The sequence below is a fragment of the Acomys minous genome (genome assembly GCF_964271855.1).
Source record: "Acomys minous genome assembly, chromosome: 14".
Classification (NCBI taxonomy): Eukaryota; Metazoa; Chordata; class Mammalia; order Rodentia; family Muridae; genus Acomys; species Acomys minous.
In genome coordinates, this window is record NC_140496.1 from 8521114 (window position 1) to 8643009 (window position 121896).

The 121896-nt window shown below is 51.1% G+C and overlaps 2 protein-coding genes across 2 annotated transcripts; one reads left to right on the forward strand and one right to left on the reverse strand.

Annotated features, from left to right (window-relative positions):
• Window positions 1–7475: 7475 nt before the first annotated feature.
• ZDHHC7 (zDHHC palmitoyltransferase 7) lies at window positions 7476–27065 on the forward strand. Its single transcript, XM_084756171.1, has 8 exons — window positions 7476–8165; window positions 17721–17805; window positions 20301–20631; window positions 21833–21957; window positions 23186–23282; window positions 23705–23786; window positions 24797–24927; window positions 25447–27065. The coding sequence occupies exons 3-8, from the start codon at window positions 20317–20319 to the stop codon at window positions 25621–25623; spliced, it is 927 nt and encodes a 308-aa protein (XP_084612297.1). The 5' UTR covers window positions 7476–8165; window positions 17721–17805; window positions 20301–20316; the 3' UTR covers window positions 25624–27065.
• A 29126-nt stretch (window positions 27066–56191) lies between these two features.
• CRISPLD2 (cysteine rich secretory protein LCCL domain containing 2) lies at window positions 56192–113250 on the reverse strand. The gene is made up of 15 exons (XM_084756448.1): window positions 113118–113250; window positions 99015–99330; window positions 92006–92124; window positions 90300–90432; window positions 89857–89972; window positions 87083–87183; window positions 82339–82482; window positions 81369–81429; window positions 79628–79694; window positions 79098–79228; window positions 78227–78270; window positions 77584–77656; window positions 75400–75475; window positions 69050–69183; window positions 56192–58600 (listed from the first exon to the last, which is right to left on the reverse strand). The coding sequence occupies exons 2-15, from the start codon at window positions 99252–99254 to the stop codon at window positions 58546–58548; spliced, it is 1494 nt and encodes a 497-aa protein (XP_084612574.1). The 5' UTR covers window positions 99255–99330; window positions 113118–113250; the 3' UTR covers window positions 56192–58545.
• Window positions 113251–121896: the final 8646 nt, after the last annotated feature.

Genomic DNA, 121896 nt, shown 5'->3' on the forward strand with positions numbered 1-121896 from the left:
TTGCTCATAGTGTTCATCACAGCAATAGAAACCCTAAGCAGACACTGCCTACTCGACTTCCTTCTCAGATTAGGATCTTTTCACAGAATGGCCTCAAGCAGCTCCAGGGTTACACAGTCTCATCTTCACAGCCCAGTGGACAAAAGGGGTCTTCTCTCTTGACTCTTCCGGCAAGACCTCAGCATTTGGTGCGAATGAGTCATTCTTAGAGTTTGTCTGAGGACAGCTCACCAGAATAACTGGATTGGACAAATCTGAAGAGTGGTATGGGTCAGCCCCACCCTGCTGACTGGTGCAAGGAAAAGTGATTTCCAGGAAACCGGGGTGCTCTTGCTAGAAGAGGGGGAGCACCAGGTGTCTAGGACAGCATCCTTGCTGAGGTTCCAACATGTCTCCCTACCCTCTGTGAGGCTTGCATAATGGGGAGGAGGAACAGAACTGGGTAGATGAGTGAAAGATGGGGACAGCCAGAGATGACAGGCTGAAAGGCGGGAGAGGGGATAAAATGAAATGTTTCAGGAGTGAGACAGAGGGAGGAATTCTACAGGTGGCTGGGTAGGCAAGCATGTCAACCCAGTCTCAAGGGACATGACAGTGAGTGGGGCATGAAGGGGAGCGTGTCAAGAATGAGCTCAGCTTTCAGCGAGTAGCCATTCCCAGCCCCAAGCATGCTTGGGCAAACCAAACATTGGTTTGATCCACCAAACACCCATCCCACCAAGTACCTGATCTACCAAGCACCCATCCCAACAAGTACCTGATCTACCAAGCACCCATCCCACCAAGCACCTATCTCACCCAGCACCTAACCCACCAAGCTGGCTGCTCCTAGCAGGCTTTGCCCACGGTGAGGTGAAATGCCCAGAACAAAAGATTTGAGGAACACATTGCCCCACTTTGGGTTTTGACTTCCGGGGCCTTGCTCAACGCTGTGGGGTGTGGAGTTTCAGTCACCGGGCCTTCCTAATCTGGCTGTTGACAAATTCACTCCCACCAGCTCAGCAGAAGATGTCAAACCACCCAGGCAGCTTTCCAGAATACATCTCTGCTTCCCCAGGGTGCTGTCTTTGGGGCTGTCTCCCCAGCATTTGCTTAAGGAAGCTATAAGCCCTAATGCCTAGATGGAGTCTCATCAAGAGAGCACCCTGCCCCAGTACCCAGGCCACGAGGCAGAGTATTACTGCTTCCTGGACCTTCCCTTCAATGGGACCACAACAGCCTGGGCTTTGCTGAGGCCATTTTTATGTGTTTTTGACAGGGATGCCATGTGCATTCTTGGCACTTTGCGTCTTCTACACAACATCACGTCATGAGTGCAGCTCATACTGTTGCCTGTGCTTTCCTTCTCATTACTGTAGACTACTTCTACATTTTCAGAGTCTTCCTACTGTACAACAGCCCTGTGCTTCAGGGACATTTAGTTACGTCACATGTGGGGCACTTAGGGGCAGAGCGTGTGGAAGCTCTGGGTGCTCCTGCCCCTGTGTTCTCATCACAGCCTTTATGGAGGGAATGCGATCAATCCTTCATCGTGGTCGGACTCTGACTAACAGAAACAAGCACTCATCCCTTGCCCAAGTAGGAGCAGCTCCAAGTCAACATGCCACAGACAGGGCTACACCAGTTTACTGCAGCAGTGGAGCCACCTAGGTGTCCAAGAACAGAGGGTAGCTATGAATGATGTGGGCTCACACAGCGGAATTTTGCTCAGCCGTGAAGAACAAAGCCGTAGCATTTCCTGAGAAATGGATGCAAGGGCGATGATCACGTTTAGTGAATCGAGCCAACTGAAGAAAGATGAACACAGTGTGTTTCCCCTCACTTGTGGGGTAGGTCCTAGATTTTTAGAAAACGTAAGTGTTTGTGTTTATGGGTGCTTGTCTGAATGTCTGTATATGTACCATGTGCAGTACCTGGTACTGAAGGAGGTCAGGAGGGAGCAGCAGATCTTTTGGAACAAGTGTTATGGATGGTTGTAAACCATTGTGTGGGTGCTGGGGGCCAAACCCCAGTCCTCTGCAAGTGCAGTAAATGCTCTTAACCACTGAACCATCTCTCCAGCCCCTAGATTTTATAAAGATATCAAATCAAATACATATATGTACGTGTGTGTAGAATTGACATTCTCTTTTTTAAAATGTGTGTGTTCATGCATATGCCACAGCAAGGTGTGGAGGTCAGAGGACACGCCTTTACCCCCTGATCCATCTCTCCAGCCTCAGGAGGCTTATTTATTACACATTTTCCACAGGCATTCTAGGACCACATAAGCATGCATAGCCCTCAACTCTTCTTTTCACACATATAATAGGATTAATGTATCCTGAGGACCGTAAATACAAATTCATGAGAGCAGCTGCCTCTAGTGCCTGCCTAACACCCTGGAGTAAGCACAAGGCACTCACATGCTGACAGGCACGTGGGATGCGGCTGGAGCTGCTGTCAACACTCAGGTGCACATAGCATTTAAGCAAATAGAAGTCGGTATGCACATCAAACCCCAGAGGCTCCATCAAAGGGTGTGCACACTCACATTCTGGGAGTTCTCTTGTTAACATGCTCTGGGGAGATGGAATCTTTAAGTCTGCCTTGCCAGCATAGGGTACCCACTAACCTTTCTGTCTACGCTGACCAGTAGGCTGCACTCCCTCCTGCCTCCCTCTACTGTTGATTGGAACCTCCATGGGCTGTTTGCTGGAGGATGAGCTTTGCTGGGGACCAGTTCCTGTTTGCCACTCCTGACAGTACCAATGTTCCGGGGTCCTGGGCTGGAGAGTGGTTAAAAGCCCTTGTTGCTCTTGCAGAGGACCCAAGTTTGGTTCCCAGGACCCACATCAGGCAGGTCATAGCTGCCTATAACTCCAGCTTCAGGGGATCTGACACCTTCTTCTGGCCTCTGGGTGGTGGGGGGTGCCGGGGGCCTGAACTTGTAGGCATACCAACACACAGACACATACACATAATTGAAAATAAATCTTTTTAAAAAAGAAATCCTCACGCCCAAGGGCCTCAGGGAAACCAATGAGATTGATGAACCAAGGTCACAAAACAGGAAGAAACCTTAGAAATCAAGTCTAATCTTGCTGCAGAGCTTTGCTTGGCCATTTTAGATGCTCTGGCTGAGAGAGGGGAAATGACTGGCAGGTCAGATATCACTGCTGAGATGAGATAGCGATACCCTGTGAGGCAGTGAGAGTTGAGCAAGGGGCTGGACGGCTCAGTCGGTAAAGAGCTTGCTGTACACGGATGAGGATGTGAGTCTCATCCCTGGAAGCCCTGCTTTTCAAAACAGACAGGGGTGGTGGCATGCCTGTAGTCCCAGGGCCCAGGGTGGGGGTGAGGGGACAACAACAAAGACAGAGGGATCCCTGGGTTCCCCTGACCAGCTACTCTAGCCAAATCATCGAGCTCCAAACCAGAGAGAAGAGACACTATCTGCAAAAACAAGATGAATGGCTCCTAAAAAATGACACCTAAAATGAAATCTTCTATGTATGTAGTCCAAGCTGGCCTCGTTCGCTCCTGTCTTACAGGTGTCCACCACCCAGTCCTGCTGATTTCTAAATTGTGAGGATGTGCGAGCAGGTGCCACAATGTTCATGTAGTCAGAGAACAGCTTGCTGGAGTCAGATTTCTCCTTCCGCATGTGGGTCCTGGGGATTGGACTCAGACCATTAGGTTTACCTAGCAAATTCAGTCCAGTTGGGTCTAGTAAGACCCTATATCAGTAAAATAAACACAGCTGGGTGATGGTAGCGCATGCCTTTACTCCCAGCACTCAGAACTTAGAAGCAGGCAGATCTCTGAGTTCGAGGCCAGCCTGATCTACAGAGTGAGTGCCAGAACAGCCAGGGCTACAAGGAGTCAAAAAACAAAACAAGCAAACACACAAATAAATAAATGAAAAACAAACAAAAAAAGTTTAGCTCAGGTCCGGGGAACATTTGTTGACAAAGGCTAGAGGTTGAGGGAAAATGCCCCAGAAACTGCATCTCTCTCCGGCTGGCGTTTGTAAGAGGATGTCACACTTTGCGCCTTAGAGGCTCCTGGCTCTCAAAGAGTGTGGCTTACAAAACCAAGAGGAGGCTCTTTCCACTCTCTATACGCTTGTGAAAAATCTGGAATGGGTCCAAAGGGTGGGCACACAGAAGAGGAAGAAAGCGCTTTCCTTCTTCCTCCTAAGTTCTGGGCTGGAACCCCAAAACAAAGACAGGCTGCCAGGCGGGAAACAGGCAGGGATTCATGTACTGCACTGGACACTTGGAGGAAACCCAGAAGGACGTCAAATCTGGTTTCTCTAACACTGTCAACAAAGAATCCATCTGCAGAAGGGCAGGTCAAAGAAAAACAGTTTTAAGGTTCAAGGTAGCAGACCAAACAGGTCCCATATGTTCTCAGAAATTCACGGGAGGCTCCTTTGCACTCTCCAGTCATGACTCCACTGTCATTAGGCAGGGAGCGGGGGAGGCAGAGCAAGCTCTTCAGTGACCTTGAGCTCAAAATAAACTTGAAGTTAAAGGTGTGTTTTGGGGTGATATGTTCTGATCTCATTGAGTAGGCCTGTCTGCAACACCTTTCTAGATCTGTGGTTCTGTGATCCTGTCAAGTTGTTAGTGCAAGGATTCTTATCAATTTGTTATGTATTTTGTGGCTGTTTTTTTGAGATACGATTTCATTCTGTAGCACAGGCTTTTGGAGTCAGATTCATGGCAGTTTTCCTGCCTGAGCTTCCTAAGTGCTGGGCTTGCATGAGTGAGGCCCATCACTGGTTACGTGATTCTCGTCCACAGACATCAGACATACAGATGAAGCTGGCATATGTAAGTTTAGCTGCTCTCTCCCTCCCCTAAGAGTTAGTTTTGTGTGCATTAACCAAGTCACCGCAGCACTCCTGACTACCTAGTCATGTCTTCCAGATTCATCCCTGGGCCCACTGCATGCTGACATGTGTTCCTTTCACTCCATACAAAACCCAGTACTGCCTTTTTAGTAAGAGATGCTTCTAGAACTGCTCTTTGAAATTACACTCCGCTTCTGGTGGCCATTCAGTCTTGCTGTTAGAGGAACAAAACCTTCCTTCTTTTCACTGCAACCAACCAAACAAAGCCTGGTCACCGGCTAAAGGTCATAGAGTCAAACCCACAAGGATAGCAGGCTGTTGGTTTGACTTTTCCTGGCGAGACAGGAGAAAGTATCTGTTTACCCTAGGTAGTGCACCAGTGACAGACCAAAGAAATGATTCTGCGAGGGGCTGTGGGAGACACAGCCCCACAGCCAGCAGCAGCCTGAGGAGTTCCCTTCCTGCTTACGGCTTTCAACGCGAGCACCCTAGACTTGGCTGTAAGAAAGAAGTTCAGGACGAGCCAGACGGAAGCAAAGTTAGTGAGTTTATTAGGCATTGAGTCTCAGAGGAGAAAGATAATTCACAACCTCAAGACAGGTGTGTGGGCTTCTCCAGAAACTCATACTTGGGTGTCTTCACAATGGCTACACATACCAACCCGTGGCCCTATTAAGTTAATTCCTCAGAAGCTGTAGCTTACAAGCTTTACAAATTAGGCAAAGCTGGAAATTTAGTAAAGGGTTGGGGATGACCTTGAACTTCTGATCCTCCCTTCTTCACGTTCCAAGCGTTGGAATTACAGGCATGAGCTATCATGACTACCACCATACCCAACTTTATACAATACTGGAGATGGACCCCCCAGGCTTCATGGTAAGTTTGAAGCTAGTCTGGGCTACATGGGATCTGCCTTAAAATAAGGAATTAAATAAGTAAACGTTAAGTAAAAATACGCGAGTGGTAATTCTAAAAAATTTTATTTTAATTTTATGTAAATGAGTGTTTTGCATGTATGTACATGGACCTCGTGCCCTCCAAGGTCAGAAGAAGGCATCAAATCCCCTGGAACTGAAGGGCAGATGGCTGTGAGCTGTCTTAGGAATGTTGGGAACCAGCCCTTGGCCTTCTGCAAAAGCAGCAAGTGCTACTAATTACTGAGCCACCCCCCTAGCCAGCTCCAAGGTTAACTTATATTTTATTCCTCTGTGCGTGCATACGTGCGTGCGTGCCTGCACATGTGTGTTTGCATTTACCTGCCTGCCTGGGTACTTAGTGGCCAGAGGTCCTCCAGAGATCACAGAACTTCCTCTTCCATCACTCTCTGCCTTACTCCTTCTGAGGCGGGGTTTCTTGCTAAGATGGGTGCTTTTGCTATTCAGCTAGGCTAGATATGCAAGGTCACAAATACCCTGGCCATGAGTGCGCGCAGTTTATTTCCTGTTTCTAACATCCTGTTTGGGTTGTCTTGAGGAAAGCACACTATCTCTGTAGGCAAAGCGGGCTTTATCAATCATGCTGAAGTTTCTTGACTCTCGGCCAAGCAGGAAAGGTCGGCTAGATCCCAGGTGAGGGGCTTCTTTCCTTTCCCATGTCCCTTAATGTCCCTGTCTTTCTATTCTGCCCCAGTTCTATTCAAGTCCACCTCAGTAAACCAATGGACTCATTGGGTGGTGGTGGGGGGTTGGGGGGAGGCGCGGAGTGTTATTTACAAGTGCATGGGGGAGGGGCTGTTTAGAGGTGTGTGTGGGAGGGAGGAAGCACCAACACTTGGAAAGGCCAGCCTAGCATGGGAAAACACTGCTGAAGGCTCTGAGTTTCTCCTGAGCCTCCCTTCCATACTGAGGAAATAGTTACACAGGGCAGGTCCAACAGAGCTGACTGAAAAAGGTTGGTACCATAGTGAATGAACATACAGATGCATCAGACATAATCACAAAGAGGGCTGGAGAGCCCGTTAGTCTGTTAAGAGCACTAGTTAGTTGCCTCTCCAGAAGACCCAGATTTGATTCTCCAGAACCCATAAGGTAACTCAAAAGTGTTAATGCTAGTTCCAGGATATCTAACGCCCTCTTCTGGCCTCCTTACGCACTACATGCATGTGGTGGACAGATACACAACGCAGGCAAAACACCCACAGACAGAAAAAATTAAATTAAATTAAAGTTAAAAGATACAACCATAAAAGTTTAAACCAATAGATTCATTTTTAGAGATGGCATTACTATGTAATCTCGGGTGGTCTCCAACTGAGAGGTCCTCCTGCCTCAGCCTCCCTAGAGCTGGAGTGTAGACGTGCGACCTCGCGTCTAGCTTAAAATCTATAATTTTGTAAAAAGTTAATTTAATGTACTCTTACTACCAAAAATCTCGCTCGAATAGCAGTTTCTGGATGCAGGCACCGTTAAACCCGCGAAGGTGGCGTGCAGACCCCTGAGATCCCTGAGCTGTCACTGTAGCCTTTTTCAATCTTAACAGCGCATCCTGCGTTCGCCAATTAAACTACCAAACACGTCTTTGCCCTGGACAAATTGTACAACAAATTGCGCCAAGTTTATCAGGGGACCCAAGGGGGGAGAAAACACACGTTTCTACCTCTGCCAAACTCGGGAAGGGTCGCAAGCGACGCTCCAGCGACTAGGGAGCTGTGCAAGTCCGGAACAAGGCGCCCTATCCCCAGTCCATGGAGCTTCCTCGGGCTCCCAAGAGCCCTCTGACTCAGTTGCCTCTACCCCCGCGCCTCCGTCCTCCATCTCCGTAGTGCTCCCTCCTCCACCGGGCACAGACCAGCCCTGAGAGAGGACCTGAGTCGCCACTCGCTAAACCTATGATGCTGTAGAAAGCATTTTCAGATGAGGTCTCAAGAATGGCGACGCAGCGTAACCCTCGCGGTGGCCCGTAGGCACCGGATTTCTCTTCCGGTCCACCCTTCTCGGAGCTCTCCATTTAGCCGTAAATGCTGTCTCTTCTCCGAGAACCGCCAGATTTTTGGAAACTCGGTCTTGGAAGAAATCGCTACAGTCTCCTCAGGAACGTCCTCCCGGAAGCCCCGGGCGGCGCTGCCGGAAGAACGCAGGCGGTGTGCCTTGACCTCGCCGGGTCCAGTTCCGGGGTCGTTCCGCTCCGCTGTGCAGGCCGCGGCGTCAGGCTCCGGCTTCTGCTGGGCCGCTGCTTCCGGCACCCCGGCCCGGCGGGATCGAGCCGAGCGGATCCGGGTCCACCCGGCCCGGCCATGAGCGGTGCCGCATGATGCGTCGCCGCCCGCGCCGCTGCAGCCGCTGGCCGCGAGGAGCCGCAGCTCTGGGCTACCCCGCCCGGGCCTCGGGTGAGTGCAGTTTCGTGCGGCGCCTGCGACCCCAGGCGCCGCAGTCCGCTCAGGGGTCTCTTGCTTTCTCTGTCGATCTCGCCGAATCGGGGGCCCCATTTGCACCCGCAGCCTTTTTGCCTGACCTTGGGCGCGACACACCGCTCCGGATTTAAGTGTTTTCTGTGACCAATGTGAGGGTTGCTGTCACCCGTCTGTGAGCTGTGAAGTTTTTGTAGCCCTGCTTTGTTGCAGGTCTGTCTTTCCCAATCCTCTGTTCTCTTCTCTTTAACGGGACTCTTAGAATCTTTGCCGATTTTCTCTTCCCCGCTGCTCCTGCCCCTGTCCAAGGTGTTACCCGGAAGGGCGCCTGGGACAAGCAGGTCGGCTTTCAGGGCAGTCAGATTCAACTCTTCTAAGCCACCATCATTTCTAGAACTAAGTCCCTTCTGGCCATTAAATAGACATATTTTATTAGCTCGTGAATAGCCAGTTTATTGTGGCAATTAGATGGGAGTGATGAGAGTTGCAGCTGTCTACGGAGGCTTTCACTGTGTGTGGGTGCTGTCCAAATCCTAGCTACAGTCCCTGAGTGACTGCACTTGTGTTTATTTTAATGGCTTGAGTGGCGGGTCATTTACATTTCTTCCTAAATCTTTCCCAGCTGCCCGCCACTAGCCTGATCTTTCTAATGTTGTGTACAGCTTTCACTTAACCTAAAGATACTTTATAGAAAGATACCTTGTTGCTAGGTGATAGTGGTGCACGCCTTGAATCCCAGCACTCGGGAGGCAGAGGCAGGTGAATCTCTCTGAATTGGAGGCCCTCCTAGACTACAGATGAGTCCCAGAACACCCAGGGCCGTTAGACAGAGAAACCTTGTCTCGAAAAACAAAAACAAAACAATAACAATAAAACGATACCTTGTTAAACTTGCCTTTGAAGAATTCCTTAATGTGAAAGGTTCTTGAGGTATTTTACAAAATGGGCTAATGGGAGTGCTAATTAAATTTTTTTTTTTTTGAACACTCCACAAAATAGGTTGGAGGTGTTGAGACTGGGTTGTGTACTTTGTGGAGTGACTGGTAGGGCGCACTGCTTCTGAATTAAGAGCAGAAGGAGAGAACAAAAGTGAGTGAAGAAGTAATTTCACTTGGAATTTGATCAACAAATTTGTTGAAGTCTTGAGCACCTCAGCACTTGGTTGGTTGGTATATTAACAAATTAAACCTCTAAGCTGGACATAATGGATGCATACCTTTCGCCCCAGCACTTGGGAGGCAGAAGCCGGTGGTTTTCTGTGAGTTGAAGGCCAGCCTGCTCTACATAGGGAGTCTCAAGTCAGCCCGAGCTACACAGAAGAGAAACCCTGTCTCAGGAAATGGGGGGATGGGGAGGTGGGAGGCATGCTTTAAGAAAGGTTTATTTTTATTTGTGTGTGCATATGTATGTGTGCATATGTGCATACACCTGCCCCACGTGTGTGTCCAGGTGTCTTCAGAGGCCAGAAGGGAGCATCAGATGTCATGGAACTGGGGTTACAGGTGGTTGTGAGCTGGGAACTGAACTCGGGTCCTCTGGAAAAATAGCGTGTGCTCTTCTCTCCATTATGTATACACATCATTGTTGCCACTCTTGTTTTTGTTTTTTGTTTTTGTTTTGTTTTGTTTTGTTTTTGAGACAGAGTTTCTCTGTGAAGCCCTGACTATCCTGGAACTCACTCTGTAGACCAGGGTGGCCTTGAACTCAGAGATTCACCTGCCTCTGCCTCCCAAGCGCTGGGATCAAAGGTGTGCGCCACAGCTGCCGGGCTGCCTGTATACAGTTTTCAAAGAATACTTTCAATCACAAGAACAGACAGAATGCATAAAATCAAAAACTACCAATCAAGTTCTTATTCCCTACTGAGCTCCGGGGCAGAGTGAACATTGACACCTTGCCATGGGACACTTCCATTCTAACAGCTGAGAAATGAAGTCCACTGGGAGCCCTTCTGAGATACAAAGTTTAGGGGGAGCAGCCCCAGCCTCCACGCTGAAAGTAGGGGGTAGGGCTTTCCAAAGCCACCGTTTGGTCCCGGTTCAGAGGAAGGACTCAGAACTCAGTGGAAGAGATGACGGTTAGGTGGTTGTTACAGAAAAAGACTGCAAAGTAAACTTGCCCGGGGGAGAAGAATGGAAGCCAGGCACGTCTCAGATCTCGGCTTCTGCCATCCTCCTTGTGCGGCCCCAGCTCCCTGACACTGCTGTATGGTGGTGTGGCTGGAATACAGCCAACCCAAGCCTCCTGACGCAGAGGCGTCATCGGGTCATGGCTCAGTATCAGCCTTGCTCCCAGGTGGACAGACGCTGTGACACCCAGAGCCTCACAGCACACCGTACTGTTAGTCTTTCCGACTCTCCCTACTTGAAAATGTAAGGCTTCCCTTTGTCATTGACTAATAACTGCCCCTTCTAAATTGTGGAGGAGACAAAGGTCAGTGAGAGCGCTGGGTCAATTCCAGTTCCCTTCCATTTAAAGGCCTCTGAAGTAGGCTGTGGTAACAGATGTCTGTAGTCCTGGCCTCAGAGGCTGAGACAGAAGGAGCGCTTGGGCGCAGGAGTTTGGGGTTAGCCTAAGCAACGCAGCAGGTCTCTGTCGGCTTCTTTGTTCTCCACACTGCGTTTTGCTGCTGTCTGCAAACATTTCTTCTCTTGCTGCTCTGGGCCCTGCTTACTGCCGAGTTCCATTCCTGTATGCATTTCGTAGAGTTCTGTTGCTTCTTCAGTGAAATCCAGACTGTGTACTATGTCTTATTGGCCCAGCACCTGATCGGTTTAAAAATATTGTATCCAAGCCGGGCGTGGTGGTGCATACCTATAATCCCAGCATTCGGGAGGCAGAGGCAGGCAGATCGCTGTGAGTTCGAGGCTAGCCTGGTCTACAAGTGGGTCCAGGACAGCCAAGGCTACACAGAGAAACCCTGCCTCGAAAAAATCAAAAACAAAAACAAAACAAAGCAAAACAAAAATATTGTATCCAATCATGTCTTGAAGATAGTAGGTGCTTGAAGATTGGTAAATGAATACTTGTGCCAGGCAGAGGGAATGAAAGTGAATTCTAATTGGGAGAAGGAGCAGAAGCCAAGAGGCGCTTACGAAATGAGCACCTTGTGGAGCGAGGTGGAAGAACCGAGCCTTGACAAGTCTGAAGGAGAGTTCAGTAAAGCAACGATGAGGGCTATGGGGAGCTGAGCTGTGGTTTTCAGCAATACTTCTTATTATTAAAGTCTTGCTCTGGGCTCCTTGTTATCCCTGGGGAAACAATTCAGATGAGATGCATCATAGTGTGGGGCACTCTTGAGGGTGGGTGGACAGTGGCCCAAGGGACTATTATGGAGAGAAACACAGGGTGACAGTGACCAGAGACCCCATCACGCTGACCCACGGTTTGGCAGGCATCATGCTACTGAAGTCCTGGACAGACAGCTTCCCTGAGAGGTGGCTTCCTGTGCAGGTGATTGACAGGCCCACTGGAGTGACCTTTAAGAGGTGGGTAAGGTGTGCCTTCATTCTTGACCAGAAAGCCTCCACTAGGTTGGAATCCTGGGATCTTCCTGGAAGTTCAGAGGCCATGTCTCCACCCACAGCCGTCGATAAGGATACAAATCCCTTTCTACCAGGTCCGAGTCCTGCAGCTGCAGCTCCTGGTTTCACAGGCTGCCGATTGTCAAAGGCAGCTCTGTCGTCCATGACCCTTGAACCTGCCAGCTTCTAACTAACCAACTAAAATAGAGGCATTGGGACCTAGTGCCCAGAGGCTTGATGAGTTCCTCTGGGGAGCTCGAGGGCTGCCTCCACATGCATCATGGAGAAGTAGTGACAAGGACCAGAGCCATAAGTAGGCGTGTCCTCTGGCATACGGGGAGGGGGAGGGGGCGGTGGGAGGCATTATGCATGCAGGTTGAAAGCCTCTGAGTAGATGCTGGCTGCTTGAGGAAGCCAGGCTGGGTGATTAGAGCACAGTGGAGAGGGACCACCATTTACAGAAATGTCAGTTTCCCTGGACAAAACCCTTCAAAGTGTCATTGAGAGTTCTGAGTTTTCAGAATTCTGCTCTTCCATAGAATGTTCTTCCTGGGCCCAACCCTGGAGGGAGTGGATGTCAGCGACGGAGCACAGCAGTGGAGGCAGAGCGGCCCCAAGCCCGTGTTCACAGGCTGTGCTTGAATGAGCGCTGACCCATCTCCAAGACTCCATCTAGCAGCAGTGCCCTGTGTTCAGTGAGCTCCACAGATACTGTCTGCTTCCAGCATCCTCCCCATCCCCACCCCGCACACAACCAACAGCGTACCAGGGTTATGGGAAACAAGCAACAAGGGAAAGGCCAGCAAGAGGGCACACGCGCACAGACTCTGGGTGCCTGTGACTGCAGCCTGTGAGGGGGCCTGTGCACAGGCGAGCATGGGACTAACGCGACCTGGTTCCTGAAGGGTGGCACTGCAGTCGAGAGGGCTCGCTGATTGGATGGGTAGAGGCACCAAGGCTGCGGAGGACTGGTGGGAGGCGAGCTGAGTGCACAGTGCCAGGATCTGGGTGGGCAGGGAAGGTGGTGCCCTGGTCAGGGTTAGGACCGTTCTGGAGGGCCAGGCCCCAGCGCTTGCCCATGGCTTAGATGAGGGAGCTGGAGGAGGGAGCTAGTATTGGCCTTGGTGGCTAGGTGGTGCAGTGCTGTTTATTGAAAGGGGGTGAGGTGAGATTTTAACAGTGGGGGCTCTGCTCCCACCTTCCTACAGTAGAATTTGCAGTTGACTAGACAATGATGTCACCAGTGTGGGTATTTTCTAGATTCTCCTTTCCAACTCCCTGTGCCAGGAATGCCCCAAGGGGTCACTTTAGAGGGCACAGAGGTACAGAAGTCAGGGCCCATCCTGGGTGCTCCCTGGTTGGAGACCTGTGGGCAAGTGTGGCTGCTGAGGAGAAAACCCAGCGGTGCCTCCCACCCCTGAGGTGGCTCCCTCCTAGCCTCCTGCTTCCCTGCCTGTGTTCTCCACCTGCGACCTTTGTGACCTGCCGTGTTCCAGGTGCTGTTTTATTGTGACTATGTCTTTTTAAAGGAAAGGTTAAATAATGCCACTTAGTTCTTACAGAGTACAACCCTTGCCAGTGCTTTGACACTTAGCTTTTGTTGGGTGTGTCTATATTTTCTTCAAGGTTAATAGTTTTTAGACTTAGTAATTAGAGGAGAAAATAACAACTCATGTGCACAGGTGCTCAGCACGGTGTGGGAGGCCAGCTCCACGCTCGTGCCTGCACACTAGGGTGGAGAGTGCTTTGGGAGCACTGTCCGATGGCACTGTACTCGGTCCCACCTTGAGGGTGGGCTCCCTTTGCAGTTGCCCTTCTCACCTGGCTGGTGCCATGCCCAGGATAGTGTCAGGAGGTGTAGGTGTACTTGACCACACGGAGCAGTCTAGTGCCCTGATGGCGCCCTCCGATGCTTAGGATTCCCGGTGCCACCCAGTCTTAAGGAGTCCTGCCTCACCCCTCACTCCGAATCTGCTGCTGGGTCTCCTCAGGACCTGGGGTGCCTTCAGGTTTTTCACTGCCCACGTTTTGAGCATTTGCCTCTCCATCATGGGCTCTGTTTCACTATTCCAGGCCAAGTCTTGCCTTCAACACCTACTTTCCTGTCACCAGCGCTTTGCTAGCCTGCCACCTTGGTAGACCTTCATGAGCCCTGGCAGGGCCTTTGATCAGAGAGGCCTGCCCTCTGCAGTGCCTTCTGAGCATGCAAGGTTCTCGGCATGTGGGTACAGGACTGCGTCTCTGCTCTTTCCCTTCCTGGGCTCCACGGCTAACCCTTGTTGCACTGCCTGCCTCTCTCCGAGGGTGGGGCACTTCAGTTGATGCTCACCCTGCATCTGTGCAGACCCTTCCTCCAGTGTCCAAAGGCTCTTGTGTTGGCGTTTGCTTATTTGAGAAAGGGTCTCACTTTGCAGGCAACCCTCTGAGACCTGAGACTTGCAATGTAGACTAGATTGGTTTTGAACTTGCAGTGATCCCCTGTCTCTGTTCCTGGATGCCAGGATTAAGGCATGCACTACCACCTCCAACTGTACATTTTAGCAAGTTGCCCCCATCCTATGGCTACATGCCACCATCTTAGTCAGAGAGTCATGCTACCCACCCTCCAGCCCCTGCAGCCACTGATCTATTTAGTTATCTGGGCCTGCTGCCTTGTTGAATCTGTGATAGCTTTCGAGTGTGGAGCCTTTGCATTCACTCCGCACACTCACCACTGGTTTTGTGAGTCTCCAGGAATGCACTGTTTACAGGTGCATCACGCAGGCAAAGGCAGTTTCCCACTCGCCTTTTGCAGTATGCCATAGTGACTGCTGCCCTTCAGCAGTGTGAGGAACTGTGCACACTCCTGTGCAGGGGTCTGGAAATGCCGCCTTGGATCACGTGGGAGTTCTGGATGTGATTTCCCTTCAGGCTGAGGTGAGCCTTCCGCCCTCTAATGGCTGGCTTTCTCCTCATCCTCCCCCTCCTTTATGGCTTCCTTCCCTGGGTCTGTACACAGGGGCTGCCATCCCTCAGAATTAGAACTTTATGAGCCTGTGCCACTTTGGCGGCCATAGACAAATTCAAAGCAAGGACAAAAGAAAGGGGCCTCTGGGGTGAGCCTTATCTCACTCACAATCCAGTGGCTTAATCGGCTTACTATGGCATCTGTTCCTCCACCCCTGTAGTGTCCACTGTGGGTGAAATGTGGCATGGTCATAGCAAGGTGCCCCGGGCATGGGGAAGCTCTTCTGTAAGGTAGGGAGACCAAGAGTGCCTTGCACGTGCCTGCTAGTGTGAAAGGAGGGGACACTGGGGAGACTGAGAGCCAAAGCCTCCTCCTCTTCCCCTAGCCTCAGCCGCTTCCTCCTAAGTGCTTTTGCTTGCCTAGCATGTATGAGGCCCTGCCTGCAGCCCCACCCTGGGAAAGTCTTGTAACTTTCTTAGCAGTCAGTAGCCCAGGCTCTTAACACTTTACTGTAAGTGCCAGGAAGAGGTCCCTGGTGACCCAGTGAACATTGCCTGTGGTGGCTGACTGCTCCAGCCCTCCTGGCTCCCCTCCCTGCCCTGCCTCCTCCCTGGAATGCCCGTGTTCCCAGTGCCCAGCCAATGGTGAGCTTACCTGCCTCCTCCCTGGAATGCCTATGTTCCCAGTGCCCAGCCTTTGGTGAGCTTACCTGCCTCCTCCCTGGAATGCCCGTGTTCCCAGTGCCCAGCCAATGGTGAGCTTATCTGCCTCCTCCTGTCCCCATGCTGCTGTGCTGTGGCCTCTCCTTCTAAGTCAGAGCAGTGGTCAGCAGCTGAGTAACTTTTGGGGCATACCCAGCAGACACCCCAGATTTAGTAAGCCCCAGTCTCCTTATTCCCATGTTCCAGAGGCTAATGAACTTGACCATCCCCACTGCATCACTACTCTTCCTGTGACCGCCCATGCTCATGCTTGGCTGAGGGGAGGCAATAGGCTGCTGGGTGAGTCCCCCTGCCAACCTCACCTTGCCTTGATGCCAAGCACTCTTGTTTGCTACCTCTTTAAACACCTGTCCTCCTCTTACCTGGGGAGGGTGCTCGGGCCACTGCTCAGTGGACCCAGTCCTCTGTGCTGCCTTCCCACCTCTTTTCTCTGTAGCTGCTTGCCCATCAGGCTGACATGTGGCTGGGCCATCCTTCCTGACCCTCACTCTGGTTCCCAGCCAGAAGGAACTGTCACGTCCCTCCCCTAATCCCTCTGCTTTCAGCTTGGAAGCTTTGGCACATTGTTTGGGAGGCCCCGCCCCACCTCGCAAGTGTGGGAACCCTGTGGATGAGCGCTGGTCTTGAGCCACAGAGCTCTGGGGTTTTGTAAAGAGTCTGCCGCAGCAGTCTGCTGTATGTCTCTGTGAGGAGAGCACTGGTGTTCTGTGACTATGGCGGCCAGGAACTTTCCCAGCAGTCCACTAATTCAGTGTGAGGCCAGGGTCCAGGCAGGCTCTGGGCAGAACCATGTTAGATGTCATATCCCTGATCCTTAGAGGGACCCATCTCCAACAGATACTGATTGAGTTCCTTCTGCTTACGTCCATCCCTGTGACCACAGAGCCTAAAGCCACAATGGAGTAAGAGGCAGGCAGCCTTGGCTCAGGCTGCACTGATCAGGAGGCCTTTCTACGGAAGCTTTTCCCTCCAGCCCTGCCGCGGTCCCTGGACAGGGCACTTCACAGCTGCTTCTTTTCTCATGGAAACTTTACAGATGCACAGAGAAACACATATTTAAAGTGTATACCTCATCTGTTTAAAACAGCTTAGTACATTTTTTTTAAAGCATAGCCCCACTACGCAGCCCAGGCCAACCTCAGACTTGAGGCAGTCCTCCTATCTTGACCTCCTGAGTGCTGGGGTTACAGCTGTGTGCCACTTAGTGGAGTTTGCTTTGATAAGTCCATGTACCCATGTCACTTGCTTCAGCCAGATGGCAACCTCAGCCTTTTGAGCTGGAACCTGTTTCTTCAGAAACCTGTTGGTTTGTCTGGTTTTCAGTCCCACAGAAGAGTCTCTCTGTACATGTTCTCTCAGCTCTGGATATCAGGGAGACTCCCCAGTGTTGCCTGATCCGTAGGTTTTTCCTTCCCTGTGTGACTATGCCTCAGTCTGCCTGACTCCTGCGACTCCATCTGCGGGTAGCTTTCACTTGGTCCCAGCACTTTCTTTTGGCTATTCTGCCCCCGCCCCACCCCTCTTTTTTAAGGCCTGGTGCTATAATCGCCTTTTAGGCACACTCTCCCCCATGTGTGGCGGCTTCTCCATGGCTAGTGAGAAACAGGCTACAGCTGGACACGCCTAGCCCTGAATCGATTTTTCTTTTCTTTCTTTCTTTTTTATTTTATTTTATTTTTTTTTTTTTAGGTTTTTAAGTTGTTTTTTGTTTTGCTTTGTTTTTATGTTTAAACCCTGAAACAGGCGCGCGCTCTCTCTCTCTTTTTCTCCTGAGAGTCTCTGTCCTGAGACTCACAGTGTAAACCCAGCTGGCTTCAGACTCACAGATCTGCCTGCCTGTCTCCCAAGTGTTAGGTTCAAAGATGTGTGCCACCACACTCAGCTCCTAAGGCTTTCTTTTTCCTTTTTTTTTTTTTTTTAAGATTTATCTATTATTATGTATACAATGTTCTGCCTGCATGTGTGCCTGCCAGCTAAAAGACAGCACCAGATCTCATTGTAGATGGTTATAAGCCACTATGTGGTTGCTGGGAATTGAACTCAGGACCCCTGGAAGAGTAGACAGTGCTCTTAATCACTGAGCCATCTCTCCAGCCTGGGGCTTTCTTGAAGGACCCATGCATCTGGATTTGTATCTAACATGCTAACATGTTTCCAAGGTTGTTAATTTGCTGGTGATGAGAACTCAGCAGCCCAGTGATTCCGCTGTTGTATATAGTCCCAAGTGCAGAGCCACGTGCCGCCGTAGGCTGTGCATGTGGCACCAGGGTTCATGGCCTGTGTGCCATGCGCTGCTCTGTCACACAGTGAGTAACCTGCCATTGGGTTTATTATCTTGCAGGCCACATCACACAGGACAGCATGCGCCTTACAGTCCTGAAAAAAAGGCACAAGTGCTCCCATGATGCTTAGAAGCAGTTTGTAAGGTGAGTCTGTGGCTGGTGTGGGTGGGACAGGGTCTCACTCTAGCTTAGACAGGCTTTGCACTTAGCATCCTCTTGTCGCAGCCTCCTGAGTGCTAGGGTGTGGGCATAAGCCACCGGTCCAGCTCCTTGGGACCCAGCTGTGGGTTGTGGGACAGGTAAGGGTGTGCATGTGCTCAAGCCCAGAGGCAGCTGCTGATTGACACTTTAGCCTTTGGCCTGTACCACAAGACACTACAAGACATGAGGAAGGGCTGCAAGTGTGGCTGTCACCAGGACTGACAGAGATCCATGACATTAAATGTAATGTCCCAGGAGTCCATGCTTTACTTGTAGCAGGAGACTCTGTGTGGGGTACAGGCTCAGGAGCAGACAAGCCCCGTTAGCTGGAAGACATGGAAGATGGTGCTGTTTCTGTCACCTTATTGACACCAGTGTTCTCGGGGCATCATTGTCTGTTGTGTGGGACATGGCTCCTGGTGGTCATGCGGCTAAGCATCACGTTTCTGGGTGCCAGTCACATGCTCTTCCTGTGCGGAGCTATTTCCTTACTCTCTCCCCTTTCCCATTGCACTAATGCAGTGCGCACAGTGACTTGGGGTGGAGGCCACTCATAACTGCAATCCTGTGGTGTTCAGTGCCTGCCTTCTTTCAGAGCTCATACAGGCAAGCAGCACATGCTTGTCACACCAGCACTTGGTGGGTAGGGGCTGAGGGACAGCCTGGGCAGCATGAGGGTGGTGGGATGGTGGGAGAGGGAGGGAGAGAGGGAGGAGGGAGGGGGAGAGAGAGAGAGAGAGAGAGAGAGAGAGAGAGAGAGAGAGAGAGAGAGAGACTGTGAAGTGATAGCTGGCTCTTGGGCTTTTTCTTTCTTTGGTGTCCATGCATAGGGCAGGTGCACTACTCCAGTACTCACGTGTTGCACACTGCCAGCCTGATGTGCACGTAAGAATATCCCGCTGCGGCCACTGTTGGGCATGCCATCGTAATGTAGACACCCTGCCACCAGTGCCCCAGGAAGCTCAGAGCTCTCCGTGCCCTGTGACCTGCAGTGCCCTGCCCTCCAGGGAGCACTCAGTCTGGAAGTGTGGAACTCTGACCCAAGAGCCTCATGTCCCTCTGTGTCAGCCAGGCTGTTCCTCTCAGAGCACGCCGTGCAGAGGAAACCAGAAAGCAAAGGGCTCCTGGCCTGTAACACCCTTCAGCTGGGGCCTTGATATCCCTAGGCCCAGTTCCAATCTACCTAAAGGACTGAAAATTACCTGGGTGTGGTGGCACAGTGCCCTTAATGCCAGCACTTGAGAGGCAGATCTCTGTAGGATTGAGACCAGTCTGGTCCATATCACTAGTTCTAGACCAGCCAAGGTTGCACAGTGAAACCCTGTTTTAAAAAAGAAGAGGGGCGGTTATAGGAGAGTGTCACATCTGCCTTTAAGCAGACAGCTGTTGCTCAGCGCAGGTGTCCTGTCTCGGGGGACACATCTCCAGTATGTTGGTGTCAGTCAGGTAGAAGGTAGGATAGGTGGGTGGAAGCTGGCTGGTAGACAGACAGAGCTCAGACGAGGCAGAGCCACCAGCCTCTTGTTGGCCCCTCAGAACCCAGCTCAGCCAGTGGTACTTGAAGCTGAGACCCTAGTCACAGTGTCCAGGCGGGAGGAGGTGTGCAGGGTGTTTGGGGACAAGGCGCTGTGTGGCTCCCGGGCCTTCCTGGGAAGGCTGCCTGTGGGGCATGAGGTGGGCAGTGCTGTGCAGATGTTGCCATTCCGTCTTCTGCTGGACGCTGCGCTTTTGCTGAGAGTCTTCTCTGGCTCTGGGAACAATGATGCCTCTTCTTGTCCTGCTCTGCACTCCCCAAGGGGGTGCTCCCATGGGCAAGTGTGCTCCACTTACAATTAAGAGAGCATGTTGTGTCCAGACTTGAAAAGCCATGCTGCTGCTTGGCGGAACCCCCGCCCCCTTCCTTTGCCTAACCTCAGTGCTGCTCTGGACAGGGCAGGTTCACCTTGGTGCCCAGCACCATTTTCCGTGTAACAAGTCCAGGACACAGCCGGACTCTCCCTGCCCTCGCTGTGCTTGTCACGAGTGTTTCCACCCTTAGCAAACATGATAAGTGAAGGAGGACCGGGCAGGCCAGGTGCCACAGGAGAGCAGCTCCTGCTAAAAAGCCTGCTTCTTTAGTTTCTCTGACCTCTATGTTCTTAGCAGTGAGAGACCACAGGAAGTCTGGGGAAAGTCTGGAAAGAAAGAATGGATTCATAAACAGAGGCGACGTTATGAAGGGTAAAAGTCATATGCTTGCCAGGCGTGGTGATGCATGCCTTTAATCCCAGCACTTGGGAGGATCGCTGTGAGTTTGAGGCCAGCCTAGTCTATAAAGTTAGTCCAGGACAGCCAAGGCTACACAGAGAAACCCTGTCTCAAAAAAAAAAAAAAAAAGATAGTATGTGTATGTATGCATGTTCTGCCAGGAGCCTCACCAGCTCTCACCGCCTCTGCAGGGTGTGTCAGGGAATCATGCAGCCATCAGGACACAGGCTCCGGGACATCGAGCACCATCCTCTCCTGACCGACAATGACAATTACGACTCTGCGTCCTCCTCATCTTCGGAGGCTGACATGGCAGACAGGGTGTGGTTCATCCGTGATGGCTGTGGCATGGTCTGTGCTGTCATGACATGGCTTCTCGTCGTCTATGCAGACTTTGTGGTGACCTTTGTCATGCTGCTGCCTTCCAAAGACTTCTGGTACTCTGTGGTGAATGGAGTCATCTTCAACTGCTTGGCGGTGCTTGCGCTGTCATCCCACCTAAGAACCATGCTCACCGACCCGGTGAGTCCACAGCATCTCTGGCTTAGAGCATTCCCATGGCTTGATGCTGTCAAGGAGCTGCACACAGCATCCGCTCAGATGAGCACAAACATGAAGAGTGTGTTGTGGTGGGATCCTCTCCTGTTGAGGAGAGGCAGACCTGCACTTCAGCTCCTCACTTCCCCCTGCACTGAAGGCTCAGGTCAGGAATAGCTGCTTCTCAGAAACTTGAGACACCCTTTTTGTGGCCACCCCAGAGCCAGGGGAGATGGCCAGGGCGTCTTCCTGGCAAGGACAATCTGAACGCCACATGAGAGCTGTCCCCACAGGTAGCCGCTGCACTCCAGGCATATGAGGCCATGTGTTGTTCCTTCTAAGAAAGTACTTAGCGTCCTTACAGCATTAACTGTGACCCTGGCACAAGGGATCCTGGTCTGTGCATACAGAGTGACTGTGCTTGTATCTGCCAGTCTCCTCCTAGGAAGGTGACAAGAGAGAGATGCTGGCTGAGCTGCTCCTTGCAAGCCAGTGTGGGTCACAACCCCTTTGGAGGGGGTCACATATCAGCTTTTTACATTACAATTCATAACAATACAATTCAGTAAAATTACAGTCATGAAGTAGCAACAAAATAATTGTATGGTTGGGGGTCACCACAACATGAGGAGCTATAGTAAAGGGTCGCAGCATCAGGAAGGTTGAAAAGCACTGCCGGAAGCTTACGCTGTCTTCTAAGGTGAGGCAAGGCTGGCTGTCCTCACAGGCACCCTGGCCTCAGTCCGCCTCCCTGCCGTGCTGGCTCCACAGCACAGCCCTTGCTCTCTCTCCTGTCTGATTCACAGTAGCCTTGCCTAGCCTAGCCATGGGAACAAAGCTGTGCCATAGACCTCACCCTGTGGTGCACAGTCTGCCAGTGACCTGGTGTGCTTGTGAGGCCTCTGTTCATACTAACTCCCTTCCTCAGACTCACACACTCCTGCCTTCAGAAGCCTTTGTTTTCCTGGCCTTAAACTCAGCCGTTCTCCCGCATCTGCTTCCCCAGTGTTGGGATTATGGGCATGCTTTATAGATTATGTGTGTGGGTGGGTGAGGTGGTTAAGACAAGCTAGCCCTATGGCTGGCCTCCCGCCTCTGCCTCTTGAGTGCTGGGATTAGGGCCCGAGCCTTGTTCTTTTTGTCCTGCCTCCCTTCCACCCAACCTGAACTCACTCTGTGTGCACAGGGGGCTGTCCCCAAAGGCAATGCCACGAAGGAGTACATGGAGAGTTTGCAGCTGAAGCCAGGCGAGGTCATCTACAAGTGCCCCAAGTGCTGCTGCATCAAGCCGGAGCGCGCCCACCACTGCAGGTATGGCGCCTGTAGTCCTGTGGGAGTTTGTAAACAGTGTAACTTAAGGTTCCCTCCCTGTTCTGGAGACAAGCCTGACAAGAGTCAGAGGAAGCAACAAGGTGTCCGCTTGTTTCCCTGGCCTGGCTGCGCTGGGCTGGCACATGAATTTTGTAGCTGGAGAAACTGGCCTCTGTAGGCTCGCTGCCCTTCATACCTGGCAGGGTGTGCAGGCTAACTGCAGGCTCCTGTGCACATGCTTCCTGACACTGGTTAGTGAGACAGAGGAGCAGCAGTCAACCTACCAGCATGCACCTCTCTTGGGCTTCGTCTCCCGGCCTTGCTGCAGTCTCTCATTTGCCTGCTGCGCCAGGACTTGGTTTTAGGCAGGGGGTGCTCTTCCTTAGGGGTGCTCATATCAGCTGTGGGTGAACCTGGAATACTTCGCCATTCCTGGAAACCTGTTGAGCTTCCTTGTCCTTGCACTGAGTCCCTGTATGCACAAAGATGGAGCATGACCTCCTGTGAAATGTCCTCCTGATGGGTTGGAATTTGAATTTGCCAGGAGCAGGGAATGAGGATGAGCAGGGCCAGTCACCGCGCTATCGGGAGGAAAAAAACCTGTGGCAGTGGAGAAAGTATGGAAAGATATCTCTCTTCCCAGCTAGGCCAGAGGTGGCATAGAGATGAGCGGTGGCCTTGGGCTGCGGTGGCAGTGGGGAGTAACTGGCTGTGGGCACAAACTGCTTTCAGAGTGGTTGCCTCAAAACTCTGCAAATGCAAAGTCACTGCGCTGTGCATTTGAGGTGGGTGAGCTGCTGTGACAGGCAGCGCACTCCTCAGATCCACTGGAGATGAGCTGGGAATGTTTTGGAAGCTGTTGGATTAGCAGATGCATTGGGGAGCATGCAAGAAAACTACATCTGACAGAGTGGTGTAGTTACGGAGTACAGCTGAGCCAAGCACTGATGCCGCAGTGCTCTCTGAATGCAGTCAGTGGTGTAAACGGTTCAAAAGCACAGCTGGCAGCAAAGCCAGGCATGTAAATCATGTAGAAATGGCAAAATACATGCTTGTAATCCTAGCACTTAGGAGGCTGAGGCAGGAGACTCGTCATGAGCTGGATGCCAGCCTGTGCTGCATAGAGACTTGTGGTGTGTGTTGGCAGTGTGCTGGGCTGGATTCCATTCGGCGTTGCTGTGGTTTCTTCAGAGCATAAGGTACTGAAAAAGTATACTCTCCCTTGCAGTATTTGCAAAAGATGTATTCGAAAGATGGACCATCACTGCCCATGGGTGAACAACTGCGTAGGAGAAAAGAATCAGAGATTCTTCGTGCTCTTCACTGTGAGTGGAAATGTTCTGTGGAGATGGCATTGAACTGAAATTGAACCCGATGGATTTGGGGGAGGTATTTAGCCACCTGGCTCCCCACCTTCCCAGAGCTGATGGCTCTGTTGTCACATGCAGGGCACAGTCCTGTGACTGTGTGCCACTTGAATTACATCACCTGCTGGCCGTGGGACTGTCTGTCCCTCCCTCAGTCACCATTGTCATACACAGGGCCTCCGTTTCGCATGGAGCTCATTTCTCCTCTGTGTATTTTGCCATGCAGCTGCTGGGCTTGATCAGCGTGGTGGTGGATAGCTGCCCCTGCCTGTAGCTCACCCTCCCATGGCACCTTCCCTCATCGGGGTGGGAGGTGTGTGCGAGCCTCTGCTTACAGGTGGCAGACTGTTGAACGCAGCTAACCCGTCTCCTCCTCCTAGATGTACATAGCTCTGTCTTCAGTGCACGCCCTGATTCTCTGTGGGCTTCAGTTCGTCTCCTGTGTCCGAGGACAGTGGACAGGTATCTAAGGCTCCATGTGCCGTTCCCAGAGTACTGCAGTGTGGGGGAGGGGCCCAGGGAGAGTTGGGCTCCTGGGTGGGAGGGTAGCCTGCTCTTAATAACCTGAGAGGGTCTCTGGTTTAGTACTTGTTTTGGGTTTGGTTTTGTTGAATAGGGCCTAACTTTGTAGCCCAGGTTGGACTTGAACTCCGGGATGATTCTTGTACCTCAGCTTCCCAAGTGTTGGGGTAACAGGTATAAGCCATTGTGCCCAGTAAAAAGTTACCACTTCTTTAGATTAGCCTGTGGTTGGCTCACCCTTGCCATCCTGCTCATTTGCTGACACGTCATCATTGGACTCCCTCAGTCAGTACCTAACTTCTGATAAATCATTTTAGCTGCTCACAGACTTTTGACATGCAGGGGCAGGATTGCCACTGTTCCCATCAGCCTTGACTTTGCTTTCTGGCTAGCTTAGTTTATCACTGTTCACAGCTGTCTTGGCATGTCCTGATGGGATAGCAGACAGGTGTCGCCCAGACAGGCATTGATTGGCAGCTGCAGAAAAGCAAGAGGAGCTGATGTGACGGTGCCTGAGTGTAGAACATCCCATGTAGCTGTACAGTGTAGATGCAGGAGTGTTCTTTCAGGACAGTCTCATGCCTTAGGGAACCCATGCACAGGTGCTCAGGTGCTAGAGGCAGGAGGATCACAAGTTCAAGGCCAGCCAGGCAACTTAGTGAGACCCTGTCAAAGTAAGAAGAGGGTTGCGGGGATACAGGGTAGGATGCTTGCCCAGCATCTGTAAAGCCCAGGAAGAGACTTCAGGGAAGGCTGGCTCCTCAGAGAGCTGCCTAGGAAGGATGGTGAGGCTGTGTGCCGGGCAGGGCGCCATCCCTGGTAGCCTCTTAGAGAGCTCAAGTGGGCCTGTGCATCAGGAGCATGTTCCTGCAGGGGCAGGGGTGCTGAGTGCAGCGCTCCCTGTAGAGTAGGTGCTTGCGGTACTCTGACCATCTTGCTCTCATCCCCAGAGTGCAGTGACTTCTCACCTCCCATAACTGTAATCCTGTTGGTCTTCCTGTGCCTTGAGGGCCTTCTGTTCTTCACGTTCACGGCAGTCATGTTCGGCACCCAGATCCACTCAATATGCAATGACGAAACAGTGAGTCTTGTCCTGTGTCTACAGAGGGGGTACGGGTGGGGCACTGCCATCAGGAACAGCACACATGCACTGATGTGGAGCTTCTGGTCGCCTTAGGCCCCAAAGGCCTGTATTGGCTGCTCCCTCCATTGGCACAGTTTCTGGGCCCAGGATTGATTTAAGTCAATAAAGCCAGGCAGGCTCCTGGTCGGAGTGCTGAGCAGGTCTCAGAAACTCAAATGCCCTCCTACCCTTGTAGGCCTGAAGTAGGTGCTGCCTAAATACAGATTGAGTAGGAATTCAAGCAAAGCATTGGTCCCATGTGAAGGGTCACTCTGCCTGTCATGAGCCACAGCAGGCTGCCTTTGAGGCTGGCCCATGTAGATGGCTGCAGCTGGCCTGTGCCAGTCAGGCAGGCAGGAGGACACAGCGTCTAGTCCACAGGCTCTGGAGGCCTGGCGGCGGGCCTTTGTAGGCATGCTGGGCCGTGGGTGTCTGTGGGTCTCTCCTCACTGCTCCTGTGGCTTCTTCTGCTCCCAGGAGATCGAGAGGCTGAAGAGCGAGAAGCCCACGTGGGAGCGGAGGCTGCGGTGGGAAGGGATGAAGTCTGTCTTCGGGGGCCCTCCCTCCCTCCTCTGGATGAACCCCTTTGTTGGCTTCCGATTCAGGCAACTGCAGATGAGGGCCAGGAAAGGAGGCCCTGAGTTCTCCGTGTGAGCCTCCAGGGCAGGACGGTCTGCAGACATCTCCATGCTCACTGGCCTGCAAGCACAGCAGCCTTGTGGCCAGATGGAGCTGGCCAGCTGATGGGGACCTAGGGCCACAGGCACTTGTCATTTCTCATGTGTACTGCCAGGAGAAGCATATGACCCCTGGAGGTCACCCTCTCGCCATCCTGACACTTGGCATGTCATGTGGGCCGTGAGCGCCCCACAGGTGGAGCTGCTTCTCAGTCATGAAGAAAGCCAGCTCAGCAGCTGCTGGGAGTCCTGCTGGCCGGTCTCCAGCACGCTCCCTTACCGGAAGGGGTTTCCATGGAGACTCTGTGGCTTGGAGGGCTCCAACACCTAGCACTGAACAGTGAAGGCGGCTTCCAGACACTCCCTGCTATCCCGGAACAGGCATCCTTTGACCCTTCCAGCAAGTCTGTGTGTGCTCATCCGTGTGTGTCAGTGTGTATGTGTGCGCGCGTGCGCATGTGTCAGAATCAGCAGTGTTGTTCAGGCACGTGTGTGGTAGACATGCTGTCTTTCAGACTCCAGTGTTTCAGGGAAGTGGGATGCACTGCTGGCCCTTGCTGGCCTTCTATGAATGTATCATACAGTGTCCAGATCCAAAGAACAGGCATGCCTGCGCATGGGCCCGGCCTCCTGCTTTTATTTCACTGATAATTTAGTGTTTGAGGGCGTGGAGCTGAGGTTGTGTTGTTCCAGCCAAACTAGCAGCATGCAGCAGTCCCTCAACAAGGAAGGTGGTGGGACTGTCCTGAGGCCCAGCACTGTGGGGGAGGGGCTGTGGGCGCTCAGCATGAAAAGCAAGCCGTCTTGGGCCCCTTTGGGCAGGTGCTGCAGGGGGAGACAGCCTGGTGCCTGAGCTGTCAGAGTGGTGACATGGTGACTGTCTACCCATGGCGCTGTGGTCAGAGTGGAGCCTTGGTGCAGGCTTAGACTTATGTCAGTACACAAACAGCTCCCCTCAGGGGACTTGCCTTAAACTCGTAGGTTGTTCCTTTGCTGCTGGGTGAGAGTGGGTCTGACAGAGGCTGAGGACTCTCCCTGTGAGTCTACTCCAGGCAGACACCAGTGTCTCCCTGCTGGGACCAGCTGCCTTTCTGTCCCTGTGACACCACGACTGTTCTTCCTGTGTCAGTTGCTTGTGCCCTGCCCTCAACAGGGCTCCTATGCTACTGAGGTGAACTCCAGGGACCTGTGAGCCCAGCCCTCATGCAGTGAGCAAACTGTGGGGCCCCAAGTCACTGCCGAGGGACAGGGTGGCCTCAGATTGTCTCTGCATTTGTTTGCACATGTGTCTGGGCATGCAGGCTCTGGTGGTGTCACCCTCCAGTGTGGAGTCTGTGGCGGCGAATCCAAGCTGAGTATACTTGACTTCTCAATTCCTCAGTGTGATTTTCTATGAAATAAAGTGACCCGTCCACAGTTCTCACCCTCCTGCAGCCCTCTTCTTCCTGGGTGGCCTGCCTTGCTTTTTTTTTTTTTTAAACCAGGACCTACTGCTTGTGCCTGTGACGAGATGTGAGCATCTGGGCACAGCTCTAAGTGTCACCTGTGCAGCTGTTGCCTGGCTAGGATTTTACCCTAAGACCCCTTAACCTTCTCCAAATTAATCTTGAGTTTTTGTTTTTTAAATGTACTTTAAAATAATCACTAAAGCTGAGCACAGAAGCTGACGTCCATGACCTCAGCCCTTGGGAGGCCAGGACAAGGAGACTGTTGCTGTGCCTTGGAGCCCATCTGCCCCAAACAGGTGAAAACATGCTTTTAAAAGGCTTTTATGGGCCAGGCGTCGTGGTGCATGCCTTTAATCCCAGCACTCGGGAGGCAGAGGCAGGCAGATCGCTATGAATTGGAGGCCAGCTTGGTCTACAAAGTGAATCCAACACAGCCAAGGCTACACAGAGAGACCCTGTCTCAAAAAAAAAAAAAAAGCCTTTCATTTCAGCACTGGGGAGGCAGAAGCAGGTGGAAATCTCTGCGTTTGAAGCCAGCCTGGTGTCTACATAGGGAGTTCCAGAATAGCCAGAGTGACACAGAGAGACACTGTCTCAAAGAATGCCCGCCTGCACCCCACCCCACCCCCATGGAGCCTCTAGTATCCACTTTTTATAACACAGGATCTTCCTTAATCGAACAGGTTGGACTTGACCTCAGAATCTTGCCTTGCCCTCCCAAGGGCTAGGACAGCAGGTGTGCACCATGCCCAATACCTCACAGCTTAGTTTTCACATTTTTTCTGGGGCCAGAGAGGAAGTTCAGTGGTTAAGGATACTTACTGCTCCTCCGGAGGACCTACGTTTGGATCCCAGCATTCACTTAAGGTGGCTCATGACCATCTTAGATCAGCCCCTGGGACACTGGGCGCCCTCTTCTGGCCTCCACGGGTACCTGCATACACATATTTTTAAAAAGGAAAAGAAAAAAATCTGCATGAGGAGGAGTCCAAAATGGCCTCTTCATCTGCCCAGCCTTGGGTGTGCTGTACAGATGCCACCCTGTGAGGCTCCTTCATGGTGGCCTTCCTGACAGGAACACAGGACACCATGACCACCAGTGTAGCTCCGAGCCTAAGGCATTCAGCTGTGACTCTGTGTCCCTCCTGTGACACTAGGAGTCTTTTACCACACAGCAGCAACAAGGACTGTGGAGGGAAAGTAGGATGTGGCTCCAGCTGCCGTTCTGTTACCTGTGGACTCCAGTCAGCTGCCAGTGCGGAGGAGGAGAGCGCCAGTGGCTGCCTGGCCTGGCTGTTGTAGCTGAGGCAGAAGCCCCACAGAGCCCCGAGGACCCAGTGGCACCGCAGCTCTTGATGGCCTAAGTGCAAAGACACAAACCTGGAAGGGATGGCATGGTGGTGCCAGGGCCCTGCGGCTGCTTAGGGCAGAATGATGGGCAATCTGGGCTGTGTGAGGGGCAGCAAGGGGCAGCCTCCCAATAGCTCAGGTGGCTTTCTAGAAAATCTAGGAGGCTACAGAGGAGGTGGTTCTGGGCATGTGCCCCCAAGGATCAGAGGTGGTGCTGTCCCTTTGCTTCCTGTTGGCTTAGGGCTCACTGCCTGTGTTCCTCCCCAAAACAGTACACACTTTATTGTGCAGCTTAGACTGAGACTGGATTTTTTTTTTAAAGATTTAGTTAGTTAGTTAGTATACAGTGTTCTGCCTGCACATACTCCTTCAGGCCAGAAGAGGGCGCCAGATCTCATTATAGATAGTTTTGAACTACCATGCTGTTGCCGGGGATTGAACTCAGGACCTTTGGAAGAGCAGCCAGTGCTCTTAACCTCTGAGCCATCTCTCCAGCCCGAGACCAGCTATTTTGTTGCTCAAGATGAGGGGTCTGAATTTTGCAGGACCTAGCTTCCCTTGGTCATGTCACCACGTCATCTGCCTCACCCCTCCCTATCCCTGGGTTGACACACCTCTCCTGGTACGGCCAGCTGTCTCCCAGCCTCCTGGGTTCATTCAATCTTGAGGTTCACACCTTTTAGATCCCTGTAGCTGGTGGTGGTTGCTACAGCAGCGGTGGTGGTGGCTGCTGAGGCAGCGGTGGTGGCAGTGGTGGCGGATCGCTGTGAGTTCAAGGTCAGCCTGGTCAACAAGAGTTTCAGGGCAGCCAAGTCTACACAGAAAAACTCCTGTCTTGAAAAGCCAAAATAAATAAATAATGCAAGAAAACAAAGTGTCTTAAGGAAATAAAAAGATTGCTGTAGAACAGTGGACAGTGGTGTGGTGTCCTCAAATCCTCACCATGAGATCACGTGGCTAGACCGGGGTTTACCTCACCTAACATCCCCCACCCCACCCCCACTGCGGCTGTGCATGGGCTGCGCTCCAGGCTGTGGCTTGTAATCTGTTCCCTCCTTCAGTCCCGTGTTCTCTGGCTGCCACTGCAGCCTCTTCCTCAAGTCTGGAGTAGGATGCCCAGGAGCCTGTTGGGCTGTGGGAGGGAGGGGACCCCAGATGGAGCAGAACATCCTCTTAGGGAGCCTTCCCAAATGACTTCATTCAGAAACTGGGGGCTCCCTACTCCCGGAGCATCACTTCACAGGTAGGGAAAGACACACAGGCTCAACATTTCCCCAACATGCCCCGTTGAGGACATCATTCTCCACACTGCTCAGGACACAGCCCAGGACCTCAGGGCAGTGCTGCTCGCTGAAAACGTGGCTTGGCCGGTGAAGCATTCACTTTAAGAGCATGAGGACCCGAGTCTGGTCCCGTGCAAAAAAAGAACCCATGCTAAGCAAAACAAACAACAACAACAACAACAACCAAACCAAACCAAAACAAACAAAACAAAAAAACTGGGTGTGGTGGTGCCCAGCTGAAATCTCAGCACTGGGGAGGCAGAGGCAGGTGGATCCCTGAGGCCTGCTGGCCGGCCAGCCTCACCTACTCATGGGAGCCTCAGGACAGTGAGAGACCCTGCTTCAAAAACAAGGTGAAGCCACCAGAGATGGCTCGGTGGACAAAGGCACCTGTCGTATCAGCCTGATCCCTGGGACCTGCATGTGTAGAGAGAACTGACTCCAGGATTGTCCTCTGACCGCCACACACGAGCTAGGACATGTATGCCTGCCTCCCTCCTACATAAGTAAATGTGTGATAATTTAAAGGAAAACCCCAAAGGTCCATAGCACCTGGGGGACATACCCAAGCACAAGGGCTGAGTCAACATCCTCTTTCTGGGAACAGGCCAGAAGAGAAGAAAAGTGGGGGGCGTCAGTGCTAGATGGTGGCCACCAGGGGGCACCAGGAGACAGCAAATGCCTGCAAAAGCTCAGATGCCTCAAGGTTTTCCTCTTTTTTTCTTTTTGATTTTTCGAGACAGGGTTTCTCTATGTATCCTAGGCTGTCCTGGACTCACTTTTGTAGACCAGGCTGGCCTCGAACTCACAGCAATCCGCCTGCCTCTGCCTCCCAAGTGCTGGGATTAAAGGTGTGCGCCACCACGCCCGGCTCTCTCTTTTTTAAATGTGTTTATGGTGTATTGGCACAGCACTCAGGGAGGCAGAGACAGGTGGATTGCTGTGCGTTGGAGGCCAGCCTGGTCTATATAGCGAGTCTAGGACAGCCAAGGTTACACAGAGAGACGCTGTCTCAAAAAAAAGAAAGAAAGAAAAAGAAAGAAAGAAAGAAAGAAAAAAGAAAAGAAACAAAGAAGGAAGTTAGCTGTTTGTGTGTGTGTCCATGTGAATGTGTGCTGTGTGGGTGGGTGCCTACAGAGACCAGAAGAGGGTGTGGGATCCTGTAGAGATGGAGTTATACCTGACGGATATGGGTGCTGGGATCCAAACTCAGGGCCTGTAGAGAGCCACAGGTGCGCTTAACTGGTGGGCCATCGCTCCAGCCCCATGAACCCAGGCCTGCAGAAAGTTTCCTTGGCTCAGCAGTTATGTGATTGCTGACCACTGGGTTTAACTAGAGTTCTAGGAGTCTGCTGGCCTCTTCCGGCTTCCTCAGGCACCGAGCACACACATGGTGCATATACATACAGGCAGGCTAAACACTCATACACAGAAGATAAAAATAAATAAATCTTTGTAAGAGGAAAGCTGGAGCGATGGCTCAGTAGTGAGGAACACGTGTGCTCTTGTGGAGGCCCTGGGTTTGATTCCCAGCCCCACATGGCAGCTGGAAAGCATCCATAATGCCAGTTCCAGGGAATATAATGTCCTCTGCTGGGCTCCACAGGAATCAGGCTCTCACAAGTACATGTATGCATGAAAAGGTCCATACATGTAAAATAAAATGAACCTTCAGATCTTTTTTTAAGGGGGAGGGGGAGCTAGAGGAATGGCTCAGTGCGCTAATAGCACAGACATGGCAGCGCACAACTGTATTTAACTCCAGTTCCAGGGGATCTGACACCCTCACACAGACATACATGCAGGCAACACACCAATGCACATGAAATTTATATATATTTACAGTCTGTCAAGACACTGAAAGAAAGCTGGGTGTGGTGGTGAACGCCTTTAATCCCAGCACTTGGGAGGCAGAGGCAGGTGGATCGCTGTGAGTTCAAGGTCAGCCTGGTCTACAAAGAGTTTACACATACAAGTTAAACGGAGGGTGGGAGTGGGCACATCAGCTGGGCCCTCTTGCATGAGAGGCAGGAAGGGTTTTGAGGCCAGATGAGGATCCCCTAGGCTGTGCTGCAGTGTGTGCAAGGGTTCTGGGGCAGGGCTGGTTGAGAGGCAGTCCACCCACCAGTGTGCAATCTCTGCCGATTGGGTCAACAGAACACTGGGTAAGAGCTGGAAAAATCTCCCAGCCCAGAGGTGCCGGGGAATTCACTTTCTTGGTCATCAAGCCCGTGGGTGGGTAATAGCTGCCCTCAGGGCTCCACCTCGGGGACACCCAACCATCTGAGGTATAGGAGACAGGTGCTCACTGGGTGACTTTGAAGGCCAGCCCCAGCTGGCCCCACAGGGAGCCCAACCAGGCTGCAGAGCTCCTGGTGTGACTGTGGTCCGAGCCCTGGGGGACAAACTACCCCCAGCTCCCAGTTTGTCTTTCCCAAGTCCAGCGGTGCCACCTCACAGGTATGCATGTGCGGTGAAAACTGCGGACTATTATCGCAGCCAGAGAGAAACCCTTAGGGCTTTCCCCAACCTCCCTCCTCCCCTAGGCAGGAAGGCTTCTGCTGAGGGTTTCCCTCTGTCTTCCCTCCCTGAGCAGCACAACTACCAGGTGAGTCTCCTGTGCCAAGCTGTCAGCCACCCACACCTCAATGTGAATGCGCCCATTGCTCCCTTCGGGACACACTCCCTGCTCCCCCAGAATCCCTGGGTCAGCAGCACAGGCACTGCCAGGTGTGAGAAAGGCCACCCTGACCTCCCGAGCTGGGATCTGGGTTTTAGCAACAGCATTTGGTCAGAAACAATGGCCCTGGGTGCTCCTGGGTGCAAGCAGGCCTTCTGAGTTTGCCAGAAATGGGCAAACCTGGCTACTTGGCTGCTGCTCCCTGGCTGCGTGACACAGGGTGAGCCCCTTTGGCTTTTCTGAGTTCCTTTGTAGAGTGACACAGGTAAGCTCCTGCCTCGGCAGCTGTTTGGTGGTGAGAAACAAGGAAGCACACACAGCTAAGGGGACCCCTGGCACACAGAAGACTCTCAAGAAACAGCAGCCAGTGCTCTACAGCCTATACCAGCAGTGGCAAGCAAGGGTCCCCACCCCACTAGCCCAGCTCAGCATTTGTGAAGTCAACTTTCCTGAGTAACACAACGTCCTCGCTTAAGACAATTCTGTCAAGGTTTTTGTGGGTTTTTTTTTTTTTAAGTAAATAACATTTTAACCAGCTAAACAAAACCACGTCCATTTACAACACACGCCAGCACGGCTAACATTTACGGTCTCCCAGAGAGCTTCTCACCCTGGCAGAGGCCCTGTGGATCTAAAACCACAGCCCTGTCCTGCCATTCCTTTGGAGCCGAGGTACTTTTCCGTTTCTACCTTCCTCCTGTCCTCACGCAGCCAAGGGGTGAGGCATGGCAGCCCCCACATGACCCCAGTCATCCCTGGCTGAAGCTGCAGGATGGTGACTGAGACTTTGATTTCCTCCCAAAATGTCGATATCGCTCCTTGGTCACGAAGATCTATAAATGAAGGGACTTTGTATAACATCCAGACCCATAGCCTCCCTGGCCTGCTGTCCCTGGACAGAATCTCCCAGGACAGGGTCTCAGCATGTAATTTTGTTTGTTTGTTTGTTTGTTTGTTTGTTTGTTTGTTTTTGTGGTTTTGGCTTCATTTGGTTTGGTTTGGGCTTTTTTGAGACAGGGTTTCTGTGTATCTTTGGCAATCCTGGAACTCACTCTGTAACCCAGGCTAGCCTTGAAAAAAAAAAAAGAGAGAGATAACTGAAGTCCACATGGTATAAGGGCAGCCATTTCAAAGTGACACCCAAGGGGCTAGGGCTGGAGAGATGGCTCAGAGGTTAAGAGCACTGTCTGCTCTTCCGGAGGTCCTGAGTTCAATTCCCAACACCCACTTGGAGGCTCACTTCAGTTCCAGGGAATCCAGGTCCTCTTCTGGTCTCTGCAGGCACCAGGCGTGCACAAAGAACAGAGATATACATGCTGAGGAAACTCCCATGCACACAAAAATAATTTTAAAATGAATTTATTTTATGTATGCGAGTGCTCTGTCTGCATATACACCTGCATGCCAGAAGAGGGCATCAGATCCCAGTATAAATGATTGTGAGCCACCATGTGGTTGCTGGGAATTGAACTCAAGACCTCTAGAAGAGCAAACAGTGCTCTTAACCACTGAGCCATCTCTCCATCCCAAAAAAATATATCTCAAAAAAAAACCAAACAAAACCTGAGAGTGTTGGTGCATGCCTTTAATCCCAGCACTCAGGCGGCAGAGGCAAGGGGATCTCTGAGTTCGGGGCCAACCTGGTCTACAGACTGAGTTCCAGAACAGCCAGAGCCACACAGAGAAACCTTGTCCCAAAAAGCCAAAAATAAAATTAAAAATGAAAATGGCAGTCCATGACTTTCATCCAGTTTCAAAACACTTAGTTACACAATCAATTCCCATGGAAAGCCTGCCGTGGGCGCCTATGCCACAAGGCTTGGTCTTCAATGCGGCCTTCATTAATGGGTCTCTGGGGTATCACCTTGACAGTGGGCTCACCCCTTGGGGCTCACAATCAGATAACTTTAAGTGGGTCTTAGTTGGAAGAAGTGAGTCACTAGGAGGCGTGCCCCAAAAGCACACCTTGTCTTCCGCTGTCCCATGGTGTCCTGAGCTGCCATGAAGGCTGATGCTCAACTCCCTCACACACTCCAACTATGCCGCTGCTGAGGACCAATGCTCTGAAACAGGAGTCCAGGTAAAATGTATTTATTTCTTTAAGACAGGGTCTCGCAGGGCGTGGTGGCACACACCTTTAATCCCAGCACTTGTAAGGCAGAGGCAGATGGATTGCTGTGAGTTTGAGGCCAGCCTGGTCTACAAAAGGAGTCCAGGACAGCCAAGGCTACACAAAGAAACTCTGTCTTGAAGAACCAAAAAAAAAAAAAAAAAAAAAAAAAAGCCAGGTGGTGGTGGCACATGCCTTTAATCCCAGTACTCGGGAGGCAGAGGCAGGCGGATTGCTGTGAGTTCGAGGCCAGCCTGGTCTACAAAGTGAGGCTAGGACAGCCAAGGCTACATAGAGAAACCTTGCCCCCCCCCCAAAAAAAAAGAGGTCTCACTGCTCTCCATAGTTGGCCCCAACTCATTGCATAGACCAAACTGGCCTCAAACTCAGAGATCCACCTACTGCCTCCCAAGCGCTAGAACTGAAGGCTCGCTGACGGTCACTCCTGGCCAAGTCACAGGGCATTTTGTCACAGGGACAGAAAGCTGCCATTAACCCACAGCCATCCTCATCCAAGGCTCAGGTGATGTTTGGGACGAGGAACAAGAGAACAGGACAGTGGAACTTTGACTGAACACTCCAGGTCAGCACTCACTCACCCATCCCTACCTTCAGAGGGCTGCGTACCCCCTTACCTTGGAGCGGTGGGGTTCAGTGCTTTAAGGTTCCCTAGATGTATCAGCTCACCTCCCAGAGACTTGGTGTTCTCAGGAAGAGGGGAGCAGCGCAGGACCTGCAGGAGGGAGTTGACGTGGAGTTTGCTGTCACGGCTGTAGGGAAAGCCCGTGGCCATTTGACCACCACAGCTCAGAGTCAGAATCCAGCACATTGCCCCAGGGCTGACTTCCAAGTGAGGATAGGGCCCATTTCCCGCCGGTTCCTAACCCTTGGCCTTCCCTGGCCCAGGTCACATGGGCACCCATAATCCTGGGCCCTTAAGTCTTGACTCCACTGTCAAGCTAGCTGCATTGCCTCTCTCTGACTTTCTTAGTCCCGTGCCCTCTAACCAGAGCTGGAAAAGGCTCTCCCACGTGAAGGACTTGGGTGTTTTATGAGACCCACCTGGCAGCCTGGGACGCTGCTCCCTCGACACACGTGTGAAGCCCCTTTGCCAGTAAAGTCATGAAAGCTCAGGTTTGGGGGTTTAGGGTAAGGGCAGCCAGGGTGTGCAGTGCTCTGCAAACCACAGGTAAATAGAATTGAATCCTGTTGGCCTCAGGTGTTTCTTCTAGAAGCAGAGAGTCCCAACAAGACCAGTGGGTTCCCAGCAGTTTCCATCTCCCTGCTGTGTCTGATTCTATTCAAAGAAGCCCTGTGCAGCCAAGGAAACAGGCATGCCTGCCAAACCCCTGCTTCCCAGTGCACAGTCCTGGGAAATTTCCACAGGCCCCACCCCTCCCTTTCCTCACCTGCCCCACAGTCCAACTCCAGGCAGCCCACTAGCATGGCTCTTATAGGATGCTTCTTTGGTTTGTTTTTCTGTCAAACACAGAGGCACTTGGCTGTCCTGGTGGGTAGGTGGGGTGACTTGACCATGGCCTAGGACCACAGGGGTCAGCTTAGGAAAGAGCCTAGCCTGTCACCCTGTCCTGGCTACAGCCCCCAAAACATCCATTCTTGAGAGTGTGGCGTGGCGGCAGCCCATTTGTCCCACTGGCCGCCAATACCAAAATGTCTGTCTGATTTCAGTCCCCTCCCCCCTCCCCCCCCTCCTCCCCACCTCGGGAAAATGGGCATTTACAGCCAGTTCAGAGCTGGATCCTTGTGCATGGGGGATGGGCATCCATTTGTATTTCTAGGAGGTATGATGGGACAGGTCCTGGACTGTCTCAAACAGTCACCTCAAACAGTTTCCTCAGGAGGAAACAGGATGGGAGAAGAGAGAGGACCAGGTCCTGGCAACCAAAGAACTGGGTCTTGGATCTACATCCAAACCCGCTTGCCTCACTTTCCAGAAGGTCTGACTGGCTCCAATAACAGGTCTCTGCTACAGCAGAGTGGCAGATAGAGATCTTTAGCTTGAAGCCGGGCTTTGAGGACGTGCCGGAGCATGACTAATGCCTCTCCCAAGCATCGATAAGCATTTGTGACCTCGGAGAGAGAACCAGGCTTATCTGTAAGAGGGATGGCCGCACAGTGGGCTGGCTGGCTGGTTGACTGCCCTCCTGTAAGGAGGAGAGGTCAGCCATTTGTTCATCTGTCTGTCTGGATATAAACCATACACATGTGTGTCTGACACCCGAGGTTTATAACCCCTCCAGAAAGGCTTGGGAAGGTAATCACATTCCACTCATCCCTTGCTTAACTCCAGAGGGCAGACCCAAGAAAAAAACTATGGAGCAGCCAGACCTTCTGTCTGGGAATGCGCAGGGCAGCTGGGGGTACGGGGCTGTCTGGGGAATAGGCTGGCACAGCTCTTTCAGACTCTCAAGGCAGGTATTGCCTTGTGGGCTGCTCCTGTGGCATCCTTGGAGCACCATCTCTGGGGACTGTAGCAGTAAAGGCTAGTCCCCATCCAGCCAACTTCCAGTGTGGTGCCTTGCCACATACAGCCACCAGAGGTCGTGGTTCAAAAATTTACAGGTCCTAGTCCGTGGGGAAGCCTTCCCTGGCTAGCAGTGGGGCGGGGTGAGGGTGGGGAGTAGAAATTTAGAAATGCTGACCTGTAGTCTTTCCTTCTCAGCTACCTCCATGTTCTGTGCTGTAGCAACACTGGCTTTCGGCAGCCATGGGACTCTTGAATATAGTGTCCCTTTGCCAACAGGACACTGGGTCTCCTTTAGTTGTTACTTTAAATATCAGCCCAAAGGAAGTCTCTCAAAACACCCCCAGTGAAGTCACATCTCCTAGCTTATGCCCTCTGCTGGCCTGCCCCAAGATGAAGAGGCACACAGGACAGACAGCTCTTTACTGTCTTCAGCCACAGGGAATGAGCAAGTTTGGGGGTGTTCCTAGGAGACACCCCACTTTCAGCTTGAGGTAGGAATAATGAGGTTGAGGGCCCAGGAGCCTAGGCTAAGGAAGGCTGCTGGGGTACTGTGGTCTAAGGACAGTTAGACCTGGTATAACAGCAGCTAGGGTTGGGCCCACAGAAGTCAAGGGGACTTACTGTACAGCATACAGTGTTCCCACCATGCTTGACACACACAGGGTCTGGGATTGGTGGAAACCACTATTAAATATTCATTAAGAAGATAATTTTGATTTATTGTTTTAATGTTTTATTTTGAGGCAACCTTTATGTAGCTGAGGCTGGCCTTGAACTCCTGATCCTCCTGTCTCCACCTCCCAAGTGCAGGACTGCAGGTGTGTGTTTCCACCCATGAAAGATGATACTGACGTATAAAAATTTAATTTCTATTAACCTGAAAACTAATAGCCTTATCATATCAATTGATCATTTAATATAATAAATTAACAAATACAAATGGATGACTGACGGGCTTGGAGAAGGCCCCTCACGCACACTGTATTTTTCTGAAGTTGTAGGAAGCAGAAGCATAGTCAAAGCAATGGAGAAAGGGCAGTGCGTGTGCACCACCCCCAGCTAGGGTTGGCCTCCCTTGTTGGCCCCAGTGTAGTCGATGGACAGCAATGTGAGAGGCTAGGGAAAGCTGTGCTGGGTATAAATATAGAACAGAGTGAAAGCTGTGCTGGGTATAAATTTAGATCACAGTGCACCAAACCTGAGGCAGGAGCTTCCTGGCTAGGAGCAGCCCCAGGAGCATGGCAGGCCTTCAAATGGGAAAACATGGGGCAGGGGTGGAAATTATGGGGGGAGTCAGTCCAGATGGAGGTCTCAAGTAGCTCAGGTCAGTCCTTTTTTTTTTTTTTTTTTTTTTAACCGAGTCCAAAAAGCCTACCTCCCCTACTTTCATGCTTCCCCAGCCAAGTGCCTTTTCACCCAGATGGCAGATCTAGTTTTATGATGTAGCCATTGTTGGCTCCACATCAAGCCTTTCTCCTTCTTCTTCTTCTTCTCCTCCTCCTCCTCCTCTTCCTCCTCCTCCTCTTCCTCCTTCTTCTTCCTATAGAACCTTAGCTGTTGCACTGTCCAAGCTACAGAACTTCTCCGCGTGGCAACTGGTGACCACTCTTGGCTAGTATCCCCCTGCTACTGATAGTTCACATTGTTTTATTTAAATCCAAAATGGCCAAGAAAGATGAACTGACAATAAAGTGCTTCCTGTTTGTACTCTTCACTGTCTGCTCATTCCTTGGTGGAGAATGATGGGATAAAAATCTGGCTGAAGATAGGACACGGCCTGCACTGACTGATCTCACCTAACGCTGGACCACTTAGAATTCTCTATTCCAACATCCCGATCCCTGCACCCCAGCCTCACCCTTCCTATCTCAGCATCACTGGATCACTGGCTTCAGGCTGGGAACCAAGTGTCTCAGTTCAGTCTCTGAAACCCAAGGCACTCATGGGAATACTGCCCTGATCCCTCCTTGCCCCCTTAGCTAATAACAGTGTCTAGCAGTTGTATCGCAGCTGCTGAGCACCTGTGGACATCCCTGTGGTCTTTGACCTCTGCAATGTGTGTGTTACCCACTCCGGATGCTTTTGAGGAAAGCAATCACATCAAAGGTGGACTCACTGGTGGGGGGGAGCACTGTAGTCCCATTCTGAGGCCACAGAAGGAAGAAAAAGAAAGGAAAGCACCTTCTTATGTTCATCCTGACAACAGATGGGAGAGGAAAACAGCTTGCTGCCTCTGGATGACCCTGCGGAGTCAGTTTCCCCTCGGTAAATGTCACAGGAGCATAAGTCTGGCCTGCTAGGCCTGCTGTGCTGCAGATGAATGAGATGGCATGATTCCCCACCCACGCCTGGCACAGAGGCCCTGTGGGACACAGGTGGGATTGGGGCCACCACAGCATCTCGTTAGCCACATGCCTTTCTGGCCAAGGTGGGTGAGGCGGAGTTCGAATGTGATGGAGACAAAGAAGAAGCCCTTGCCGGAGACCAGCAGTTCCGGAAGGTCCCTCCCAGGCCCTGGCCTGCAGCCCAGCCTCCTGCTTGCCTCTTGTTAATGAGATCTGAGTGGCAGGTGGGAGATTGCTTACAGATGGCAAGGGGGCCAAAGGCAGCTAAGATGGGCCAGTGGGGCCAGGACCTCATTTAGACAGATGTGTGGGATGGAGACCAGGTTGGACCCAGGCCACAGCTGAGTGAGCAGTGGGCAGGAAGCTGATCCATGTTGTTCCAGGCTGGACAGTGTCTTCCCAAATGGAATTCCAATCCATTTGGTGAAGAAGACACAGCATTTTCACAGAGGCCCAGGTCTCTAGCCAAGTGGCTCCGGGCTGCATATGGCCTGACCCAACCAGAACCACAGGAAGACAAGGCTGTAGTAAATGCTAGGCCAGAGAAGCTTCCAGACCTTATACAAGCCAGGAGGCAGCAGGACATTGCTTCCTTTCCCTTCCTCCCTTTCTTCCTTTTTTTTGGTAATTGCATTAGTTGGTTTTTTTTTTTTTTTAAATCTCTGTGACCGCAGTGCCTGACCGAATCAGGGAAGGAATGGTTGATTTGGCTCATGAAGGCCTTCCGAGGCCTTCCATCCATCACAGTGGGAAGGCATGCTTGGATCATGGCTGTGGGAGCCCATGACAAGCCCGTTCACATCATAGTGACCATGAAGTAGAGGGGACAGGAGGCAGGCAGGTGGCTTGCTTTCAAGAGCCTGCCCCCCGGCCCACTTTTTCCAGTTACGCTGGCCCCAAAGATTCTACTGCCTCCCCAAATTAGTGTTACTAGCTGGGGACCCAGCACTCAGAACACGGTGGGAACACATCTCAGGTTCAAACTAAACGGTAGTGTTACACTTTGATATTGTGTGGACTTTTTCTGGGGAGATGTGAGCAAATGCCCATTCACCCAGATTTGGCATAGATCCGCTGAAGTCCAGTCTGTGGAAGCAGTGAGCTTATTGGGGTCATGGGAGCCCAGGTGCCTCAGGCAGCTGCCTCATTGAACAGCTCAGCTTTTTGTTTGTTTGCTTTTTGAGACAGGGTTTCTCTGTGCAGCCCCAACTGTCCTGGAACTCCTTCTGTAGACCAGGCTGGCTTCGAACTCACAGAGATCTGCCTGCCTCTTCCTCCCAAGCACTAGCATTAAAGGTATGCACCACCATGTCCAGCCTTCAAGCTGAGCTTTGACTTAAGCATTCAGAAAGGCCAGCACAGAGTGTCATGGGTTCTTCTAGGGCATCGTGTGAGGTGACATGTAGTGTGGGTTTGTCCTAGTACCTCGTACCAGTATTTTCACTGATAGAACCAGGGTGGGCCATGTTTGTCTCCTGACTTCCAATTCTCCTCTTTTTAAATAAGAAATAACTGGTGAAGAGGCACTTTGAGTCTATAAATATTCTATTGTTTGAAAACTGGATGCTCTGTAGTTTTGAGTTCACCTCCTCCCATTCCCCCCCCCCCCATTCCTAATTTGTTTATTTGTCGGTGGTGTGTGTTAGGGTCAGAAGTACAAAGGCTTCTAGAAGCTTCTGGAAAGAGAAATGAGCTGTTTGTGTGTCAGACTGGGGAGCTGGTGCCTCCATGGGACGGGGGTGCTGCTCATGTGATCATGTCTCCCACATGAGTCATGGGGGAGGAGCATTTCCCAGCCTCCTCACCTCCTTCCCAGGGCCAAGCCAGCACGTCTATAAGCAGTATTTTAGCACAGCCTGTGGGTGGTAGGGGTGCCTGATGGGGCCCATGCATTTGGGATACAAGGAACAGGGATCTGTGTTCCATGATGCAGTGGGGTGGGGCCACACTGCTGAGCCTCTTCAACTCTCCAGGATCCACTGTTGGTCCCTTTGGGACTAGAATCTAGCTATTTTGGGGGTAAAGTAAGGCAGATTCCTCATATCTACCCTGTGGAATGGAAATGGGGATGCCCCACAGTTTGAGAAGCCATGAGGGTTCCACAGAAGCCTTCTGAATGCTGCCAACAGAAAGCTGGTCATCCCATGCATTCCCAAGGTTGGATACTGTTGATGGACGGGGATTCTAGAACTTTCCGTGGGATTGCCCTGGGGCCCTCCCTGGGCTGTTGCTTTTGTCTGCAATACCACTCTAGCTTTCTGGGAAGATAGGTGCCCTGACACCCTCAGATTTTCCAGAAATGTACATCCTCTTCCCAAACTGGGTCAGAGCCTCATGCGGGCTTCCTGGGCGCCAGTTAAACCACTGTAAGGAAAAAGACTGCCTTGACAAAACTCTGCCAGTTCCTGCTCACTCACTTCCAACTGGGCTTCACCCATTTGGGTGTCTGAGCTAAAGTCCACACCCCCTAGCTTTAGTGGGCTCCCTATCCATTATGCCAATGTGAGCCCCACTTCACGCGTGCACTGTTCTGTCTGACCAGGTCCCCGTGCCCAGATGAGATCTGACCACCCTGGCCACGGTCCCCAGGAACTCCCACCTGGCGCTGCCTCCCAGGCCTGCAGTCTGCTCCTCTCTTCGTTGGTGGGAGCTGGACGGGCCCCCTGCCCTGCCCCAGTGTACCTGAAATCCTCCTGCTTTTATGACCCGTCATCCAGCCCTGTCTGTCTGTCTGATGTCGACTCTGGGGAGGCAGGGTTATTTGTCTGGCTTTCTGTTATCCCTACCTAGAATTCAGCAGAAACTGGGGAAGGAATTTGAGGGTAAAAGTCAAGCCAGGGAAAACAGTTTTTCTCTGGGTCTCACCTGGAGTGCGTATGCTTGGGGACATGTACTGGATGGAGTGCCCTTCCTTCCTGCAGCGTGCTCTTGATGTTTCAAGGAAATGGAAGCTGGAACAAGTGACAGCCGTCTACCAAAGGCAGCACAGCATCAAGGGCCATCGATACAGTTTCCCAGGCTCCTCTCATGTTCCAGAACCTTCGAAGGTCTGCAGCTGGGTTAGGCAGGGTGATTAGATGGGCCGATCCGGTAATAGGGGCGTTACTGGAGCCCCACTGGGGGGAACGGTTTGCAGTGAAATCACAGGGCTCAACTTGAATGGGAACTTGGGGACCCACCCATCCAGGACTTCTTCAGAGAGCAGAGGTGGGGAGCAGAGACACTCTGACCTGGAAGGCTGCATTAGGAACTCTGACAGGGAGGGTTGTGGGGTTTTAGGGTGACAGAATGACTGCGGACACTGACACAGGGCCCCGAGACCTGTGGGACATTTGGATAAAGCTCCGTACCCCTGCGTGATGCTGTCAGGTGAGCCGGTGGCCCCTGTGAGCACAGTGTAGATTCACGTACCCCAGTCACCAGCCTCACAAAGGCAGATCTGGAACATCTGCACAAGAGGAAAAGAATGTTGAAATAAACAAACAAGAAGAAAACTGTCTTCCAAAGGGGCTGGAAGCAATTTGGGGGTTAACCCAGCCAGTCTCTCTAACGTTATTCTATATGATTTATTTCCTGCGAGGGCATTTAAGAAACATGGGGTCAACATTTCCATACACGCTGGAAAGGCCCTGGCTTCCATTTTAAGAGGTCACCAGCACCCAACCCAAGCCAAAACAACAACAACTGGTTCTCATTTGGAAAAACAAAACCCACAGGAAGACAGACATTCCTGAATGAGTCACCAGGACACCTCTGTTTTCCCTGAGAGAGCTAATATGGGCCCTGCTGTGCATACTTGGGACACTGCCTCAGCCTCTCTGAGCTCCATGCTGTAGTCTATAAATGGGGACCGAAGTCAGCTCCCCTCGTGGGGGTGAGGTATATGCTGAGATTGGGCTCCACACATCATAGGCTCCTACAAACAGCAGCAGCTAACAGTCCACTAAACTAGAAACTCTGCCGGGCAGGGGATGCTCACACAAAAGGTGGGGTCAGAGAGGTGGATAGTGGCCATTACAGATGAACCTCGGACAGAGAAGGGACCATACCACATGGGCCATGTCTGCCATCCCCATGCTAAGGGTAGAGGTAGGAGGATCAGGAGTTCAAGGTCATCCTCGACTATATAGTGGGTTCAAAGCCAGCCTGGGCTATATGAGACTATCTAGAAATAGGGAGGGGGTGTCATACTCAAGGGTTCTCTCAACTATGAACAAGGTTGGCATCTAATTCAGAAGAATCTTTTCATCTGACAAATGATTTTCTTTCTTAGGGGGGAAAATGGCGTTGGAGCTGAGGGGATGAAGGTCAGCAAACTCCTTGAGGTATATGTCATGCAAACATGAGGGTTTGAGTTTACTCGCTAGCGCCCACTTGTGGCCCACACCAGTAATCCCAGTAGTGGGGCAACAAAGGCAGGAGGGTTCCTGGGGCAGCCAGCTAGCCTAGTTGGCAGGTTCCAGGCTAGTGAGACTACTCTCTCTAAAAAAAATGGGGATAGTGGTGTCCGAGAATGATACCTAAGGTTGACCTTTGCCCCCCTCCACAGGTACACATGTGTGCATACACACACATACACAGATGGTTGGGGTACCTTTTGTTCTCACAGCCCACCATATTGTCCCTCACGCCCCAAACATCTTCTGTCAGTTCTAGGAAGTTATAGACCAAAGAGGCTTCTGCAACTCAGGACTGGAGTGGGGTAAGATTCAGACCCAGGGAGTGCGGTTTCTGGAAGGCATGCCCACTGGAGCCAATGCTGAGAGAGCTGGTTAGCCTGAGGCAGCCAGCCACAGGTCTCCTGAAGGCCAGGATGCTCTGTGGGCTTGACATGTGACGGTAAGATGGGGTCATCTGCCTTGCACCCTTCAAGGGCCCTGGGAGTCAAGTGCCAGTGGTGCCCCTGGGGTTGTCATGGGGCAACCAAGGGACAGGCCAGCTGGCCAGGGAAGTCCACACCGACCTGAGCCTGTCTGGCTGAGCTCTAGCCTCTTCCAGATTTGAACTCAGGGCTGGATGCTGGGCTGTCCTGGTAAGCCCATTACCTCGTCAGGGCACCGTAGCAATGAAAGGAAGGAAGTCGGAGCTGAAGGCCAAGAAAGTGATTTGAGGTCAGTATTGACAGAGCCAAGCAAAGCCACTGGGGCAAGTGCAGGCAAGGACCAGCGCCCAGGATCAGTGCCCGGGGTTCCAAACCAAGCAACTCCAGACCAAGCCACGCCAGGCAGGCAGGCTGAGTCAATACCAAGACGCTGACCAGGCTTCGAGAGGGTCTGGCATTGGGCATGGAATGGGCACCTGCCCAGAGGTTCCCAGCAGTACACCTGAGGACACAGCTGCTCACCCTGGCTGTGACTTTGGCAGCTGGAGGGGCTGGAGGGAGACGGGACCAGAGTGGAACAGCATGAGCTAAGTGTCGAGGAGGTGCCTGGGGCTGTCACTGGATTGAGCACAGGCTTGGATGGACCTCAGGGTAGGGACACTCCAACATCCTAGCCATTCCACGAGGTGTCAAGGACAGCTCAGTGATGTGGCGATTTGTGGTCCCAGAAGTGGAGCCTGAAGCAAGGATCTGAGTGCATACAGTTGAAGGGGATGGAGAAGTTTTCCTAGGAAACAGGCCAGGATTGTAGGGCAGGCAGGGCAGAGGCTTGAATGTGAGGTGGCCTGGTGGCTTGGGTCTTGCTGGAGCACAGGCTCTGGCACAGAAGTCTTGAACTGGCATGAAGCCCCCAGGGGGTGGATGAGAACAAAGCCTGCCCGGGGCAGTGCTTTCGGCAGTTTCCCCAAGACCAGGCAGGAATCAAGGCAGATACCCCTGTGTCTGAGTTATGGCACAACGTTGGGCCAGTTGACAAAGAGACACCCTAACAAACTAGTTTGAGCAAGACAGATGCCAGGCAGTCCCATGAGTTTCATTTTTTTGACTTAAAGTAGTTGCACTAGCTCCTGCCCTCACATGTACATCCTAGACAGCAAAAGGGAAGAAAACGGCTTCTGCTTACAAGCAGCCTGCCATTCACCATTATATGCTCGTGCCTAGTTGCAAAGGAGCCTGAGAAAATGTAGTCCACAACCGAGGTATTCCACCATGACACAGGGAAGCCAGGATGCTGCAGGAAGACAGGCTTCTAGATTCATACCCAAAGCTGAGGTTGTATGAATCCTCGCCCCCCCCCCCCCCGCACCTGCCAAGACTCCCACTTCAGCATCAGAAACATGGTGTGCAGAGCAGCAGCCCAAGTGAGGGACCTTGAGAGAGGTGAGGAGCCTGCGCTGTGGGTGGGGGGGGGGGGAGGGAAAGGTCATCAAAAGGACCTTTGTATGAGGTGACAGAAGGTCAGAGTCAAGGAGACAACCATGGTGACAGACGATGGAGGGTGAAGATGGCGGAATGGTTATCTTTGTCACCTTCCTCCCTGCTGTGGCAAAAATCCTCCATACAAGCAACTGAAGGAAGAAAGGGTTTGTTTTGGCTCGCAGTTGGAAGGGATACAGTCCATCCTGGCGAGAAGGCCAGACAGCAGGAGCTTGCGGCAGCTGGTCACATGGCATCCACAGTCAGGAAGCAGAGAGAGATGCACGCTGGTGCTCAGCTCGCCTTTTCCTTCTGATGCCGCTGAGGCCCCAGTTCATGGGGTGGTGCAGCCCACATTCAGGGCGGATCGTCCCGCCTCAGTTAATGGGATCTAGAAATGCCTCACTGGTGTGCTCAGAGGCTCATCTCCTAGGTGAACCTAGATCCTCTCCAGGAGAGAGTCCATAGTAGTCAAACATATCATGAGCAGGGAAGAGCAGGCAGCCTCTGAGGAGCTGGAAATGACACAGAGGGCACTCTGCTTTGAAACCAGGGCCAGCCCTGAGCTCTTCTTTAGTCAGGGAGACCTTGGAGGACTTGGCCTCTAGCCCTGAAGAGACACAAACCTGCTCCTGGAAGAGCCGAATCCCAAGAGTGAGAAGGGAAACAGAGGCCCTGAGCGGGACTGTGGGGTTCTCCTGGGTAAGAGCACAGCCAGCCAGAGGTCCTCCTTGTCACTGCCTGCTGGTCAGGCACAAACAGCCATCCTCAGCACCTGTTTCCTAGATGAAGAAGACTTGAATAAGGTGGGTGACAAACTCACCAGGTGACCCTCACCATGTCCTTGCTGACGGACTGACTCTGGGGATCAGCCATAGCTCTCTTTTCCTGGTGGCTACTGGGGTCATCCAACTCGGGTGGACCAGCTCTGACTCACAAGTTACCTGCTCCCCTAAACCTGTCCAACACCCTGAATTCTGGAAGACTCTTGTAACCTTCTCCTCCAGTCAGGTGTCATTCCCACACACTATGGCTGATGGGCTCCACCCGAAGACTTTTTTTTTCTACCTAAAGACTTAATCCCTGATCAAGTGACCTAATCTAGACATGACTGGCCTCTTTCTCCTAGGTAATTCTAGACTGTTGAGCATCCAAGGGCCTGAGAAAAATCCCCAACTTGATTGATGACTCCGCTCTGCTCTGCTTGGCTTCAGGGACCCAACTTTGCCTGCCTTGGAGACTTCATATAAACTGTACCACCTGGGTCGGGTCTGGCCTCCTACTGCACTGTGTCTTTGAGAGTCATCGTGTGGTAGCTTGTGACAGACATCCTTCCCTTTTCGTGGCCAGTGTAATATTCCACACTTTGTTTATAGCCACCATTGTTGTCAGGCATCTGGGCAGCAACCACTTGGCTTTTGTGACTAGGGCTGCGGTGAGCATCCTTCTGCAAGCTTTTGTGTGAAAGCTTCCCATTTCTCACGGGTGAATACTGATAAAGGGTGCTGCCAAATACATAGCCTCTAGCCAGGTTGAGAAAACACAGCTTTTTCACAACTCATGTCATCTGCTTGTTAAGCAAACGTGCTGACATATTGACTGGTGACCGTGGGATAGTTCTAACTAACGCCTCTCTACCAGGCAGGGCGTCAGGTTCTCCGGAGTGGGATTCCCTGGAGAGGTGGTTAGGAGCCACCAAATGTGGGTGCTGTGAACTATATTTGGGTCCTCTGAAAGAACAGTAAGTGTTCTTAACCACTAAGCTATCACTGAACCAGGGTCTTTATTTTGGTGTTTCTCTCTCTCTCTCTCTCTCTCTCTCTCTCTCTCTCTCTCTCTCTCTCTCTCTCTCTCTCTCTCCCTCTCTCTCTCTCTGACAGAGGACAACCCTGGGTATTGTCCCTCACCTTCTACCTTGTTTGAGACACAGTCTCTAGCTCCGATTGTGCAGGCCAGCCAGGCTAGCCGGCCTATGAGCTTCAGGGACTCCTGTCTCCACTTCCACCTTGGTATAGGAGTGCTGAGATTATAGATCCACGCTTCAACAGTTCAACTCAAAGAAGTATTTAAAATATTATATTCTGCCAGTAAGGGTTTCGTTTGTGCCCATTTCATGCACCTAATATGCCTGGGTTGCACGTGACTATGGGGGAGGGGCAAAAGGAGGCTGGGATTGGAAGAAGTTAAGAAGGCCCATGTTGTACTTTGCTATGATGAGACACCATAACCAAAGGCATAACCACCATAACTTGGGGAGGAAAGGGTTTATTTGTTTATGCTTCCACGGCATCCTTGGAGGGAGCCAAGGCAAGAACTGAAACAGGGCTGGAACCTGGAGCTGATGCAGAGGCCATGGAGGGGTGCTGCTTACTGGCTTGCTCCCTATGGCTTAGTCAGCCTGCTTTCTAATAGAACTCAGGACCATTAGCCCAAGGATGACATGACCCACAATGGGTTGGGCCACCGCCCCCCCATCAATCACTAAGAAAATTCCCTATAGACTTGCCTACAGCCCAATCTTGTGGAGCTATTTTCTCAAGTAGAGTTCCCTCCTCTCGAGTGACTCTAGCCTGTGTCAAGCTGACATGAAATTAATCAGCGCAACTGACTCCTTGTCAGCTTGACACACAACACTTCAAGACACCGTCCCCCCCTTTTTGGTTCATTCCCAAGATCTCAGATTAATAAATATCACAGAGTTAAGACATATTACACACATAAAATGAAAGTCCCATAGTCGTTACCAATTCAAACACTTTAAAAGTTCAGTCTCTAAAAATCCCAAAGTCTCTTTTAAAAATTCAAAGTTTCTCAGTTGTAGGCTCCTAGAAAAAAAAAAATTAATCAAGAAGGAAGAACCAGCGCATGGTCACAGTCTGAACAAAGCAAAACCAAACTCCAGCAGTTTAGGTAGCTCAATGCTCAGTATCCGGGACTCACTTACAATCCTCTGTGCTCCTTGGAAAGGCTTGGGTCATTTCTCCAGCTCCGCCCTCTGCAGCACACACAGCTTGACTTCCAGGCTCTGCCCGGCATCCCCAAAACGCTGGGGTCTTCTGTTACAACTAGGCCGCACTTTCACCAATAGCCTTTCATTGACATTCTTCGTAGTGCCAAGCCTCAACTTCTCTGCCTGACCCCTTCATTCCTGCGGCTCCAGCTGCACCGTCACCAGTGGCCTCTCGTGGCCTCTCACAGTGCCAAACCTCAGCTGCTCTTCCTGATCCCTTCATGCCTTCACACCAGTACCCCTTGGGCAACGCTTACACATTACCAAGTTTGGCTGCCAACACGAGGTGCAACTTTGGCTAGCTCTGGACCACATCTTCTGTGTACTGACCCTGAGGAAACACTTCCCAGAAGATTTCACCTTTATCACGCCGGTGTCTCTTCAATCACAGCTGATTCCTCAGCCCCAGCTGACCGGAACCTGAGTCTTCACACAAATGGCCTGGTAGAATCCTTACTTCCCTTTGAAACTTCCCAAGTCAGGTCCCCATCATCTGCACTGCTTTCAACACTTTTATCTTCCAAGCTCCCACAGAACAGCCCCCCTGAGCTCTCAACACTCAGTGGTCTTTTTAGCTCAGAGAACTTCGAAAGTTCTTCCACCCCTCCCCCAAAACAACACGATCAGGTCTGACACAGCACTGCCCCATCCGCCCGATGTCTTAGTTTGGGTTACTGTTGCTATGAAGAAACACCATGACCAAAAGCAAGCTGGGGAGGAAAGGGCGTATTCAGCTTACACTTCCACATCCATAGTCCATCACCGAAGGAAGTCAGGACAGGAGCTCACACAGGGCAGGAACCTGGAGGCAGGAGCTGATGCAGAGGCCATGGAGGGATGCTGCTTACTGGCTTGCTTCTCGTGGCTTGCTCAGCTTTCTTTCTTTCTTTCTTAAATACTTTTTTTTTTACCTTTATTTTATGTGCATTGGTGGTTTGCCTACAAGTATGTCTATGTGAGTGTGTCAGATCTTGGAGTTACAGACAGTTCTGATCTGCCACGTGGGTGCTGGGATTTGAACTCGGGTCCCCTGGAAGAGCAGTCAGTGCCCTCAACCACTGAGCTATCTCTCTAGCCCCTCGGCCTGCTTTCTTATGGAACCCAAGAACACCAGCCCAGGGATGCCACCACTCACTAATTAAGAAAATGTCCTACAGGTTTGTCTATAGCCTAGTCTTTTTCCCTCCCTTTGTTTTTTTTTTTTTTTTTTTTTGAGACAGAGTTTCTCTGTGTAGCCTTGGTTCTGGGCTCAGTCTGTAGACCAGGCTGGCCTCAAACTCATAGAGATCTGCCTGTCTCTGCCTCCCTGAGTTCTGAGATTACAAGTGTGTGCCACCACTATGCCTGGTTTATAGCCTAGTCTTCTGGAGGCATTTTCTTAACTGAGGTTCCGTCCTCTCTGATGTCTAGTTTGTGTTGAGCTGACATAAAATCAGCCAGCACATCCTGTCTTCCTGAACTGAAGGTGCCACTTCCTAGGAATCCCCGTAGCTCTCCTTGGTCTTCTATCCAGACACCTGGATGGAGCTTGCCATGAGTTGCGAGGAGGAAAAGAAGAGGGAGCTGCCCAGATGGCAGCATCTCCGCCCTCTCTATTGGTTCTTGCACACTGTCCTGGATGCTCTGCTGCCTCCTAGACATGGCACCTCCACAGACTGACTCCACTTAGGAGGTGTGATACCCTCAAAGCCGAGGGGCCCTGCATGCCTGAACTCAAAGCTGGGTGCTCATATTTGTTTTCTTTTGAAAACTTGTGTACTGTCAGCCCTTTGCACTTCAGTAAAAATAAGCTCAAAATCTTTGACCCTCCTGTTCTGGGGGGAGACTGCCATTTTCATCCCAAGCTCATGCCTACAGGATAGGAAAGCTCTGTCCTTACTTTTATACTTCCCTTACCAGGTAGAGAAAGGGAGGGTCCTCCCAAAAGCCACGGAGAGCTACAGACAAATTGCCTGGACCTTTGTCAAATTTTAGGTTCCCCATCTACCTGAAGGTGTTTCTGGATGGAGTGCCTCCCTTTTTGTGTTTTTGGGGTTTTTTTTGTTTGTTTTGGTTTGGCTTTTTGATGCTAGGGATCAAATTCAAGGTCTTGTGTGAGCGAGGCAAGTATCCCCATGCCTGCTCTTCCATAGCCCCACTATAAGTCCCCAAATGAGAACTTCTGCAAGCTTTCCAGGTGACTGCCTCCCTGGGGCCTGGGAGCCTTGTGGCTCATAGTCACAGTGATGATGATGGCTCAGGTCCCAGGACTTATAGGGACAAGAGACCCATTGTTTGGGCTGTGGCCTTCCTCTGAGGCCGATGGGCAGCTGGTAGGGGCTGTGGCCCAGATGTTGGGGTCACACAGTCCTGGCTCTGTCCTTTGGCCTTGTGGCTTTCACAAGGGGCCACGAAGATACAAAGACTGTTGTAGGGTTGGGCTAGGTCCACCCTCAGCACGATTGATCATCCTTGACAGCTGGTCCGTGTCTCCAGGAAGTAGCCAGCACTGACATCCCCATAGCAGCTGGCGGGGCGGGCTTCAAAGCCATCTGGAAGTTTCCAGGCCTCAAGGAACACTTACATAACTGTTGGAAGTTTGGAGTTTGGAAGATGGTCAGTTCAGAGGCCAAGGGCAGACTGAGAACTCCGTTTCCTGGTCAGGGCAGGGCCAGCCCAGCCTCACAAGTCTTTGCTGGACCTCAAAGGTCAGGAGAATACTAGCAGAAACCTCGTGTCTTGAATGAGTGTATGGGACATCTGTGGGCCAACCAGGCTTAAAGCTTTTGGGACAAGGCCATGTTGGCCTGGGTAGTAAGTGCCCCAAGGATGTAGCCTCTGCCATCTGAAGGACCACCACTTGCCAGGCTTTCCACTGTCCCCATGCAGAGAGGCAACTTGGAAAGCAAGACTGGCAAGCCCCACATAGTCCTATGCAAGGTGAAGGGCCCTGGGTCTCTATGTTGGTGTGTCACCCCAGAGGCCATGGCATTGTCACTGTTCCTGTAGCCTAGAAGCTGCTGATGCTGGCCTGTATTGATGGCCGCTAGCTACATGTCAGCGACCCTGGACAACTTTACCAAGACTATCTTGGGTGCTGTCTTAGTCACTGTCCTGTTGGCTGAGAAGAGACATCAAGACCAAGGCAACTCTTAAAAAGCATTAATTGGGGGCCTTCCTTACAAATTCAGAGAGTTGGGCTGGACAGATGGCTCAGAGGTTAAGAGCACTGTCTGCTCTTCCAAAGGTTCTGAGTTCAATTCCCAGCAACCACGTGGTGGCTCACAACCATCTGTAATGTGATATGATACCCTTTTCTGGCATGTAGGTGTACATGCAGGCTGAACACTATATATATATATATATAATAAATCTTAAAAAAAAATTCAGAGAGCTAGTTCATTATCATTAGGGAACATGACGGGGAGCACAGCAGGCATACATGGTGCTGGAGAATTAGCTGAAACTCCATCCACAGGCAGAGACAGAGAAAGACTGGGCCTGGCATGGGCTTTGGAAACCTCAAATCCCACCCCCCCAATGACACATTTCCTCCAATAAGGCCACACCTCCTCATCCTTCTAATCCTTTCAAAGAGTTCCACTCCCTGGACACTAAACATTCAAATAGTGAGCCTACGAGGAACATTCTCATTCAAACCATCACAGATATCATTGAGACTAGCAGCTACCTGACCTCTGACCTTTGGAAAAAGACCACACCCACCAATTCTCCCTATCGGGAACTCACAATCCAGACTGGAATGTCCATGCAAAGGACTGAGGCTCTAGCTATGGCTACCACATAGGGACTTTTAAATATTATCTATTTATTTCCTTACTTATGTGACATGGGATCATACAATGTAGACCCAACTGGCCTCAAACTCACAGAGATCCTCTTACCTCCACTTCTAAATTCTGGGATTAAAGGTGTGTGCCATCATGCCTGGCCACAGAGGGTTCTTACATAACAACAACAACAACAAATGTGAACTAAAATAACCTGCTTTTTTAAAAAAGGCCACTGCTCTGTAGTCATAGCTCGATGTTTGTCTCAAGGAAGAGACAACAGAAGCTGAAACCAGTGAGTGAGGGTTTTCTAGAGACCAGGATGCCCAGCCGCAAGCTTTTTCTATATAAACTATTTGTTTGTTCATTTAGTTTTGTTTCATTTTGCTTTTTTGAAATAGGGTATCATATTCTCCAGGCTGGCCTCAAACTTACTATGTGACCCAAGCTGGCAGAATTGAAAGTTCCAGGCCAGCCTGAGCTATGAGCAAGTTGGAGGCCAGCCTGGGCTACAAAGTGAGATACTGTAAAAAAAAAAAAATGAAGTCTCACATCTGGGATTTCTTTCTTTCTTTCTTCTTAAAAGATAGTCTATTTATCTTTAAATTTTATGCACACTAGTATTCTGCCTGCATGTATATCTGTGTCAGATTCCCTCGAACCTGAGTTACAGACAGTTGTGAGCTGCCATATGGGTGCTGGGAATTGAACCCAGGTCCTTTGGAAGAGCAGCCAGTGCTTTTAACTCCTGAGTCATCTCTCCAGGCCCACATCTGGGATTTTTTTTCTCTCATCTGCGATTTCTTTTATTTTTATTTTTATTTATTTATTTTATTTTTTGGTTTTTCAAGACAGGGTTTCTCTGTATAGGCTTGGCTGTCCTGGACTCCATTTGTAGGACAGGCTGGTCTCAAACTCACAGTGATCCCCCTGCCTCTGCCTCCCAAATGCTGGGATTAAAGGTGTGCACCATCACTCCCGGCAGTTTATTTTTATTTTTATTTTTTTGGTTTTTCAAGACAGGGTTTCTCTGTGTAGCCTTGGCTATTCTAGACTCACTTTGTAGACCAGGCTGGCCTCGAACTTGCAGTGATCCGGCTGCCTCTGCCTCCTGCCTGCTGGGATTAAAGGTGTGTACCACCACGCCCAGCCGTCTGGGATTTCTTTTTATTTTTATTTATTTATTTATTTATTTATTTATTTATTTATTCATTTATTGGTTTTTCGAGACAGGGTTTCTCTGTGTAGTCTTAGCTAGCCTGGAGTCACTTTGTACACCAGGCTGGCCTTGAACTTACAGTGATCCGCCTGCCTCTGCCTCCTGAATGCTGGGATTAAAGGCATGTGCCACCATGCCTGACTATCTGGGATTTCTTTCTTTTTTTTTTTTAATATTTATTTATTTTATGTGCATTGGTGTTTTCGCTTGCATGTATGTCTGTGTGAGGGTGTCAGACCTTGGAGTTACAGACAGTTGTAAGCTGCCATGTGGGTGCTGGGAATTGAACCCTGGTCCTCTGGAAGAACAATCAGTGCTCTTAACCACTGAGCCATCTCTCCAGCCCCCATCTGGGATTTCTTTTTTTGTTTTGTTTTGTTTTTTTTGTTTTTCGAGACAGGGTCTCTCTGTAGCCTTGGCTGTCCTGGACTCACTTTGTAGACCAGGCTGGCCTCGAACTCACAGCGATCCACCCACCTCTGCCTCCCGAGTGCTGGGATTAAAGGCGTGCGCCACCACGCCCGGCGCCATCTGGGATTTCTTAACAAGTGAATAGAATAGATACCTACTCGGCCTCCAGTATGACACATGAGAAGGACATCATGCCCCTGTCCAGCACCCACACCCTGCGTCTCACTATGAACACACACTGGCCATCTCACTGGAGGCACATTCTACAAGCCATCTGCCAGTACTCTGTACCATGCCAACAGCATGCACAGAGAAGCCAAGCACAGCCATTCAGATGCTAGGACACCTAAGACATGTGAACCACACAGGGCTCTCTGCGGAGACCTGCCACGGCACAATGGTGACAAAAGTGCTGAAGCAGGGCCGGGAGGGAGAGGAGGAGCTGCAGAATGGACTCCAACTGAGGCCAGGCTCTTCTGGCTAATCTCTCCTCTGCTGGGGATGGGGCTTGTGTGTGATAGTTCTCATTAGAACTTTCTTCCCTGTGCTTGGGGAAGTGGCTTCCTAGGATACACACCTACCGGAAGCAGCCACTCACAGCAGAATGATGCTAGCACCTGCATGTGATAGCTAGAGTCACACTCTACCAGGTGCTCAGTGACACTCACGTCAGCCTCATCTCTGCCATAACCTCACAAGACCATAGGCAACAAGACACTATTGTTTCTGCCCCTGGCTGGCAAGGTGGCATATGCTCAAAGGGTTGCAGCTGGTTTCCCATGTCCCACGGTGGGCACTGAGTAGTGTCAGGCCTGCAAAGTGGGACATTGGAGTCTCAGCTCCCTAATCAGGACCTGGGGCAAGTCTTTCCTTATCTGACCTCTGACCCCTTAATATGGCTCTAGAAACAGGCATATGGCCCATTTCTAAAGGTTCATAAAAGCTGAGAGATGGGATGTGACTCCTAGGGCAAGTGCTTGAGTGCCATATACAGAGTTCCTGGCTCAATCTCCAGCGCCTCGGACCTACCATGCAACCAATCAACCAACTAAACAATCACTCCAGCAACTAACTAACCAGTCAACCAAACCCACCACACAACCAACCAACCAACCAACCAAACAACATCAATCAACTAACCAAGTAATCAGTCAACCAAACCGTCCCACTCACCTACCAACCAACCAACCAACCAATCAACTAACCAACTGGTCCAACAACCAATCAGCCAAACCCACCAAACAGCCAATAACCAAGCAATCAATCGACAAAGTTACCAAACAACTAATCAGATTATGCGCAAATATTAAACATCAGCAAACAAAAGCAAGCTCCCGGAGGAAGCCAGGGACCTTTTCTTCCCTGACAAAGATGCCATGGGTGGAGGTCAGCTGGCCCTTCCACTTTGCTCTTGTCTCTGGCTCAGGTGATCTGACCAGTGTCCTCTGGTAAAGGGCAGAGGGGGTGAGAGGCCTGGACGCCACCACCTCTGCTTTCTGATTCCCCCCCCCCCATGGGTGTTTCTGGAAGGAAGAGCATGAGGTGGCAGGGTCCCTGGATGAGAAGACCACGCCCTCCAAGTAGTACAGTGGCAGAGCTGCCCCTGGGGTCAACTTCTGGAGAACAATCCTGTTCTAGATTCCTATGCTGGCTTTTTAACCTCTGAAGTGGGCATTTTGGGGTGTGGGGCCATGATATGACTTCTTCTTACAGAAATGAGGGAGGTGCCAGGGGCACACACCGAGGCCCTGCCATGGGGGAAATAGTGAAAGGATACAAACCATGAACAGTGGTCTCCAGGGAGCCAGCCCTACCTGCACCTTGACTGTAGTTATCAAAGCCACCCACTCAGTCTTTACTCTTGTCACTCTAGCTCTTGACAGGTCCTTGGCAAAAGACCCAGCGGTCCTCACTGCTCAAAGTGAAGTCTCGGTTTGTGGAAAACACAGCATCTTGAGTCCCACACTCGCTTTGCATGCCAGAACCTACATTTTTTTTTTAAGTCACCAGTCTCTTGACTATGCTCTGAGGTCCCCCACAATGCCACCAGGGGCCTCCCAGCTGCTTGGAGTTTGTCAGTCAAGGCAAATGAGCTCCCAAGTGATGCTATCTAGAAAAGATGAGCTACTGGGATGTGTTAGAAATCAAATCAGTTTTATTGAAACCATAGCAACAACCAGTGTGGCCCTGTTAACATGCGAAGCACAAAAACTTACAGTAAACTTTTGTACATAGAAAGTTGTAAAATACTTAATTTTTCATAGAAAAAAAGCACACAGTAAACTGTGGGCCAAGAGAGCCTACAGATCATGGAGAGTTAGTGCCCCCTCTGAGCAGACCGGGCACAGCTTGGAAGCAAATGGAAACTATCACAGGGCAGAGTTGGTATACAGCTGGCGAGAGAGTGGCCACTTTAAACTTCAGAGAGCCGCTGGACATGCAGGGTCAGAAGGGCCCCCTGCCCTCCCACATCAAGGTTTGTCATTTGTAGTTTTGTTTCCATTTTTCTAAAGTAGAGGGCTTCCAGTTTCAAACTATTGGTGAAGAAGAGCCAGGCTGCTATAGGCCAAGCTCTGAGCGAGGCTCTTGTGGCTGGTGGAAGGGCAGCTGGGGAGCGCGAAGGACCCCAGTGCTCACAGCAAGTTTCCCTGGAGATGGGATTGGTTGCTTATTCTACAGAAACCCCCTCCACAGGCTGAGCAGATGTCTGCTCCCACATCTGGGTCAAACAGTTTGTGCCTGCAAAGATGCATGCCCCCCGCCCCTCACATGTGAGGCGGAAACAGCTGCTGAGAGGCTAACTAGGGCTGGTTCAAGGTTTAATGCTTTTTATAAATTCCCCAGGAGAGATAGGTCCAGGGGAAGCTATCTCAGCATTTAGGAGGCCAGCCTGGGCTACATAATGAGTCAAGGCCAGCCTGGACTACAGATAAGCAACCATTTAACTCAACTAAGTCTATGTGGCTCCCCCATAGGGAGGGCTTTGTTCAGACTCCCTTAGGGTTTGGTTTGGTTTTGTTTTTAAAGAACTATTTGTACTTTTACTCATGGGTGTGTGTGCAGTGCCTGTGGAGAGCATAGCCCCCACCCCCACCCCCCGGAGTGAGTTAGCACTGAATATGAACAGCCTGTGAGTGGAGGAACTAAACTCAGGTTTTCTGTTAGAGCAACAAGAGCTGTTAACCACCAAGCCATCTCCTCAGCCCTTTTGCTTGGGGGTGATTTTTTTTCCTACTTTTTTTTTTTTTTTTTTTTTTGTCTAGGAAATATTTGGCTGGAACACGAAACCTCATTTGAGGCCAGCACTCACGGCCACTCTGCAACACCCCCAGGACCGGAGTGGGATTTCACCTTCTCTAGAGTAAGCTGTTTACAAAAGCACGTTTCATTTTACAGTGGGTTTGGGCTGGGCTCCTAAGTGATGGAAGCCAGGGCTTGGAGCCCAGGGATGCTGGCAAGAGCCGAGCTGCACCAATAGGAACAGGAGTCTTTCCTGTGTGTCCCGGCTCCTCTCCCTAGTGGTGTCATGGGTGGTTTTACAACCACAGGCCACTCCATTAACCTCCACGAGGAATGTGCCAGGAATCCATTTCTCCCACAGCTGAAAACTAGGTCATCCAAACCAGGGGGAAGGCGACACTGAGGTGTCACTCAAACAGCGGCAGTGAGAGAGCCCTTGTTCTAAGAAGTGAGCAGATGCCTAACCCTGGAGCCTTTCGAAAAGCCAAGCCCCAGAGGACACTTAGAGCAGCCTGGGGTGGGACAGAAGCCACAGGGTCACGCGATGGGGGCAAGGCTCCTGATGCATCGGTCCTCCATGAGACCAAAGGTCATGTGAAAACAGGCCACACAGACAAGGACAAAGACAAAGACAAGACAAACCTCTGGATGCTCCCAACTTTAAATAGACCAGCTCTGCTGGACATATAAGCATGTGACTGCCAAGAGGGTTGGGGACATGGAGCAAGGACACCAACAGGATAGAGCCCAGGTTTTGCCCTGGGCCTCTCCCTGTGGCCCATCTGTCTGACCAGCAAACACAGAACTTATTTCTCTGTTGGTAGGGCGGACCATAACCTTAGGGCTGTCGGGTCTCGTCATCCAGACAAGAGTCCCATTCACGACACATCTCAAACCTGTATCCTCAAGGGTTTGAAAGCCTCCCCCCTCTACCCACCAAAGAAAAAGTGGCAAGGAGCGTCTCCGTGAGCAGCTCTTGAGAGGAGATGATGAACGACGGGATGGGGACGGACAGCGGCCTGGCCGGTCTGGGCACTGGCTGTCCAGCTAGGGCTTGCTGCTCATGAAGAACGGTGCTCTGTCACCCTTGCCAAAGGCCATGGAGGGACAGGACATTCAATGACGCTAAAAGGAAGATTCCTGACTCTCCGTAATCCCTCACCCCACCCCCAAAGGACAGAGTACAGATAAAAAGCAGGACCCCGAAACCCAGTAGATGACACCCCCTTCTCCCCAGGTCTCCACAGTCACTGTCTGACGGCGAAGATCCGGAAGGCATTCCCATCCTGAGGAGTATTCAGGCTGCAAGAGAAGGGGGGAGGGGGGAGAGGTTACAAGAGCAGTGAGCAGGGGGGTGGCTGACAGGATGGGCAGGATGGTGAGGGCAGAACCCACAGAAGTCACACCCAGCTGGACAAGCCCGCTCACAGTGACAGGAAGCTGCACTGTGAGTCCATGCTGGGGCTGCAAAATTATATTCTGACTCAAGGCCCCCCACCACCACACCACACACCACACACACACACACACACACACACACACCACACACACACACACCACACACACACACACCACACACACACACACACACACACACACACACACACACCACACACACACCACACAACACAACACACCACACCACACACACACACACACACACACACACACACACACACACACACACACGGGGTTTGTTGACACCTGTCTCAGACATCTGGTTGACAGATGCTTTAAAGGAATGCAAGAGGGGCGCATATACCCAAATGCTACCCAATGCTGTCCTGGGTCCACTGTCCTTTCCTAGGCAGGGCTATTGTTATTGTCCGTACACACAGGGGGAAAACAGACAGCAAGGAATCAAGAGACCAACTGGAATCACACAGTTAATCAAAACCAGGCTCTTTGGATGAGTCAAATCCTCCAGGGATTTTTGTTTGTCTTGAGAGACAGGGTTTTAGGCATCCTAGGCTGACCTCGAACTTTTCATACAGAGTAGGGTGCCCCTGAACTCCTGATCGTGCTGGCTTCACCTCCCAAGTGCTACCACACCTAATTTATGCAGTGCTGGGGATTGAGCCCCGGGCTGTAGGCTTGCTAGGCAAGCTGGGCAGGTGCTCTCACCTTGAGCTGCATTCCCATCCCTCAACCAGATTTTAAAAACAGCTTTACAGTAATATAACGACCGGTGAAATTCAGCCATGTTCTCCGACCTCTACACCAGCGCCATATTATGTACACACACAAGATGAATAAATGCTCACAGAGGTCCTTCCAGCCTCCCCTCCTTCTGTACTGGCACCACTGCCCCTGTGGATTTGCCTGTTCTAGAAGACCCACGCTTTCTGCCCATAGGGGCACATGCTTGGGAGGTGGACTGCTGTTAAACTACATCCACATTTTTAAAACTTCAAACCCAGCTTCTCATGTGGCCACGTTGTGTCCATGACCATCCATAATGCACTGAGGATTTTGGAGGCTCACAGCCCCCTGCCCCCACTGACATCCGCTACTGTCTTGTGGCTTTCATATGCGTGTTCTGGGAACTCTGGCCTGAACCTGCATCTCCAATGATTCAGTGTGCTGAGTGACCCTCCCAAACTCAGCAGCTGTGCCTGGAACACGGCTAGACAGATGGCTTTCCTAATGCTGGCAAGTCTTTTTTTTTTTAAAGACATTTATTTATTATGTATACAGTGCTCTGCCTGCATATACACTCACAGGCCAGAAGAGGGCATCAGATTACACTGTAGATGGTTGGGAGCCACCATGTGGTTGCTGGGAATTGAACTCAGGACCTCTGGAAGAGCAGTCAGTGCTCTTAACCACTGAGCCATCTCTCCAGCCCTGGCAATTCTTTTTAACGTGGTGGTGGGGGCAGGGGGGCGGTGATGGAACCTGAGCCCTTACGCATGTCAGGCAAGCGCTCTACCACTGAGCTGCAGCCCGGGGGGCTCCACCTTCCAAGTCCTCAACTGGGTTATCTTCAGGTTGAGTTATAAGACTGTATAGACAGGTATGCCTGTGTGCAGGCACACACATGCTCACTCACACACACACATCCACACTTGCAGTGTGAAATCTTTTCGTACATGTAGAATTTGCAAGCTTGGTCTCCCATTCTGTAGCTAGCTTTCCTGCCTCCCTCCCTCCATTCCGAACCCTCCCTTTACCTCTCCTCCTCTCCCTTCCTCTCCTTGCCTCCTTTGACAGGAAGTTTATCTTTCTCACCAGCTCTAGGGCCCAGTCACGGAGCTCTCCCGAAAGGCCACTCTTTTTGGCTGCAGACAGCCAGGATTTTCGTTGTTGTTGTTTTCTGAGACAGGGTTTCCGTGTATAGCCCTGGCTGTCCTGGAACTCTTTCTGTATGCCAGGATAGCTTACAGTTCAGAGATCCGCCCGTCTCTGCCACCAGAGTGCTGACATTAAAGATGTGTGACACACACTCACCTGCTAGCCAGGCTTCTTGGCTGCCGCACGGCTTAGTCGCGGAGCATACACACTTGGTGTCTACTTTTCTTTGCTCTCTTAAGATTTACTGCATGTGTGTTCCTGAGTGTGTGTTTGTGCACCATGTGCATGTGGTGTCCGTGGAGGACCGAAGAGGAGTCAGAACCCCTATAGCTGGATGGAGTTACAGGCAGCTGTGAACTGCTCAACTTAGGTGCTGGGACCCAAACCCGGTCTTCTGCGAGAGTGCTGAGTGCTGAGTGCTCCTAACCACTGAGCCCTCTCTCCAGCCCCCTTCTATTCATTTCCTTAATGGTGTCTACAAAAGTTTAAAATTACCCAATTTATCATTTTTTTTTTACAATTATGCTTTTGGTGTTATATGTAAGAAAGCAATGCCTATTTCGTGGTCACACTAGCTTAAGCTTACCTTCTTCTGAGAGCTTTTACGTTTTAAGTCTTACATCCATTTGGGTTGGTTTTATATACGGTAGGAGGCCTGGCCCAAGTTCACAATTTTGTGTGTCAATTTTCAGCTAGGAATCCTCTAGACCCCATCTACACACACACACACACACACAAAATAAACTATTTAAAGGAAAAGTGGAGTCCTGGCTGTTGCGTGGGACACAACTATAAGTTGTGCAGGAGGGATTTGCTTCCTTCGGAATCTCGCTGTTCTGCAGCGAGCTCTGCTCCCCTATGGCCTGTGCTGCTTGGGTCCCTGTAGCCCACACACTACCTTCTACTCAGCCATCACGTAGATGAGACCACACACAAACCACACACAAGCACTGACACACAAGCACGACTCTTTTTTTCTTCACTTAGTGATATAACCTGGAATTTTAACTTTGTTAATTGGTTTTTGGAGATGCGAATCTGGCTGTGTAGCCCAGGCTGGCCTCACACCTGTGGCCATCCTCTTACCTCAGCCTCCCGTGTACTAGGAACACCAGAATGGGCCACCATACCTTGCTGGAATGTTCTTATTCCATTTCCCCAGCTGCAGGGCACTCTGATAGATTTAAGTTATATCGGTCTGGGACTCTCAAAACGGAGGCAGCATTCCTTGCAGTTGTCATGTTATGGGCAGGCACCGCGGTCCAGGCACCCAAGTATGAGTTCTGGGGCCTCTGGGTACAGGGTTGTTGGGTCAAAATTTGGATGTGAGCTCAATGTGGTGGCATGTCCCTATAGCCTATAACTCGGGAGGCTGAGGCAGAAGGATAACAAATTCCAGGCCAGCACGGGCTACAGAGTAAGATTCTGTCCCCAAGGGGGTAAAGAAGGCACAAGTACTGGGGACATGGCAATACAGTTAGTGACAAAGCGCTTACCTTGCACAAGGCTCTGGGTTCCGTCCTCACCACAATAACAACAACAACATAAAGCACGAGTGTATCTGAGATTGTGAGAACTGCCAAAACATTTCTTGTAAGCATTGCACTGATACCTCCAGGAGGAGGCACGCAGGGTGGCCAGTTGACCTGAGAGGCCCTGTTCTCAGTGGGGAAGGGTGTCCACAGCTACAGCACACACACTGCATCTTATGAAAATGCCTGGACAGCCTGGCCATAGTTTATCAACGCCATTTCCTGCAGGGTCTCCGCCGGGAGCAGAGGAACCCAGATTGGACCAAACCCCTGGACCTGACAGCTGGCCAGGCCCTGGGCAGCCCAGGGAGCTACAGTCCTGCGGGATCCAGCTGCTTGGAATTCCAGCTTGTTTTTCTGCCTTCCCCGTGGCAGCCTCATGCTCTTGGCTACCCCGGGGTTGAACCTTGGAGAAACGTATCAGCTAGACCTGCTCAGTGACACGGTGTCACACAGAGGTGTAAGACCGGGACCTGGTGGGGTGCTCCCAGAGGTTGCCAAAGCCAAGCAGAGGGAAAGGGGCAGCTCCGAGGGGCCAGGCTCACCCGGCAGCTGGGCTGGTTTCTGTAAAGTGCCTTCTGCTCCTTGGGTTTAGGGCTGAAGAACTCCCAGGGCTCTCCGTTCACTAAGGAGCCAGGAGAACCACCCAGGGCCACGTGCTCCCTGCCTGCCCTGCACGTGAGCAAGCCATGGCAGGGGAAGGAACAAGGGAACTGGAAAGAGTCCTGGTCGGATGCTGGGTGCTGGCACATGCAACTCTGGCAAGGGAGCCCAGAGGCTGGCTGGCTCCAAGGCTGGAGCACCCAACATCTTGCCTGAAAGTCCTCTGCACGCTTTGCAGCAGGGAGCTGAGCAGAGGGGCCCATGCGTGCTCTCTTCCTGCAGCCACACACTCACTAAGCTTATCACGCAGGTCACTAGCCCGCTGTGTCTGTCTGAGGAAGGGTACATAGGGTGTGATACATGGCAAGTTGTCTCTCCCCACCCCTGCCTTTCCCAAACCCGGCCCTCAGATGCTCTTTATGGGTCAGCTCGTGACCCCCACATATGACTGGAGAAAGTTTAGCTGAAGCACCTCTAGGTTGTTTCTGTAAAATTGGGGTATGGTGTAAGCATGAACCAGAAGTCAACATCAGGTATCTCCCTCAATTGCTCTTTGAGACAGGACCTCTTACTGAAGCTGAGGTTAGCCTTTTGGCTAGGCTAGATGGCCAGCAAGCCTCCAGGACATGCCTCTCCCCACCTTCTTCATAACACGTACCCCCATGCCAAGCTTCATGTGGGTGCTGGGATCTGAACTCAGGTCCTCACACTTGCACACTTTACCTACCGGGCCATCTCCTAAGCCCTTGAGATAACTGGCTTTCATAAAGGGCACTAAATAAATTGATGTTTTTAAAAGGCATCAAAAATCTCCCTGCTAGTTCTAAATGACTCAACAGTTTGCCTACCATTCAACTACTGTTTACTGCACACGGTACACGCCAGGCTCCGGGTTCAGCATGTTGCAGGTGGGGTGGTAGCAAGACAGATTCTGGCCTTCAAGGAGCCTACACCAGACAAACATGCGCAAGGAAATTCCACAGAGTGATGACTTGGGAAAGACACAGGCAGGCTGGGGCTGCATGAGGGCAACATCGGGAGTGGGGGAAGGGTGCCTCCCAGGGAGGCAGCGCCTGTCTTCGGGTGTGGATGGCAGGAAGGCTCGGCCAACAGCCACACAGGGAGCTGAGAGGGCTCCGGGTCAGAAGACAGCAAGTGCCTCCACATGCTCCAGAAACAGGGGTGGGATGGAGCGGGGGGTGGGGGAAACAGGAGGTGGAAGTGTGTGGTGAGGTGCTGGGGGGCGATGCCTCAGGGTGGAGCAGGTGTTTCTGGGCACTGGCAGGCGGGTTTTGTTCCCAATGCAGCAGGAAGTCATTGGCGGGAAGGGCTCCACCGGAGTTGCGTACAGACATGAAGAGGGAACCAGAGTGGTCGTGGCCTTTCTCTAAGAGGAAGTTACCTGAGGGACCTGCTGGGGTGTGGTGGGAATTGCACAAAGCGTGCAGAAAACTTAACGAGGAAGGAAACAGCTGGACATGACGCCACCGTAAACACGCAGCAATCTGTCCACTGCATGAGGACCGTGGGCCCCCCAGAAGGCAGCACGGTGAAACATGCCCCACAGTGTGCTCAGCCATGCTGCCAGTGCAGTGCAGTGCCCTCTCAGAACCAGGCTGGGTATAGAGGCATACCCTTTTAACCTTAGCAAAGATGGGCTGATTTCTGAATATGAAGCCAACTTGATCTATACAGAGAGTTCTAGGCCAGCTAGGGCTATACAGTGAGACCCTGTCTGAAACGTAAAAAATATTTTCACTACCAGGGCCCAGCGGGTAAAAGAGCTAGCTGCACGGGCCTGATGACCTGAGGTTGATCCGGAACCAAAATAAGAGGCCAATGAACTCAATCTATAGCCCCAGCACCTCTGTAGCTACACAGGAGGTAGAGACAGGAATTCTCTGGAAGCTCACAGGCCAGCTAGTCCAGAGTCTGCTACTCAACAGAAACAGGGGAGATGCTACCTTAACACTGTGGAAGGAAAGAACTGATTCCATATATCTGTTCTCTGACCACACACACACACACACACACACACACACACACACACACACTCATTCACTCACTCATACATAGACATAGACATACACTTACACACACATTCACAGGCACAAACATATACACACTCACACATAGACACAGATACACACATACAAACACACACAGAGAGACAGACACACTCACACACAGACACAGAAACACACTAACATACACACTCACAAGCACAAACGTACACACCCACACACACAAACACACACTTACACATACACACTCACACCAACACACACCCTATTTGTATTACCTCTTTAAAGCCTCTCAAATGCTAAGAAGGACAAAAGAGGAGGCAGGAGGGGGCAGGGAGGCCCTCTTGAAGGCCAGGGCACAGCTGGTCTGAGGATCTGCAGAGGCTCTTGGAATCAGGCCTCCCTCAGGACAGGAGGGGCAGCCCAGCAGAGTCTCCATCTGAAAGGAAGACCTTCTGCCATCTGGGACCTTCCAGCACAGCATAGAGTGAGAGAGAGAGAGAGAGGACAGCTAGTTCCAGAGCAGCACGACCTGTGCCTGCAAAGTTGGCCGCTGGCCTCAGGGAGTCATGGAATCCTGGGACACAGAGGGATCTAGGACTCTGGCCTCAGAGAGGAGGGATTGCATTCTTGTTGCTAAGAGGTGCTGAAGTTGGACCCGGTGTGCAGGCCTGGATGCTTGGTTCAAGCCTTGTCTTGTATTCGAACTCAGCCCATGAAACTTAGTGAAACTCTTTCTCAAAACTAAAATGCAAAAAGAGGAGCTGGAGATGTGGATTAGTAACAAGAGTGCTGCCCTAGCATGGTGAGCCCCTGGGTTCAATCCCAGTGTGGTAAGGGAGGGAGGGAGGAAGCCCTGGCTGTCTGTGTATACACATACGCAGCTCTCCTCTGGGCAGATCTGTGTTCTAGCCGCGCTCTGCCAAGTCTCACCCTAGTCCTGATGGGACCTGCCAGAGTCTGCACTTGGGAGGCTGAGGCAGGGGGATCATAAATTCAAGGCTGGTCTTTCATACAAAGGCCCAGCCTCAGGGAAACAAACAAAACTGAAGCAGACCGACCCAGACTCGGCCTTCATTTGTAACCCCTTTTCTGGGCCTCACTTTCCACTTTTGAAAAGCCAAGTTTGCCAAAATACTCCGTCTTGAGAGACATCATGAGCGCTAGGCTTAAAAATCAAATGCGAGCGAACATCTCTCTCCTTTACTTTTTACTGTGGCTCCTGGAGCTGCTGGCCTCTGAGTGGCTCACAATGATGTCGGCCCTTAGGATGGAGATCTCTATCTATCCCTACTTCCATCCCCTTCCTCAGCCCCAGGTCAGTGCCCAGCACGGAGAGTCCCCCACATTCTCTGGATGATTCTGCAGGCAGGTGAAAACCTGCCTGAATGCACCCCATGCCGACAGTTTACTATTCATGACGATGACGGAACGCTCCTGTCACCATGGTCTAAGAAGCCCTAGGCTGACTGGCATCTCTCTCTGGGTACCTATCTGCTCTCTGTGAGGATGCTGCTTAGTTAGTCTAAGCCCCACGTTTGGGAGAGAACAGGTTGTCCTAGAGAGCCTCACTTCTACACACCCACCTTTCACAACTTCCAGGAAACCTCCTCCCCCAAGAAGACCGTTGTGAAATCAAAGCTATCACATCAGCCAGTGGAGGCAACACGCCACACCATTCAGGATTTAAAGTGCCATTTGCCAGGCTAGGAGCGGTGGCATGGGCCTACGGAATCCCAGTACTTGGGAAGCAGGGCCAGGATGATTAGAACTTCAAGATCATCCTCAGCTACACAGCCACTGGGAGGCCAGCCTGGTCTCCCTATGAGATGGCTCAGCAGGTAAAAGTGCTTGCTGCATGCCAAGGCCGACAGCATGAGTTCTAATCCCTGGGACCCACGTGGTAGAGGAGAAAACTGACTCTTGCAAGTTACCCTCTGACCTCTACATGCTGTTGTGGTACATGTGTGCCCACACAATAAATGTAAGAATAAATTTTTTTTTAAAGTACTTGAATTAGAAATAAAATGCTGGGATGGAGAGATGGCTCAGAGGTTAAGAGCACTGGCTGCTCTTCCAGAAGTCCTGAGTTCAATTCCCAGCAACCACATGGTGGCTCAGAACCATCTATAATGAGATCTGGTGCCCTCTTCTGGCAGGCAGACACGTATGCAAGCAGGATGTTGTATACATAATAAACAAATCTTTTTTAAAAAATTTAAAAATTAAAAAAAATAAAAAGAAATAAAATGCTATTTGAAAACACTGGCTACAGAATGCTCCATACCTAATGACTGTTGGGATCATGTCTGACGTATCGAGGATGGCTGAGGTCATGTGACACAAGAGGTGGCCAGGGCACCGCCATGCTCAAAGCATTTCTGCTGGAGTCTCATGGCCCAGGCTTCAATGCCCTGCTCGGCCCCTGGATCTCACCTCTGTCTGCCCCTACCAGGTGGCCAGGCCCACACCACAGGATGGAGGTCCAGCATCATGGTCCTTGATGGACACAGTGCCTGGGAATGTGAGGGCTTCCCATGTGGGGGAGATCACATGGACGAGTAGGGATTAAAGAGCACGCTGGTATCAGGAGGAAGGAATCTGTGTAAGGCCTTCGTGCCCCTCTGAGAGCCAAGTCATGTGACCCTAGAAATGTGGCCACACAGTCCTGTAAAAAGAGCCTGTTTTTCAGGGTTTGGGAAACCTGGACAGCGCAGCCCCATCATCCACTTAGGAGGAGTCACACTCTTATAGCTTTTGGTTCCCACTTAGAACTTTCTCTCCTGGAGGGAGGAAAGAGCCTCATGAGGCTCGGGAAGCTCCTGAGGGTTATGGGATTCACTAGGTCCCTCCCACAGCCTGAGAGAGACAGACAGACCTGGGGCCTGTGAGAACCAAAGAAAGCAGCTGCCCGCAGCTTCCCAAGATGTAGCATATAATCACATCTCTGTGGCCTCCAGAGTCATGAGAAAGAAAGGTCATGACAACAAGCGTGCACTCATATGAGCCAGGCCCTCTCTGTCCCAGGAAGGTCTCTTGACAATCCCTCACACCTTATAGGCCAAGACTGGGGGTGGGGATTGGGGTGGGGTGGAAAGCAGGGCCTTCTCTTAAGTGTGTACCCTCAGGAGGAAACCACAGGGGAAATGAGTCTTTGTAATTCATCTCCACAGAATAGGGTCACTTAATTAAACAGCCTAGCAGCCCTGAACAGAGGTTGCTCTGGAGAACACTCTAGAAAGCCATACTAAGGCCACAGAGGTCAGCTGGGGATCTGAGCGTACACCTGGACTATGTGCCAGTGTCTTGCAGGAAGGATGCTCATCACTGTGACTCAGGCCCCAAAGTGGTAAAGTGCCCAGAGCCATGTGCACCCAACGCTGCCCCACACTGCAGCCATCAGACATAGCAGGGACAGGAAGCTAGCCTTGTGATTGCATAAGAGAAACCCCAGAGCTGTCATCACGACTCTTACTTCCTGCCTGTCACCACCAGTGACTCTTGTCATCAATCCCATGAGGGCGGGGAAGCTGGCGAAACTACCAAGCATAGATGCAGCTGCTGGAGGAGAGGGTGTCCCAGTCTCCTGGTCCTGTTGTGCTCACTTCACAGAGAGAAAAACAACGTAGCCTCCAGACTGAGGTGACAAGTGCCCAAAGCAGAGGCAGGTGCCAGTTGCAGACACCCCTGGAGACAGTGAAAGCCCATGGGGTTCCGCATTCATGTGCAGCTCTCAAGACTATGATTTCAGGGATTATTTCTATAGTTTGTGTGCAGCTTTCAGAGCTGTTGGGGTGCTAGCTTGGTCCTCCATGCCTTATGGGATAAATGCACACACACTCGCTCATACACACATATGCCAAGCACATGTGTGCACATACATACACCCACATCTGTACATATCCACCCTCACACATACATATGCATGCACATGTGTGCACCTATACACACAGACACGTATGCACACATATGTGCACACATGAAGAAAAAGAGCTAGAAGACTAAATGCCCAAAAAGAAATTTAAAAAAAAATCACAGCAGTTTTCCCAGGTGATGGGTAGTAGGTAAATGCTATACCCTGGGCATAGCTAATATGTCTACATTTTCCACAAAGCAAGTGTCAGAAATAGAAGAAGAAAACTTCTTGAAAAACAAAAGGATCAAAAAAGAAAGAAAGAAAGAAAGAAAAACAAAAGGATCAAAGGAAAAGATCACAGGCTTGACCTGGACACTATGGTGACAATGAACAAGCCAGCTTTGAAAAATAAGAAGCCGCTGCGCCCAAGGGCCAGCCCTACCTCTCTGACTGCACTCCGTTCCTGAGCGAGCCCACGTAGCTCTTCTTTTTGTCCACGGGCATCACATCAGCATAGCCACCGTTCTCGTCGCTGATGACACCTGCGTGCACAGCAGCCTTGCAAATGCTGGAAGTCTGCAAGGACAGAAGGCTGTGGGTCAGTGCCAGGTCCCAGGCCCTGGTGCTGTTCTGTCCACACTGACCCCAGCAAACAGCCCACCACCACCTCATCTCCTGAATGTCCCTCAGAGAACTTGCCATCGTCACCTATCCACAAATCCCTCTCTCGTCCCACAAATAGCTTTCGGAGCAGCCACACTGGCTGACCCTGGGGGATTTAGCAGGGACCAAAGGAAGACCAAACGCTTCCATGGAGTCAAGGGGGCAAATACACAGACATACAAACAAGGCCAATAACACCAGGTCATGAGACTGAAGTAGCCAGAAGGGGCTGCTTTAGAGCAGTGGTGGGCAGACTACTGATAGAGATGTTCCAGCCACATCCATGTGGATGTTTGTAAGTGGAGAGCATTCCAGGCAATGGGAGAAGACTGTGCAGAGGCCCTGACGTAGGAGGGAACACATTGTGTCCCAGGAGGAGAAAGCAGGCTAGAGTGGCTGGGATACAGTGACTTGGGCCAGCGTGGACACAGGTGGGCACTCTCAGATCTCTAGCGCACACCACGGTTCAGGCTGGCGTCGGGTGTGCTGTTTCCTAGACCTCAGGTAATTCAGGGCCTGCGTGATGGAGACTCTGAGTTCAAGGCTCATCGAATAGAAGATGGGCAGGGCACATCTGTGTACTTTTCATCCAGAAGTAGGACTATCCAGAGCGGTCCCTGGCAAGGACCAGGGCATCTGGTATCTATTTAAGACTGAGAGCTGCTGAGTCACCTCCCTGGCCATGTCCATGGTGCTATCCTCAGGTGGTGTCAGCTTTGTAGTTTAGACTGTGGATTCCACCTTTGTTTCCTGTGTGCTGGAGATGGACCCTGATGCTTTACGAATGCCAGCCTTGGAACTACATCCCCAGACTATGGTCTCCGTCTCTGATGCACCACGGGACCAGCTGCAGTCTTTTTGTGAAGATGACGTCCAAGTGTCTTAACCTCCTTCCTGGAGGTCTCAGCTGCACACACTGGAGCTGGGTTGATTGGCATGGGGAGGACCCATCCCCTGCCCAGTATAAGCACATGCTGGCCCTAACTGAATCTTAGTCCCAGCTGGGGCCCTATGATCCCATTTGAGCTAATGAGGTGGGTGGTACCCATTATTCCCACTTCCCAGGCCAACAAGCTGGGCACACAGGGTCAGTCACTTTGCCAAAGCCACTTAAGAGTTGTCGACGCCACCTGAAGCCAGGGTGAGGGCGAGGCCAGCATATCAACGGTCCCTAGAGATGACCACAGCTTAATCCCCAGACCTGTGAAAGGCAGAAGGGGTTTTGCAGATGGGATTAAGTTAAGGATGTTGGGGCAGGAGATTACCAGGCTTATCCCCGTGGCCCAGGGACATCACAGTGTCCTGTAACAGGGAGGGGCTCAGAGCTGGAACACATAAGACTCTCCTGGCCACTGCTGACATTGAATAGGCTGGGAGCCAAGGCATGCGGCGGCCTGTGGGGACTAGTAGAGGCCAGGGGCACTGGCTCTGTTGGTTGTCTTCTTGCCACCCTGAAGAATGGAGTCAGGTACATACCCCACAGTCTCCAGAGCCTTGAGTGCTGCATCTCAGAGCAGTGGCCAAGGCACTCCTTGGAGAGCATCATTTGGGGCTAGTTGATGTCCATCCTCCAAAGCCATGACACTCAAGAGTTACTGATACCTAAGAAGGTGTGCGACCATTTCCTCCAGGCTGGACTGACCGTGGCCATCGTCAGCAGCTATGGTCATTACGTGAGAGCCTCATGTGATCCAGATAAGGGAGGGAGGCTCCCAGGATCCTTAGGGAGGCTCCCAGGATCCTTAGCGACCCCCTTGCTTCTTGAGGTAACTTAGAAGATAAGGAGTTGACCGGGTCGGGGGTCTCTCCCTGTATAATTGTGAGCCACCCAGGGGGACTCTTTGATGGTATGGCTGCATATACACCATCCCTGGGACTTCCTGGTGGCCTGTGAATCACCCACAGTCTCGTAAGTAGCCCCAATAAACTCACTGGTTCAGCAAGCTGAGCCTACATGGAATTCTTTCTTTGGTCTCTGGGTGCCTTCTCCAGCTGGGGGGAAAAGTCACCTTGCATCCTGGGCAGTTAGAATTGTTGTCAAAGGCTGGAGAGTCCAGGAACCACTCCAACACTCCCACCCCCAAGGCTCAAAAACCGAAGGCCTTGTCTTTAACTCCAAGGAGACACAGCTTCTCTTTTTCAGTCAAAAATGTATGCCAAGTGGTCCTGGACAGTGGCTTGCGAGGCTAGGAAAGGCTGGTGGTGACTGGCAGCATCTGGTTCCAATCCCGAGTATAGCAGGATGGCTAGTCACCCTGTCTTTGCGGAGAAGCTTTTTTTTTTTTTTTTAATTTTCTTCCCCTGGAGACCCACAACTTCCAATTCTCAAAGAGGTTTGTCCTTCTAAAGGTTAAGAGGCAACAGACCCTCATTTGTCTCTAAGATGGGAGGGGACACCGATGACATCAAACCATCATTCAGTTTCCGAATTCCCAGAAACGAATTCTCGGAGGCGCACTGTGTGCGGACACCAGGCGTTTATTGTGCCGACGGGCAACAGGCCAGTCGCTGTGTCTGTCCCTCAGTGATGCTTATCCTGTCTAAGGACTGCCATTTCCAGAAGCAAGGCCCCAGTTTCCGCCAGGGCAAGTGCCAGGAAAGGCTTCCTAGTATTCCTCAAGTCCCCTGGGGTTACACACACACACACACACACACACACACACACACACTCATCCCATGGGAGGTGCATCTGCTCCAGAGGCCAAGAGGCTGTGGTTGCACCCTCCATTCCCTCCCTGGAGAGGACCCAGATATCACGACACCCACATTTCCTGGATGAAACATTCAGGCACGGCAGGCTTCTCTCAAATCTCTGACAACTGATAAGACACGTTCTCTCTTCTTTTCTCTCCCAGCACCCGTCCCCTGCCCCTCCTGCCACATGTAGGGGGGACTCACTATCTGTTCATGCAGGTTCAACACTAACACAGAGTCATTCAAAACAAAGTCCTATGAGCCTTGAGGCTCATCAGCCAGCCCTGGCATTCAGTAGCTAGGGGACCCAGATGACCTGTAGCCACGGCTCACTGTGCCCAGCCTGTCACTTACTCTGGCACTGTGAGCCCACAAGGTTATTGGGGTCATTGGTCACTATTAATCCCCCTTGGCAAATGGGAGATTGCGGGGGGGGGGGGTCAGGAGCTAAACAACTTGCCCACAGTCACTCAAGAAGGACAGCTGAGCCACGCTTCCACAGACAGCAATAGTGAAGAAGTACAAAGGCATCTATGTTCCTCTCAAAGCAAGGTCCAGGGCTGCACATGACCTGGTACAGGGTAACTGCCATAGACAAAGGCCACCAACTGCCAAAGCCACTGTCACCATCACCAGGACCCCAAACTCTCAAGGACCTTCCTTGGCTACAAAGGATGTTCAGCAGTAACCCACAACCACCAACAGCCATGCCCCCTGGGACCATGTTCAAATGCAGCCCCAGTCGGGGCCACTGGCTCAGGACGGCTGCAGAGGGCCCATGTAAACACCACTCCTCCCTAGGATCCTCATGACACACAACAGGAGTTTGAGCATCAAATGAGGCCAGGAGGATGAGCAAGGAAACTGAGGCTCATCTGGGGAAAGAAATCCACATGGGTAATTCCCCTGGCTGGGGCAAGCTCGGGCCTCCTGACCTTGGCTCTGCTGTCTGAGCCACGCCCGGACAATCCTGCCTGCAGCTCACCACAAAGGGAGCTGCCGCCAGGACAGGCACTCTGCAAAGAGCTCTGTATCCGTGGCACTCGGAGGCCCGGCAAAGGTCTGGAGACTACGCTCCCAAAATAAATCTCTTAGCTAAACAGACATTTTCCAAGAGGCAGCATCATTTCCCAGAATACAAAGTGACCTAGAAACACAGGCCAGCGGAGCCTAGAGATGGACACACGTTCTTACTCCCTCCTCTCGCCCGAGCCCCTTCCTCTTCCTCCTCTTCCTCACTCCTTCTTTTTGAAGGATTTTTAGTATCAACAACTGCAGTGTCTTTTTGTCCAACAAACACTGAGCCATTACTGTATGCCAGGCCCAGACAAAAGCCTTGCCAATCCAAGGCTCAAAGCCCAAGTAGATGCATTCATTAAAGGCTTCGTTCACCTACATGCCTGCTCCTGTCAGCACAGGCACACATAGGCAGAAAGGAGGCAGAATAAGAGGAAAGGAACAGTGTAAACCCTTCTCACTTCTCCATGTGTTCGCTGTGGCACATGAATCAGGCTCTTCTGAGCCTTATTTCCCCCTTAGCAAAATGATAAGGATTCCTAAACAAGGTGTTTTTTTTTTAACTTGAAACACAGCAGCTACAGATACTGACTAAAAAGCTTTGTAGCATTACTATCACACAGCCCCATGTGAGGGAGAAAAGAGTAGAGCATCCTTGTTTTTAATTTCTAACTTTTGCTTTCTGTGTTTAGTTGTTATGTTATTTGGTGCATACAGATTTGATTTTCATATCTTTGTATGAAAATTTGTTTTTATGTGTTTATGTATATGTATATGTGCTCTTGCATGAAGAATTGTTTTTGTTCCATTCAGCACATTTAAATTTGAGTTTTAGTTTATCCTGTAGTAACATTGCAACTTTTTTTTTTCGAGACAGGGTTTCTCTGTGTAGCCCTGGCTGTCCTGGACTCACTTTGTAGACCAGGCTAGCCTCGAACTCACAGTGATCTGCCTCTACCTCCCAAGTGCTGGGATTAAAGATGTGCACCACCACTGCCTGGCTCTCTCTTCTTCTTCCTCTCTTTTAATTCTGAGGATAGAACTTGGGACTTCATATTAGGTGAACTATAACAATCAATATGTGGTATTTTATTTCTTCATAAAAGCTCTAACATTTAGAACTTAATTTCAGCTAAACAGCTTTCCAGAAGCTTTTTTGGTTTGGTTTTTTTTTTTTTTTTTTTTTTTTTACTTTTTAGTCTCATAAAGAAAAAAAGGCAAGGAAAAAAGCTTAGTCATGAAGGCCACTTTGGCCTTATGGAACTAAGTGACTTCATGGCTACAGGAATCTGGGACAATTGAAGGCAGATGGGAGCAAGGCTGGTGGTGGTGAGGGGAGAGGACCATTTGCAGAGGGGATAAAGTGTGAGTGATGCTGGAGACAAACGGTACGAGCATCTGGCAAGGTTCAGAGCTAGAAGATACCCTGGGCTGGACAAGTCTGGCTAGCTCTGGGATTTCCACTCACAGAGAAGAACCAGAGGGATTGCACATGCTGTGGGCAGCTGGAGCAGGGGCTTACACCTTCTGGGTCACTGCGTCCCTAAGCTCTGGACGCTGGAGGGAACAGGCTAAACCCTGAAAATCAACAAAGGAAAACTTGGCTTTCATGTCTGAGTTAGGAGGGAAGATAGGGAGACAGTGGCTGAGAGGAATACCGGAGTCTGGCCACAGAGAATTTGTTTTGTTTTTCTATGTGCTTATAGCTAAGACCATGCAAGGCAAAAAGAAACAGTAAGTAAACTGACCCACACCCATAGAAAGAGTACAGAGACACAGAAAGGTGAGTGTGCTGTCAATTCGATGCAAGCTAGTATCGTCTGAGCAGATGGTGCTGGACACTTTCAAATGAGAAAATGCCTCCATCAGACTGGCCTGTGAGCAAGTCTGTAGAGCATTTTCTTGGTTCAAATTAATGTGGGAGGACCCAGCCCACTAGGGTCAGTGCCACTCCCAGGCAAGGTGGTCCTGAGCATCCCATGATGAGGAGCAGCCAGTAAGCATGCTCAGTCAATTCCTGCCTCCAGGTTCCTGCCCTGACTTTCCTCAGTGATGAACTGTGCCCTGAGAATTGCAAGTTGAAATAAATCCTTTCCTCCAAAAGTTGCTTTTGGCCAAGGTGCTTATCACAGCAATAGAAACTGTAACTATGGCAGTGGTGAAATATCTGAGAAAACGAAGCCATGAAACACAAGGACCTTCAAACCATGAACGACCATCTAGGTTAAGAGGAGACACGCTAGAGCTTCCATTTACAAAGACAGACAGACAGACAGACAGAGACAGACGGGAGTCAGACGCATCTATGAAAGAGACACTGGGGCCATGGCTGCAGGAACAGGCAGGCTCAGTGTAGCCAGAGGCTATGGCATGTGACTGGGTTTCTGAGGTGGCCACTGAGGAAGTTGGCCTACTCACATCAGCGTAGATGTTGGATCCAAATACAGGGGCCCAATAGGCCGGCTCCTCTCCGCAGCGTGCAGGACACTGGACTCTAGAAATGAGAAGTAATTATAGTAAGGAGGACCAGCAGGAAGGAGGTGGCACCCTGGACTCACTCCTCAACTGAGTTTCAGCAGAAACAAAACCTCCATACTATCTTGCTCTCTCTCTCTCTGTGTGTGTGTGTGTGTGTGTGTGTGTGTGTGTGAACTCATACATGCCATGGCTTATGTGCACAGGTCAGAGGACAGACTACAAGAGTTGCTTCTCTCAGCACATGGGGCCTAGGGACTGAACTCAGGTTGTCAGGTTTGGCACCAAGTGCTTTGCCCACTGCGCTGTCTTGCTAGTCTGCAACTTGCTCTTTAAAAAAGGACAGCGCTGAGGCCTGAGAATCAAAGTTCAGGAGTGGAGCACACACAGGCCCGGGATCAAGCCCAGCACAGGCAGAAGGAGAGGCGGCAACTGTCGCCCACGGTGGCCGCGGCAAACACATCCTTGTCTTTATCTAACTATCATTTAGAACTTGAACCATATAGACCATAGAAAAGGTCACAGAGAAATAAAGCAAAGAAGAGTAAGGCCTCAGGGGAGGTGCGCTGAGCTGTGGGATTGGGCCTTCCTCACCTGGGTGTTGGCAAGGTATGCTGTGGGTGCAGAGTGTAGATTGTTATCAATAGAGCTTTTAAGACCACTTCCCTAGGAGGAGAGGAAGGGTGGAGAGCTCGCACCTCGGTGACTCAGAATGTTCGAGAAGGGCACAGATAACTTGAGGTGGGAAGGGTTAGATTACCCTGGAATCCTGGCCTCAGCCCAACTGATGGCCCCAGGGCTGAAGAGGGCTCCTCAGACTGGAAATAGGTGGGCCCCAGGTGGCTGGCAAGCCCCATGCCAGGAAGAAAAGCAAGAGCTTTGCCTAAGAAAAGGTTTTTGTGTCTGTCTGGAACAGTTTACCACTGGCCGAGCCCAGGGACTGGGAAGCCAAGATGGCGGCTGCAAGCCACCTGGCCCAGAGACAGACAGGATGCTTGGCAGGAAGGAAACCAATCAGCCAGGCTGAGGCAGCTTTGAGGAGGAATGGAAGGAGCAGACAAGGGAGGAATGTGTGTGTGTGTGTGTGTGTGTGTGTGTGTGTGTGTGTGTGTGTGTGTACACATGAGTGTGATGTGTATGTAGTATTTGTGGTGTGTGTGTTTTGTGATGTGGTGTGTACTATAGTATATGTGTATATGAGTGATATCATATATGTGTGTATTGCTATGTATGGTATGTGTGGTGTGTGTATATAAGTATGGTATGTGTGTGGTATGTGTATTTATGTGTGCATGTGGTATATATGCATGGTATTGTGTGGTGTGTGTATGTAAGTATATGAAGTGTGTGGTATGTGTGTTTGGTATGTGTGGTGTGTATGTATGTAAGCATGGTATGTGTATGGTATTTGTGGTATGTGTGTTTATGTGTATATGTGGTATGTATGTATGGTATATGTGTGATATGCGTATGTGTGCATGTATATATATATGGTATGTGTATGGGTATATGTGGTATGTGGTGTGTATATATGTATATGTGGTGTGTGGTTCATGTGGGGGGCTGAACGTAGGTTTAAGAAGACAGTCTGTGAGTCTAAGAACTCTCAGCCCCACTCCTGGTAGGTGGCAGGTCAGAAGGTTGCATGGACAGGTGGACCCTGACCAAGTTTTCTTCAGTTGTGTCCCCTGCCACTTCCCTTCTGCTTCTCTATGACACTCAAGAAATCCACTAATTTGCCGTGACGTCTCCTTGACTGCTCACCCAAGCCAGGCTCATCTTCCTAATAGTGTCTTTGTAGGCTTCCTCCTATGCAGATGGGGTGGGGGCAGACAACACACTGGGGGTGGGGGGCAGGGGACTCCACTGTCTGTTCCTTCCAGAATCCAGTCTCCAGGCCCCAGGGCTCCGGGGAAAGCACAATCACTGAACACCAGAGGCTGTTCTAGCTCAGGGTGCTGGGGGGGTGCACCACAGCATAGTCACAGCACGGCTGAGTTCTGTGCTGATGGGGGGGGGGGTCAGTACAGGCCAGCACAGACTTTCTGTTCATGCCTAGACAGAGCCAGACCCAGGCAGGCCTGCAAAAAGACAGCATCACAGGAGAGAAGACACGTTTCCTCTTACCTCGGGCAGTGGGTGGCGGGCTTCTCGAAGGGGCAGAGCTGCGCAACTGTGGTATAGCAGTCCACAGCCGTCTCTGAAAACAGGAGACAGAAAATGTCAGGTCATGTTCAGGCTGGGTGCCTACCCTCACAGGGTGCAGGCAGGCCCATAGCCAGCCTGGTGTATCTACAGGTGCACACATCTCCCTTGGTCTCCCCAAGGGACTCTCGTACTCGCCATTTGAATACCAACGCTTGCTTTAAAAGCCTGTCCCCCTGCTCTGCCGTCTCTGACCATCCCAGGTGTGAGTCCGTGTCTACACATGGAGAAGCCGAGGAACCATAGTGGCTCCTGCTTCCATTGCTGACCTCCGCCCACCAAGGCCTTTAAACAGCGGAGCTACACTGACTGGGTCTGTGGTGTTCAGATGGCAGCCATGCCCCTGGGGCTTCTGACTCAGCCATTTACAGCCAAATTCAAATCTAGATATGCTTAGAAGCCATTGGGAGAAGGACCTCCTTGGGACCCCCCCAGACGGAGCCTGTCTGGGAACAACGTGTCAGGCCAAAATTAACTGTAAAGCAAAGATCAAAGGAAGAGGGGTTTCCTGGGCAATCTCAGGTTGGCCATCACATTCTGCTCCCTTGGGGTCTGGCCAGCTTACCTTTCACTTTTGACACGGTAAAGGAGCTAGAAGGCTTGTATTTGCTGGAAAGGAAGACATGAGTCAGTGCATACTGTACTCCTAACAGCCTACACGCCCTGCCCGAAACAGGGGACCCGAAAAGCTTAGACTATTCTAGAGTGGGGCTGCATAACCTTTTGTCACCAAGGACCCTCTCAGCAGCCTAGGGAAGTCTTCAGACCCCTTCTTAGGATAATAACATTTCCTTTTTGGCTTCTTGATATGTGTTCCAATGGGGCTGGAACTCACCGTAGCACAGGCTAGCCTCAAACTCATGGTGATCCCGCTTCAGCCAGAATAAAGGCTTTTAAATGCACACGATGAAGCAGGGCTAGTGCCCAGAAGGTTAAGATATAGAATTCAACCAGTTGGCCCAACCCTAGGAGACCCTGGACTGGATCGGCTGGTGGCCCACAGGAGAGAGTCAACTGTGGGACACGAGTTGTCTTTGGTTTTCCTGTTTTCTTAGACGTTTCCCAAAGTATCAGTAATAGGTGGTTGTGGGGACGTATATGCTTGTGGGGGGATGCAAGTGTATGCATATATGTATGAAGGGCAGAAACCAGGGTGGTAGGAACAGGATTTCTTACTAGCCTGAAACTCAGCAAGCAAGTCAAGTAGCCACTGAGTTCTGGGGATCCTCCTGTCTCTGCCTCCCCAGTGCCAGGATTCCAAACACACACACATACCCTCCCCTGTGGCTCCTTACACAGTCCCTGGAGCTCAAACTCCGCCCCTTTTATCTGCACAGCAAGCACTTTGCCAACAGAGCCATATCTCCAGCCCTCAAAAAACGCTTCTTCAATAAGAAAACCCTGTCACAATCTCCCCTGCCCTACGAGACAGTTACCTCAGGGACTCCATGCCATTTTTTGGAGATTTGACAAAGAAGGGTACCATCCCATTCCTGGTGACATCTACCAGGCCACCTCGATCATCGATGACGCCATGGTGGATAGCAGCTCGACATATGCTTGAAGACTACAGAGCAGAAAAGAGACCACAAATGGACAGAGTTCCTTTCCCAGAGCCATCTGAGGCACCTGTCCCTGGCCAACCAAAACCAAAAAGCCAAAACACACCCCACCCAACCGTTCGTGGCCGCCCTTAGCCACATCCTTTTCCTGGATGGCTTAAGAATTCATCTTAGGTGCTTAAGCCCTTCCAGCTGAGCATGTTAACCCCAGTCCTGCAGTGATGTTCAGTCCCAGTTCCCGGAAGTGGTTTCAGCAGCATTTGAGCCAAGAGGCCATTCAGATCGGTCCATGCCAGCATCCTAGGTTGAGCCAGTGAGAGAGCCTGTCTCCATGAACCCCAGTGCTTTAAGCTACCTGGTGGGGTTTCCCATTGGCCAGGTACCAAAACACTGGTCATACTCACACTTTCATAAAACAGAGATCCAAAAACCTTGGCTTTGTTGTTCAGACAGCCTGCGGGGCACTGGTACCTGATGAGCAAATAAAGAAAAGCCTGCTGGGGAAATTTTCCAGTGACATTGTCCTGTTCCCTCATGAATTCAATTGTCTCTACTTTCATGTAGATGTACAGGTGTAGGTGCCTGTATAAGTGTGGGTGCTTGCAGGTGCCAGAAGAGCTAGTTAGAGGCCTTGGAGAGGCAGTTACAGGCATCTGTGAGTGCTGGGACTCAAGCCCTGGTCTTCATATACAGCGACAATTGTTCTGAACTGTCAAGCCATCTCTCTAGCCTATTTATTTGTTTTGAGACTGAGTCTTACTTTGTGGTCCAGGTTGACCTGGAACTAATTCTGTAGTTGAGACTGACTTTAAATTTGTGTCAGTCTTCCTGCCGTTGTCTCCTCGGTGTTAGGATGACAGGTGTACACTACCCAGCATGTATGTGTGTGTGTGTGTGTGTGTGTGTGTGTGTGTGTGTACACACATATATGGTGCATGATTATGGTGGCCAAAGGTCACCTTCCTTGATCACTCTCCACCTTATTTTTTTAATATAAGTCTCTCTTTGAACCTGGAGCTCACTGATTAGGTTAGGCTGACTGGCCGGTAAATCCTTGGGATCCACCTGCCTCTGTTTCTTCCCTCCAGAGCTGAGGTACAGACCCACACCCAGATTTTACATGGATGATGGGGGATCCAAGCTGTGGTTCTCAACACTTGCACAAGTGTTCACCTATAGCAAGCCTTCACCTACAGTGAGCCTTCACCTACAGTAAGGTGTCTCACCAGACCAAGGCTTGCTATTGTTTCATGAGGTTGACATAGAGGCTCTTGTTCACCATGGACCAAAAACTAACCTATAGGAGAGCCTTCAAGTTCATGTCCACAGACCCTCCAACTTCCTTTGTAAATATGTGCACGCCCAGTAGAAAGCCAACAAGTTACCTCAACTGCACACTAAAGTGTACTAGGACAAAAGCACAGCCAAATGTAACTTTTTTGTTTGGTTGGTTTGGTTTTGGTTTTTTTGAGACAGGGTTTTCTCTGGGTAGCCCTGGCTGTCCTGGACTCGATTTGTAGACCAGGCTGGTCTTGAACTCAGAGAGATCCACCTGCCTCTGCCTCTCAAATGCTGGGATTAAAGGTGTGCGACACCACACCTGGCAGCCAAATATACTTTGTGCTACCATGACAGCTTGTTATGTAACTAGTAAACAACAACAACAACAAAGGGTGAGAGGAATACTGACAGACTTTGGAGAATGATCAATGAACATATGAGGAGGACTGGCTTCAGCCACACAGATAAAGTGGGGTGGGGTCGGGGGTGGGGTTGGGGGTGGGGTACACGCCACAAACTGAAGTGAGAGCTGGTCTGCCAGTTACCCATCCGGGTTGAGACACACTGGTTACAATAAGAGGTTTCATGTCTCTCATTCCCATAATGCACTTCGTGGGGGCCCTGCAAGTGTAGCTCTCTTTGGGCCAGAAACAAAACACTTGGCAGTAATATGTGCCCAGCAGGGTTATTTTAGGACACACCAGCCAGTGTCTGGGGACAGTTTTGGTTGTCCCCACTGGCATTCAGTAGAGATCAAGATCTGATCTCTGATAATATACTTGGTGTCCCACCTCAACGTCTCATGTACCCCAGGAGTGACAGTCAACCAGCTCAGCCCAGCCTAGTCTAGCCCAGCGGGCTCACCTGTTACACGTAGATCCCTTGCACGTGTCCTTCATCTTGGTGTCACAGTGGACCACTTGGGCTAAAGAGACATGGGAATGGGACTATGAAACCAGGAGGGTTAGAAAATCCCTTCTCCACTCCAAGGGACATTCTGGAATGTTCTTGAAGATCTGCCTGCCTCAGTCTCCTGAGTGCTGGGATTAGAGGCAGGCACCACCACTGGCCACCTTCTTGCCATTTTTAAAACAGGTTTTTACTCTCAGCCCAGGCTGGCCTTTCTTGAAATCCTCCTGCCTCAGCCTCCAGAATGCTGGGGTGACAAGGCTCCATTGCTATGCCCCGACTCCAGCCTTACTTACCACGTTAGACAGAGGCAGTTGTGGCCCTGCACACGTTATTTTCTGTTGAAATCCAACTATCACCCTCAAGCAAGGTAGACAGGGGCAGTGCCCACCTCAAAAGATTCTTGTGAGCATTGGATTAAAAAAAAAAAAAGTGTGACCATGAAGGTTGTTTGATTCCCTTTCAAAGCCTCAGGGGAAAAGTCTGTAACATTAAAATACCTGCCTTGGGATGGGGAGTGCAGCTCAGTGGGTAGAGCATTTTACCTAGCTAGCATGCAGGAAGCCCTGGGTTCTGTCGTGGGTACCACCCAAACTAGGTATGGTGCATTTGGAAGTGCAAGGATGAGGAGTTCAAGGTCATTCTTGGCTACACACCAAGTGCAAGAGCATTCTGGGCTCAGGGAGATTCTGCCTTCAAACAAACGAACACCCTGCTAGAGAAAAGACTCACCCAGCACCCTCCAGTAAGGATCACTTCTGTGACTTAAAAGCATCAATTTCAAATAAGACTTGGAGATGTGTGCCAGCCAGTTCCACCCCACCCTCTCCCTGATGCCAGGTACCCAGCTCCCCTTTTCCACCAGCTCCCATCACACGTGGCTGGGGGAGGGGCAGGTACCCCAGAGTGTGGGACATCAACTCACTCATGAAGTTGATGACTGGGGTCTTCTTGGGCTTCGAGGGCTTGACAACCCTGGGCTGGACCCAGACATGTGTTTCCTTGGGAGCAGAGGGCGATTCCACCTCATTGGTCTCGTCCACCTCCGTTTTCTGCTTGTGAGGCTCTTCTAGTGGGTGGTAAGGGAGAAAGAGAATGTGCTGGATTCAACCAAAATGCCTCCTTGGTTGGGGTTTCTATTTGCTGTGGCGAAGCACCACAACCAGGAAGCAATTTGGGAGGAAAGGGTTTATTTGACTTATACTTCCATCATTGGAGGATCTCAGGACAGGAACTCAAACAGGGCTGGAACCTAAAGGCAGGAGCTGATGCAGAGGCCATGGAGGGGTACTGCTTACTGGCTTGCTCAGCCTGCTTTCTTATAAAACCCAGGCCAGGGACGGCACCACCCACCATGAGCTAGGCCCTCCCCCTAAGGATCACTAATTGAGAAAATGCCTCACAGCTGGATCTCAGGGAGGTAGTTTCTCAACTGAGGCTCCTTCCTCTCTGATGACTCCAGCTTGTGTCAAATTGATGCACAAAACAACAAAGCCAGTACGATGCCCTTTGTTTCGTTTTTTGAGACAGGCTCTTACTATATAGACCAGGCTGGCCTCGAACCCATAGTGATCCACTTGCCTCTGCTTCCCAAATGCTAGGTTTACACCACCAGATCCATCGTTAAAATGTTCTTTGGAAAAGCACACCGCAGACTAAACTGGTTTGAGATTTGGCTTCACATAGAGTTGTTTCAACCACAGCGAGGAGGTTATATTGGGGACAGGCCTTCCCCGGATGGAATTCTACCAGCCCTGAGTGGATGGTCTGCTCACCCCCATGTTTTGTTTCGTTTTTGTTTTTTGTTTTTTTTTGGACCTCAGAGAAGTAGCCCCAGGTTGGGGTGGGGTGTAGCAGCCGTACCTGGATGTCAGAATGGCCACTTGCCCCACCTGCTCTTCCGCACGACCGTCTGACCTCGTCCCTAACCATCCCCTCAGAGTTGTACCTCTCGCTGACTGACATCCCTCTGCCTCCTGGTTTTGTTGGGGGGCACAGTTACAACGACTCGTGCCACCCTTCTACCCCTAGTGACAGGGACCACTCGCCTGGCTCAAGCGGTGGCTCAGCAATGGAGCTTTGCTGTCTTAACACTGTGCCTGGCTGGGCACAGAGGCTTGTGCCTATAATCTCAGCTTAAAGCAGGAGGGTTGCTTCAAGTTCAAGGCCAACATGACAACCTAGGCTAAATTATGAGACCCTAGGCCCCACATGGCTTTCTATTGATGTGATAAACACCATGGCTGAAAGGAACGCAGGGAGGAAAGAGTTGGTCCGGCTTACAGGTTGCATGCAGTTCAGTGAGGGAGACCAAAGCAGGAACCTGGAGGCAGGAACTGCGCACTGCCTTGCTCTCCCTGGCTTGCTCAGCCTGCTTTTTAATAGAACTCAAGACTGTCTGTCCAGGGGAGGCACTACCCACAGTGGGCTGGGCCATCCCACATCAATCATTAATCAAGAAAATGTCCCCATGGACACACCTACTGGCCATGCTAATGGAGGCATTTTCCCAGTTGAGGTCCCCTCTTCCCAGATGACACTAGTTTGTGTCAAGATGACCCTCCCGTAAAAAACAAAAACAAAACCAAAAAACCCCAAAACCTATCCAGTACATTCTCTCAAAAGCATTAGACCTGGTACTAATTAGAACTATGCAAGTTTAAAAGATTGATTTAAAAGATTACAGCTTATTTGGTCTTGGTCTTGTTTTCCCACCGGAGGGCATCCTATAATACCCCTTCTCTGTTACCATGACACACACCCCTGCCCTCACTTCAGAGCACTTCAGTCCATGGGCTAAATGGTCCCCCTTAGCCTCAGGCCACTAATCTCCACTCTCATTCAGGACAATGGACCACCAGGACACACACAGGCTAAGGGTGGGCTGGCCTCCTGTGCTATCTTAGCCACTGTGAGCCCCAAGGCGGCCCCACTGAGGACCATGGCTCTTCACAAGAGTCTGTATGGCAGAGCCAGGAAGCACCCGTTCCGGAAACACACCTCAAAGGAGAATGCACAGAGGCTCCCTGATGTCCAACGGACCCACTGAACACAGAGGCCCATCATCCCCATGAGCTGTCTTCACAGAGTGGCAGCCTGGGTCTTGGTGTCCTTTCCTCTCCATCACCCCCCACCCCCCACCCCCGCCACCGCGGCAGGAATCCAAATGAAGGGTCAATGAGTGAGGTACCCCTATCGTTCTAGGTGGGGCACTGGGCAGTGGGTGGGAAGTGACTCAGCCCAAGCTAGCCCTGGCCTGAGAGGAGGACGAGGAAGGCAAAGGTGAAATACCATGCATATGGCTGGCTGCAATTTCATCTTTGCTACCAGAAGCCCTAGCTTCAGGGCTCACCAAAGCCTCAACACTCCATACACAGGAGAAGCTCCCAAGTGAACAAGTGACTCGACCTCACCCCCACCCCAACCCCCTGAGAGCTAAGGAAAAAGAACTCCCAGCAGCAAGCTCTAAGGTTCCCAAAGCATAGTAGACCCAGCTCTGGACTGAACCCTCACAGAGCCCCTGGGCTGCATAAGCAGCCTCCATGCCTGTCCCATCAATGTGGCAATTCACAGGCCCCTCGCTGACGGCCGTGCTGTCTGGGCACGGGCTGGGTTTCTTCCATTGGCGTTAAGACCTGGTGACTCAAAAGCCCAGCTTTACTGAGCCAAATCTGGTTTGGAAGGGTCTGAGGGGGCTGGCTCACTTCTTCAGAACAAGGCTGAGCAGTCCTGGTCCCTAGCGCCTCTGAGACCACACATAAACCTAGAAAACTATAGATTATGCATCCAATCCCTTCCCAGAGATGTCTTAGGGATGTGTGACCCAAAGGGACTTGGGCACTCCCTGGTGACCATCCCTGCATAGAGCAGGCTCTGTTCACTCCCAGGATACTCAACACACAGTAGGCTCCCTTTTTTGACTGATGACAACTGAGCATTCAGGCTCTCCCCCAGCTCCTCAGAAACATGGCAAAACTACTTCGTACAGCAGGACACTGAAGTTGAGAGAGATGGAGAGACGTGAAAGACCCATCCGAGCTCACGGAGCTGGGGTGTAGCTGGACAGGAAGTTGGGCTCCTCACCCCACCCCACCCCACCCCCACCCCCAGCCTGTTATCCCCAACAGTGAGGTGTCGGATAAAAGGAAACTTCTATCCTTATCCTTAAATCCTTGTGTCCCCATTACAGGTCACGGCCTTCAGGGTGCCACGGCACGCCCTTATTTAGTGGCTTGTGCAGATAAGCTGGGTTGGGGGAGGTTTTCTGCATGGGTAGCTGAGAAGACGGCAGTGCCTGCCAAGCAAAGTTGGGTGTTTTCCACTACAAATAAAGCAATAAGCACACGGGCACCGTGGGATGGGTAAGCCCGTGTCTGGGGCCTCTCTGTGTGCCCTGGCTGCTTGAAAGAGCCCTCTGTGGAGGTGAGGGTCTGTTTATTCACCAACACGCAGGACACACCTGCCCGGTGCCCTGGTGCGCACCAGCAGCTGTAATAACAGGGCAACTAGGTCCTTGAGGAGTTTGGGGGTCACGAGAACACGGTGGCAGGTGTATATCTGTCTGACATCCAGAGACAACCTGAGGACGGAGATAAGACTTGTCCCCAGGGAAGAGTGTCACGGGGACTCGGCACAAGGCAGTTCATGGGATAGATGGCAGGCCGAGTCTAAATTGTCTCTGGTTCTATCCCAGCCCTCTGGTAGCGTCCCTCACACCAGCTAGCTGGAGTAGCAGAGAGCCTGGCCTTCTGTGAACTAGGACCACAGCTGTTCCACATCCCAGGGTCCAACAGACTGACCCCATATCCATCTCAGGGACAGTACAGGCAAAAAGGTCATGACTACATGCCCACTCTGCCCTGTGGCAAAGCCCATTCCCTACCTAGCCAGCCCCGGTCAGCTGTTGGAGCCACCCAGAACATAGACATCTGCTCAGCCGGGGACCCCGCACCTCTCTTCTGAGATACAACTTCTAAGAGCCAGAGCTGTGTGAAGAGTGTGTCAGGCGTGAGAGAACATGTGGTGTTTACAGTGGAGAGAAAAATGGATGCTTTCTAAGCAGGCCAGCGTGAGCCAATGGAGCCACAGGCAGAAAGCAGACTGTCCCGCAGCTGTTCTAGCTCCAGGTCGTCTTAGAGAACGTGTTCAGGACCAGGGTGCCAGTGCCTGTGACCGACTGGAGACTGCTTGCTTTGAATCTCATGTGTAACCACCTGGATTTTTTTGTGCAGGTTTTGTTTGGGGATGAGCCAAGGAGGTGAAAGTAGTGCTATGTAGCCTATGCTGATCTCAAATTCATGGCAATCCTCCTGCCGCAACTACCCAAGTGCCAGGATGGTAGGTATGTATGAGTCACCAGCTCTGACTAACAGCCATCTGTTTTCAACAGACTGCACATGCTAAGGAGGGTGAGGAGGGGATTCTCAGGTCAAGGCCAAGTCCACTGTCCACTGGGACCAGGCCAACGAGCTGCCTGGTGTGTGGGGCATCTCAGGACAGTAGAGTCTGCAGAGGGCAGGGGCTGAGTGTAGAGAGCAGAGGAGCGCAAGCCTAAAGTGGGTGGCTGCAGGGGTGAGTCTGGATCTGATGTCATTTCCACATCATCCATCACCATCTGTGGCTCAGAGGGCTGGAAGCCACACCAGGGCTGGGACCTTCACACCACCTACCTCGGTAGCACAGGTTGTTTCGGCAGCCACCTCCATAGCTGGGCGGGCATTCAGAACAGGGCTGGCCATGCTTGTAGGGGGCCTCGCCAATCCAGTTTCCCCTGGAGACAGATCAGAAACACCATGAAGGATGTCACCAGGGAACCCCAAACACAGACCCTGACATTGGGAGAAATGCATGGCCTGGGGGAGGGCAAGGCAGCTGCTTGGCCTACCCCTCCAGTGCCAGTCAGCCAGGGGGCTCTGGGCACTATGACAAGACCCTGTCATTGAGCACCGTGTAAAGAATGCCTCCTGGGGTGACATATGAAGCTACAGATCCATCAAAGCAACCTCAGCCAGTGTCCCCTACCCTGAGCACATTGTTCATTCAGCGGTTAGCCACCAAAAAAACCCTTGGTCAAGGCTCTTGATAGTATCTATAAAGCAAAGAGGGCCAACTGGGTGGCCTATGGTGGCTTCCTAGGAAGGCAGGGGCTCCTGCTAGGGCCGCCAAGAGATTGCGCAGACACCTCTATGCACCCTGTGGCCCACTCCAATGGCCAAAGAGCAATGACAGTGAGCCAGGGAGGGAGGTGGCCTGTATTGAAGGGGAGAGTCTCACCTCCTCTGTCACTACCACAGTGTATCATCCTCTCCAGAGCCCCACCTGGTCAGTTGGAATAATCTCTGGGCATTGCTGTGACCTCACAGTTCTAACCCCTCGAGTATTTGGGCTGAGGACCACAGTGGGGGGGACACCGAGATGAACAGCAGTGGGACATCAGACATAGACTGAAATGCCCCCAGCTGGTCTTGAGAGAGCTTAATGGTCTCCTCAGACAACTGAGGCCCCGCAGGGGTCTGTCCTGCTCTCCAAGCCCAGTTCTCCTCAGCATACCAGACTCCATTTCCTTAAAGATAAACCCCCACCTCCAGGCTTCCAGGCCCATAAGACCAGGAGACCAGTGTTCACTGAGCTGGCTGGCCTCTCTAGCTGGACAGCAGATTGCTAGGCTCCCAAACCTCTGCCCAGTCCATGGATGGAACTCTTCTTCATATATGAGGTCATAAGGACAAGAGTCAGGCACAGCTTGCAGCATTCCCAGCCTCGCTCATTTTTCCCTCTCCCACTCCGTGATGGCGTCCTGACCCAACAAGAGGCTGGGACTGCCTCTTGAAGGAAAAAGCCATGGGAAGCATGGAATAGTATACAGCAGTCAAAAGGAACTAGCAAACAAGCTGACCATAGGTAGGTCTCATAGGCTGTGCCCACCCCACCCCCTCATTCGCACTGAGGCCCAACCTCCCCTGTGGCCACATTTCAATATGCGCCTTTAGGAAGGTGATTAAGGAGAGTGGGGCCCCTCTCATGAGAAGAGTCCCAAAGCACACGCTCACTTTCAGCTCTCCCCTGGGCACATGGGCACACAGCAGGAAGATGATGACTGCAAAGCAGGAGCGATCTCCCTGGAGTCAGTGCCTCCAGGCCTTCATTCTAGATGTCTACCTCCCAAACAAGACAGGAGCAAGTGTCTGCCACTAGGCCCTAGCCTGAAGTGTTCACTATAGGTCCTAGGCTAGTCAAGCTGAAGACGGTGACAATTTGGTGACTTTACCAAGAAAGGGGAGAGAAAGGCACCAGGGAATGGAAGGGTATTATTTCTGTTTTAAAAAATCTTTTTACATTTATTTCTTTCTTTAGTGTGTGTGAGTGGGTGTGTACAAGTGAGCGTACATGTGGGAGTTGGTTTTCGCTTTCCACTACGTGGGTCCTGGGGATTGAACTCAGGTCATCAGGCTTGGAGGCAAGCCCCTTTTCCTGCCGAGCCATCTCACTGGCCCCAAGACTTATTATGTTTCTGATTAGAGCTGCACAGCATTTTTTTAAACATAAAGATTTAATCCAAGTTGTCCTTCAACTCTCCACCTTCAGCCGAGCTAGGAATTGCCTTGGGACCAGAGCCTGCTGGAGTGCGGCCTCTCCGGTCTTTTTTCCCTCCCACCCCATCTCGCTCCACCTACTCTGACCCGCTTTTTTTCTCCAGAAACTAAGCATGTCGGAGAGCCCACCATAGCGCCTGGGCCCGTGCCGGGATGGCGGCCAGCATCCTTGTTCAAACCACAGGCTGCAAACGGTTAAGTGACTCTGTGCTCTGTACATATCTGTGCAGTGGGCCATCGGGTGAGTGACGCACTCTGACAGGGATGCTCTGAGGAGAGAGCAGCTGCTCTGGGCAGACCTGGTGTGGCCTGTTCAGGGAAGGAATAAAACCCAGTACAAACCAGACGGTCTGGCGAGAGGTCGTGACTTCTAGGACTCCATCTGTGGCTCCGTTTCAGAGAAAACAGCACTACTAGTATCCCGCGCCCCCCCCCCCATTTTCCCCATTTTCTACCCTCCCTCCTCACCTCCACAAGTGGCTTTGGGGAGATGACTCATAAAACCAGTTGGGGCAATTGTGCTCCCCCCGCCCCCATACCCCGTCTGATTGGTCTAATTCTGGCCAATGACATTTTGTGTGGAAATTCCAAAGGAGACAACCCATTCCTACAATTCCACTGTGTAAAGGAGAATTGTATGTAAGGACACAGTGCTGGAACTCTGTAGCCACTTTGGGGCCAAGAGGACCATCAGAAGGGCCCAAGTCTTTGCTGACTCCCCGAGTCACTTGCTCACCAAGAGGCAGCAATTTCTAGACTCTTTGTTAGTGACCAGTTTTAGCTAATCCCCCTGTGGCAAGCGAGCATATCCCAGCCTGGTTTGTGTGACCGAGACAACAACCGAGTCTTACTTTGGAGAATAATTGCAGACGAGATACACGGCGTTCTCCCAGATGTCTCCCCAGACGTTCATGCTCCGACAGGTGTGCACAGCACAGCCAACCTTGTTGGTGGTGGCCCAGACTATCTGAAAAGACAGCACTGTTTTGTAGCTCAGCAGTAGGGTACCCCATGGCAACTCAGGTATGTAAGGTACCAGAGAAGGGCAACCCACTGGGGGAGCGCACATGTCTTTTAAGAACAAACTATACGCATACAAATGGTGGAAGAAAGACCTTCAGGGGTATAAAATTGCCACAGAAGTTTCCAGAGCTGAGCTCATCCTGTGGACACAGCAAACAGCAGGACCCAACCAATGTGCTCTGAGATGCTCCGAGTTAAAGCAAAGGCCACATGTCCAAACACACTCCCCAGGTCTGGACACAGGCTGAAGAGAGTCCAGCCCCCAAATTACCTGTGTGTAGTGGGTGCACATAGGCCCTGAGCAGCGCTCCGGGCACCATGGGTTGCACTCTTGGGGGTAGGGGTAAGTATAGTCCTTCACTTCGTCATACCAGGACTGCACATGGAACGCAGGAGAGCGGTACCTATAGGGACAGAAGCGGTGGGTGGCCCTCAGATCAGGACCCAGGCTCCCAGCCCCACCAGCACCTGCCTGAAACTACCCCACCCTGGGGGGAGGGCGCCTTCAAGCTATTTGTGTGTGTAGGGACATTTACTTTGGCCACCTTAATTATGTACTCATTTTCCGTGCACAGCAAGTGAAATACAAACTCAAGAACCCAAGGTTTCGGACACTGCAGCCAACGTCACATCACGTTGATTCAAGATGTGAATGCGTGTGGGGAGGGGGAGGGGCTGCGGGCCTGTCATCTTAGCTAGGAGGTGAAGGGAGGAGGGTGCCAAGTTCAAAGCCAGGCTGGGCTTGGGAGTGAATTCACTGGACAACTCATAACTTGAAAAAGAGAGGCAGGGTGAGGCTCAACAGTAGTATTTGCATGTGGGAGGGCCCTGAGAGAGGGAAAGAGGGAGGGAGGGAGGGGGAAAGAGAGGGGAAGGAGGGAGGGGAAGGGGGGGAGAGAACCGGCCAGGGGCAAGCAGATGAATTGGGCAAGGAGACAGAGGGGAAGGGGTAGACATATGCAGTAGATTCACTTGAAGCTGATATAAAGACCAGCAGGCATTGAGTAAATGGCTGAACACTGTCACACAGCCATGACACTGTGGTGGGGTCAATTCATTGATCGTCCACCACTGCCCCAGCTGGGCCTTGAACTCAAGATTCTCCGGCCTCCTCTTCCTGGGTGCTGGGATTCTAGGTTTGAGCCACTGCGCACTCGCTGTTCTATTTTGTTTCAATCATGAAGAAAAATAGTAGCTTGCCTGTGAACCCGCGGCCCCTTGGTCACCAGCAAGTATAAACAGAGTGCTTCTTAGAGAATGATGTCTTGGGCAAAAATGACCATTGGTGACAGCACTGTGGTCAGCCAGGCAGTTTGAGGTCTTGTAACAATTACTGCCTGGGCCCAGCACCAGCAGCCAAGGTCAGCAAGGCCCGGGACATGGCCTCCCACCCTGGTCAGGCCCTCAAGAGCGCGTGCCATGATGAGGGGGGCTGGGGCAGAAGGGGGCCTGCCTGTCACTCCTAGGAACACTTTACCCATGCCAACACGCCTCAGAGGAGGATCCTACCCATCAAGAAGGCGACAGCCTGAGCTTCTGATCCCATCCCCGTTGCAGGGCCCCTGGAGGGATGACCAGAGGGCCTTAGAACAGAGACAATCGCCAGACGAAAGGCAAGCCATTGGAACCAAAAGACTGCCTGTGGGGCTGTCAAATGGACAGGCCATCTTCACACAAAGAGACACCATGATGCTAGAAGAAAATGGGCTGATAGAAGGAAAAAGGATGCCAGCCAGGGTGGCAGTCTGGGCTGCAGTTGGAATTTTGTAAAAAATACATTGGTGCCTGGTTATAAATGGGCAAATAGTCCTATTAGGTGGTTTGTTGTTTGTTTGTTTTTGGTGCCAGGAGCAGAACCCAGAGCCTCGAACCGATCGGGCAAGTGTTCTGCCACTCTGCACCTTGATAACGCACAGGAACGCCAAGCCCTCTGTGACAGGCGCCCTGCTGCAGCTGGGGGATGCCAGCTGATCTTACCTGCCCCAGTGCACACCCAGGTTCTGCCCGATGGACACCAGTAGGCTGGCGGGCCCATGCTCCCACAGGCACTCCTGTGCCCATGCTGCTGCGGACCTCTCCAGCTCTTCATCCCAAGTCTGCAGGGGAGAGAGACGGCAGCAGACGTCAGGAAGACGAAGCAGAAAGCCCAGCCCCAGGGACACCAGAGCTCTGCCTGTGCCTCTGACCTGGGAGAAATCTCCATGCGTGCAAAACTGGGGAATGGAGTGGGGGGGGGGATGACAAATGACAAATAATCAGACATACAGAGGGCAGGCGAGCTCCTGGTCACTCACAGGCCACTCTTAGGAGCCAGGAGACACTCACACCCCCAGTGCCAGCCCTGGATGGATCAGAGTCTCTCCCTAGCTTCCTGGCACAGTCCCAGGAAGTACCTGTCTCCAGCTAAGGCTGTGAGAAGCCAGGCCACTGGCTCACAGTCTCATACCCAGATAGTCTAGAGCCAGGCTCTGGCTGTAGGCCTGTGGGACCCTTTGGGGATACCTGACTTTCCAGGAGCACCATGATATGTTGCCAGAAAATGCAGGAATCCAAGCACTACCTAGCTCCACAGAGCTCCCCACCCCCCTCACCCCAGTGGAAGGCGGTGAGGTTTCACCTTTCTGTCTCCTCACATCCATCCCTGCACATGGGCTCGCTCTTCCTACTCCCAGAACTCATGACTACCTCAGCCTTTCATTTCTACAGCTGCCTTGAGTCCCTCATCAGCTTTTAGGGTTCCCTTCACCTCCTAATCTACTCAACTTGTCACAGTGTCTCCTCGGCCTCTAGAAGCCTGCTGGCCAGGGTAGAAAGGGGAGGGGTGTCATTCTTCTGGCCAGCAGCCCCATGAGAACTGGTTTCACCCACCTTCTCCTTCTCTTTATTGGAACACACACACACATCACGCGTGTGCATACAACACATGCTCACATGCTCAGCCCCTCCACAGAACTTAACAGAAGGGTGAAAGACAGGAGAGAGACCTTGGTCCCCTCACATTCTCATGTTTACCACCACCTCCTCTAAGCTACAGGCACGGGGACAGGGAGGCTCACCCAGTGTGTCAAGAGCCAGTCCCTTCCAGATGAGCCTCTCTGAGTCTAGTTTCATCTGCAGATTGGGGATGATACTTCCTGTTCTCCTGGGGTCCCAGCATGGTCCCGCAGGTCCTAGTGCTCCTGTCCCCAACCCAGTTCTCCACAGCATCTCAGGTGGGAAGATGCACCACACTGCCCACCTTCCCAGGAGGTGCTGCTGGAACATAGTTCCCCAGTAAGAGCTGTCTGCACCTTGGCAAGGGGGTACGAGGACAGTCTGAAGCCACTGACAACATGGCCTCCCCGAGCAGTCCCAGGAGGCTCCATGCCTGTGTGAGTGGTACCCAGCCACTCTGGGCAGTACCTGGGAAGCAGTAGGCAGCCATCTCTGTAGGTTTTAAAGGTGATGTTCTAGGCCACAAGTGATCCTGTGGTTTGTGCCTAGCCTCATCCTCACCCTCACCCCCACCCCCACCCCAATTCTGGAAAACCAGACAAGGGGGTCATTTCCATCCTGGAACTCAGGGACAAATGGCCACTTCACCTGGCCACCCCAGCCAGCTTGTAGCAAGAGCTCAGGAGACTGGCCTCTCTGGCTTCTCTCATCCTTGGCAAAGGCGGGCATCAGAGACATTCCAAGGAGCTGAAAAAGGAACCTACCCAAGAACTCTGCCATGAGTTTTTATGTTTCTAATCCCCCCCATGCAAAAAAATCACACAACCACCCCATGGGCTGACATCTAGGGATGTCAGAGGGAAAAGGGAAACACCTTGCTTAGGGCTCACATAGTGGCCACTCATTCTAGTCCATGAGATTATGAAGGATGCATTAGTACCAGCACAGTCTCTGGAAGAAAGTCAGAGGCTGCTTGAGGGGAGGGGGTATGCTAGAGTGAGGTAGAGAGCGCTGGGGGGCTGGGGGACATGTATCCTTGGGCAGAAGGCTGGACCAACCTTAAGGGGGTGGAGCCAGCAGCCACCACTAGGTGCTAAGCTGAACAGCACGCAGGAAAAAAAAAATCACACCAGCTGCTGCAGACACAGAAATGGCAGGAAAAGCTGAGAAGTAATCAGATTTGGTAAGACACCTGGGAAGTCCTTAAAAGAGAGTTAAATAGTATAAAAAAAAAAAAAAGCCATCTAAGGATGGAAAGGCATTTAGAGAAAATTAAATAGAAAAAGAAAGACACTAAGTTAGAAAGCAGTAAAAGAAAAATAAATAAATATGCATAGAAAGTAAAGTCTCCAAAGGAAGGAGAGAAAGAAAAATACAAGTATTTTGAAAGGTGCACGGATGCTAAAGAAAGTAAAGAAAGTGAATTTAGAGTAAAAAAAAAAAATACAGATCCTGCTTAATGATGCCATTTGGCAAGAAAAAGAACAAAGAATTGATATATGCTCTACCACAGATGATCCCTGAAAACATGCTACATGAAGTGCCCGTAATCAGCAAATACACAGGGAGAGAAAGTAGGTACGTGATTTGGAAGCACAGGTTGGGGGAACAGCAGAAGGAAGAATAAGGGGAGAGGTAGAAAATTCCTGGTAGTGATAATGGCATTCTGTTTAAGAAGGTAACAGTTTGTGGTGATGGTTATAAGTATAAAGATACTAAAAGCCATTGGATTGGATACTTTGAGTAAATAATAAAATGTGTGAAACATCAAAAAAAAGAAAAGAAAAGAAAAAGAAAGTATGTGAGCTACACCACAGATACATATTCAGAATTCCAATGGACTTTTGCCTTGAGCTCTGGAAAGGATGATTCTGAGATTGCACATTTACTAGAGGTGATGCCTGTCTTGGAAATGCCTTCCCATATTAAAGTTGATGATGCTCTGGCATATGTATCCAATAAAATACAACAATATTTTAGACATTGTGGCATAGGACATGCTACAGACATATCTTACAATCCTACAGGACAAGCAATTGTGGAGAAATATAGCAGGAGTATGAAGGAAATGCTCATGGAACAGGAGCGGGATATGGGGTGTCTCAGACATAGATTAAATTGTGCTTTATTGACTTTAAAAATTTTAAGTGCCAATGAGACAAATAGCACAGCTGCTGCGAGACATGGGATTGTGGGAAGGACTGCTGAATTAGACCAGTCTACATAGTATAAGGATGTCTTAGCTGTAGAATGTAAGGCAGAAAAATGTGTTGGGGGGAGAGGTTTTTGCCTTTGTTTCAACAGAAAAAAGGAAAGCTATGGGTTTCTTCCAAATTAATAAAGCTCAGATTTGACCTGGGAAGACCTCCGGGAAATCTTGGCTGCAGACATGAAGGAAAAAAAAACAAAACAAGAAGAACAAAACAGGTGACATATGTGCTGATGCCTCAACATGGGAACAGCTCTGAGACTGGCTGAGACATGAAAATCTCTCTATGTAGCCAATAAATCCTGTTGGCTACAGAGTCCTGATGACTTACTTTTACATGCCATCCTGTCACATGGCATGGAAGGAGACTTTTATTACACTTTGGTTATCCAGTCCAAACAGACTTATAAAGTTTGATGCCTTTCCTGATCAAACACAGAGCAGAGAATCATCTTTAGCTGATTTATGCACACCACATATTCCATACATGTGTTAATGCAGATATGAATATTACCTTTAAAAGTGTGTATGTTTACAGAGCAAAAGGACCAGACACCAAAGATGAAACAAGTAGCCCGGGTGATGCAACCTCACAGACTGCCTCAGTAGCTGTTTCCTTAAAAAAATCTACATCTAACACAATTTCAAAATGGCTAGACAAGATGGTCCAGCCTCACAGACTGTTCCATCCAGGACTTCAGTTAGGCCCTGCACTTTCCCATCACGCAAAGACTGTACAACAAATGGTACAGCTAGCTCTCTCAGGACTTGGCCATTGTCCCAAATTTTAGGGTCCCCAAAAGATGCCATCACCCCTAGACAGAAAGAAGCAATTTTTAGAGAATGGTGCCCATTCCGAAGAGATGGGGTGGGTAGGTCTTGGTTGTTTGATGGATGATGGATGATTGTCATCATTTAAAGGGGAAGAGGGCTGGCTGCAAGTTGTTAAAATGGTCTTGGTCAGGGAGGAAATGAAGGAAGTTAAGTTCAGGGATTTCTTTCTCTCTTTCTTTTTCCTCTCCATTATCATTCTCTCTCTCCCATCTAGTGTTAGGGGGAAAGGTGGGAGAAGTGATAAAAAGAAAAAAGAGAGATATAGGAATCATAGGATAAAAAGGTAGATTATTGAATCTACTTTTAGATTAGAAAGCAACAAAAAGCCAAATATTTTACATTGGCATAGATTTTTGTATATTGATATAACTTTAAGGTTATGTTTTTGCTACAACATACTGTATATTAATTTCAACTATTGTTTAAAGTATTGTACCTATGCAACTCATTTTTAAATGAAATGTGACATTCTAGTCATTTTACAAACCGCTTAGGACAATTAAGAAATGCATGTTAAATCCGGGCGTGGTGGTCCACGCCTTTAATCCCAGCACTCGGGAGGCAGAGGCAGGCGGATCACTGTGAGTTCGAGGCCAGCCTGGTCTACAAAGTGAGTCTAGGACAGCCAAGGCCACACAGAAAAACCTTGTCTCACAAAACCAAAAAAAAAGAAAAAAAGGAAAAAAAAAAAGAAATGCAAGTTAGTAGTCAGTCAGTCAAACTTGTATTAGGTACTAGTTTAGTTAATCACATAAATAAGCTTTATTTAGCCTTCTATAGATGTTAATCACATAGTAAATAGCTAGAAACAGGCAATGTTTGCCTATTCAGATATACTACAGATAGATAGGTAGGCTTCAAAAACCTCAGAGATCTACAGAATATGGGCTTTTTTTTGACAGTGAAACATAACTGTTCCTGGCAGCATCTCATACTATTTCAAAGAAGATAATGGGTATCAAAGAACCTCCTTATGGAGTTTGCTTCAAATGTGACAAAGCTAACCACTGGGCATAAAACTGTCCTTGCTTCAACCTCTGACAGCATGCTGTCCAAGCTGTAGACAAGTAGGACACAGAACAAGTCGACTGCTGAGCTTAGCCAGGACAAGGTAAGCATGTCCTTTACAAATTCCTGCTTCACGGGAAGGTCAGATATTCTGGGCCAGTGGGCTGAAGAACTGGGGGCTCCGACATTGCATAAGAATCTTGGGTGACTGACCAGGCAGGCAGCAACCTCTGTCATTCCTACAGTTCTGGAAGCTGCTTGCTCTGCCACTTCCTGTTTACTCAGGTAAAATTTATCTTTCTCGGGTCTCTGATGGGGTTGAAGACTAAATAGTTATAGTCTCACAACTAAGCTTAAGTTGTTTAGGATTTAAATAAATGTTTTAAGGTTTAAAAAGATGTTTTTTTAAGTTGATGAAAACAAGTTAGGATAGAAAGTATTTAGATAATAGAACTTTAAACTCACAAAGATAGAACAGAGAATGGAATACTTTCTCCACAGTTGCCAAATATAAATGAACTGGACATTGTGAATTTAATTTTTTTTTCATTTTTTGGATTTTTAAGACAGTGTTTCCCTGTGTAGACCTGGATGTCCTGGACTTGCTTTGTAGACCAAGCTGGTCTCAAACTCACAGAGATCTGCCTGCCTGTGTTTCTCAAGTCCTGGATAAAAGAAGTGCACCACCATGCCCAGCTTTTGTGAGTATAAATCTTTTATTAGAATAATTTTTATTTAGTTTTATGTGCACTGGTATGTAGGTATCAGATGCCTTGGAACTGGAGTTACAGACAGTTGTAAGCTGCCATGTGGGTGCTGGGAATTGAACCCAGGTCCTTTGGAAGAGCAGACAGTGCTCCTAACCACTGAGCCATCTCTCCAGCCTCCATGAGTATAATTCTTAGCTGATAGGTTTCATAATTGTACTTATTGGATATAGTTTATTAATGTAAGAGAAAAGGCCTTTTAATGGACTAAAAGAGGGAGATGTTGGAGTGATGTTTTGGTGCACTGTGTAAAGGCTGTCCTTGAATATTCAAGTGTTGGTTTCTGTACCACAGGAGAGCTGAGTGCAGACCAGGCTTTGGTATTGTTAAACAACACCTGTCTTGATGTTTTCTAAACATTGTTCTCCATCACCTTCAGGTTGGTTGAATAAAGAGCTGAACAGCCTATAGCAAAGGCAGAGGACAGTAGGCAGGACTTCTGAAGAGACAGGGGCCTGGGAAAGAAATAGGAGTGAAAAGATTTGCCTACCAGACATGGAAGAAGCTGAACATATAAAACCAAGGAGAGAGAAAGAACCACGTGGCAGAACTTAGGTTATAAGAGCTAGTTGTAAACAATAGCGAGCTGAGGCCTAAAGCTAGTATAAATACATATAAGTCCCCGTGTCATTATTCAGAGCTGGGGCGGACATAGAAAGTCTAGTTTTCGAGATGGGCCTATGACCTGGGGGACAAGAACAGAAACGGGGCTGAACCGAGAGAGAACCAGACCTTGGCTCCACTGAAGGAAAGAGAGAAATGAGGGATCAGAAGAGACTGGGCGAGGTGGGGGTGGGACTCGGAGTCGAGCCCTTGCATCTTAGTTGGAAGAGAGCTGGTAGCTGAGTGGGTAGAGGGTTTGTAGCTCGGTCGGCAGACTGTTTGCCCAGCATGCACACAACCCCGGACTCCATCCCCAACGTGCATAACTGGGCATGGTGATGGATACCTGCAGCCTCAGCATGTGGGAGCTGGAATGGAAGATCAGAAGTTCAAGGCCATCCTTGACTACATAGTAAGTTTGGAGCCAGCCTAAGCTGTCAGAGAGGAAGTCAGGCATATTTGTAACCTCAACACTTAGGAGGTTGGATGCACAGGGGTCAGAGACATCCTACACTGCACAGTGGGTTCAAAGATAGCCTGGGCTACCTGAGACCGCTCCCGCCCCCTCAAAAAAAAATCACCAGACACTGCACCGTTCCTGGGCCTGCCATCACCCCCCTGGGCTGCTCACCATGTACTCCATGTTGGAGGCAGGGGGATACACCTGGCCTCGTAGCTTGTTGTGCAGCATGAGGATTTCCTGGCGGTCGGACATGGGGATGGCTCTGCGCGCTCGTGAGTGTGGCTCTGCCTGCTGGTACTTGATCAGCAGCTTCTCCAGGCTCGTGATGTTGGGAAGAAAAAAGGCCTGCGCTCCGCAGACCAGCAAAGCCAGCCCCATTGGGACCACACTGTTCAGAAGGCACCTCATGGCCCTGAGCCTGTGGCCACAGCTAAGGGGATGGGGCAGCCTGGGCTCCTGAAGTGGGGCTGGGCACCGGAAGGTTCTAGAAGGAAAAGAGGAAGTAGGAGACAGCAAGTTAGAACCAAGCCAGCTATATCCAATGCCACCTCACCAGGACAGGGAGGGTTCTGTCCCTTTAGCCAAAGTCTCCCCTAGTCTTTGCCCACACAGAGACGACAGGTGTGTAATTGTCACATGGGTTTGGGACCATCAGGGGCAAGGTGGACAGAGGCAGGGAGGGGGTAGAAGATGAGGCAGAGTTCTAGAGAGAGCTACTTGCTGTCCCAAGAGGCAGGGCAGAGCCAGGGAGCCTTGAGAAAGCCACAATTCTCACCCTCTGCCCTGGAAACCCTCCAGGGTCCCAAGCAAGCCTGTGTAAGACCAAAGGCACAGCATAGAGGTGAGGCTCAAGTGCTCTCCAGCATGCCATAGCCAAGCTCTGCCCTGCTCCAAGGGAGGAGGCCACAGGGGCAGAGCCCAGGGGACCATGGAATGCCCACTGTGTGCAACGGCCCAGGCAGAAAGCACACCAAGAATGCAGAACACTCAGGATTCCCGAGCTCTCTTGGGTCAGTCAAACCATCATATGTATGCATCCCTAGCTGCAGCGTCAGGTCAAAGTGACACACCAAAAAACATGTCACTGCCTCTCCACCCTGGGATCATGACAAGGCCCCACCTATGTTACTTTGTGCTTGAGAAGTGTGAAGGGAGGGGCCCAAAAGCCCAGAGCATTAACTGTCAGGTGACTCTACTATGACCAACCAGATAAGAAAACCTAGGCCTAACTAAAACAGACACAGTCAGAGTGTAATCAGTAGGGAAAATGGTAAACGGGTTGGTGACCGGAGAGGAAAAATGGGGTAGACCATTAAACCGCCGGTGAAAGGAATCAACTAGGGTTGTGCTTTGGTCTTGTGTGTGTGTGTGTGTGTGTGTGTGTGTGTGTGTGTGTGTGTGTGTGTGTGTGATTTTGGTCTTAATACATATAGCACGGTGGTTAGTTTAAAAACTGGTAGAAGATGGCGCTAATGGTGCTGTATGTGTGTTTGAAATGTGGGACTGGGGCTACAGTTCGTCAGTGGGCCACCTGGCCACCTTCCATCCCTAGACCTGGAAAAGGATAGACAGAAAGAGACAACATACACACCCACACACATCCACACAGAGGCAGACACACACACACATACAACATGTACACACAGATACACATACATAGGTACACATAGACACACAGAGAGACATACACACAGGATACACATATGCACAGAGACATGTACACATAAACACACATACATTTGTACACACACATGCACAGATGCATACACACATATAGAAAACATACACATCGTACTATAAATAAGCTTTTTTTAAAAATAGGAGGTCATGAGACAAGCATGAGGGGTCACAGGGAGATAATGCCACCTGCAAGCCAGGGGAGCCCTCGGGAGGAGCCAGCCCTGCCCACAGCTCCATCTCTGGACTCCAGGACTCTGGCACTGTGGCTGCCACTGCAGGGCCAGGCCACAGCAGAACCACTACAGAATCTCTCACTGTTCCATCTAGTCTGGGGAGCCAGCTTGCTCCAAGGCTCCTGCCTCTGTCTCCTGTGTGCTGGCATTTCAGGTGGCCACCACACCTGCCTAGAACAGGGGTTCCTGGCCCTGACACTTGCGCAGGAATCTGTTCACACACTGAGCCACCTCTCTGACTCTCAACACCATTTCTGTTTTGTTTTTGTTTTGTTTTTTTGTTTTGAGAAAGGGTTTCTCTGTGTTGTCCTGGACTTGCTTTGTAGACCAGGCTGGCCTCGAACTCAGATCAACCCGCCTGCCTCTGCCTCCCAATTGCTGGAATTAAAAGCATGTGCCACCATGCCCGGCCTCTCAGCACCATGTCTAAAGTAGCCTCCCCTAACCAACCCTCTGATATTTCATCACTTGCCAACCTGCACTGTCCCCCACAGGCTGCAGGGCTACACAGCCCAGAGGGTCTCTGCAAGATTTCGTTCCCTCTTGCCAGAGTTACAGAACAGAACCCAGGAGACCCCAGCCAGCTAGAGCATGCAGCTCCCACAAGAGCCAGACAGCAGGGGCACAGGAAGCTTAGAAAATGCTCTTGGACCCAGAGCCAATGGTGAGACTCTGATTGTGAAATCAGTGGAGTGAGTGCCTACATTGCTAGGACTGTGGCATGCATTGGGACATGACTGTGGACAGAAGATTCTGAGGCCCCATTTTACAGCAGACAAGACTGAGCCCTACACATATTTGCAGGCTTAGAAATCTTAGGGTGAGCCAAGAAAGGAAGCCCAGCTTTCTGAAGGCTTGAAGACTTAACACGGCCGCCATCATCTTAGTCCTCTGAGTGACCCCACTGGTACCGGATGGCACTTGGTGCCAGTCAGGGGTCCAGAAGCAGATTTGTTACAAAGCAAGCAAAGCTCCTGGTCCAGAAAAAGAAGGGGCCAATGAGGAAGGTTGTTGCATCATGTGGCCCAGCTGCTCTGTGTTTGCGGAAGCCTGCCAAGATGTCAGGGCTAAGACACCAGCTGCTGGCCCGGCCTCCGCACACGCTGTTCCTGCAGCCCAGCCCCTGACCCCAGAGTGCCCGCTGCCAAGCCCGCCAGTGAACCTCTGCTCACCATGGACTCCCCTTCCTGGAAAGCCTTGTAGGAAATTAATCACTCCACAGACCTGTCAGCCCACTCACCACTGAGTCCCAGCATCTGTCTGACACATCTCTGCTCGATAAATATTTATGGAATGAACGGGGAGGGGCATACCTCCTCTGTTCTGGATGAGGAGAGCCATATAAGGGCTGTGGTCCATGGTGGCCTCTCTGTCGGCTGCATCCTGGGCTTTCAGGGAAACAGAACCTGAGTTTGGTCCCTGACATTGCCCCTCACCACCAGCTGTGTGGCCTCAGACAGAGCATTCGGCTTCTCCTCATACCCGGGTGGGGGAGGTAGGGGGGTGGGGATGCTCTAAGCCCCATAGTTTTGACTGATCATCATCACTCAAGACAATGAATTAATCCTACCGGAAATGAGGATGCAACATGGTTTCAAAGGCTGGAGCCGGGGCTTGGGGCTCAGTTCAGCTGGTAGAGTGCCTAGCATGCACAGAGCTCTCGGTCCCATCCCACCACTGGTGATGCACTCAGGAGGTGAGGCAGGAAGATCAGAAGTTCAAGGCCATCCTCAGCTACATAGTGAGCCTGAGGCTAGCCTGGGCTACCTGAGACCCAGTCTCAAACAAACAAATGAAAGAGGGCGGCCTGGGACCAAAGGCATGGAGCTAAGAGGAGGACCAATCTCCCTGCTGCTCTTAGTGCAAAGTCTCCCCTTTGCCTTAGCAATATAGAACTTTAAAATCTTGTTAAACATCTGGCACTTGGGAGAATGAAGCCACAGGAGACTTGACTCGGAGGCCTTTAGCCTGGGCCACCTGGCTTCATAGGGAAGAAGGTTCTAGGACATCAGGCTGGAGGGTCAATGCTAACCCTGTTGCTGGCAACCACCCAGACAACTCTGCATAGATATGAAGCTCATCTTCTTTTGAGAACCCCTCTCCTCAGCATCTCAGGCCTGTCTTTCTGGGAGTTGGTACCCAGTTCTGGGTCTGGTCACTTTGCAGACCCTGCTCTCTCCTGCTAGCTGCTCACAATGAGCTTCCTTGTGCATTTGAACTTGGATGACTGACACCCAAGCAAACAGTCTGTCCTGTGGTGCTCACCCACTCCCTTGATGTGCACGTCCCACTGTGGCCAACTCCAAGCCACCAACCCATGGGAAGCCACTAAAGACAGTGTCTGTAGGAAAAACCACTGCAATTGCCCACTGGCCTCCAGCCATCTCAGGGCACAGACAGACTTGAGAAGCAGCCTGGAAGGTCTCAGGCGTCCGTTTAAATGTGACTTCCTTTCTTCAAGTTTGTGTGATGTGGCCTTAACAGAGGTTCTGCTCTCCGGTTTGGGACCTATCAGACAATTGAGCTATCAGTCCCCACAAGCTGATGTGCCAGCTCCAGCACAGAAGGATGACCCGGCTGAGGCGTAACGAGTGGGGATGGCCCAACCGTGTGCTGATGCCTTTGTTCCTGGAACCTCCTGTGTCGTCATCGCCACAACGCATGGGTTCACTGGTTTTATTAGCCCCATTTCACAGATGAGGAAATGGAAGACAGTAAACAAGAAAAGTAAGCAGCTTAGTCAGGGGCACAGAGAAGGCCTGGGGGGGGGGGCAGGGGGAGGCGGGGACAATGGTCTCCATATACCCCAGCCTTCCATCTGTCTACCTCATCCAGGCAGCAACTCTGCCCCATCGCCCCACACCGGTGTGCTGCCTCCGCCCGGAGCCCTGCTCACTGGACAGCCACTGACCCCACACAGCCATGGCTTCCTGGACTCTTCTCCTCCTCCAATCTAACAAGGGAGAGCTTAAGTCTGAGTAAGAAGCCAAGGACAGATCAGAGTCATACCCACAAACCACCCAGAAATCCCGGGAATGAAGGAGGGACACCCTCACCCTCACCCCCACCCGCAAGCAGATCTCAGTGATCCCAGGGCTGGGCAGAGAACGTCCCGTCCCGGGACGCCCGGGTGAGCAGCAGACAGCAGACGGTGGTGTCTCCCCTCCTCTCTGGATCCTGTCCGCTTTTTTGACAGGATCAAGGTCAGACCCAAGAGAGGTGAGAGGCTGGCTCTGTCCCTGCTGGCCACCCCACATCACCAAGCTCCCTACACCCAGGTGCTGGCCAGCAGGGCCCTCATAGGCTCTTGTGTCCCCTGTGCCTCCAACAGGAGACACAGTCCTTAGAGGGCCCTTGTAACAAACTTCAGGCTAGGCCAATTTGATGGTGCGTATGGTCCTGGGGATCAAATTCAAGCAAGGCCTCTCTCATGTTGGTCAAGCGCTTTGCCACTGAGCTTCATCTCTCGCCTGGTCTTCACTTTTTATTTTGAACCGGGGGGGGGGGGGGGGGGGTGTCTCACTGAGATACCTAGGCTGGCCTTGAACTTGTGATCTTCCTTACCTCTGTCTTCCCATACGTACCAAATACTATGCTAGACTAATTCTAGACAGAATACACAGGCAACAAACATTTAAACCACTCTGTGCTAAAACTAAAGCATGTTTCATGCAGGCTAAGATAATATGGTTTGTTTTTTTTTTTTTAAAGCCAAATTAAGTGCCTGGATAACAAATTAATGTATTCTTAAAATAACCCATGCGTAACTCCAAGGCCTGACTTCGTCCTGCTGATGTGGGAAGGTTTCCCTGGCAACAATTCACATCAAACTCTGGGTAAAGGAGAGGAACCCTCCACCTCCGTGGAAAAAGGAAATGACTGTTGCCAGAGTCACGAGCAGTGCGGGAACCTGTCTGTGTCAGGCCTGGGTTCAAATCCTACCCTCTGCCAGAGCTGCGGGCTACCAAGGGGTCATCACCTACCTCGCCACAGCTCTAGTTCTTCGGGGACATGGCAGGAGCTGGGCCAGGACAGGTGTAAAGGCCACACAAACCACTGCCTATCTGGCCAATGCCCACAGTATGTCTCTCCCTTTTTCTTCTGGGCGGACATGGAATCCCAGACGGCCTCCGCTCTGAGAGACAGGCTGCAATCTAGCCTAGCTGCTCAGCCCCAGTGCAATGCCCCTAGAAGGCAGAGAGCAGCTTCAGGGAGGCAGAACCGGGACGTGGCTGTGGACTCTCCTCTGTAGGGCTCCACGGAGAAGCAGGAAGTCCTGGGATCATGCCCAGGAGGGGAGGTAACACGCAGCGAACACAGTGGGGCCTTGAGCTAGGCTGGGAATGGCCCTGCGGCGGTGAGGCTGTGGCCCCCGTGGTTGAGGCGGCGCCATCTGCACGTACCAAAGTCAAGCATGGAAAAGGAGTAGAGGTCATGGGTAGCCAGGGACAGGTGGTCAGGGGTTTGGAAGGCCAGTGTGAGGCGTCCTGCTTTCCATCCAGTGCAGAGAAGAGCCTCTGAAGGCAGTGCTGGCTGAGGTCTGGCTTAACTTCGAAAGCCTGTCAATGTGCAACAGGCCAGTAACGCCTCACCTTTGCGTGTGGCGCAAAGCCAGCCAGACTCTGAGGATTAAACGCGCAGTTCCTTCATGTAAAGTTCAAGCCTGGCCTGCACCATTAGAACCCTGAGGGTGGGTGACAGGAGGGCCTGAGGGACCTCTGTAGGCTGGCTGGCCTCTGTAGCCCCATCTGAGAGGAGATTTACCTCACAGCGGGATGAGTGATGGTCCATGCTTTCTTACATGTTGAGCTTCAGGGAAAGCTGGGATTATTTTAAGTTTGGAATTGCTCAGACCGTGGGAAGGGTGACTTACAAGAGGCACTCAAGAACCTCACCAGCACACAGGAGAGAATCGTGCCCACCCAAGGCCGGCCCCTCACGAGTCTCGAGGCTCAGACTGGCCCCAACAGCCCTGCAAAGTAAACCAAGAGGAAGGAGTCCAGATAAGGGTCAGCCAGGCGGAGTGGAACCTCACTCAGACAGGGCCGGGTTCATCCCCCAGCTGGCAGGGCACTTTGTCCCACATTGCCAAGGCTCTGATGAAAATATCTCTTCTTGGTGTTAGCCAGACTGCCAAGGTCCTGGAAATAAATAGTGTGTTCACCCGTGGAGGAGGACAGCCAGGATGTGTGGGGAGCTGTGTATGTGTGTGTGTGTGTGTGTGTATGTGTGTGTGTGTGTGTGTGTGTGTGTGTGAGAGAGAGAGAGAGAGAGAGAGAGAGAGTGTATCTGTGTGTCTCTGTGTCTATATGTGTGTCTGTGTATATGCTATCTGTGAGTGTCTCTGTGGTGTGTGTGTGTGTGTGTGTGTGTGTGTGTGTGCATGTGTCGGTGTGTGTTACTAGTGTGTGATGTGTGTGCATCTGTGTGGTGTGTGTGTGTCTGTGTGTGTCCGTGTGTGGTGGATTATGTGTCACTATGTATGTCGTGTGTATATGTCTCTGTGGTGTGTGTATATGTGTATGTCTGTGCATGTGTCTGTGTCTATGTGTACCACTATGTGTGTGATATGTGTGTATCTGTGTGTGGTGTGTGTATCTGTGTGTCTGTGTGTGTGGTGTGTATGTGTCTTTATATGTGATATGTGTGTGTCTGTGTGAGTGGTGTGTACGTGTTACTGTGTATGATATGTGTATGTGTCTGTATGTATCTGTGTGTATGGTGTGTATGTGTGTGTGTGAGTGTGTGTTGTCTGTCTGTCTATCTCTGTGTGTCTGTCTATCTGTGTGTATGTTGATACTCTTTGGGAGTCATATAATTGATTTATTTATATACATTTTTGAAACAGGGTTTCTCACTGGCCTGTCACTTGCAGGCTCAGCGAGGCTGGCTGGCCAGCAAGCTGCAGTGCTGGAGTCACAGCCATGTGCCACTACACCAGCCCCTTTACATGGGCTCTAGAGACTGAACTCAGGTCCTTGGGCTTGTAGACGAGCACTTTGCCAACTGAGCCACCTCCACAGCCCTACAGCTGGAGCAGCTCGTAGTTAGTGCAGAGCTGGCTCCAGAGCAGGTCCCTGTCACTCAGAGGCACTACACGTGTTCCAGAAGGATGGGAAGATCCGTGTGCTGCTTGCTGGGGTTCCAGAGCGTCTGGAATCAGCCCTGCGCATGGAGCGCCACCAGGCGGGGCTTGCTTCCCAAGAAAGGTTTTGATTTTGGCTTATTGGTTGCTATTAAACCAGGCCTCCCACATGCTGTACAGCTCCGGGGAACCCCGGCCTCAAACACTCTGCTCCTTGGCTTGGGGTTACAGGAATGTTTCAGCAACCAAGTTCCTCCAGAGGCAGGAGAGCTGGCAGATGCAGGGCCAGCCTCAGCTACATAGCAATAGCTATTTCAAAGACAGGAACAGGATGCACTCCCTGGTTCTGGTGGGACCTGGTCCCTTACGTTTCTATTGAAGTCGCAGGGCCGAGGACCCCACTCAGAGAAGCCCTGTTGTAAAGAGCCTGCCTCTCTCCTCATTCCCCACCTTCCGGTTTGTTTTTTATTTTCTTGGGGCAGGATCTCACATAGCCCAGGCTAGCCTAGAACTTGTCATGTAGTTGAGGATGACCTTGAACTCCTGATCCTCCTGCCTCCACCTCCAGCACTAGGATTAGAGGTGTGGGCCACCATGCCCTGTTTGTGGGGTGCTGGGAATGGAACCCAGGGTTCCATGAGTGCCTGGCAAGTGCTCTATCCAGTCACATCCCCAGCAGCTCTTCCCCTTCCTTAACCCAACATTTCCCAGACCCCACCTCTTCCATAGTTAGGTTCACCTTCTTACCGCCTTCCTACACTAGAATGTACTTCATATTTTAAATAGGAAGGATTGCTTTAAGTGTTTGAGGAAATTTATATTTTCAAGTCTTTTTTTTTTATTCCTGCCACTCATGAAGCCTGATGAACTCTACCATTAATAGATTGGGAATAAAAATCAGACCATATTGTGGCCACAGGTCAGCCAGGCATAATTTAGGTCAAAGGTCAGTTACAGAGGGTTTGCTCTCTGTTGGCAAAGGAGGTCAGAGCATGGCACAGTGTGAGGCCCAAATGGCCCCACCTGGTGCTTTTACCCCCACTTCCCCACCCCTAAAAGCACAGGATTCGAGAAAACCCCATGAGTAGTTTTTGAATCTCCAGCGTCCCTGGGGTACCCTCACTTTGGCAATGCAAGTAGAGCAAGCCACACCCCAGGGCAAGTGCCTCTATCTCTGTCATGCCTTGATTCCAGATAGTAGCTGTTTAGTGGCGCAACCCGTGACAGCAAGATCAACCCTGCTACCCTGAGCTGACCCATCCCACCCCAGGCCTGTGGAGCCAATATGGAGCTCTGCCTGGCACAGTCAGCAGCTCCCTCAGCCCGCTTTTCCTTTTCTGTGCAGCTGAAACATGTCTCTTTGGTCTGGCATTCTGGGTCCACTCCGTGAAAGGTCAGAAGACGCAGGCTTGATGCCAGCTCCCAGTCCTTGAGAGCAAGTGGCACTCTTTTCTGCCTGAGGGAATTTGGGACAAGGTTAGCTCCGGGATCTCTCTGACCTATAAGCAAAATGAAAGCACGACTGCCTTTTCTTCTGGAACACATTCCAGAAACCGGATTGAAAACGTAGGTTTTCATAGTTTGTAAAAAAAAAAAAAAAAATTTATATAATGGGCCAAAAGTTGCAAAATCCCTCATTAGCCACCGCCCCCCCCCCCAATTTTGTGGGTTTTCCCTAAGCTGACGCAGCACTAGAGGCCAGGCAAACCTCCCTCTGGCTGGATCATCATGTCCCCATGGCCTGGAAAGGGGGGGTGGTGTCTACCCGAAAGTACCACAGTTGCAAGCTGGGGGTGGGGGACAGAGCAGGGCTCCCCCAAGGCAATGTCTCAGACAGGATTCTCAGTGGGTTTCTGTGACTCAGGGCAAGACGTCAGCCCTGCCACAAATTCCCCAGGCAACAGAGTCTGTCTGTACGCACCACGGAAGAGCCATCTGGATAAGAGCAGCCCATAGGATGCTTCCTCACAAGAGGATGAAGGAGCCAGCTTTCCCATCCTTACACATCCCATGATCACGTGACCTGCTGTCTCTTCTGTACACACATCCACGGGGCCACATGCACAGTGTCCCCAAAACACTAAGCAGGGATTTGTAGACCTATGAGAAAGAAACTATGTTCTACAGAGAGTGGAGTTTATAAATCAGAGGTAAAGCACCTGCCTGGAATCCCCCAGTGAGGAGCTGGGGCGTGGCTTGGTAGTACAGCACCTGCCTTTCAGGAACAATGGCCTGTTCCATCCCCAGCACAAAAACGAGCCAGGCACAGTGACAGCACAACTATAATCCAAGAAATAAGAGGACGGAAGCCAGGGTGGGCTACATCGTGAGTTCCAGGCCAGCCAGGGCTGCACAGTGAGACCCTATCTCAAAACAAAAAGCAAAGAAAATGCCATAATGAAACCATCATCTTACTAAAATAAGATAACTGTAAAGCCAGGTTGTTGGTATATCGCTTTAATCCCAGAAATCAGGAAGCAGAGGCAGGCCATCTCTGAGTTGGAGACCAGCCTGGTCTACCGAGCAAGTTCCAGGACAAGCAAGGCTACATTGTGATACCTTGTCTCAAAAAAAAAAGAAAAGAAAAGAAAAGAAAAAGAAAAAGAAAAAGAAAAAGAAAAGGAAATGCAGTAAAAATATTCAGATATATACTACCAAATGGATGGATCTTGAAAACATCCAGGCACAAGGACCACATGCTGCAAGATTCCACCTGTGAGAAACATCTAGAGTGAGAGTGTCCAAAGGCATCAGTGAGATGACCAGTGCCTGGGACTGGAGGAGCCTGAGGTCTAACTGCCGGTGAACACAGGATGGTGAGAATGTTCTGGAACTAAATGGTTGCATTGGCCATACAATACTGAGTATTTACTAAACACCCCTCAATTGTGTACTTTAAAATGGTGAATTTTGGGAGGGCTAAGGAGAGGGCTCAGCAGTTCTTGCAGAGGACCCAGGCTGTGAACCACTCCATGAAGGTGCTGGGAACCAATCCGGGGTGGGGGGCTGGGGGGAGTATCTGACGCCTCTCTGTCCTCCTTGTGCAGTACAGTCACATGCACAAGACCCAATGCAGACAGACACAGACATATAAAATAACTAGCTAAATAAGTTTTTTTTAAGTAGTACATTAGGGGGCACTGAAATGACTCATTGGGTAAAGGCACTTGCTGCCAAGCCTGAAAACCTGAATTCAGTCACTTCCTTAGATGCACAATGACAAAAGGCTCCTATGCGCTGTCCTCTGACTTCTACACATGCACCATGGCATGTGCATACACATGCATACATACCTGCGTGCACATGCACACATGCGCACATACACACTCAAAAAAAATAAAGCTGATTTTTTTTTTTTTTTTGGTTTTTCGAGACAGGGTCTCTCTGTGTAGCCTTGGCTGTCCTGGACTCCCTTTGTAGACCAGGCTGACCTCGAACTCACAGCGATCCGCCCGCCTCTGCCTCCCGAGTGCTGGGATTAAAGGCGTGCGCCACCACGCCCGGCTTATAAAGCTGATTTTTAAATTAAGAGATAAGCCGGGCATGGTGGCACACGCTTTTAATCCCAGCACTCAGGAGGCAGAGGCAGGTGGATTGCTGTGAGTTCGAGGCCAGCCCGGTCTACAAAGTGAGTCTAAGACAGCCAAGGCTACACAGAGAAACCTTGCCTTAAAAAATAAAAATTAAAAGATAAAATGGCACATTTTATTTGTATGTATATTTTATACTTTTTCAAGAAAACAAAGCGAAACAAAAACAACATGACTGGTCTAAACCCCCTGGACTCAGTACCCACTCATGCGCTGCCCTTGCCCGCTCTGCTTGCAGGGTGCTCTGTTGGGGACCTCATAAGGTGCCCTACGTCCCCCAGCTAAAGGAACTCTCCACGCAGTAAAATGACGGCATCCCGGCGGCACTGAGGTTTCCATCCTGAGGAGCCATCAAACCATCAACCCCTTTGACTGACGCTGGCTCTGCACATCTGGGACTCATCAAATGCAGGGAGGTTTTTTTTTTTAATTTTTTTTAAAGCTTGCAGCTCCCAGAGTAGCAGACACAGAGGCACCTCCCCTACTCACAAATTATACTGGTGACAAGAGAAGAGCCTCACGCCAGCTCCCACAAGGCCAAGGTCAGCACCAGGGTCCTGCCTGCAGACGCTGCAGTATAATCCATGATAAAAGGATGCCATGTGGGGGCTTGGAAGGGCCTCATGGTCCCCCTCCTCCGTCCATGTCCTCCCCCCTCTGCCCCCCCCCTCCCTCCCAACCTTGCTCCTTCAGATCAACCCCGCCCCTCTGTAGCACAGTAGTCAGGCTCTGGGAGCCTCACTGACCTAGGTCACCAGGCAAGGCTTTTGGGGGTACTGACTGACCCACGCCCCAGTGAAGAACCCTGTCAGTACAGCCCTTTCTTGCCCTATACCCCTACACACACACCCCACCTGGGGCCAGGCACCTGGAGATGCTAAAAAAAAGCACCCTATGGCTTGAGAGAAGTCTTGCGGCACACTCTGCAGTGACAGTCACATTTGTCACCTGGTACAGCACCTTCCTCCGAACCTAGGGTGGGGGCCAAGCTGTTCCATGTTCTGCAAATGTGTGCTCTTTGAGAGCCAGTGGGTAGAGCATGCCTGCTTACAAGGCAGTCCAAGAGATTGCTAGAGGAAGCCCTGGACCTAACTAGCTGTAAGATGCTACAGAGAAGTGTCAGGTGCCAGCCAGCCTTATCGAAACTGTCACGGCCATTCTGTGTAAGAACCAAAGCCTCCCCCTTTATTCCTCCTCTCTGGGAGCCTTGTTTTTCCTGGACCCCTTAGACCTCCACCGCTGTGAAGGTCAAACTGAGAGGCAGAGGCAGCAGTGGACAGACAGCTGTCCATAAAAAGGCAGGACCTACAAGTCGTTAAGAGTCTGGAGCCAGCCTAGGGTGGCAATATTACAAGCCACTCTCCACTTCCAGCCCAGAGTCAGGACTCTAAGCTAGCACTGACCCAGGTCCCCAGACATAGCCCCCAGGGCAGGCATTGTAGCCCCACACCTGCTATTCCTCCTGGGGACGTGATGGAGATGATGACGGAAGGACAGAAGCCAAATGCCAGATGCATGCTATACTCCCTCAGTCTGTTTGGGCCAAGGCTTGGCAGGGGGGTCGGGGGTGGGGGGTAGGGGAAGGGGTTCCAGCCTTGCTCTGTCAGACTCCAGCCCTGATGTGTGCAGTGTGGCATCATCTGCAGAAGGCAAGCCTACCCTACTTCACCAGGGCAAGGAGTCCAGGGTGAACAGTGGACATTCCCAGCCTCTTCTTGGCTCCAGGAGAGCTGGGCATCCAGACAGCCTCACACAGTCTTAGTTACCCTAGCAACTCACCTTTCCCTGGAAAGATGGCCAGTTGGAGTTGGACTGCAGCAGCTGGCAGCTGGCGCTGGGTCTGTACCCCATAAGGCCTTGACTCTCCCTCATCTGGGGCCAATTCTCCTGGCAGGAAGATTTATTCAAGATGCCCACTCTAGGGAAAGACCCTGGATTGTGGTCCCTAAAATATTCTCTAGAATAGTTGCCGTTAATCCCAACACCGGGGAAACCGAGAGAGGAGGGTAACTTTGAGTTGGAGGCAGTCTGCAGTGAGTTCCAGTCCTGTTTCTGCTGGACAGATCACTTTACCTCCCTGACCCTCAGTACTTTTATCTGAAATAGGGGAAGGAGACTTCCACACCGCCTCTGCCTGATGCAGATGAAACTTGAAGGGGCGTGGCTCTGTAACTAGGAACAAAAGGCACTTAACTGCATCTGTGATCACTTGGGCGCTCTCCACACAAGGTGAAAACACCTCTCAAATGCAACCAAGCCATCAGTGCTCCAGCTATTGATGCCCGCTGCCACCACACTATCTCCTCAAATGGTGCCAAACTGCACTGGGAGGGCAAAAGAGCGCGCGCCTCCGTGGAGCGCGGAGCTCTGTGCAGCCAGGCTAGGGATCCCGGGCTCTCTGACTTCCTAACCTTGAATCAGTCCAGGTCAAAAGGTCCCCAGGCTGAACCTTAGTTTCTTCTCTTTTCAGAGAAGGCTATACAGATATGAGCTCGACAGAACACCGGCACGCAGCTCTGAAGCACCGCATCTGCTCTAATCAGGGAAAGAGCATCGCAAAGGACAGAAAGGGTACATAGCAGCTGAGGTAGGGGTATGGCCAAGAGTTCAAGGACAGCCTAGGCTACGCGGCGAAACTTATTCTCATACAAACAAAAGAGCAGCGGGACAGAGTCCCTCTCACCTGCGCGGGACTCTGGTCTCAACCTAAGCAGCGCTGGACGAGCAAATTGCGGCGCTGGGAGCCTGTAGGTGGTGGACGCTGCGAGTGGGTCGGGGACTAGGCGCTCGGCCCCTAGTAACTTCTTGAAGCATCCTGGGCCACGCCCCCAGGCCCACTGGCAGCGCTGATTGGGCTGCGCGGCGCTAGCCCCGCCCCGCCCCACCCCGCTGCTTTCGGGCCGGAGGACCACGGTGCGCAAGGAGCGCGCGGCCCCTAGCCGTGACCATAAAAGTCGTTTTCATTAGGTGCTTTCTGTGCTTGGTGGCCTGGGCACTCTCGGGCAAGCAATGGCCCGCGGACCCCACACCACTCTGACACTCAAGTGAAGGACAGGACGGACCACCGGGAGGTACATGTTGAACCCGAATGTGCGCATTTATCCACCACAACCAGTTCCCAGGCTAGGAGAGTAGGAGACAGAAACACAGGATCTCGGGGTTCCCAGCAATCCAGGGAGGAGGCAACATCCCACTTGTGCAGAGGTTGTCCCGCCTCCTCAAGAGCCCCGGGGACAGGTTCCAGCAAGCTTATTACCTTGTGCCCCAGGGCATTTGGCATCTACCTGGGGCAAATATTCAGAGGTCAGAAATCCGGGAAATTACTTTAGGAATGGCTGAGTTCCAGATCCTCAAGGGTAAGTGAAGAAATGGACGACCAGAAGAGCTAAGAGAGATCCAAGAGCACGCTCAGTCGCATAAAGCAAGGCTGGAAGGGACCACCATCCAGTAGGCGTCCACTAGGAGCATTAACCCCCACTGACACCTCCACAAGTACAGCCAGGAGCAGGTGCAGAGGACCGCAGATCTGGGACCCTCAGGAGAACCTGGTTTCCCACCAGAGATCTTTGCCCAAGTACTTGATGCAGCATTGTACAGATAAAGATTTAGATATACATTAATATCTTTTTTTTTAAATTCCTTCTCTTTCTGCTCTCAGTTTTGGAAGCGTTGTTGTCTGACCCCCCACTCACCCACTCAATACTTAATAAACACCTGATGCTACATCCTGGGCTCTCTTCCAAGTACCTGAGGAATCGGTGCTGAATAACAGGGCCAGTGAGAGCAGAGCTGTGTGCCACACCCTGTTCTCAGGTGCGGAGGACCACCACACCCCCCCCCACACCCCCCGCTTGACCACCCTCAAAAACTGGTGCTGTTGCCAGCATCCCAAACAAAAGGACTGGCCAGCACAGAGATCTCTGGGCGCATCCCTGAGTCACAGGCCTGCAAAGTGCGCATGCTCCCTCTGCTGCCATTGCCTGTGATCATTAAGCCTTGGGTGCAGGGGAACAGGATAAACTGGGTCCTGGTTCCATACCCACCCAGGGACAGGGTTCTTCTGGGTACCCAGCATTTGTGTGGGAGGGGCTTGTTAATAAGAAGTGCCAGGCGCTGGCCAGGCCCCACCACACCTCCCTACAGATGCGGTTCACGACAACCTTGCAACGCTCCTTGATGGCACGGTGTGGCTCTTAGACATCCTCTCCCACCCAAGCATCCTACAAGCTGTCATCTTCAGGTCAAATTGCCATATCATGTCTCCCTCCGCCTGCCCATCCTTGCCCCAGCTCTAGAACCTTCAGATCCGCTATCCCTCAGTTTCCCCTTTCCCTTCCCTCTGTGGCCTTTTCTCCTAACCTGCCCCATTTCTCCTCTTTCCTTCATCAAAAATCATTTCTGTGTGTCAAGAGCCATGCACAGGAACGCAAAGGGCATCATCTGGTCAGTTTCTCACAGCCCAAAGGAAAGAGGCGCTCTGCTTACAGATGGGGACACTAGGAACACGTAGGCGAAGGCACTTGCCCAACTAGGGTCACCTAGTTGTTCCGTTGGAGGAGCTGGGACCCCAATCCAGGCAGCCTGTGCCAAAGCCTCTATGTCTTAATGTATCTCCCCAGGATTGCTCCATCAAGACCTAATTACCCAGGGAAGATATGAAGAAATGAGTTGGGATGTGGTGAGATACCCAGGACTTGTAAAGACGACCTGAGAGCTCCATCGCTCCTTCCGCTTGTGAGCGCACCGGGCAAGGCTGTCTATGAACTAACTGAGAAGCAGCCTTTGACAGCCTCACTTCCCAGGATCCACTGTGTATAACCCCATCAGCCGGTGGTGGTTTGTCTGAGCAGCTCCAGCGGACAAGAACAGCCTATGACCTTGGCATCTAAGTCATGCAGCTGGAGCAGATTAGGGGGTTTGTGTTTGTACAAGATGAACACGTTGGATACTTCAGAACTATTTCATTTCCTGTTAATTTATCGAGGAAGCTAAACAAATTTCTCAAATGGAATGCCACAGTTTGCACTGCTGTGTAACAAACTGTCCTATATTGTAGTGGCCTGGCGAGGGATGTGCCAGTTGTACAGTGGTTATTTAGTGCTAATGACATATGTGTGTGTGCTCATATATATGTTTTGATACCCAGCATTGTGATTCTCACACACACACACACACACACACACACACACACACACACACACGACATCTTTAGCAGTTTTTTTTTTTTTTTTTGCTTGCCTATAATGTACTAAGCCGAGAAGAAATCTGGGAAGATGCCGTTGGTTTCTTCCTTCAGGGCCTCATTGGCTACAGTCAGCTGTTAACTGGAGCTAGACACTGAGGATGGTATTTGACACTGACTGTAGGATGGGAGGGAACCCAGCCGGGCTGCTGGTTGTGGTGGCTGCATCCCTTTTCAATGGACAGTGTTAGGTGGTCAGACTTTTCCCGAGGTTTCTAATGGCCCCTAAAGCAAGCATCCTTGAGAGCCAGGTGGCTTGAGAGAGCCTGTGATGCCCTGGTGTCAGAGGCACGCCCCACTCTGTGGTTTGCCGAAACCACAGAGCCTAATTAGCTTCAAGGAGCGGGGCACAGACCACCCATACAAGTGGAGATGAAGGCATTTGCAGCGGATTTGTTTTTGGTTTGGTTTTGGTTTGGTTTGGTTTTGGTTTTGGTTTTTCGAGACAGGGTCTCTCTGTGTAGCCTTGGCTGTCCTGGACTCCCTTTGTAGACCAGGCTGACCTCAAACTCACAGTGATCCACCTGCCTCTGCCTCCTGAGTGCTGGGATTAAAGGCATGCACCACCACACCCAGCAATTGCAGCGCTTTTAAGAGAACCCTCCATAGATGACCAGACACCATAGGCTGCTCAGTTAAAAACAAGCTGTCGGTCCAAGGGGCTGAGCACCTGAGCTAGGAATGAGCACCATCTCTGAGTCATGGCAGATCTGAGCATCAGCTTTCAAGCACGTACCTCAGCTGTGTGCGGCAGCTCAAGTCACCTGACCTGTCTGAGGAACACCCATCGCACAAATGGTGTCTTTGGCTTGCTCGCTGGTGTCATCCTGAGTCAGTCAGAGTTGAGTTCAAACCCCAGCAGCTCCCATCTGTTGCATTGAGAAAGTTGTTAACTTCTGTGCTAAGGGCCCCATCTGTCCAATGGCGCACACACACACACACACACACTCACTCACTCACACATCAAGGATTAACACAGGTGCTGCCAGGGCCACAAGGCTCTCTCTCTGCAGTTCGGCTCTAACCAAATTTCCCATCATTTTGCAATCTCAGGATGTAATTTCTTTAAAAAGGAAAAGAGAAAACTTAACAGCCTTTGTACTTGAATAATAGTAACGTGGGTGTTGTGGGTGCCTGGAAGGTCCCAGAGGAGAAAGGGCCAAGATACATGTAGCTGGCCCCAGGGGAGGGACTGGCCGGACATCCTGGGAAATCCTAGCAGGAGTACCCTTGTGACTGGGGGAGGGCTGGCTTCTGCGGAAGTTGAGACAAAGGGAAAGTCCTTCCCGGCCTGAGGGAGCTGGATCTGGAAAGGTCTGCTCAGGCCTGAAGAGGCATGTGGGGCCACCCCGAGCCCACTCTTTCCTCGGAGGGACCAAGTGAGCCGATGACGGGGATGGGCGTGGTCAATGACTGATGCTTCAGTGCAAAGATGCAGGCTCTGTGTCACTCTCTGCCTGCTGGCTCACGTCCAATTGAGTTCTTATTTACCAGCTATTTTTATCAGAGTTTTTGAGCTGGGCGAGGAGCACCAAGGCCAGGGAGTTCCACTGCTCCCTGTGTGCCTCCGAGCAGCTGCAGGACGTCACCAGGCCGCAACTGCGTCAAAAGCCACTAACGATTGGCGTTAAAGAGACATGGGGTACCACTTTGTGATGGGCGTGGCTCAGGAAGAGCAACCAAGATGATGAGATGGTGAGCCTCCACATCCACGGTGCTTGTTCCTCTGGGTGGAGAGGAGGGTGCATGTTGGGGTCCACAGCTTACCCTGACAGGAGCTCTGAAGACACTAGGACCAAGATCGTATGAAATCAAACTTTCAAGTGCTGGAAACCCTCGAGTAAGCTTCACAGTGGGGCCACAGGGAGGACATGGGATAGCAGGGGGCCCCAGCCCACCAAGACACTCCAAGGACTAGAGGTGGTCCCAGATAGGTGCCAGAGGCCCTGAAATCCTTCCAGATGCCAAGGGGGGAGCAAGGGGAGAGCACTGGGGGGTGGGAGCTCAGGAGTCATGAGGGCTGAGAGCAGGGACCATCCAAAAGGGTTGAGGAAGAAGGTTCACTCCTTTTGTCATCCACCATGAGTGAGGACACAGCAACAAGATGTCACCTTGAAAGCCACATGCAGCCCTTGCCAAATAGCCTTGACTGGGCCTTCCTGGACCTCAGAACTATGAGAAATACATGTGTCCTGTTTGTGGGGGGCTGGGAGTGGAGTTCAGTGGGAAAACACTTGCCTAGTATGTGCACCCTAGCATTCTAATACCACTAAACATTTTTTTAATTAAAAAAAAAAGCTTCTGAGCTGGGGCGTGGTGGCGCACGCCTTTAATCCCAGCACTCGGGAGGCAGAGGCAGGCAGATTGCTGTGAATCCAAGGTCAGCCTGATCTACAAAGCGAGTCCAGAACAGCCAAGGGTAACACCATGGAGAAACCCTGTCTTGAAACCCCCCCCCCCCAAAAAAAAAAAAGCTCTGGGAGCTGGAGCGATGGCTCGGAGATTGTTGAGTACTCAGCTGCTTTGTGGAGGACTAGAGTTCAGTTCCAGGCACCCACATCTGGTGGCTCACAAACAGCAGTTAATTCTAATTCTAAGGGAATCAGATGTCCTCTTCCGGTCTCAGCAGGCACCCTCATGCACGCATGCGCGCACACACACACATACATTATTAATAAAAATAAATAAATCCTGAGAGCATTTTAAGCGTCTAGTCTCTGGTACTTTTGTTTTAGCAGAACAGACAGAAGAGGGCAAGCCCATAGCACGGTGGCCCCAGTGACCTGGGCTTCATTTTCCCTAGCGCCTGAGTTACCAGTGGTCCAGCAACACTGGGCGGTACCTCGTCCACGGCTGAGATTCCATCACGTCAGCTCTTGCTCACCACCACCCCGCCCACCCCCATATCACTACCAACCTCCCCCACTCCATGTGCCTCTCTCCCGTAAGCCCACATCCTCGGATCAGGGTCTGCTACTGGAATTAGAACAAAAAAAAAGACCCAAAGCTTGAAGACGGGACCCCAGAAGTCCAGGGATGCTCTGAGGACACCTAAGCATGCATTCGTGTGTCCTGCCTGCAGGGTGATGCTCTATATAAGGCGGAAATGAGAAAGGCCCGGAGGAGAGCGTCAGCAGTCACACAGGGAGGTTGGCTGGCTTCTTACAAGGGACACCAGAAAGACGAGAGCGAGACTTAGGGTTTTGCAGCTACATAAAAATTGTGATCTCCCCAATCCCCTGCCCCCCACCAAGTGAGTCAACTACAGAATGAGCGTGAGGCTTTGAGGGCTGCACTAGCACATTCTGCCTGTTTCCTGACTCACGCACGCACTCACGCACTCACTCACACCTGGTCACTCACTGACCTTTCCAGCTGCTCCCATCTCTGAAACTAAGTTTTAGTGCAAAAAAAGGAAAATGAGCTGGGCGTGGTGGTACACGCCTATAATCCCAGCACTCGGGAGGCAGAGACAGGCAGATCGCTGTGAGTTCGAGGCCAGCCTGGTCTACAAAAGTGAGGCCAGGACAGCCAGGACTGTTACACAGAGAAACCCTGTCTCAGGAAAAAAAAAAAAAAGAAGAAGAAGAAGAAGAATGAAACAGTTGTGTGTTTTGTTTTGCATTGTGTAGTGTGCATGTCTGTTTAATGTGCATGCATGTTCAAATATGTTAGGGCATATGTGTGTACATGCAGTAGAGGCCAGAAGTTGATGGTGCCGGGTGTCTTCCTTAATAGGTCTCTCACCTGAACCCGGAGCTCAAAGGCTTGGTGGGTCTGGTTGGCCAGCTTGCTTGGGGATCTCTTTTCTCTCTGTCCTGAAGTGCTGGGACGTGGCCTGCACACCCATCCAGCTTTTGAGTTCTGAGGAGCCAAACTCTAGCTGAGTCATCTCTCGGGACTGGGATACATTTTATTTATCTACATTTATAGACAGGATTTCACTGTGTCGCTCTGGCTGCCTTGGAACTCACTATGCGGCCTTAAACTCACAGTGTGCCAGGATTAGAGGATACACCTTGTGTCTAGTTTTTTAAAAATGTTATCACTGTAGGGCGGTGGTGGCGCACGCCTTTATTCCCAGCACTTGGGAGGCAGAGGCAGGCGGAGCGCTGTGAGTTCGAGGCCAGCCTGGTCTACAAAGTGAGTCCAGGACAGGACAGTCAAGGTTACATGGAGAAACCCTGTCTCGAAAACTCAAAAAAAAAAAGTTATCACATTTTGTGTGTGTGGGGGGGGTGTGCACACACACATGCAATGGTGCTCATGTAGAGATCAGAGGACAACCTACAGGAAATTATGTCGCTCCTTCTGCCACGTGGGTTCCCAAGGATTGAACGCGGGTCATCATGCGTGACGGCAAGCCCCCTTAACCTCTGAGCCATCTCACCAGCACAGGGATTTCTCTTTGAAAGACAGGTGACACGGCCTTCATTGCTTCCTAAATACCTGGGATACATTTGTGAGGGCTGAAGCCGGGCAACCACATTGGTCCATGAGGTGCTAGGGAACTGGAAGACACAAAGAGGGAGGTTTTTGTTTTTTGTTTTGTTTTGAGACAGGGGTTTCTCTGTGTAGCCTCGGCTGTCCTAGACTCTCTTTGTAAACCAGGCTGGCTTTGAACTCACAGCGATCCACCTGCCTCTGCCTCCCGAGTGCTGGGATTCAAGGCGCGCGCCACCACCGCCCGGCTATGGAGAGGGAGTTTTAAGTCCCTTACATTCTTGTCCTTTGGATCTGCCCCACCGCTTGTGGCGTGCAAAGGAAAGTGGTGTGGGCCAATGAGGAGAGTAAATGTCTACCCGTAGGAGTGTGCGGTGGGGGGGTGGGGCTTTCTTACTCAGCCCGCTAATCCTGATAGGCTGTTAAAGGTGAGAATAAGCTGCACCCGGATGTGCTCTGCAAAGTGGTGGTCTGGTGTGCATGAAACTGAGTTTGATCTTCAGCGCCGCACAGACCAAACTCCTGTGACCTCAGCTCTCAAGAGGCTGAGGCAGGTGGATCTCCACGACTCTGAAACCAGCTTGGACTCCGTAGTGAGTTTAAGGATAGCCTTGGCTCCCCTTGAAGCCTCATCACCTATGAAGACCCTGTCTTCAAATGAGTGATAATTGGGGCTCGAGATAGCTCAGCAGTTAAGAATCCTTGTTGTTCTTGCAAAGGACCCAGGTTTGGTTCCTGGCGTCAATATGGCAGCTCACGACTACCTGTAACCCCGGGTTCAGGGGACCCGACACCTTTTTCTGTGGCACCCACACACCTGGCATACACTTACCTACACATATACACATATAAATAAAAACTTACAAATAATTTTTTTAAGTGGAAAACTGTCTTGTGTTTGAGCAGTAATTTTCTTTTCCTGCTTCTGGGTTTTCCCTTTGACTCCTCATTCTGCCTTTCCATCCTCAAGGGGAAAATCACAAAACGGAAATCTGATTTTTATCTCCACAGAAAGGGGTGGTGGCTTGGGAAATCCCAGGCTTCTAGCTCATGCTGCCTCTGGCCAGTAACCTGGCACAGCTTCAACTCCTACAGAAAATGCACCTGGACTCACGTCTTCCCAAAAGCTCCCCGTTTCTAGCTCTTGAAACCCAGCACCTGTCCAGCAGGATGGTGACAGGCACAGAGTCCACTAGAAGGCGCCCCACTGTGGGCCTCTCTGGCGAGACAGTATAATTGTTGCAGCCCTGCCTGGGACCAGCAGGGGGCGCAGCTGAGGGGGGCAGGGGATGGCCCTGGGTTTCATATTGACCTTGTATTTCTAGATTACAGACCCAGACCCCGTAACACTGCATTTCTGACTTTGGTCCCATCTTGGGCCCTAGGGTATGACCCAGGCCCTCTGACTGATCAGCCAGAGCCTTTCCTGTCCAAGCTTAGGGGTGAGAAGGAAGGCCTCCCTCAAGCTGTCAACTAGGAATCAGTCCCCAAGTCCCTTAAGGCCTAGAGACAGTTTGGTCACCTCTAGGCTTAACACACTGACCTAGCCCAGGCCCCCCCTGAATCTAGAAAATGGACAGAGTGTTAGTATGTGAATCCCAAAAGCTAGGTGTGTTGGCGTACACACTTCTAATCTCGGCACGAGGGGTGGAGCTCTGAGTTTGAGGCCAGCCTGATCTACATAATGAGTTCCAGGCTAGCCCTGACTTCATAGTGAGACACTGTCTCAACAAACAAAAGAATGCACCACCCAAAGCCAGGTACTGTGTGAGTTAGC

What these genes read in the sequence shown, in the direction of transcription:
- CRISPLD2 (XM_084756448.1), bottom strand. Translation starts at nt 99,254, where the DNA reads ATGAGGTGCCTTCTGAACAGTGTGGTCCCAATGGGGCTGGCTTTGCTG. An exon ending in AAGGGATCTACGTGTAACAG is followed by an intron (nt 79,695 to 81,368) that starts GTGAGCCCGCTG and finishes TTTGCTCATCAG; the next exon opens with GTACCAGTGCCCCGCAGGCT. An exon ending in GATCCAACATCTACGCTGAT is followed by an intron (nt 69,184 to 75,399) that starts GTGAGTAGGCCA and finishes CTGTCCTTGCAG; the next exon opens with ACTTCCAGCATTTGCAAGGC.
- ZDHHC7 (XM_084756171.1), top strand. Translation starts at nt 20,317, where the DNA reads ATGCAGCCATCAGGACACAGGCTCCGGGACATCGAGCACCATCCTCTC. An exon ending in GAACCATGCTCACCGACCCG is followed by an intron (nt 20,632 to 21,832) that starts GTGAGTCCACAG and finishes CTGTGTGCACAG; the next exon opens with GGGGCTGTCCCCAAAGGCAA. An exon ending in CAATATGCAATGACGAAACA is followed by an intron (nt 24,928 to 25,446) that starts GTGAGTCTTGTC and finishes TTCTGCTCCCAG; the next exon opens with GAGATCGAGAGGCTGAAGAG.